The following is a 133,335-nucleotide window of genomic DNA, read 5'->3' as shown; positions in this document are numbered from 1 at the left end:
GCATGAAAATCCAAAATGTTACATAGGACAGTGGCTTCCAAACTTTTCACAGTCCCGTACCGCTTCAGACATTTAACCTATAAAACCATGTACCCCCTACTCCTCCACTCTTAAAAAAAAAATCAGAATCAGAATCAACTTTATTGACCAAGAATGTATGTTATACACACGAGGAATTTGACTTAGTGAACTGTGCTCTCTCTAATAGTGTAAACATTAAATCATAACAATCAACTAGAAAAAATAATAATAAATATAAACAGTAGTTAGACTAGAATGTGCAAAACTAAATAAAATAACAAGATAATAATAATAATAATAATAATAATAATAATAATAATAATATAATAATAATAGTATAAAAATAAAAAATAAAAATAATAATACAATATAATAATAAGATAATAGTGCAGTAGTGCATTGATGAGTAGTGCAGGAGAACATTTAAATTAAATAGTATGTACATGAACATTCTCAGTGACAGGTTGATCCAGGGTTGTTATGTTTAGTTCCAGGGTTATTTCACAGAACCAGGTCTGACACTCTTTGACTGTTTAGTGTTGATCACAGTGACAGCCTGGGGGAAGAAACAGTTTTTATGGCGGGTTGTTTTGGCGTACAGTGATCTGTAGCGTCTGCCGGAGGGGAGGAGTTTAAACAGATTGTGTGCAGGGTGTGAGGGGTCTGCAGTGATGTTACCTGCCCGTTTCCCGACCCTGGACAGGTATAAGTCTTGGATGGAGGGCAGATCGACACCGATGATCTTTTCTGCAGTCCTAATTATCCTTTGTAGTCTGTGTCTGTCTAGTTTGGTTGTAGATCCAAACCAGACAGTGATGGAGGTGTAGAACATGATCAGCAGCTCTTGGGGCAGGTTGAACTTCCTCAGCTGACGCAGGAAGTACATCCTCTGCTGTGCCTTTTTCCTGCTTGTGTCTATGTGGGAGGACCACTTCAGGTCCTGTGAGATTGTGGATCCGAGGAACCTGAAGGAGTCCACGGAAGCCACTTTTCTATTCAAAATGGTAAAGGGGGGGGGGGGGGGGGGATTTCTTCTGAAGTCCACTGTCATCTCCACAGTCTTGAAAGGGTTCAGTTCCAGATGATTCTGACTACACCAAAGAGCCAGCTGTTCCACCTCCCGTCTGAAGGCAGACTTGTCCCCGTCCCGGATGAGACCGATGACGGTGGTGTCGTCTGCAAACTTCAGGAGTTTCACAGAGGGGTCCCCTGAGGTGTAGTCATTGGTGTAGAGGGAGAATAGCAGTGGGGAGAGAACACACCCCTGAGGGGCGCCAGTGCTGAGTGACCGGGTGCTAGATGTGATGCTTCCCAGCCTTACTTGCTGCTTCCTGTCAGTCAGGAAGTTGGTGATCCACTGACAGGTGGAGGCCGGCACTGTGAGCTGGGTGAGTTTCTGGTGAAGGATGTCCGGGATGATGGTGTTGAACGCAGAGCTGAAATCCACAAACAGGATCCTAGCGTAGGTCCCTGGGGAGTCGAGGTGATGCAGGATGTAGTTCAGTCCCATGTTGACTGCATCCTCGACAGACGTGTTTGCCCGATAGGCAAACTGCAGGGGGTCCAGCAGGGGTCCTGTGATGTCCTTCAGGTGGCTCAGTACCAGCCTCTCAAAGGACTTCATGACTACGGACGTCAGAGCAATGGGTTGATAGTCATTGAGTCCTGTGATGGCAGGTTTCTTTGGGACTGGGATGATGCTGGAGCTTTTGAAGCAGGAAGGTACTTCACACAGCTCCAGTGATGTATTGAAGATCCTTGTGAAGATGGGGGCCAGCTGCTCAGCACAGGCTTTCAGGCAGGAGGGAGATACTCCGTCTGGTCCTGGAGCCTTTTTGATCTTTTGTTTCTTGAATAGCTGGCACACATCTCTTTCATTGATCTTCAGGGTAGGTGGGGGGACAGAGGGTGAGGTAGGGGGAGCAGGAAGGGCAGAGTCCAGGTGATGGGCTGATGCTAATGAGCTGGGGGGTGGGTGTGAAAACCTGCAGTAGAAACTATTCAGGTCTTTAGCCAGTCTTTTGTTACCTGCAGGGTGGGGGGAGGGTTTCTTGTAGTTGGTAACCTCACGCAGGCCTTTCCACACTTCTGAAGGATCTTTGTTTGAGAAGCTTTGTTTCAGCTTCTCAGTCCTGTAACTCCTGCTTTGACTCCTCTGTCCACCTCTTTACAGTCCTTACTACAGGTTTAGCAGATTTAAACTTCTGCCTGTAGGTCAGGATGAGGTGAATCAGACAGTGATCGGAGAGCCTTAAAGCTGCACGGGGAACAGAGTGATATGAATCCTTTATTGCAGTGTAGCAGTGGTCCAGTGTGTTAGCACCCCTGGTGGGGCACTTTATATGCTGTCTGTATTTAGGGAGTTCGTGGGTTAGATTTGCTCTGTTAAAATCCCCGAGAATGATTAGCAAAGAGTCAGGATGTTTTTTCTTCACGTCTGCTATCTGGTCGGCCAGGTGCTGTAACGCCTCTGTTACGCAAGCCTGAGGTGGGATGTAAACACCGACCACGACAAACGAGGAGAACTCCCGTGGAGAATAAAATGGTTTACAGTTTATAAAAAAACTCTCCAGATTAGGGCTACACGTCTGCTTCAACACTGTGACATCTGTACACCAACCTTTGTTAATGTAAAAGCATATTCCGCCTCCCCTCGTCTTCCCACAGAGCTCTTTTACGCGGTCCGCTCTGAGGAGCTGAAAGTCCGGTAGATGTAGAGAGCTGTTCGGGATGAGTTCACTGAGCCAGGTTTCAGTAAAACACAGGGCGGCGGATCTGCAAAAGTCCGTGTTTCTGGTGTTTAGGAGCAGCAGTTCATCCATTTTATTTGCCAGAGAGCGGACATTCACCAGGTGAATGGATGGAAGCGCAGTGCGTAATCCCCGCTGCCTCAGTTTAATGAGAGCGCCTGCTCGTTTACCCCGTCTGCGTCTGCGTCTGCGGCGTCTCCTGCAAATTCCATAGAGAGCTGCTGCTCCTCCGGTGAGAATCTCTGCATAACTTTCTGGTTCAATGAGAACCGGTGAAAAAAGATCAGCAGAGGACTGTCCTACGTGTAATAGTTCTTCTCTGGTGAAAGAGACCAGAGAAGGGAAGCAAGAAACTACAAAAATAAAGAAAAACGCAACAACTACAAGAGAGCGCAGTACCGAGGCAACCATCTGCGGCGCCATCTTGGTAATAATGTAATGTCATATGCAGTTTAGCCCTACGAGGGAATTCTTCTCAGAATTTTACCCATCCTGTTGAGGAGTAATATATAATGGAAAAAACAACAATAAGAAAACATCTTATTCAGAATTATCACTTGTTTGATTCATCTAATAATTGAACCTACTGGCAATTTTAGTAACAAACCTATTTCTTCTTTGTTTTAGAAAAACAAGTTGACCAAACATTTAAGTAAATTTGTTTTGTTGCTGCTGTTTTTATCCTGCAATATGAGCCAATGCAACGACATTTCATTGTTATCTGTACTGTAAAGTTCAAGTTTGAATGAAGTTTGAATAAAGATAGTCTGTCTTAATTGAACATATCGCAGTAATACAGCATATTGATCACCCTGAAACTGTGAAATACAACTCACTACAACTTGGCGCTATAATTGCAAAAACATTTTGGCCTTTTACTTTCACAATTCAATTCACATCTTCATAAAATTCATATCCACTTGTTCCCATATAGAGTCGCATCTTCTGACATAGGCCACGTCCACTCCCACAGCACACTGCTCTTTTTAAGTCACTACATATCAAAAACCTACTTTTTCAAATTACTCCTTGGGGTTTTGTTTAATCGGCATGAAACTTGGCGCGTAGAGTCTTCAGTTGGACTTGATCTAAAGTTGATAAAATAATTTTGTTGGCTCAAAATATGCGCGAATAATTACTGAGTACATTTTTCTAGCTAGCAATAAAAATGCATAACTGTTGCATATCTCGGTCAGAATAAATGCTAACAACACCAAATCTGAGATCCTTGGTTGGCATGTGACTGTGAGGAAATGCACCAAATTTGAATGATGTAGGCCACTAGGGGGCACTACAAATAACGAATATTTGTATCTCTTAAATGGCACAACATATAGACAAATTTGGAGGGTATGATCTTGGGTCCCTCCTGAGGCGATATCTCAAAGTTATTCGCAAATTGGTCAAAGTGGGTGTGGCTAATGACATCATAACATATAAATAAACAAACCTTTAATTCAGCAGAAGCAATATGTTGAGGGCTGTGAAATTTACGGGGTAACCATAGAAGAGCACACAGATCACCCATACCAAAAAGTGCACCACTAGGTGGCGCTAAAATGGGTGCAAATGCATTTTGGCCTGTAACTTTCACACTTTAAATCACATCTTCCAAAACTTAATATCCACCTGTTCACAGCAAATGGCACGTTGGCCTGTGTCCTGACACTCGCCACGAGCCCGTCATCCTTCATGACGTACTTCCACGGGCTCAGCGAAACCCGGGGGTCGAGTCGCGTGGGAAGGCTTGGCCCCCTGTCATAACTGCTTGCAGTTCTAGTTTATATTTGTATTGAGTTATCATGCAACGCCCATTCCTGGATGAATGGTACCCCCCACGTAATGACTGAAGAAAGCTGGAGATAGGCACCAGCATCAGACCCCACAACCCTGAAATAAAGCAAGCGGGTCAGAAAATGGTCATCATTATTATCCTGCAGTAGCAGCTACAGGAATCCGATAAGTTTAATAATGGTTGTCAAATAATAGCTATTACAACTTCAGATATCAATAACAGTTTATTAAAATTGAACTTTGAGTTTAATGACATCATGTCATATTCTCATTATAAGACATATGTTTTGTGTAGGTCAGCTTCTATATCTGCAGCTCCATGACTTGAGTGGGCGTTTCCAAAACTTATGGAGTGACTTGTATATGTCTATGACTTTAATGAAAAGCAATTTGGCAATCTTAAGATACAAGAGCAATAAAGGGGATGAAGCGGGTATCAAACCAACAACCCACTGATTGGTCGCTCTGCTCAGCCATCTGAGCTACAGCTGCCCTTAGAAAACCATGAAAACACAAATATTAGTACATTGGGTTATCTGTGAGCCCATATATCAATGGGGAATATTATTATTATTATTATATTATAAAAAAAAAATTTTTTAAATTACAGCTCCCCCTGTTGGTGTTTCAGTGTTTTGTAAATGTATCGTAAACCTTTTTTTCATGCACCAAATCCAGGCAAGAAATGAACACATGGATGCAGCCTTGGCTGCTTTACATTGGATTAGACTCAGGCTGAATCAGCTGACCTAAATTTAGCATTCACAATGCACTTTTAGAATTGTTCCACTTTTGTGAAGCACTTTGTGGCTTCTGTCTGTGAAAGGTGCTATACAAATTACAGATTACTTACTTACTTGTTTTTGATGAAAAGTAACTTACATTGAGGAGCCAATTTAATCTGGAACAAGCAAAGGTAAATTACGTCCTCCCCCAATTTCTACAAACATCCACACACACCTGCTGCCTCTTCTCTGTATATGAGGCTTTATGAGGTTTTTGTGCTTGACTCATACTTACATCATCAGAGGTGTGAATTGCACCCCCAAAAGGTATAATAAATGTGAAACACACCCTTTACAGTCACTGTACATGTTTTTTCTTAAATGAATATTAATATTAAGTCCAGACTTGTAAAGTTTTAGACAACATTGGTGATGTTAGTGATCGTTTAAGATAGCCTGTGCTTTGGCCTGCTTAGGCCAGTGTGACAAGAACCAGGAGAGATTCTGTAATCAAATATCAATTACAACCAATCTTCTGCCCATATTTATGCTATTTTATTTAATTCTCTTTGATTTATTTTATCTCCATCATTGCATTGCTTTTTGCAAATGTAGTAGTTCTTGTTCTATTCTATAAAATTCTGTGTTGTTTGCACATTGTGTTCTTTGGTTTTAGGATTTTTGTTACTGACTAGTAAAACCAAACAGGGAAGTAGAAATTTCCTTTTGCACTGAAACTTTTACATTTTATTTTAACTTTTGTTTGCACTGTTTTGCATTGCTTTTGGATTTTGCCCCACTGTTGTTGTTGTTGCCTCAGAACATTTGTACGGAAGCATAGAGCTGCCACACGGGAAAATATATTTTGGATCACTATATTGTATGAACATAATATTTATAATGTACAAACATGATAGTATATTGTACAAACAATATACTTATATTGTACAACATAATATTATATTGTATAAGTATATTGTTTGTACCATATAATATCATGTTTGTACAGTATAATTATATTGTTATTGGCAAGGGCACCAAAAGACCTAAAGCCGGCACTGCCCCTAGGGGTACACAAACTGTCATAGCTGGTACGTTAATAAAAATTAAAAACAGCGTGACAACATTGGAAACTAGAATATAAATCTATCAGCAGTCAGGAGCCTCCATGCATTGCCACTAATTACACATTGGCCTATATAAGTGGTAGTGACAGAAAAAATGCTAATCTGACAGGAGCTACATTGCTTAGCACTAGCCAAACATGCTCAATGCCCTTTGCCACCATGTACTTGTGTGAAAGTGGATTTTCAGCTTTGATAAGCATGAAAACAAAATAGAGAACAAGACTTTGCATGGAGAATGATTTAAGACTCAAACTCTCTCAAATTCATCCAAAAATTGCAGAGTTCTGTGCATCCTCTCAACCTCACCATTCTCACTAATAGAGATGGGAATCATGGCCAATTTCCTGAATAGATTTGATTCCTATTGATTAGGTTTTGAATCAATTATTCATGATTCGATTTTGATTCAGTAAAGATTGATTGATTTTTCAAATTTTACTTGACTATAGATGAGATGGTTCCAAACTTCTGACATAAGTTGAGGCGGCTTAGCCAGCAGAGCTTTGTCTGCATCCACCATATTTGCACTGAATGTAGGGCTGCACGATTATGGCCAAAATGATAATCACGATTATTTTCAACAATACTGTAATCACAATTATTTATATTTGGTTAAAATAAAAAGTTTTATTACACTACCTTAAAAAAACAGTATGTGTACAGTTCACAGTGCAAAATTAAGCTTTAAATAAGAATTATAATTTTTAAAAATGAACCCAGGGTACCAAAGGCTAACTGAATGAATACACTATTACAGAGTGCAGAGCCTGTATTATAAATGTTAATATTGTAGATGATCAGGTTTATTTAATCATGGCAACCAAAATCCTGATCACAATTCAAATTTGATTAATTGAGCAGCCCTAACTGAATGCGCTCTCGCATTGCACAGGCACAGTAGTCAACATTGCTAATGCCAGCCTATAGCACAAGACTACTGAGGTGAGAGTAAAAAAAATCTTAATTCAGCACCTACGAAGTGATTTAGGAAAATTTCAATAAAACTGATTCAAGATCGATTAAATATTTTTTTTTCCCTCTGCTCTACTCATTTAAGTTGTAGGGAGTTGTATTTCCCAACTTCAACGTGATGAATATGGTGTATTACTGCTATATGTTCAATCAACAAATGTTTGTTAATTTTTTTTTTCTCCAAAAAAAAAAAAAAAAAGATTGCTTCTTACTAAAAATGCCATTAGGCTAATTATTAAAATAAATCTAATAATTCTGAATAAAATGTTTTCTTGTGTGCTTGCAGATTATTATTCCTCAACAGGATACGTAAAATTCAGCGACAAATTTGATCTACATTGTATCTGACATTACATTATAATGTTTTTTAAGTGTTTAGGATTAGGGAGTACATAACTTCAGGGTAAATGTCTGAAGGGGTACGGGACTGGGAACAGTTTGGGAACCACTGCTGTAAACTTGAGTTGCATGTTCACACAGAGCCAAACAAAGACCAAGAAGTGTAAAACCATTTAATTATTAAAAAAAAACAACAACTGATAAACTTAGTGTTTTGTGCTGTTATCAGTCAATGCTACTCTATGAGGTATCTATGAAAGTCATTCTCCTTAAAGACATTTAAAAATGCATGTACATTTTAAAGTGTGCACATTTCAGACATGTTTTGGCAAACATTTAGATCATCAATAAACATAATAGTGTTGTTTTAAATAGAAAACAGCTTCTTTTCTTTTTTTTTTAACATAAAAAACAAATCCAACGTTTTGTTCCAATGACACAACACTCGTGTTTAGATGTGTTCCAGATGCAAGCGCACCCAATAAAGAGGTCAGTTGTGGCAAAGCAATTAAATTAGAATAAATTAATTATTCGTTTCATTTAAAACTAAAAATATGAAAGGCTTGCTTTAAAAGAAAATAATCTGATGAAACAGACAAGGCTGAAGTTGGCACACCTCAAATTAAGACACTTTTCTGTCCTTCACTCACTGTTACTACCACTGCTCGACATTGTCCAAATAGTCGTCCATGGTCAGATTCTCTTCCAGATCCCACCAGTCTGGGAGCAGCATGTCAGTATTGTCTCCGTCCTCAGCAGTTTCCTGCTGCAGCTCCATTTCTGCTGCACGGCTGTGTGTGGCGTGTGGCGTCTCCGTGGGTTTCAGCTGCCGACCCTGCTTCACACCGACCCTGCCACGCAGGCGCCTCCTCTCCTGCTGACGGCGCTCTCTGGCCTGCCGCCGCTCCTGCTGCCTCGCCACCTGGAAGCGCTGCAGGAAAAGGTCGCGGGCGTACTCGTACAGCTGCACGTCCCATTTGTTCAGTTGAAGGATGGTGTGTTGCGTTTGGGGAGGGACGTCCACGCTGGCGGCGCGTGTGCCGTTGAGTTGCGTGAAGGGTGCAATGAACTCTAAGTTGAACGTTCGCTCAAACAGGTACTGGGTTTTACGCTGGTACTCCGTGAGGCCGAAGAAGGCCATGCCTCTCAGGTTGCGTTTGGCGCTCTCCAATAGGACGGCCCACCGCTCGTCCTCGCTCATGGTGGAGACATTGTAGCAGCCCACCAGGCTGAGGTCGGCCAGCATGCGGGTCTGCCGGTTGTTTGCCAGGTTGTATTGACAGTCAATAAACTCCTGGAGGGAGCAACCCGACCAGTCGTCTCCTGGGTAACAGTTGGGCAGTTCTGAGAGGGTTGGTGAGCGTCCTTCACACACGTGTAAAGAGGCCTTCCAGGTCGCCCCCCGCTGGACGTGACGCCACTCACTCAGGTAGCGGGACAAGGGGTCTCTTAGGATGGTAATGTAATAATAGTTCCTCCTGGATATAAACAGAAAACTTTAAGTCAGTCAAAGTAGGAATGGGCAATATACTGTATATCCAGTTTTCTATTTTGGCAAAATAGATAATGACTAGCACTGGGTGATATGGGCCAAAATTCATACCTCAATATTTTTTCTTAAAATGGCAATATACGATATAAATCTTGATTATTTTTTTTTAACTCATTAAAGTCTGATCAGAAAGACAATTCTTGGTTAAATATGCTGATGAAAAATGCCACACAGGTACATTTATTAACAGACAGCTGCACAATATGTACCACTTTTGGCTTTTTTGCCTCTAATGCTGCATTCACACCGAATGCGTCTTCTGCGGCACCAGACGCATCTGCCACACGAAACGTACCGCAGGATCAAAAAATGTCCCCATTCGCATTATACGCACATCTGAAGCAAAGCCCCGCCCACCAGCGACACATCCAACTCTGTGACTTTCACTGTCTCCTCTCATAAACATAAACCACCAGTGAAAAAAGCCGGTGTGATTAGCGGCTAATGCTATCCTAACACAGTGCTGACTTTAAAGATGAAAACTACAGAGAGAACTTTTACCTGCTACTACCACCTCCTCACTGATTCTCCTCCACACCTAATCCTTCCTAATCCGGTCCCGGTTATAAAGATCGTGTCATACAGCTCCAGGTGGTCACACACAACTTCTACTCAATGGTTGAATGGGTGAACAGACCAGTGTTTGTGTTGACGGCCTGACGTCATCATCAACAAAGACTCTGATTGGCTTTCGTCATGCGAAACAACAGCAGGAGTTCAATATTTTCAACTCTTGCGAATGTGCGTAAAATCGAGAGCACGCTCGCACAACCAACGCTCTTGACGTGTGGATCGTACCGCCACGCCACACTGGAAAGATTTTGCATCTGGGACGCATCTATCCGTTGATTTTGTATGTAATCTGGACGTACGGACATTTCGTGATGCATCCGGTGTGAACGCAGCATAAAGGACAGCACATGTGAGTGAGTTCTGTAGTGTGGCTTGTTTAGGGCAGGGGTCTGCAACCTGTGGCTCTGGAGCCTCATGTGGCTCTATGACTCTTTTGCAATGGCTCCCTATAGCTTAAAAAAAAAAATGAAATAAAGAGTTGTTATTTTCTTACAGAGTCTAATAATGATTAATGACATTGACACCAAATAAAATGATATAACAATCTGTTAACAATCATGATATAACAATTTGTTAACCTAAAAATAAATCATGTTGTGCAATGACTCAGCACCTTCCTACTTCACCTCCTGCAACATCTACAGATCATCAACTTTCCTGCACCTGTGGCTAACCTTGAGTCTTAAATCCCTGGTAAGAAACTAAACCAATAAAAACACTATTCTGGAAGAAAATAGAGATTTTAATTGTGTGGAACAGATTCATTCAACCACCAATGTGCTGTGACTGCCGTCTAAATAAGCATGCTTTATGTGTGGCAACAAATGAGCATTTAGCATGTGTTGACTGACATAATCATGTGTTATCAAATTCAAGTTACTTTTTGTAGCCCTTCAAATACATTCATTGAAAAAAAAATAAAAAATCTTCATATAACATTTTCTTCATGTAAACTGAGATACTGTTTTGTTATTTCTTGATGTTTATTTTATTTTAAACAGGTTTTAAGTTGCCATTTACTTGATCAAAATTAAATCAAATAATAATTTAATACACTGTATTCTCTTTATGAGAGGACAACTTTTTTCGGCTGCGGAAAGACTTTAATCCAGGTGAGATGAAGCAAAATGGCTCTTTTGAGAGTAAAGGTTACAGACTCCTGGTGTAAGGGAAAGTCTGAGTTAGGCATTTATTTTGTTAAGTTTCCTTTTCTATTTCTATGAATTATGAAATATATATCTCAGAAATATGGAAAAATTGTAAAGGACACTGATTGACTGTACTCTAAGATTAATGTTAAATATTTATGATGTGATTTGTACTGTGATAGTATAAATGAAAACAAGTTAAAAAATATATACTGTAGATGTATCTCGACACAGGCGATATTGTCATTTTCTATATCACCAAAATCAATATATCTTGAATCATGATATGTTGCCCAGCTCTATCGCCTTTATGAAGATATATCTATATTTATTTTACGAGTACAGTCAATAGTCAAACAGTGTTACTCTTAACAATTTTTCCATATTTTTGAGATATATATATTTTATAGCTTATTTTGTATTAAAATACTTGTTTCAGGAGTCGCTGCTTTCCTTACTTCTCAGAACAGCATGAAAAGCTCAGTTAGACGATCACTGAGTGTGTCCTAACCCAGACCTTTCTTTAAACAAGCCACACTACAGAACTCACTCACACGTGCTGTCCCTTATAGATGAAAAAGGCAAAAGTGGCAAACATTGTGCAGCTGTTTGTTAATAAATGTGCATGTGCATCATTTTTCATCAGCAAATGTAACATAAAATTGTCTTTTTGATGAGACTTTAGAGTTGAAATGATCTAGATTTAAATCATATATTGCCATTTTGAGAAAAAAATATTGAGATATGAGTTTTGGTCAATATCGTTCAGCCCTAAGTCAAAGCATGTCTCTGTCGTCATAACATGGTTAAATAATTCTGAGACACAGAAATAAATATTCTTTTGTCATTCATCTGCATAGTATATACTCATGAAATGTTCTATTATAATTTGAGGAAAATTAAAGGATATTGTAAGATTTAGTTTTTTTCAACAGTAAAAATCAAAAAAGCAACATTAAAATGACTGCGAAAATGCGATATAAGCACCGGGAAAACCATGAGCTCCTACAAATATTGTTGAGTTTCATTTACACAACATGGTCGAATTGGATGATCCAAAAGGCTTGATTTGACCCATGGGCCTTGAGTTTGACACTTATGCACTTATTTATGCTCAATGTTTTAAAAATCTGTTGCACTACCTACTAATTGCCACATGTGGGAGCACTGTAAGTGCTGGCAAATATTGTGGAGTTTAATTGTAAGTGTGCATTTGGAGGGGCTGAAAGATCTACAACTGAATTAAGGTGCTAATCTACACAATCATTCATGTTTTCTTTCTCATGTGGGCCAAATTTAGCCCCCGGGCCTTAAGTTTGATTTTTTTTGAAGATTTTTTTAAAAGGGTGTCATGATGGTGAGCATATATTAGCTGTGGTTCTAGTTTCACAGTGGCAGAAACTGTCAGTAGTACTTTAAAAAGGACTTAAGTTTCATCATATGTTTTGTATTTAGTTTGATACTTACAAAACTCAGAGTTAAAAGTAAGGGTGTCTCGATCGATATTGGTCCGACATCAGTCTGAAAATGAATATTGGATATCAAATTCAAATTCCCCATTTTTTAATTTATTTATTGCAATTCATTTTTTATTTATTTTATTCAATTGTAGAATAATGTAGATGTTATGTTGAAGGTTAAAATGTATGTAACCAATTGATTAATAATAAATGTGTCAGTTTTTCCTCATACCTACTGCTGCTGACTATTGTTCTCTGAGTAACATCACTTCATCAAGCCTTTTCTAACATTCTACATTACAAAATAAGTAATTATTACTTATATATATATATATATAAAAGTAAGTATGATTCATGATGATATCATACCGTATCAATATCGGCCGATACGCAAGGCTGCAATATCGATATCATATCAGAAATGAAAAAGTTGTATCGGGGCATCCCGAGTTAAAAGTCTAATTAACTTTAATTTAATAAATGAATAAACTAATTCATATTTTTTCTCCTCTTCTAAATATCATATCAATCGCTTGAAACCAATATTGTTTAATCACATCATATTGTGAACCATTTTCTAAACCTACTTCAATAACATTAATGTAGGCTGTACAGATTATTCACTTTAAAGAAGTCCAATGTATCAGGATGTTGATGTTAGCAATTCTACATGATTTAACAAAAGTCCTTTGTCCCTTATAGTGGTTCTCAAACTTTTTTGGCTCAAGTAAGTACCCACTTTTTCTTACTTTTGAACGTAAGTACCCCCTTTGAAACTAAATATTTAGCACTTAAACATTTAGCATTTAGATTTAATATTTAGATTTAACATTTAGATTTAATGACATATATGTCAATGACATATATGTCAATGACATACGTGTACAAGAAAATAAAATATCACAAATTTCACAAATATTGCTGTAATTCTGGTCAAAAGTAACATAAAATAAATTGTAATAAGTTACGCAAACGTGGTTTGTTGCTGTTTATTTTAGAATGTGCAACTTTACAATCAGCGCCCAAAATGTAGTGACAGCAGCGATGTTTGATTGGTTGGATGTTCACTTTAGGGTCCTGACCCACATGTTGATTGAGGACCTAAACAGTCTCACCTACCTCGGCAGGTTCTTTGCAACCTCTTGTGAGTCCATGCGGGTCGGGACACAGCTGGTGAGCTCTGTCCAGTCTGCATGGAGTCCACAACTCCAGCCAGTGGAGAACCGGGAGAAGAGCCACGTCTCCTTCTTACCGGGTCGGAGGCAGGTGCACTTTTTCTGGCCCGCGTGGCACTCACAGGGCCGCTCGAGCTGGATGTTCCTCACCAGGTGACGACCGAACGTGGTACCGCCTGTTTTCTGAATGTGCAGGAAAACGATCACATCGTCCCCTTTGATGTTAAAGTCTACGACCCGGTTCAGGTCCGCCTTGGTGAAGTTAAATCGGGGGACGAAGCGGGCCAGAGCCCTGTCCTCTGCGATGTACGGGTCTCTTTGGAGCCCGTCCTGGGGGTCGGTACCCAGGTATCCGGGGCCAGCCTTTCTGCCGACGGCTAACCAGGAGCCCAGCTGGTGCAGCATGTAGCATTCAGACTTGCTGGGACACGCATACTGGATCATAAGCACCCCAAACAGCAACACCATGAGCAGGACGATTATGAGTCGATGGTGGCCGCCGGATCTTTCATCCATGTTCGCGGAGCTGACAGAGACACATCACCCAGGCGGTGCAGAGCCCAGCACGGCCCGGAGGACCACGGACCCAGCGGCAAAACAACAACAATGCAGCTGTTAGCCAGGTAGCAGCTAGCAGCCACGGTACCTCCAGAGTCCCGAAATCACTCAGCAGCAGCCATAAAGATGTCTTTATGATGAAATAAACACCAGTAATGTTCCATTAGCGATATTAATGTTTCATTCAGCTGCATTGTCTGGATTAACAAAGAGATAATCTATCCTAATGCAGAAAATCCGCTTTACTTCTCATCGCTGATCGATGACCTTTCTACCCATCAGCCACTGCGCGACGTCATGGAGAGAGTAAAGATTACGTCACCGTGGAACGCCCCAAAAATGTTGCTTTTTACTCTACATTTCTATCGATGTCTATGGGATCAAGGTGACGATTGTAAAGCTAGGAATGTTAAAATAAACAGTAACTATTTGAAACATTCAACAACAAACCACATGTTAAAAAAAAAACCGTATGTGATTTTTTTTTTGTTACTTTTGACGAGATTTATAGCAACATTTGTGAAATTGTAATATTTACTTTTCTCCTTAAAACATGTCAATGTTAAATCTAATTGTTAAATCTAAATGTAAATGTTAAATCTAAATCTATCTCTGAATGAGCTCTTATATTGGTACTTCCGGTTATTTGCATATTAGCTAAATATTTAGTTTCACCTTGGAGATTTAGATTTAGCATTTTGCATTCAACATTTAGATTTAACATCACATAAAATCCACATATCTTTTTTTTTAAAAACATGGTTTGTTGCTAAACGTTGCAAAAAGTTGCTGTTTATTTTAGCATGCGCAACTTTACAATCGGTGCCGTATAGATGTCCTGGCTACTACCGGTTAGTACTTTTTCCAGTCCTGTCAGCTCATGTTTTTGAATTGCTTCAGTTCTGATGATAAAAAGTTTCAGGGGTTTTTTTTCTACTTTGTCTGGGTGAAAAAGGGAAAAGTTTCTGTTGATCCTCCTCATACTGGTTGTCCCAGTTCTACCATTGCTTTGTACATGTTCGTCAATGCAAGAGCAAATCAGAGAGAGGAAGGTCACGTCGTGTTGTTGTTTGGACAATCACTTTAGCAAAGAACCTTCAACGTGGCATTTTATTATTCTTTATTGTTTGTTAAAATGTACCTCGTGATGCTCACACATTACTACAAGTAATGGGATTATGTTTTGACTTAATATCCTTGGTTGCATTTGTGTTTTTTTTGTTTTGTTTTGTTTGTTTTTTTTGCAAATGACAGTTGTATTGATGAATGCAGCTGAGTTAGTTAACTCCAACTTATCTTTATTTATGTAATGTTCATTCTGTGAACAATGGTTATTTAGTTGATTTCATGTGGTTTTAATAAACACAAATCTAAATGTTATGGTAGTTCATGAAACACCACAGCAGAGGTGGGCAACTTTTATCACAGCAGGGCCACAAATAAGTGACTTCTTGAGGGGAGTTTCATCTGGTTTAACCTGAGAGTCCGGCTCCGTTAAGCCGGGTTTTAATCAACGAGAAAACACCTTGGTTACCATAGTAACACAGTCCGTGGGTCAAACCTGCTCCCGACCGGAGTGTGGCTGTGTGAGGTTGTGGTCAGGTGTCTTTTATACTGATAACGAGTTCAAACAGGTGCCATTAATACAGGTAACGTGTGAAGGACAGAGGAGCCTCTTAAAGAAGAAGTTACAGGTCTGTGAGGGCCAGAAATCTTGATTGATTGTAGGTGATCAAATTCTTATTTTACCGAGGAATTAACCAATTAATTCATTAAAAATCCTACAATGTGATTTTCTGGATTTTTTTTCTCATTTTGTCTCTCATGGTTGAGTTATACCTATGATGAAAATTACAGGCCTCTCATCTTTTTAAGTGGGAGAACTTGCACAATTGGTGGCTGACTAAATACTTTTTTGCCCCACTGTAACTTATAAATGACACATACTGTGTTTATTCTTTAACCTAATTTGGAGAGATATGTTCAAACACATAATGTTCTTGGTTGATTTCTAAGGATGTTTCTGACCAAATTATGATTAAAATATCTTTCTAAATTATGTAACAACCACTAGGAAACGTATTATTAACATGCAATTTTCTTTAAAAAATCTAAGGCAGGGGTGTCAAACTCGTTTTAGTTCAGGGGCCAAATACGGACAACTGGTTTGCACTTCCAGGCATAAATAACAAAGTATGTGAGTAAATCAGTCTCTTCACTTAAATTATCCTGGTTTGGGGATCATTTATGAACTAGTTTGAGGAAAGTTTGCCGGATTTCGGAAAACGTGAGAGTTCTTTCAACAATTTGTGAAAAAAATAGACTGCTGTGATGTATTATAAGAACTGGGGAACTGAGCGTGGCAAATATTGTGGATTTGGAGGGGCTGAGATATCTACAACTGAATTAGTTGGTAATTTACAAAATGTTTCATGTTTTTTTTCTATCATTTTTACTTTTTCAAACGGGCCGAATTTGATGCTCGAAAGGGCCGGATTTGGCCCGCGGGCCTTGAGCTTGATACGTCATCTAAGGGTCGATTTGTGGTTAAGGTTGATTTTACTTGTATTATTTTGGTGATATAACGTGTTTGGTCTGCTCTATTAATTCAAACTGCAGCAATCACTACAATCAGATTGATTGATCTCCCTGTGTGATCAGCTGGTCTACTGTCAGAGCCATAACTAGGGCAGCAGGAGGGAGAGAAGCAGCATCATGCTATTTATGTCACAGATATATTTGTACTCCTGATGGTCTATTCAGCAAAGACGTCTCACTCTGCTCACAGTAGTTTGTTTCAGAGTGCTGTCAGTGTCTTTATTGATCATCCTTAGGATTTAATGGCTTTGGTCACCTGTTTTTTAATCGTGAAAACTCATTATTACTTGATGCCAAAAGCGGTAGGCTGTAGGTGTGACAAACAAACACACAATTACAGGTACTTTTAACTTCTTAGAACTAGTAGAACCACGAAGATTTGTTGTAACTTAGCAGTTTTAAGCACAAGTTAAATTAGTTGCCTATACATAATAACAGCATAATTGATTGATGAATTATTTGTAAATGCTCTTTCCTCTTCATCTGTGCACATAAAATAAAACACATTGAGGGGTGGATTCACAAAGATCTGAAATAAAGGGTAGTAATTCAGTTGCTTCCCTAAATCCTTTAGTGATGCAGTTTCCTCACCTGCTGCTCGTAATTCATTAAGATTGCAACAATGATTAGCGCACATGCAGAAGTGGTGCAGACGGCCCTTATTTAAATGAGCATTTTGCTCGTTCAATGTGGAGACGTCAGGGCGCACAAGCACACTGACATTTGAGGAAATTCAATTTGAGGTAGATGGACTTCTCTGTCTGCTGCACAAACTTTAAATAATGTAGAAAACTAAATAAACATATTTGTATTTATTTATTCATTTTTTAAACAACAACCTTAAAACCTAATGATATTTTTTTCCACCTCCTTTAATGTGGGTGCTCCGTCTGGTCCTTTAACTTTGTTCTGATCAGTGCATGCAAAAAAAGCAGATTAGGACAGAAACCATCTTATTGATCGACCATTGATCTGAGTTAATACAGCAAGTCTGTCAATCAGTCTATATTATTTGAAGATTAACTACTGACCATCATCCAACAGGTCTGAGCAGCGCTGTGTCATGCACACTGTCACTGTTGTGCCATCAGTGATCCTGCGTATATTACGCATCTGATCTGCTAATTCTGGCCTGACATCAACACGACACTAGACTTTGACGGTTGAATCATGGACTGAAAGGAGCGCAGTGGAGCAGTGAGTTCAAAGCAATGTCAATCCATGGTCATATCCATATATCCATCATTGAGCACAGCAACCTTATCTCTCTCTCTCTCTCACACACACACACACACACACACACACACACACACACACACACACACACACACACACACACACACACACACACACACACACACACACACACACACACACACACACACACACACACACACACACACACACCATAACAACAACATCCACTTGGGGTTGTCACAAGATAGACCCAAAACCAATACTTTTAATAACAAAGTGTATACCTTGACTTTCTGCAGAAGTTACAGGTGCCTTGTACTTTTGAAAGAAATTGCAGGCCATGTTTTTATTATTTATGAATGTTGTGCTGTATCTGAAAGACTGAATAATGATTATCACCTAGCATGCAGATGAACTTCCCTGAGATGATTATGACAGTTTGTGAAGAAATTCTATACAAACCGATTGTTGTAGCAGTTGCCCAGGTGGCTGTTCTCAGACGATCTTGGTATTTAACATGGTTATATATCTCTGGGACGAACACCTCCCTTCATTTATACATTCATGTTGATTATCTACTGATAAAGTGAGATCACTCGGTTACAGTACACTACTCTTGCTACAGCATTCTGGATCAACATGGATAATTTTTGATAAGTTGCTTTGACATCCTGAATTGAAAAAGTGACAATAATGTCTTTTAGATGTTACAAATTCAGCATCGCGTGGTGCTGTATAATGACACTATGGAAATAAGGATTGAAGTAGTTTGTATACAGACAATATATTGTCATAACCTTCACGTGTGATGTGGAAACAAAATGAAGTGACAAATGGAAAGTGTAGGTCTACTTACAGAAAATATAATTGAAAATAAAGAACTAACAATAAATTGTACAAGGTAAACAAAGGGAAGTTGGGCTAAAGCAGTGGTTCCCAACCCTTTTCCATCCATGACCCCATTTTTATATCACAAATTTCTGGCGACCCCAGAGACATTTTTCTCTGAAATTGTTTTTTTTTTTTTTTAAATCATATTTGTTATACAGTGTTACAAATGCAGAGTAGACAGAAATAGTGCACTAAGTGACAATATGTGCCAGCTCAGGTATTTTTATAATGCTTTTTATTTGAACTAGATTTATATTTGAGAAAGTGAAAGTATAGAATACAGTTGTTTGAGATTGTGTGTGGTGTTTTTGTTTTAATTTGAAAAACAATAATAATCATTTCAGCTCTTTGAGCTTTCTGCCTTTTCCTGCACTGTACGTTTATTTCTGTGGTATTATGGATTGTTTTTAATAAATACAATTTAAAAAAGAAAAGAAAAATATAACCTTAATCAGTAATTTTTTATGTTGTTAATACTAGACATTTCAGGCGACCTCATGGTTGAAAAACGCTGGGCTAAAGTGATAAGTAAAACAAAGTTCATGTGAATGCAGCATTTGTGTGTTTAATTGTTTAGTACATAAAACTAACGTGGCAGTGTAAAGCCAGAATTATTTTGTATTTTAATTTGAATGTTCTAACGTCAGTGGGGCTTTTAGTGTGACTCTGTGAGGTGCATTGTGGTCTCTGGATGTGTGATGGAGTGAGAGCTCTTCTCTTTCTTGGGAGTACGTGCGGCTCGTGCGTGTCGACCACCGCTCCTCCCACTCTCCTACTGGGGGGGCGGGGCATCGGGACACACCCAGAGATGAGTTCACTTTGAAGTGTTTCCTCGGCTTTGTGACTGTGACTGACCTGAGTTCGGGTATTCTGTGGACATGGAGCTGGACCGGCGGCTGCTGCTAGTTCACTGTGCGGTTCACGGCCTGTGTGTGGCCGCGGGGCTGCTGCTGGTCGTCCCCATGGCTCTGAACGGCTCTGCCTTCAAAGGCCGCTGCGCGCTTTTCTCCAGCGGATACTGGAGCAGCGGACAGCCGGCCGGGGAGGAGCCGAGGCTGGTGCTGCATCAGTGGGGCCCACCGGCCGCCTGTCAGTTCGCCACCTTCGTGGGGATCTTCACGGTTCTGTACGGAGCCGCTCAGTGCTGGAGGGGTCTGCTCTACCTGCATGGAAGACACGACGAGTGGGTCACCTCCACCATGCATGCACGCACATTGCACATGTTTACATCGTCACCACCGATCCACATGGATGCGCATGTTTTAGCATTAGAAGTAAAGCACGACTAGGTTGTTTGTCTTAAACATACAGCCCGCGGTCTATTTTCGGCCAGACAATGGGTCCAAAGTGGACCTTTTAACTCTAGATTCTTGTTTATATGTATAACGTTTCAAATGATATACATATATCGGCATTATTATTTTAGACATATTTTATTCATTTATTGGGTGTACGTTTTGATAAAAAAAATAAGTGCATAATGTTGTCAAAGTCTCATTACATTATTCGCTAACACTTTATTTTTTTAGTTTTATACATAAGGCTGATATTACACTGTCATTAGAATGAAAATGGTGGCATGAAGGCTGTCGTTAAGTGTAATTCACTAAATTATTACATCTTTGGAGCTATTTTGGCATTTTTTGGGTCAGGTGGAGGGATGTAGTGGGGTTGGGAAGGGGTTAGGGCAGGGGTCTGCAACCTGCGGCTCTGGAGCCTCATGTGGCTCTTTGAGTCCTTTGCCATGGCTCCATATAGCTTTAAAAAAATACTGAAATAAAGAGTTATTTTCTTACAGAGGGTATTAATGATTAATGACAAATAAAATCATATAAAAATTTGTTAACTTAAAAATAAATCACGCTGTGCACCTTCCTACTTCATCTGCTGCAACATCTACAGACCATCAACTTTCCTGCACCTCTGGTTAACCTTAAGTTTTAAATCCCTGGTAAGATAACTAAACCAACAAAAAAACTATTCTGGAAGAAAACAGAGATTTTAATTGTGTGGGAACAGATTCTTTTAACTACCAATGTGCCGGTTAAATATGCATGCTTTATGTGTGGCAAGAAATTAGCAATTAGCATGCGTTGACCACATGATCATGCATTAATACATTAAATACATTAACATAAAAAACATTATTTATATAAATTGTCTTCATGTAAACTGAAATGCGTAAGAATTTGAAGATGCAAGACACGGTTTTGTTGTTATTTTTTTTTATGTCAATTCATTTTATTTTATTTTAAACTGTTTTTAAGTTGCCATTTACTTTATTAAATCAAATTAAATCAAACATTATTCTATATAATTTTAACTGTATAGAATTTAATACACTGTATTGTATACATTGAGGCGGTATTTTTCCGGCTCCAGGAGGACTTTATTCGGGGTGAGATGAGGTAAAATGGCTCCTTTGAGAGTAAAGGTTGCAGACCCCTGGGTTAGGGATTCGGTTAATGAAGGCTAAGGGTTAGGGCAGACATGGCAACGCAAAAAAAGAAAACTTTGTTCAGCCCGAGCAAGTTAAAGGGAGAGTCCTAGAGTGGAACGATGCTCTCCTATTTACTTTTTCTTTCATACCGTAGACTTCTGTTTGTTTCAGGGCGATGGTGGACACAGAAGCTTGTGTGCTTGTGTGTGTGCGCATGTGTGTATGCGCCTAACATCTGCTGTGCACCTGTGTGTGTGCATGTGTGTATGCGCCTAACCTCCACTGTGCACCTGTGAATATGGACGATAAGCAACAGCGGGTTTTGCGATGCCACAGTCAGGAAATATGTCTTTGCTCCTAATGCTAATGCTGATGGAGGCTTCATGTAGTTCCAGCGTGGTCTGCCTCCACTGCTTCATCTCCAACTCTCTTGTAGTCAACACTGCTGCTGTTCAGGGACTTAATTAAATGGTTTAGCTCCCATTAAGACCTGCCATGTTTTTTGCAAGTGCTCTGTCCGCAACGCATTTTTAAAAGCGGAGCCATGACGCTCTTGTGCGTGCAAAGTGTTAAGCTTTCCCGTGTCTCGTCTAGGGATAAACCAATATGGATTTTTTTAGGGCCTTAAAATTCAGCAAAATATTTGATACATTTCAGTCAGGTTTTCGTTCTCATCACAGCACTGAAACTGCTCTTATCAAAGTGATCAATGACATAAGGTTGAACACTGATTTAGGAAAAGTATCTGTTCTCATTCTGTTGGATCTAAGTGCTGCATTTGACACTGTAGATCATACAATTTTGTTGCACAGATTGCAAACATGGGTTGGACTAAATGGAAAAGTAATCCAATGGTTTAAATCATACTTGGAGGAGCAAAGTTCTTTTGTAAGAATTGGAAACTTTGAATCTGACAGATTACCAATGTCATGTGGGGTTCCTCGGGGCTCTGTTCTTGGACCCCTTCTGTTTATCCTTTATATGCTTCCTTTAGGACAACTTTTACAGAACTGTAAGGTTGATTATCAGAGCTAGGCAGATGACACACAACTATATCTATCACTGAACTCAGATGACTATGGTCCCATTGAGGTGTTGTGTGACTGTTTAGAAAAAGTAAACTGCTGGATGAGTGAAAACTTCCTTCAACTTAATCATGATAAGATGGAGGTGATTGTCTTAGGTAACAAAGAAAAGAGGACTGCTGTCAGCGAGTACCTTGAGTCTCAATCTTTAAAAGCTAAAGACCAAGTCAAAAACCTTGGTGTTCTGATTGACTCAGATCTTCCATTCAGCAGTCAGATCAAATCTATGACAAAAACAGCTTCTACCACCTAAAGAACATCTCCAGAGTGAAAGGTTTATAAAGATCAGGAGAAACTGGTCCATGCTTTTATCTCCAGCAGACTGGACTATTGTAATGGTCTTCTGACAGGAATCCCCCAAAAGAGCATTAAACATCTACAGCTGGCTCAGAACCCTGCAGCTCGGGTCTTAACCAGAACAAAGAGGTCAGAGCACATTACTCCAGTTTTAAAGTCTTTACACTGGCTCCCAGTCAGCCTCAGAATAGACTTTAAAGTTCTGCTGCTGGTGTATAAATCTGTGAATGGGTTTGGTCCAGAATACATCAGTGACATGTTAGTCAGGCATGAACCCAGCAGGTCTCTCAGATCTATGGACACAGGTCAGATAGTGGAGCCCAGCGCTCACAGTAAACATGGTGATGCTGCTTTTAGTTGTTATGCTGCAAAGAGCTGAAGTCAGCATCACATGTGAACATTTTTAAATCAAAGTTAAAGGCGCTTTTTTTCTCTACTGCGTATGATTGAGAGAGAGATTTTTGGTCACGTTGTTGATGTAATGTGTTTGTTGATGATTTTAATTGATTTTACTGATGATTTTAAATGTTCTTATAGATTTTAAACAGTTGAATGTTTCATCATGTAAAGCACATTGGAGTTGCCCTGTGTATGAAATGCGCTATACAAATAAATTTGCCTTGCCTTGCCTTGCCTTGGGCCGATACCGATTTTTTTTCCATCAGCCTTAGCCGATGACTGATACTGATACGATATTTGCAGCCGATGCTATTTTTGCTCCCTCAATTTAAATCATAAAAATTACACAATAATGATAACAAATAGTATGAGTCTCAATTAAAAAAGGAACATTTATTGAAATTAATTAAGGTGAGGTAGAACGACAAGTAAAAAAACAGGTGATGTAGAACAAGAACAAGTAAAAAAATATTTCTGCTTTCTGTAAATAATGCGGATCGGCGAACACAGCAGCCCGCATCGGCTGATGGCGATACACGTAAAAAACACAAAAATTGTCTCGTTTTCAGACCGTGGTCGGAAGAGTCAACTTCGCTCTGGGGGCTGAAGCTATCCTCAGTTTGGGGGTTATCTCCCTTGCTTTACAGCAGTCATTGAGTATGACATGGGACTCTGGTTTAATTCAACAGCTGCAACGTTTATTTTGCCAATCACTCAAAAATGGCATCCAGCTTATAATCGATCTGCTCCATTCACATACGCTCCCTCACTCCGCACACTGGTCGAGCCACTAGGGCATTCGTTTGCAGTTAAAGGGCGCACGCACCCACAGACTGAAAGCAAATGTTATGTTCAGATCCTGTATGGAAATACTTCAGCTCTTCCACTCTCTCACAGTCACAAAGCTGCGTTTAGGTCCCGAAACATGGCACCATTTGATTTTTTGTGAATCTGTATCAGGTAGTACCAAAGGAATTTGATCGATACCTAAAACAACCAACCTGAATTCATATGATTGAATCAGTGATCGTTTATTTTAAACTCACTGATCGGTCCAAAAATCCTGATCATGTAAATCCTAATATATGTGCACACATATTGTATATATTTATATATATATATGACAGTTACAGAAGCTCTGTGACCCTGAACAGCATAAGCAGACATAAAAGATTGATTGATGTTTTGCTGCTGCAAAGTCAGCTTTAGCTTGAGACAAATAGTTGTAAAATGTGGAGCTTGGAAAATAAACAAGCATGTCAACCCTGCTTTTTCTACTCACCAGTGCCTCTCTGCTTGCATCAACAAGATGAATAAGTTCACTTATAACATAACAAGTACAAAGACAGGGTACATCCAGGACGGGTTATCAGTCTGAGACATGATGTACAAGTAGATTAAAAATCAGATGTGTCTGAATCTGACAAACAGTGATTGAACCATGTGTAATGATGCTCTGTGGTTGTGTTATTTCTCATCCAGCAACTTGTTTTCATCATTCCTCACTGTGCTGCTCAGTGTGTGCGTCCTCTTCCTTTCCGGGGGCGCGAGTATCATCATGTCTCTGGGATTCAGCTCCTGGTGTGATGTTGTAACCAACAACAACATGCGGCCTTACAGGTACCTCACCTATTTGTTGCTGGAGATGTTCCTGATTATGCCAAATTTGGGTTAGCTGGAAGACGGTACATCGATCACTTTGTTTAAGACTGTAAAACTGTGACGGCTTGTTTTCTGACTGAGGATCTTTTTCCTTCCTTTGATTCAGCTGTGCAGACTCCCAGTTAGTTGCTCTTCACCTGGATGTGGACACTTCCTCTTTCTACACTGACCTCAGTCTGGCACAGGTAGGAAACACTCATAAAGTACAACAAATGTTCATTAAATTTGCTACAAATGACAGGTATTTTGTCATACAGTATGTGGTTTGCCCGTCACTGTTTTAAAGGAAAATGTTTGTAATTTAGTGACAACTAAGTATTGCTTTTCTGCACCTTTTTTAAGCACATGCATAACTTTTTAGTCTTAAACCTGGAAGATTAGGACTTGGTGCTAGTGTTGATGCAATGCTCTATTGAAACCATAGTTTCATCCTGTCTTTGAAGTAATCTACATGTATACTACAATTATAATTTCCTTTCCACCTTAACCTATGGGTATTTTCAAGTTTCAAGTATGTTACAGCATAGCCACGCATGCTGATGAATAGTTGACTTAACTGGCGTACCGTAGTTTTGTATGAAGTTAAGATTGACAAAGACTCAAGATGTATTTGCAAAATGTTTTAATGTTTTAGTGTCAATATTAAGTTTTTCTGCAACAAGCAGTGGCTGAAATAACAGGTAATTTAGTTTATATAATTTTAAAATAAGATGTAACAAAAAGTTTTAAATAACAGCAAAGCATAACAACAGGTTACATGTATTCTGTTTTTTTTTTTATTTTGCAGAAAGGCTGTACTTGAATTACCTTAACAGTAGCATAACCAACTTAGCATCTGCATTGCTTCACCCCATGAATTAAATTCAGAGGCTCTTATAGTGGGGTCTCCTAACCCTCTTCCCCTGGTCAGGGGTCTGCAACCTTTACTCTACACGGAAACATTTAACCTCATCTCACCTGGATTAAAGTCCTCCTGGAGGCAAAAAAATACCTTCTCAATGAAGACAATACAGTGTATTAAATTCTATCCAGTTAAAATTATATAGAATAATGTTTGATTTAATTTGATTTATATTGATCATGTAAATGGAAACTTAAAAACAGTTAAAACAATAAAATAAAATTGACATCAATAAATAAAACAGTATCTTGCATCTTAAAATCCTTACATATCTCAGTTTACATAAACACAATGTTTTATAAAGAACATTTTTTTTTAGTTAATGTATTTGAAAGGCTACAAAATGTAACTTGAATTTGATAACACATGATCATGTGATCAACACATGCTAATTTCTCATTTCTTGCCACACATAAAACATACATATTTAACTACACATTGGTGGTTAAATTTATCTGTTCCCACACAAGTAAAATCTCAGAATAGTGTTTTTGTTGGTTTAGTTTCTTACCAGGGATTTAAAACTTAAGGTTAGCCACAGGTGCAGGAAAGTTGATGGTCTGTAGATGTTGCAGGAGGTGAAGTAGGAATGTGCTGAGTCATTGCACAACGTGATTTATTTTAGGTTAACAAATTGTTATATCTTGATTTTATTTGTCATTAATTCATTAATAGCCTCTGTAAAAAAGTAACTATTTTTCAATAGTTTTTTTTTAAAGCTATAGGAAGCAATTTTAAATAAGTCAAAGGGCCACATTAGGCCCCAGAGCCATTGGTTGCAGACCCTTGCCCTGGGAAAACCACAGTTTTTTTTTTTTTTTTTTTTCACCTTGTTTGCACATGCTGTTGAAGGTTAACACTACAAGAAGTGCAATCTTTTAACAGCAATGCATATTTTATTATTGCAATTAAATAAATGAATTTATTTCATTGCATAATTGTGACCATCACCAGCCCTCCCTAGGGAAGGGTAAATACTTTATTAAAGGGAGGATGTAAAAGAGAGAGGGCAGTGTTACACCAGGGTGAGGGGGGTGGGGGGGGGAGTTAACAGGGAGGAGGGATACAAGATAGGAAAACGAATGGGTGGGGAATAATCAATAAGTTTCAAGTGATGTGATGTGAAATTGTGGTTGTGTATATTGTGCTTATTGTTGTGTTATCAAGCCAGTCTGGTGACCAGTGTGCGGCTTAGGAATAATGGTGGTGGCTGTGAGCAGAGGAGGAAGTGAGTGGAAGTTACATAAAACAGGTATTTGGGAACAACGTGTCTGTGGTTGAGCCCAGTATGAGTGTTATCCCACAGCCCGAGGCCAGTGCGTCCATGACAAATGTGATTCCAAGAGCCGCTACTGCAAAACCCATGAGCCGCCCCCGGGCCCGAAGAAGCAGTCGGGCCAGCAGAAAGAGCGAGAGATCTAGGGGCCCCCGGCGACCACCCCACGGCCAAGCAGCCCCCCGAACGCCCCCAAGGTCCCAAGCCGAGAGGCTGCCACTGCCCCCCCCCATACACACCCAAAAAGCCCCCAAAGAGCCAAGGACCCAGCGCACCACGCCACCGACTCCAACCCCCAACCCCCAGGCCCCCCAGCCCCACACCCCCCCACCACCACCCACACCCCCGCGCCCAGCCCCCCGAGGGGAGGGCCCAGAGAGCCCCCCGCCCGAGACCCCAGCGGAGGAGCCAAAGCCCACGCCCCGCAGACGACCAGAGCCACGCCGAACGGGCAGCCGGCGGGCACCCGCCGGTGAGCCCAGAGCCAGCAAGGACCCGACCCCAGGCCAGGAGGACCCGGAATGGATGCAGCACCAGGAGCAGCCCGCCCAGGGCGAACGACCACACCCCAAGCCGCATAAGGCACCAGGGGGCCGCTGGGAGTCCCCCCGCCAGTCCCCAGGCACCCCAACCTAGCCCCCCCGGGCGCCCCAGATGCTGATGCCGCCCGCGCCACGAGCTTCAGTTCTTTAAAGCCAGGGCCCCCTCTAGAGGCCAAGCCAGACCGCCCCGCCGGGATGTGGCCCCCTAATCTAACCACAGTTGATCATCTGGCCTGGCATCATAGTCCATTAGTTCTGGTCCCTCCATGCTGATTCTGATGTGTGTATGTTCTATCACGGTGCTGGGCACGTTCTTCCTTTTTCCTTCTGCTTTCAATGTGAGCGTGCACTCAGTGAAGGGCTCATTATGCCTGGTCCGTTTACGGACCGCATGCACTCCAAAGGAGCACATTGGTGTTTATACTCAACACATTCACCGTTTCATTACCCGCAGCCATGTTGCGTGAGTGCAAACCGTCTCCTCACCCCCTGAGCGAGCGAGAGAGAGAGAGAGCGAGAAGTGCACTCTGTCGGACGTGACAAGGTGCTCAGCCGCTCCGTCCAAAATACGGTCACCCATACACACTCGCACGGAGGCGAACAAATAAAATTTTCACTTGCACACTGAAAAAATACTCGCAGATGCAACCATTTTGGTCGCAGTCTCGAGCCCTGGTCAGGGAGAACATGCAAACCAGAAGATTCGGCAGGTGTAGCACACAGAGGCAGTTTCAAATGTTAGATTAATGGAAGTGCTGCTGTGTCCTCAGGCGTCTCTGTGGGCTGTGACGTCTCTGTGGCTGGCCCAGTTCCTCCTGTCCTTCCTGCGTCTCTTCCACTCCCACAGCCAGCACCTCACTGGTCCCTGTCTGCTCCGAGAGAAGGAGATGCTACTGGGATCCAGTCTGTCCAGCAGCAGCAGCTCACCATCACCTCCACCACTAACACCCACCCTCCTCATCTAAAGCAGAGGTACCACCTCAGGCTCAACTCCACTCTTCACTGATGATGATGATGTCATTCTGCAGCCCCCACTTTTATCTTACTGTTGCTTGTACTAATATACACTGTCACATGAAGCTACTGTGAATAAGAAGATGTAGCACAGATTCGCCAAAGACTTGCTGGAGGTTTTGAGTTGAGTGGCTTTGATTTAGTCATAGTTTTCGTCTTTGAAAAATGAACTTATTTTTGATCCTAACAATTCTTTAATCTTAGTGTAGTTCCAGTCATCATTTCTCACTTAGGTCTGATTGGCTCCTTTAGCATCTGGCCCCGCCCTTTTACACTAGCTTACCACTACCTCAACATTATTTGACATTAGTTGAAGTCTTTAGGAGCATTTTCATTGAATTTTAACGTGTTGATATAAATGTTAATCAGTCTCAGTCGTCCAACCTTTCTTTGCATGTAGTCTTTAAAAAGCCTTCTCCTTGATAATAATAATGATTTAAAAAGAGACTAAATGTTTTTCGCTCATGAAATACAACAAGGATGCTAACCATGCCTCCTGCATCCTCACTATTGGTATCCGTTCCTTAAGAAGCTGTCGAAAATCCAGTCTTGGACGGAAACACCTTTCGTGGCGTAGAGCACCTCTAATTATTTGAGCCTCACCATTGATCGGCTTTGGAATGAACAGACAATCCATGACTGACTGGTGTTCAGGTGGGCGGAGCCAGATAGAAACCCAGGGTTTCTTATACGAAACCTGCCAGTGAGCAGGTTCAGTTCATGGAGAATGTTACCATGGTGATATACTTGGAGTATAACTTACCTTGCTTTCACAGAGTTTTCCTTATTTGAGCCCAAACATACTCAGAGTTTGAACATAAAATACCCCCCTGGTGTTTAATTTCATGTGACTGCAGTGCATGCTCGTTTACATTTCTTGGGACATTTTGCAATTTAGTTTCCCCTATAGAGAGGAAAAAGCTTGAGTTTAATGTTCAGATGTAGCACAGAGATGCTTTTTATGTGAAGCCTGTGGTGAGAGAGTGACTGAGCCACTGTTTGTGAAACACACTCACTGTGTGAGCACGACCTCAGAGATCTGTTGTGTAACGGAGACGCGCACCGCTGCTCTCCTTGTCACACTTTTCAGTATAAAGCAGTAAGTGTGGAAGCAGCCGCTGGAAGAGAGGCAGTGAAGCAGAAAAATCTTCTCAGTAATCAGGAGGCGATTGTTGTTTTCTGTGGAGCCAGAAACAGACTTTGATGAGTGTATTTAAACAAAATGACTCAGAGTTGTCCATAACGGCTGCAATGACACACTGCTGAGCAGACAATGTGATGGGAGATGAGACGGTGGTGTTACTTGAATTTAACTGTAATTTATCAAATGTTTTTGTATGTAATCCTGCTTTTTACCTTTTTCCAGTTTGCCCTCATTCATGTTCATATTTTTGCATCTGTATCATTGAATAAAATACTTTTTAAATGAAAGAAGAAATTTGTTGTACTTGTGAACTACAGCATCTAGAATACACCGTTATTGATCTCCCAGAGGGGAAATTCACCCAAAAAAAAAAGTTAAAGTGAATAAACTGGGATTTGGACTTGGGTCTCCCACATGGGAGGTAAGAAATCTACCACTGAACAAACCATGCCTGTATGTTACATATATGTATAGATTTCTGGAAAGGATCTATCTATAATTTTACAAAAAATAAAATAAAAATAACTCCTATAATCTGTTTAAATCAAACCTCTGACAGTAATTCCATAAGCAGGATTTATTAGTATTACAAACTAGCCAGAGGCCTGACAGAAAAATAAATGAAATTAATAGTTTTTGTAAAGTTAAAAAGTGAAGTCAGAATAATGTAAAACCTTTCAGATCCAACAGTACAGTATCCATTTTCTTATTTTTAGGACACAATTGAATTAATAATATAATATTAGTTACATTGCAGTCATAATGAACAAAGTCAGATTATTCTGTATCTTTTCTACATTTTTATTATTGGTGTTTATTAATAAGGAAAATATTCCTAATAAACCGTCTGCCTTCTCACTTTCATTGCTCAAATCTCAAATCAAGTCTTTTTATGTAATTTCCATCTTTATTTAAACTATGATAATAAAAAAGATTAAAACCAAAAGTCAACTGACAAATTAAATAACTTTAATATTTGGGTGTAGAAACATGTAGAAAAACCATGGACATTCTGTAAAACACTTGTTTCTCACAGCAGAGCCACTACAGGGATAACTTTATCCTGGTTGTTAACCTGCCCTGCAGCAGGTACGCTGTAGAGACTAAATCACCATGGTTACAGGTTAGCTGTAGAGGCTAAATCACCATGGTTACTGGTCCTGGATAAACTTGGCCGGCTTTCATTCAACTGACTTGGGGATAAGTTTATCCAGGATAGCCAATTTTTCCAGGCTTTATCCCCTATCCTTGTTTTGTGCAGTAGCCCCCTGGGTAAAAATGGGCACCATGATGCACTAAGTGTCTCTCAAATGGGGGTATGCGATGGCACTACAGGAGAGACTTGAGAGAGGAAAATTGACAAAGTGTCAAATATATGGGGTTTTATAATGTTTGATTTTTTACTTTAAAATGAAAATCATTCTAAATATTACCAGCAACTGAGATTTGTATAAGGATGAATAAAAAGATTTAAATGTTTTATTGATCTCAGCAGGGTCCGTAACAATAACATTGGAATCATTTTTAATTTGGGATATAAGACGCGAGGTGGACTGACGTTTTAACTGATGTGCCAGCAGTCGGTTGGCTTTATCACCATGTTCATAATAATTACCTCGGGTTTGTAATAACATGCATTCAGCACTTCTGGTAGAGATGAGATCAAACTCTGTTTTAAGATTTAGACGCTTCTTAAATAATTATTGAGTAGGGTTAGAGGCGCACTCTCGATGAAGGTCACCAATAGCAGATGTTAATTCTGTGAGTCTGGCATTTTGTTTCTTGTTGGAGTGGGAGGAGAATGAAAGAATCTGCCCTCTAAGAAAAGCCTTTAGTGACTCCCAGAGTATTGAATTAGAAGTGGATTCATTTTGATTAAAGGCCAGGAAGTCACTAATAGATTTTGAAATGATTTCACAGAATGTATTGTCTGCCAATAATAAAGAGTTAAACCTCCAAAGAGGGGGTGTAGGTTTATACATTGAAAACTGAATGTCTAGATGCAAAAGAGCATGATCAGATATTAAAATATTTGAATAATCAGAGGAAACGACACAAAAAAAAGGTCTATTCTTGAATATGACTGATGCACTGGGGAAAAGAAGGAAAACGTCTTTACCAAGGAATGACGGGATCTCCAAGGGTCAACCAGCCCATTTTGGGTCATAAAGTCAGAAAAAGATTTAGCCATGGCCAACAGGGGTGTAGAACTGGGACTAAAGCGATCCAGTGCAGGGTCAAACACACAATTCAAATCACCCCCAAAAATCAACAAATGAGTGTTTAAATGAGGAATATTACTAAGTAATCGGTTAGAAAAATTGACATTTTCAAAGTTTGGTGCATAAACATTAACTAAAACTAATTTTGTTTGCATAACTACGCCTGCTACTATAATATATCTACCATCCTTATCAGTAATAATCTCAGTAGATTGAAATTGGATCTTTTTATTAAACATAACTGCAACACCTCTAGCTTTAGAATTGAAATTAGAATGGTTGGTCTGACTTATCCAGGGAGACCGGAGCCTGTAATGATCTTTAAGTCTAAAAGATGGGTTTCCTGTTAAAAAATTATGTCAGAATAAGCAGTTTTGAATGACTAAAAACCCTTGCCCTTTTGGTTGGACTGCCCATGCCACGTATATTACAACTAAGAAAACGAATTGGCTGGCCCATGTCAGGAGTGCTGGGATTTAAGTTAGCAGAAGACATTTAAGTGTGAATAAATAGGAAAAAAAGAGGATCTCCAAAGTCACCTGAAAAGAGCCAGGACGGACCAACCCCCCACCCCCCCACACACATATACACATAGAATGGTTGTACGAATGTTTCAGCAGATTAGAGCCAAAGGCCAAGCACCGATATGAAGGGACGTTACATCTGGTTGGTTTGGAATCATGTCCATACAGAGCACCTCAAGGTTCATGAAAAATGACCCGACAACATGGCCAGATCTCCAATGAGCTGCTATTTACGATTAGCTCATTAACAGCCCTGGCGTCTACACAATGGAGAAGATGAATACTTACAAAAGCTTGGATCTTTATATATATTCTTTAAGGTAGGCTTATGTATGTGTTTTTGTGTCTATATAGGCCTGTGTCATAATTGGCTTGTTACGCGATGTGGTTATGCTAGGCTAGCACCGCTAATAATATAATAATAATAATAATACAGCCTAAATTAAAACATAAATGGGTATATGAAGCACATTTGTGCTTGGATCCATAATTTCCGTTTCTGGCCTTTTGCTGTCGGTATTCTGTAAAAAGCTATGTTTTCCTTCAGCCAGGCGTCGTTATGACAACCAAATACTACGTAGAATTTGGGCATTATACGAGCCAGACTGCAAAATCTCCACAGTGATGTCAGCAGTAAATAGCTGTTGTCAGGCAAATGTTTACCACAATTAAAATGGCGGCGCGCGTTGGTTAGTTGGTTGGTTAAGCGCTGACGTCAGGCGAAAAGGTGTATTATAGTTTGCTAACCGCTGTCATCTGATTTCACATTGTACTGAGATTGTATATGAGCATGCACGCACATGCGCACTACCGAAAAATGAATTTTTGCTAAAAGAAACAATTTATTTTTGTGGTTAGGGACATACAGTAATCTCAGTACAGAGGTAAACTCAGCCCGTGACACCGCCATAAAACCTCAAAAAAGAAGAAGAAGAAGAAGAATAGAAAATATGGTGACACGGACAGAGGATGGGGAAGGAAGATCAAACTTAGAGTGGTCTCTATTGGGAAAAGGAGGGAATGGAAACCCAGTGAGGAATGATGGAACAGCAGGAATAAAGAAAAAAAAAGGGAGTTAGAGGAAAGCAGTAGTGAAGACAGAGAAAGGGTGGAGAGGAGGAAAAAGTAAGAAACTCGGTTCTAGGTAATGTTAAAACTTTAGTCAGACGACATAGAGGCGTTGAGGTGCAGTCCATTTGGATTAACGAGAGTTAAAAACTAAAGTGGGAGAGAAATAAATGGTAAGGTTTGTTAGGGAGTTTGCTGATTGTTTGTAAAACAAAAGTACAGAAAGATAAAGCAATGAGAATTAGGAATGTGTGTGGAACTAAGGTGTTGGATAGGTTTGTGATTGGAGAGATCAGAGTATCAAGAGGAGTAATATCTGGGGTTGGATTTGAGGAGAGTTTGGACACATTAGAGAAGGAGATAAGAGGAGTGAAAAGAATAAAGAGGCTGTTCAGAAATGAAGAAGGGTAGAAAGTAGATCGATATTGACTGAATTTGAAGGAGTGGTGCTACCTCAGAAACGAATGATTGGATACATGAGCTTTCCAGTGACGGCTTTTGTAACCCCCACTCAGATGTTCCAAATACCAGAGGTTTGGACACGTGGCTGCAGTGTGCAGAGGGAGACAGAGGTGTCCAAAGTGTAGTGGGATCACAGGATGGAGGAGTGTAGTGAAGACGTGCAGCTGAAGTGCAGTAACTGTGGAGGAGAACATCGAGTAATGGACAGGAAATGTGAGGTGAGGAAGGAAATAGAGGAAGTAGAGAAAAATAAAAGATTTAATGACATCAGCTATGCAGAGGCTGTGAAAAGAGTTCAGAAGGGGAAAGAAGAGAGGGAGGTTATTGGAAAAATGGTAACAGAAGCAAAGCAAGCAGCGCATTAGGAGAGGGAAAAAACTAATATTGATGATCAATCAGGGAGAGGAAGTTACCTTTGGAACATTTCTTAGGATAGACTAGTCCTATTTATAGCGTACGTGATCAACTGTACTGAGCAGGCCAAACAGAAAACCGAAAAGATCAAAGTCATTGTGAAAGGAGCAGAAAAGGAGCTGTCGTGGGAGGAAGTGAAGGATATGTTGGAGAGGGACAGCAAAACTAGAGGTGGGAAGGTGTTTAGTCTAATGGGTCCTCTTAGACTCCGATACAGTAGGGGGCGCAATATGCAGCTGCAACACTTGGTGCCACTCGCCAAAAACACACAAAGAAGAAGAGGAACCAGTCCACAGCCAATCAGAGCGCGGGACTCCGTCTTAAACTTGTTATGGTCTGTACGCCATAGATGGTCTGTACCATCTGTCTGTAAACAGGCGTGCGTTAGTATTTCTGAGTTCCAGAGGAGCTCGTCAGTCACCATGAGGCTGGCAGACATTAAAAAGTTAAAGGTGGTGGAGCTGCGCTGCAGACTGAACCAGCTGGGCCTGGATAGTAGAGGACTGAAGGCTGAGCTGGTGGAGCGGCTGTGGTCCAGTGCTCAGGAGGAGGCATACAACCGACAGGACGAGTCCAAACCAACGGAGAATAAACAAACACTACTGACGGAAACAACTGACAGTCTCCATACACTTACAGAGGCTGGCGTAGGAACGATATGTTCCACAGACCGAAGCCGACAGCTGACCAACGCCGCCACACAGACCGACCATGACCCGGGTCCCCCTTCAGTCCCTCAGGCGCCATGTGAGGCTCTGCCAGCGGGGGAGGAGGGCGGAGAGCCCGGTAGGCTACAGGAACCCACGGTGGTCAGGGGGAGATCCTTCTACGAGTTCAAAGAAGAGATCAGATACAAGAGGTAAATAAGACTACAGGGGTCCAAACCTGTGCATAGAGGACTAAAGTCATGTCTGTTTTAGATCTTGTGTCAAACGCTTGGCCCGAGGGCCAAATCTGGCACTTTGGAGCTTCCAATTCGGCCCGCAGGAGAAAGTAAAAACTTTATCAGCAGTATTTACTCAATAATAACTACATCAGTCATACGTATTTATCTTTGTGAGTTTGAATCCTGGAAAGTAAATCAGATTTTAGATGGAGGTCATTGGTGACTAGAGCTCCTGAGAGCCCCTCACATGGTCCATGCGGGCTACGTGGTGCCCACTGGCACCGTGTTGGTGACCCCTGGTGTAAATGAAACTCAATATTTGCACTAGGGGTTCACAGTTTTCCCGGTGCTTATATCGCACAATTACAGTCATTGTTAATGCTAAACAGTTGGGGAAAAAAACTAACATTTTTTACAAAATCCTTAAATTTTCCTGAAATTATGAGGTATTTCCCTTAATTAAATAGAAATTGGTCACAACATCTAGGAAATTTAAATGAAGATCTTGTTGGTACTGATATCTATCACTCATTGCTTAGATATGGTCGATTTCTGACATAATTAGTATTTTATTTATATGTAGAAGACTTTTAGGGCACAATAATGATGAAATTACTAATTTTCCCACATAAAATGGTAAATGGACTTGATTTATATAGCGCTTTATCACCACACTGAAACAGTCTCAAAGCGCTTTACATATCAGCTCATTCACCCAATCACTGTCACATTCACACACCAGTGGGACAGGACTGCCATGCAAGGCGCTAGTCGACCACTGGGAGCAACTTAGGGTTCAGTGTCTTGCCCAAGGACACTTCGACACATAGTCAGGTACTGGGATCCAACCCCCAACCTCTCGATCAGAAGACGACCCACTACCACCTGAGCCACGGTCGCCCAAAATCTGTATTTGGCCCCTGAACTAAAATGAGTTTGACACTACTGTTTTAGATGGTTCCTGCAGCTCTGTAGAGAGAATGCATTGTAACAATTTAGGGATGTAATGATTCACTCAACTCCCGATATAATTTGATTCACGATACTGGGTTCACGATACGATTCTCTCACGATTTATTTTACAAAATGGGAATGTAGAAAAATGACTGAAAAATATTCCTTTGTTTTTTGGGGGAAAAAAACTAGAAAATACTGTATTATTTTCCTTTTATTTTTCATTGTCAAAAGAATCCCTTGATAAACTATTCAAAACAATGCAATTTAACTAAAAATAAATCTTGAATGAAATAAATAAAGGAATAATACAATTGAAGAAGAAGCTTATTAATTTAAATTCTGGTTCTATAGTAAACAATGCAAAACTGTAAAATAGTTATTTTTCAACTGAAAATGTATTTTATGCCTTAACAATTGGACTTAAAAAAAAAAAAAAAAAAAAGTCATTTCACTGGTTTACGGCAGATATTTGTTTGGACCAGCAGAGGGCGCTGGTAACCCAGTGGTCGGTTGGCATGCAGAAATTCTTGCAGTGAAGAAGTGATGCTATGCTAGCAGACAGAGCTAATAGAAAAACGTGACTTTTACAGTTATTCACGTAATATTACAGATATTCTTTCGGTGCTAAAGGGGGAATGCGGCCAGAAAGAAAGTAGTATCAGATTCCGCCCGCCGCGTACACTGCTGGACAAGAGAAGGGATAAATATTTAAAAATATTATATATATTATATTTAAAAAAAAGTACTGCGATTCAATTTTCAAAGTATCGATGTTCGTGATACCTATGAATCGATTGTTAACTGCCTTACGATTAATCGTTACATCCCTATAACGATTATGTTTGAGCCAGAAGACCTCTAAAACATGCAGTGTGACCCTCAAGGACCGCGCTGGGACATCCTGATCAGACCAATGGCAGAGACAAATCAAACACAGCAATCGATATTAACTTCGTAGTAAAATTCAGAAAATACTTTTAACTCTGTTTTTTAAAGAGACTTTAAATTCATTTGCACCAGAATAAAACATTTGTGAAGTCAATCTCGGTAAACATTACAGATTACAATAATTCCAGTTTTTGCTTGCAAAGTTGTCCAAAGTCTTCAAAAAAGTTAAAAAGAAGTGTTTTCAGTCTGAGGAAAAACCCTTTTACTTGCTAGTATTGTTATCAAAATGAAACGACATCCACTGCTAGACATGCACAATGTTGGATTTTTGGCCAATATGACAATATTTTACAACAAATTAGGCTGATAACTGATATTTCCCTCCACACCTCTAATTGAAGATATCATCTAGTTTCTGTAGTAGAATTAACAAACAGAATTATTCTGCAGACATTAAATAAAACTAAAAATGATGCAAGTAATCATTCTTTATGCAAAATGAGAAAATGCTTCAACTTACGTTATGTAAAACATGTTAAACAAAACTTTTACGATACTTGCAGCCTATCCTGTTTAAAACAGTTACTACCTTGTAATTACCTACTAAAAATGTATAATGAGATATGAGTTTTGGTCCATATGGCCCAGCTCTTCTCCAAACCTTACTAAAGTTGCAGTAGCTGTAACTTTTTGGTTAAGACTTTTCACTAATCTAACATTTGTACAACACACATATTGACTTTTGAAGAAACATCTGCTCAGTTTCTACTTTGCTCAAACCTGTAAACATTGTGGCTTGGTTCCTTTTCATCCAGAGCCAAATCACCACTGCCTGTGGAAAAGCAAGAATCAGAAGAGCAGGATGAAGATAAAGTGAGATTCGATACAAGTGAGTTCACAATCTCTTTCAGATCTGTGATGACTGGGCTTCGTACATTTGAGTTATTCTAATATTCTTTATGGTTTAAGTTTTAAATACTTTTATTGTCTTCATGGTTCCTTAGGTCGTGGTCACCTTCACTTTGAGGGACATCCTGATGGATCAGGTGGACAGCCGCGGTTCTGGGAACGGTTTCCTTTGCTGTGGTCAGGCTGCAAGCTCACCCATGGGGTGCTGCAGGGCCATGTCGGTTTTGAGATGAGAATAGAAAGGAGGCTGGTGAGGGCACAGCTGAAGGACGAGAAAGCGTCAGAGCTCTGTGGTGTCAGAGTTGGCTGGTCTACGTCGGACGCCTCTCTGCTGCTCGGTAACTGTTCTGCATCACTGCTTGTAATTGTTCTCGTTGAAGCATTTTGATGTGATGTTTTGGTTTTGTCTGGAGGTGAGGATGAACTCTCCTTTTGTTTTGATGGACGGGGGATAAAAGTGTGTTCTGGAATCAAAGAGGAGTTTGGAGAAACCTTCTCTGAAGGCGACATCATCGGTTCTTATGCTGTGAGTTCGACTTCCTATTTGCTTATGAACGACTCCACTGCCTTTCTATTTTCGCTTTCCTGAGTGTGCGGTTGCTTACTTCCAGGCAAGTGAGATGCCGATGTTATCAAGCCTACATGTCATGTTAATAGTAATAATATAGTTAACTACTTAATAGTTAATATATAGTAGTACATATACACTGAACAAAAATATAAATGCAACATTGTAGTTTTTTACCCATTTTTCATGAGCTAAAACATTTTCTATAAACACAAAAGACTAATTTATCACAAATATTATTCACAAATCTGTCTAAATCTGTGTTAGTAAGGTGTGGCATATCAAGATGCTGATTAGACGGCATGATTATTGCACAGGTGTGCCTCAGGGTGGCCACAATAAAAGGCCACTCTAAAATGTACAGTTTTGCTTTATTGGGGGGATGTGGGGGGTGGGGGGGGGATCAGAAAACCTTTCAGTATCTAGAATAACCACCATTTGCCTTACGCAGTGCAACACATCTCCTTTTCATAGAGTTGATCAGGTTGTTGATTGTGGCCTGTGGAATGCTGGTCCACTCCTCTTCAATGGATGTGTGAAGTTGCTGGATATTGGCAGGAACTGGAACACGCTGACATATACACTGATCCAGAGCACCACATACATGCTCAATGGGTGACATGTCTGGTGAGTATGCTGGACATTCAAGAACTGGGATGTTTTCAGCTTCCAGGAATTGTGTACAGATCCTTGCAACATGGGGCTGTGCATTATCATGCTGCATGATAATGCTGCATGATCAGAATCAGAATCAGAATTCCTTTATTAATCCCAGGGGGAAATTGCTTTTGTTAACGCCACAGAACACATCACAAATAAAAGAATAAAAATGTTAATAAAGACAAAAGAAAGAATAAACAATAAATAAGTGTGTAATTAAGTAAAAGACTGTTAAAAATAGGGATCAGAAAAACACACATTACAGTAGTAGAAAATAAAGTAGGATAGATAATAATAATAATATATACCAATATGATTTAGATATTTACAACAATCAAGCTGTGAGGTTACAGTGATGAATTATACAGTTTGATCACCACAGGCAGGAATGATTTCCTGTGGCGTTCTGTGGAGCACCGTGATTGGATCAGCCTGGTGCTGAACGTGATTCTGTGACTGACCAGCACGTCATGGAGTGGGTGGGACTCATTGACCAAGATGGCCTTCACCTTCGACAGGCTCCACCTCTCTGTCACCGCTGTCAAAGAGTCCATTTTAATCCCCACAGCGTCACTGACCCTGCGGATGAGTCTGTTGGTGTCTGTGACCCTCAGTCTGCTCCCCCAGCAAACAACAGCGTAGAGGATCGCACTCTCCACCACAGACTCATAAAACAGCCTCAGCATTTTCCTGCAGATGTTGAAGGACCTCAGCCATCTCAGAAAATAGAGGCAGCTTTGGCCCTTCCCATAGAGGGAGTCAGTGTTCCTCCCCCAGTGCAGTTTATTATCAGTCACCACTCCCAGGTATTTGTAATCCTCCACAATGTCCACACTGTATGATTACAATGTCCACACTGTAATCATGCTGTCTAATCAGCATCTTGATATGCCACACCTGTGAGGTGGGATGGAGAAGTGCTCACTAACACAGATTTAGACAAATCTGTGAACAATATTTGTGAGAAATGGCTCTTTTGTGTGTATAGACAATATTTTAGATCTTTGAGTTCAGGAGCTTCATTTATAAACGCTGCGTGTATAAAAAAGAAAGCGTACGCCACTTATAAGCAACTTTTGGGACTTTTAAAAAACAAACCTGGCGAGATAATGTGCGCACCTCAACAGCAGCTCTGATCCTGCCGTACGCACGAAATAATGAGAAACTGGAAACTCTGCCCCCAACAGGAGAAGAATTACATTAAAGACAGTTCTGTGAAATTGATACATTTGCGTGAAATAATCGAACATTGCACATTTCACATATACACATCTAATACAGTATGAAGGGTATATTTGCAAAAACAAAAGAGGAAAAAATTATACTGACGCCCAAGTGAGTGACGTGCGTGCACCTACAAATACAGTTTTATATTAATAATAATAAATGTTATTAAAATCACATGATCATTGCACCAAACTGCTGATCCATTGTCTGCAACACCTGTAGCTGTTATAAAAAGGAACACACTCGCAATGCTCAAAGACACACAGTAGTTCATCTGGCACTGCTGGAGGACGAGGCACATGGGAGACTCCAGAGGGAGAGGATCTACAGAGACCAACCAGACCTATAGGCAGGACCCCCTCATGAGGACGAGGCTGCAGAGCCCCCGGCCTCACTCACCCCAGCACCACCGACCAGTAAACACCTTGGGACTGACTGAAAAATATGGTTTTACTTGAAATTAAATATTGTGAATTACGTAGAGTTCCAAACGTGTTTTACTACGTGTTAATTTTTATAAATTCAAACAAGGAAAGACAATTTAATCCTGTGCTTCTGGCACATATAGTGCATCTCTGTCCCCCTCAACCTCCGTTATAACAGAGGGGTTCCCCAATCTTCCTCCAGCTTTTTGTCTGTGAGGCTGCGGTGCGTTCTTTCCTCCACCTGTTGAACAGATGCTCTTCCAATGGAGAGTGATACACATTTTCACCTCAGTCACAGTCTGACGCTCTGAGGCAACACAACGCCATCTGCCTTTCTATCATTCGCAAAGCGCACTGTGTCACCAAATTACACTTTCCTGCTTGTGTCCACCTCAACAATTAATACCTCCACCTCGCACTGAGTGAAATTTGTATTTGTGAACATTCATTAAGGGTGTTCGCCGGACCTTTTATGGACACTGTTTGGGCGGAGTAAGGTCTTTCCTTACGTGCAACAACTTTCGAGTTAATTGTCATTTATAAACGGAAAGAGGCGTGGGACGAGCTTGCGCCCTCGTTTATAAATCTGACAGTTTTTTTGCGTATGCATTTCCTCATTTTTGACGTACGCCAGCTGAAGTGATCTTACCGAGGCACAGTTTTATAAATCAGGTCCCAGCTCATGAAAAATGGGTGCAAAAACTTGTTGCGTATATATTTTTGTTCAGTGTAGTAATATTATATGTATATAATATTAAGTATATAGTATTGGTAATAATACTTTATTTTATCAAGCACTTTTTGTACCAAAAAATGCAGTTCAAAGTGCTTTGCAAGGTTAAAATGTGCTTCCAAATGCTTTTTTTTTTAACTTTAACCCCTGTAGTCTTGCGTAGGCAAAGTACCATGCGAGAGTGCATTCAGTTCAGTGCAAACATGGCAGACGAAGCTCTGCTAGGTAAACTGCCCCAACTTAAGTAAGAAGTTTGGAACCATCTTATCAATATCCAAATAAATTTGAAAGATCAATACTGAATCGAAATCGAATCACGATTAATCAATTAAAAATCATATTAATCAAAATCAAATCGATTCATGAAACTGGCCATGATACCCAGCTCTATTCATGTACCAAATTGCTTGTCCTTGCTCCTCTTTGAGGGACCACACAGTAATCAGATTCAGATTTAGACAACTTTATTGATCCCCCAAGGGCAATTCAGTTCAGACATACTTTGCCTTTTCCACTAAAATGACAAGACAAATGTACCATTAATGGCAGCACGTAGATAAACAATTACAGTCAACTTTCAGTATCACAGATCAGCAGGATGAAATGCAATGGACCCATGTGGAAGATACATTAAAAGCAAAAATAGCAATAAAACACCCTAAGACTCCAAATTAGCCAAAACCAGTTCAAGTTATTCTCAGCATTTAGCATTGTGATAGCTGAGGGGATTAAAGAGTTTGAGAATCTGTTCGGGCATGAGACTAAAGTCAGAGTGGTCAGGCTATTTGATAATCCCTCTGGCTTTCTGGACAACCTGTTTTTTCCAAAGAGAACTCAGGTCCATCAACTGTTCTCCAATAATCTTGGAGAAAATTTTAACAATCTCGTTCAAATTGTTTCTGTCCTTTACAGACAATTCGTTAAATCAGCAGATAAAGGAAAATGTTAAAAGGCTTTTGATAAAGAAATGGTAAAAACAAGAGAGGATGTCCTCAGAAACACTAAAATAGTTCAGCTTTCACAACAAGTTAATCCTTTGTTGACCACGTGTAACTATTGACTGTGTTCTGGGAAAACACAGAGCACAGTCTGTGTTCGGATCATGAAATGGCTTCATGATTTGAAGCCATTTCATTCTAGATCTCTGAGTCCAAGTGTAGTTCTGGACTGGGACTCTCAATCCGTGGATGTCGTTCCCACAGGCTCGGTCTGCGCACAGGTAGTTTGTACCAATTCCATGTGAAATAAACGGGTACAGCTTCATTCTTTGGCTTCCTCGTGCCCCCCACAGTCACATTAAAATCAGTCTTCCTAAAATGCTGACTACAGACCCGGGTGTTTTTAGTCTGGTTACAGTCATCCTTCCTTATCTTCTTACAGTGGCCGTAAAAGCTTAGAACACAACACAAAATGATGAACGACACAACGCAACACAAAACGAAACCAGTCCAGTAAAAATCCACGAAGAAGAGCGATTTCAACGTTGGTGTCAGTACCCGATCTATTCACAGGCCTGATCCTTTCCGTCACTCTTCTTCGTGGATTTATACCGGACTGCTTTCGTGTTATGTTGTGAGGTTTCTTTGCCACATACAAGACAAAAGACAGGGACAAATAACACTGTGATAACCCAACAGCAAACGCCCAGAGAACAATGGGATGAAGAGAGGAAAAATTTATATTAAAGGAGACATATGCATTTAAATCCTTCCATTTTTACATATAAATCATACAGTTGTGGTTTATATGAAGCTCCACAGGCACCTTTTCTGATGTGCTTCTGAGAGCAACTCGTTTTGGTGCGGCCTCTTTAAATGCAAATGAGACACTTCATACCCCGCCCCCTCTCCAGGTTGCAGAGGTGACACTCGGTTCAACTCCACCCTGTTCGGCCATTTTTGTAGTTTGATAGAAGAGATACGATTATGTAGGGGTGCAGAAAATGTTTATTCACACGTTATTTACAAGATGTCAACAACAGAAGACTTGTCCATTCAGCTTTACATGTTTGAGCCAGAGTCTGACCCAGCGGAGTGAGATCAAAATGAAGAGATAGATAGATAGATAGATAGATACTTTATTCATCTCCAAGAGAAATTCACATTTTTTTTTTTTTTTTTTTTTTTTTTTTTAGAAAAAGATGATGAACCTGCAGAACCCTAACAAGTGAGCTAACGCTAACGCTAACGCTAGCGCCAAGCTAACGCTAGCGCCAAGCTAACGTCACGAAATGCATTTTAATACAGTCTTTTCAGAGACAAAATGGCAAAAAGGCAAGAAAGAAAAATGGCGGATTGCTCGAAGTGTTGGACCTGGAGTCGATGTCCTAATTTGGCAGTTCCGCTGCAAATACTGTGACGAGAGACTAATTTGAACTTTTCTGTACTTATAAACACTCTAAATATACAACAAAATGCATTTAAGGGCTAAAAAAGTGGATTTAGAATGATATGGCCCCTTTAACAAAGTTAGATATAATAATAATAATAATTCAACATTGACTCAGCCAGCAGCCCCAGCGCCCTAAGAGGCTCCACCCAGCAGACACGAGAAGGCGATGGTACCCACCTCCCCCCAGGCCCCCTCCACTCCTTTTCTTAAACCAACTTTTTTTTTTGTATACCTTGCACTTACTCTTGTAGTCACTTAGAGTTGAGAAAAAAAAAGTAAGTTTTTATTTGTTTAGCACAAATGCATGTTACCTTGTGTCTTAAGTTTGCCTCTGTGTGATTAAATCATCGGATTCACTTTTTTTTAAATTATCTTATACAAGCTATTGTTTTGATGCCATAATTTGCCTTAACACACTATGCATTGTATCAATTTTTGAATTGTTTAAATCAAGAATTGGTTAAAACAAGAATCGATTTTGAATCAAATCGTGACCCTAAGAATCGGAATTGAATCGTGAGACACCCAAAAATTCACATCCCTAATTGTGGGGTTCTTCATTTTGTGTTGTGTTGTGAGCTTTTACGACTACCGTATCTTCTTCATTCACTCAGCTCGTACAGCAGCATCAATGGGAAATGAATGAAAACTGTAGTAGTGTGAAGACACAGTACAGTAGTTCTCACTCTGTGAAAGCCGCATCTCACTTGAATACTAAAAACACACATTTTTGCCGATTTTAACTCTGAACACTATTGTCTCGCCTTTGTATTCTCCAGCTATCCTGCTAAAATCACTAGAAACACCAAATTGTGCCTACTAGGTCTTCCTCTTGGCTGCATTATGGTTTCATCTCATCGCCTTTGTATTTTTTTATGATTGCACCTGCAGTCTTTCTCCAAAGATGGGGCAGTGGAGCTCTCTTTTCAGAAGAATGGTCGCGACATGGGTGTCGGCTTCTCTTTGGACCCCTCAGTGCTGCAGGGTCGGGCCCTTTTTCCTCACGTCTTCTGTAAGAGCTGCTCGGTCAGGCTTCTCCTAGACACCACAGCTCCCCCCTGGTACCCAGGACCTCCGGGGTTCACAGCACTGGCAGCTCTCCCACCTGAGCAGAGGGTGCATGTCACAATAGCTCCAATTTCCAGAGCTCAAAGTGAGGTCAGATAATACAACTGTTCTGAATTTGATTTAGGACACACCTTAATCATGTTGGGAGCATTTCTGACCCAATGTGGTCATCAGCTCAATTCTCTCAGCTGTGTTTCTGAAAAACACTTTGTTTGATTGTAACCTCTGTGGAAATTCAGGTGGTGCTAATGGTAGGACTTCCTGGTTCTGGAAAGACTTGCTGGGCCAAAACTTACATGAAACAACACCCAGAGAAAGGCTTCAGGCTGCTGGGGACAGAGGAGCTACTCGCATGCATGATTGTCAGTCAGACCTCCACAACTCATTCAATGTTTCACATTCACAGAAGTTCCAGTTAAGTTCTGATTGAGATATTTTTGGTTGTGTGTGTGTATAGAGTGGTGGACAGAGTGACTGCAGGCTGCAGCAGGCTTCTCAGTGTCTCACTGAGCTCAATAAAGTGGCTGCAGAGACTCTTGGAAACTACATTCTCGACCAGGTAAGATATGACAGCACAGACACCGACTAGCTGACTACCACATTCAAAGACCTCACACAAAGCTCATATCATTATGATTTTTATAAAAAAGTTAGGGATGCACCGAATATTTGGTAACCAAATATATTCGGCCGAATATATCAAAAAAGGCAACATTCGGCCTTCGGTGGAGTAAGTTAAAAGCAAGGCCTAATAGTAGCGTGTGACGCAATCAAACAACGTGCAGTAACGCGGTGTCCGACGCACAGATTTCTTAAGCATTTTATTTGGGGCTTGACATACTGGCACATCCACGTTAACGGAATCGCGGACGGAATCGACCAGTTAAAACGGAAATGGACAGAATCGGCATGAAACGCCAAAGAACGTTTTTATGGGGAAATGTTTCCGGGGACCGCTTAGTGGGTGCACTGCCCTGTCCAGGCTGCAATAAACAACACAAATCATCGCTGACTCCTAAATATAGAGCCACCAGTGCCCGTTTAACTTTGCTGTGCCTGTAAAGCTCTGTTCGTCTTTTGTGTAGTGCAGCGGTGCTCCGTGAGAACGTGATCAGCTTCAATCATCTTCCCCTGCTCAGTGTTTGAACTGTTGTGTCTGGATAACAAAGAATAACTCAGTCCATGTTGTCCTTTAGTTCTTTTTATTCCAGCCTTTTGTCAGTGCCTAGTAGGTACACATTTACAGTCAGCAAGCTACCTCAAGTACAACCGTTTCAGTGGGAACTTCCTGTTTACAAAATAAAAGTCAGTTGGAACAACATTATGAGAATGTTACATTCTAACAACATCTCATCAGAGCTACAGAAGATCCATGGGACGAGACCATCAATACCAGGGATTGTAGAGTCTGAAACATCATAGTTTAATGATGACTTCTGATACTGTCAAATATTCTGACCCCTAGTGGTGAAACAACTGCTTCTTTTTTTAATCATTACGGTCTGGAATGATGTCATCAGGATTATTTAAATTAGGTTAATTTAAACAAAGTTGATCAAAACTTAATCAATAAACCTGATCAGATTCAGTAAATTATTGATCCCTGAGAGGAAGTCAGGTGACATTAATGTTGTTCTCATACATCTTTATATGATATATAAATAATTAAAAAGGAGCAGTCAGAATAATCCATGTCACTACAACTTATATCTACTTTTTAATTGTTAACTTACTTTATATTTGACATACATTTTTGTTTTATTATGTTTGTTTTTTTATTAGTATTTATTTTGTTTCCCCACAGGAGTTAAAAACTAATCATTTCTTTAAAAAAATAAAAGATAAATATTTCTAATAAAAATAAATAATTGGAATTTTAAAAAATAAAGTGGAAAACACAGAATTTGGGAGAAAATAAAACAGTTTTTTAGGGCCCTAGGTTTACGTTATTAGCCTATCTACTGTGGCTATGCAGACTTGTGCCAGAAGGACAATAATTCATTTGTTGTGCGTTTATACACTTTAATTTAGTATTTTTTAATACATGTTTTGTTTTATTTGAAGGACCATTATAAAGGAAAAACTTTGTTGTGCTTTTATGAAAAGCAAAGGCTACTGGAATATTTAAAAAATGTCAGAATATTCAACAAACATTTACTTTCTTTAAAAAACATGTCTAAAAATGTATTCTAGGCTATTTATGCACTATTAAAAAAATTGTGAAAAACTTAACAAACGCATTCGATATTTGGTATTCGGCCAAGCATTTATATTTTATTCGGCTTCGGCCACAAATTTTCATTTCGGTGCATTCCTAAAAAATGTTCCAAATATTTAAGGTTCTGTTGCACTATTGCCACACAGGTGAAATGAATGAGTATAGATGGGTTCACAACAAACGTGACTTCAGCAACTACAGTTACTTAAATTGCCCGTGATGAGTCGCTTGAACATTGTTGCGCTTTTTGGTCGCTTAATCGCTCCAGTGACGTGACGACCAGGGAGTAGTATGTGTCTGCAGAGGGCTGATCACTTCTTCTCCGGCTCTATGTTTTCAGCACTTATCATAGACAGTGCTGCTTGTACCAGCCAAAGCTGAAAATTGGAACACCGAAATAAATGATGTAAATTATTAGTCCTATTGCATTTATGGCTCTGACTTTGTACTAACCACTAAAACATTGCAATTGCATAAATTAAAAATATGATACTTATTTAGCACTGACATTCCAAAAATGCACAATATAAAATAAGATTAACTTGTCCCCACTCATACAATAAATAATATTGTACAGACCTATAACCAGAGGTGTAAAGAGTACTGATATATCCTACTCAAGCAGAAGTACTGTTACTTGATTCTTTTTCAATTAAAATAACGCCAATGAATTCAATTCAGAATAAATAAAGTGATCAGGCTCTAAGTGTAACTACATTTATGAACTCTAAAATGGAGAAAATAACCTCCATTCAATCCTGTTTTTGCGCGGTGCATTACATTTAATCTGATTGGTCGACTATGATGTGATGCACTTTGTAGTTTCACAATATCCTTTGATCATTTTAAAACAATAAATAAACATTTACGCTGTAATTGTTGTGTAAAAATGTAGCAAATTGCCTAACTTCTTTTAAAAGTTAAGTACAAGTAAAATTACTGATTTAGAAATATACTCAAAATTACAAGTACCTAAAAAAGCAGCTCAATTACAGTAACGCGAGTACTTAAAATCCATAATATTCACCTCTGCCTTTAACAGACCGAGCTGCTGGGAGAGAGTAAAATTAAACATGTCCTCACATTAAAACACAATGAGCTCTATTCTCCCATGCGTGTAAGTCCAAAAAGCCGCGCAGTGGCGCTGTTTTCCCCTGTAGTTAAGTTAGTCGCTGCGCGCCTTCATCCCAGTTACGCACTTTGGGTGGAGCAGCCCTGAAATGTGGGCGTTCCCATTCAAACCTGGTCTTTTTCGCATTCTCCTGTCTGCTTAAGTTCTTTTCTTCTTACGTGCTTCTGAACCTGGAAGTGCAGTGCCCCGGTATCGTGAAACATTATATTGCACTAGAAGTATGGACTTACCGTAATTTTCGGGCTATAAAACGCAGTGTTTAATTGGCCGCATTACAATAATTTAGCAATTTTTTAAGAAAAATCCACACAAATGCCGTAGCCTAACAGAAGCTGATGAGGGTGCCCTTCAGTCAACTCGGCCAATCAGAACGGGCAGGTAGGCGGGCTGCTATACTCAAGTTAGGTTTCACAGAAGTGTCCGTGTTTCAACTGATAAGTTTCCTTTACTCCATGAGGTCTCCTCCTCACTGCCCCACCTCTACATATCAGTTCATTTACAGCTTTTAATGGTCACTTTTTACTGGAACCAGACTGATACACCACTTAGCCGCTCTTCTTACCGTGAACTACCGCGGAGCGATCACAGAGAGTCGGACTCTGAGTCAGAATACGGACGCGATTGCTTCTGAACAAATCCAACGTGGTGATTTGGTAACTTCATGCTGTTATGCTACTATTCCAAACTGGCTGACTTTTACAGGAGACGGAGCTCTGTCTCTTCTTCCTCCTTACGGAAGCGTCTCCATCAACCTCAGAGTCCAGAGCACTGAACAAACCTAATGTGGTGATTTAACAACTTTATGCTGTTTATTCTTCTATTACAAACTGGCTGACTTTTATCTCTCTCTCTCTCTCTCTCTCTCTTTCTCTCTCTCTCTCTCTCTCTCTTCTCTCTCTCTCTCCGTGTCGTTGCTATGACGAGGCAGTGTGCATCAAGACAAAATGAGTGATCAGAATGATTCTGTGCGAGCCAAAACAATTTAATGTTAACAATTTCATTGTTCCACCTGGTCTAATGTGACAGAGCTCGATTTTGTGGTGGCATGAAGCTCATAAAACTGGAAAAAATCCACAATTTAGCCGCGTCACTACAAAGTAGCGGCTTATAGTCCGGAAATTTACAATTTAAGCCACACGGACTATATTGCAGAAGAGACTCCCAGAAAGAATCTATCCATAGCGACACTGACACGTTGTCACAGGATTGACCATCAGCATTTCTAATATGTTCACATTTTGCAGTTCTAGATGGAACAAAATGTGGTACATTTCATTACATTTTATCCCTGCTGTCCACTTTTTTTTTCTGCAGACGTTTTGTCACAAAAGACATGCGTGTAATACAAGCGCAACGTTGGAGAACGCACGTAAATAACTTGTTTTTCTTTTGGTAAACTATGGTAATAAATCCCACAAACTCCACCTTCCAAAAGCAGACCATTGAGAATGATCACTGATCAGAATGATCACTGATCCACAGACACTCAACACTACAAAATATAGTGTAAAGCTTTTGCCAAATATTCTGCTTGATTAGCCAATTACAAGACGTTTACCAAATTATCTGTCCATTAAATATAATATTTAACTGCAGTTATAGTTCTATTTTATTATAACTCAACAAATATACAAGTCATTTATATATCTATGATAACACATCATCTAACTTATTCAACCAAGCAGCCAAGGTGTAATGGTTAGGGCAGACCACTGGCATGTGAAGCTGTTTTTCTTGAGGCTGGTTCGAATCCCAGCTATGCAATAAGAATATTTTACAAACTTTTACTTTCAAACTCTATTATCAAAGTAATGTTGTTTTCTTCTGAAAAACAACAGCTTTGTGTGTTTTATTTAAATAATAATTAATAGACTCCTCTGTGGTAATAAATGTAGGCTATGTGAACAATAGACTATATATTCATGTGACGTCATGTGCTGCCATCTAGTGACATGAATTGAAATGGCCTTTTATACATTTATTTTAATTTAAGATATATCAAATCTCTTGTCATTACATACAAAGTAGCAATAAAAAATGTTTTCTTACTTTACCATGACTTTATAAACAGTCAGTGGTCATATGTTAAGTCAGATGAGATATATAACAGCATAGTTCTGGTTATGTTCTGGGAATGCTCTTGAGCACCGTATTAATATTTTGACAAATTACAACCGCTATCTATAGACAATTTTCATTCATCCTCACATTTCTCCATAAGTAATCCTTGAGAAGTTCATCCACTCATTATCCATGTTTTTACAAAATAAAACTCCATATCCAAAACATCTAAATCTTAGAAAGTAATCTTATAAAGTATAAAACAAATAACAAAAGGCAAATGCAAGTGTTGTTTAATAACTATATATTTTGTTTATTCATTATTTGTTCAAATGAAAAGGTAATAAAAACAGGGAATCAACTATTTAACATTACTGTCCTTTTAATTAATTTTTTGTGTTTTTTGGATAGATATTTTTATTTATTTTTAAGCATAGAACAAACCCTACATACACGCAGACACCTGAAACAAAAATCAAAGAACAACTTATACAAAACAATGCATTACTCATTCATCCACACATAACACAGTCATACACTCACATATGCATGCACACACACATTAACCCGCACTCACTCACATTCACACACTCAAAAAGAGAGGTACCCACCGTAACTTATCAGGGCTTGAGACTGCGACCAAATTGGTTGCATCTGCGACTATTTTTCCCAGTGTGTGCGAGTGAATATTTAGTCTGGTCGCATCTGTGCGAGTGAAAATCCAAAAGGAGGAAACTTCTTCTGCTGAGCTCACCGTGCATAGTGACGGAGTGCATGTGGGGCCCCGAGTGGAGAGCGTACACATGACTCCACACCAAAGAGGAGGACCTCATCAGAATCAGCATGGAGGGGCCAGAACTGATGGACTATGATGCCAGGCCAGATGTTCAGCTGTGGTTTTATCAGTGCAGGGGTCTGCAACCTGTGGCTCTTTGACTTTTTTGCAATGGCTCCCTATAGCTTTAAAAAACTGTTGAAATGAAGAGTTATTTTATTTAGAGGCTATTAATGATTAATGACAAATAAAATCAAAATATAACAATTTGTTAACTTAAAATAAATCATGTTGTGCAATGACTCAGCACCTTCCTACTTCACCTCCTGCAACATCTACAGACCATCAACTTTCCTGTGACTAACCTTAAGTTTTAAATCCCTGGTAAGAAAACTACACCAACAAAAACACTATTCTGGAAGAAAATAGAGATTTTAATTGTGTGGGAACAGATTCATTTAACCACCAATGTGCAGGTTAAATATGTATGTTTTATGTGTGGCAAGAAATGAGTAATTAGCATGTGTTGATCACATGATGTTATAAAATTCAAATTACTTTTTGTAGTCTTTCAAATACAAAACTTATTTATATAACATTGTGTTCTTGTAAACTGAGATGTGTAAGAATTTGAAGATGCAAGATACTGTTTTATTTCTTGATGTCAATTTATTTTATTTTATTTTAAACTGTTTTTAAGTTATTTACATGATCAATATAAATCTAATCAAATTAAATCAAACATTCTATTTAATTTTAACTGTATATAATTTAATACACTGTATTGTCTTCATTGAGAAGGTATTTTTTGGCTCCAGGAGGACTTTAATCCTGGTGAGATGAGGTTAAATGTTTCCTTGTAGAGTAAAGGTTGCAGACCCCTGACCAGGGGAAGAGGGTTAGGAGACCCCACTATAAGAGCCTCTGAATTTAATTCCATGGGGTGAAGCAATGCAGATACTAAGTTAGTTATGCTACTGTTAAATTAATTCAAGACAGCATTTCTGCAAAATAAAACATGTAACTTGTTGTTTTGCTTTACTGTTATTTAAAACATTTTTGTTATGTCTTTTAAAATTATATAAAAGAAATTATGTGCTGGTGCGATCAACTGAAAAAGTTGCACCTCTGGAAAAGTTAGTGTAGAGCCCTAGAGCCCTGCTTATGCGCATACAGTACATACTAGGGCTGGGTATTGATTAGAATTTCCCAAATCGATTTGATTCGATTCACAAGGGCCCGATTCGATTCATGATTTTTGATTCGATTTACTTTTGATTGATTTTTGATTCAGTTATGGATCACCCAGTATTAATTTGACTTGGATATGAAAGACATTCTCATTAGAACTAATGTTGCAAATAGTAGAAACTACAGCTTTATCTTGGTGCATTAGTAAAAATATGAATATTTACATTAATAATGACCTGAGCAGAACAAAATTGCAATGATTTAAATCAATACTCTGTAGTGTTGTAAAGGGGTTTATTTGCGGGTGCAAAGTAAAATAGTGTGTGTGATTTCCCTGGTTTAATTCTATGGGACACACACCTGATAAATGTTAGGTTTTTTTTTTTTACTAATTTTTATATTTTTTTCATTTGATGTATTTTTTTTTGTAATGTATGTCTTTTGGAGTCATTATGTGTACTTTTGTATCTTTGTTGTGTTTTTGTGCATTTTTGTATAATTATTGTTTTTTGTTGCCATCGTAGTGTGATTCTGGAGTCATTTTGTGTGTTTTTGGAGCCTTTTTGTATATTTTTTTGCATTTCTGTTGTAGTTTTGTGTACTTTTTCTATAAATATTGTTTAGTGTTTTGTTTTATTTTACTCATTTAGTATTTTTTTTAAATTATAAATACTGTGTGTGTGTGTGTGGCTACCTCCATCTTCTCCTTCTGCGTCAGCTGCGCACATGCACATAATCCGTCACAGGTTGTTGAGAGATAAAAAAAAAAGAGACCCAGAAGTACCACGAAGAATAAGTTGCAACTCTCTCTAGAAGTACATGCTTTTATATGTACTTAAGTAAAAAACTAAAATTAATTTTCATTAAATAATTGACAGATAATAATGAATTTGTTTATTTGCCTTTGAAGTGTTTCAGAGTGGAAAATAAAAGGACAGTAATGTTAAATAATTGATTCCCTGTTTTTATTACCTTTTCATTTGAACAAATAATGAATAAACAAAATATATAGTTATTAAACAATACTTGCATTTGCCTTTTGTTATTTGTTTTATACTTTCTAAGATTTAGATGTTTTGGATATGGAGTTTTATTTTGTAAAAACATGGATAATGAGTGGATGAACTTCTTAAGGATAACTTATGGAGAAATGTGAGGATGAATGAAAATTGTCTATAGATAGCGGTTGTAATTTGTCAAAATATTAATACGGTGCTCAAGAGCATTCCCAGAACATAACCAGAACTATGCTGTTATATATCTCATCTGACTTAACATATGACCACTGACTGTTTATAAAGTCATGGTAAAGTAAGAAAACATTTTTTATTGCTACTTTGTATGTAATGACAAGAGATTTTATAAATCTTAAATTAAATTAAAATAAATGTATAAAAGGCCATTTCAATTCATGTCACTAGATGGCAGCACATGACGTCACATGAATATATAGTCTATTGTTCACATAGCCTACATTTATTACCACAGAGGAGTCTATTAATTATTATTTAAATAAAACACAAAGCTGTTGTTTTTCAGAAGAAAACAACATTACTTTGATAATAGAGTTTGAAAGTAAAAGTTTGTAAAATATTCTTATTGCATAGCTGGGATTCGAACCAGCCTCAAGAAAAACAGCTTCACATGCCAGTGGTCTGCCCTAACCATTACACCTGGGCTGCTTGGTTGAATAAGTTAGATGATGTGTTATCATAGATATATAAATGACTTGTATATTTGTTGAGTTATAATAAAATAGAACTATAACTGCAGTTAAATAATATATTTAATGGACAGATAATTTGGTAAACGTCTTGTAATTGGCTAATCAAGCAGAATATTTGGCAAAAGCTTTACACTATATTTTGTAGTGTTGAGTGTCTGTGGATCAGTGATCATTCTGATCATCATTCTCTGCTTTTGGAAAGTGGAGTTTGTGGGATTTATTACCATAATTTACCATAAGGAAAATATGCGTGTTATTTACGTGCGTTCTCCAACGTTGCGCTTGTATTACGCGCACGTCTTTTGTGACAAAACGCGCGTGTTTTACATGAAGACGCAATTTTTGGCCCTTTCGGCTTGCCATGAATTTCAAAATAAAAGCGTATCTTAAAGATGTGATGTTTATCGATGTTTTCATTCTGCATTGATGTAATTGGATTGTTAATTAATTAATAGATGTATCAATGTGGATCGATGTATTGTTATACCACTAGTAACTGTAGTGTCTAAGTAACACAGAAACATAAACACACTTACATTCTCCTTCAGATGCTTTAGTGCGCACATGTGTTTAAATACAGCCGGTGAGAAAAATGTTTCGGCAAAAAACAAAAATCTTTTGTGGCTGGAATTTCGGTGCATCACTATATTTAATTAATTGATTTAAATGTATTGATTTGCTGTTGGTTTAATTTTCAGACTGTCAAATAAATGGAGGCCAAAATATATGGGGAGAAATTCTTAAAACAGACCTAACTCCACTTACGGCAAAGCCGACTTCGTATGTGCAAATGGGACCATTTCTCTAGATGATCTCCAGCAACTTTGAGCCCTGTCGGTGAAACGCCTGAGGAAAAATGTGCTAAAATAGGACATTTGTCTCATATTAAATTGTCTTCACTCTGTGGGGGACGCCAACACGCCAATGTCCGTTTTTCCACATTAAGCTGGTTTAGGGCCAGGGTTTAACAACTGATTGACATTTGACACAAATTGGAGTTCATATGTGCAAATGGGAGCATTTTCCCAAAAATTTATATTGTGTCATTTTTTACCAAAATTCACGGCTCCACCCTGGAAACACCGTAAAAGTTATCAAAAATCCATGGTTAGCTTTTGGTGTCCCACTTCTCTAGATGATCTCCAGCGTTTTTGAACCCCGTCAGTGATACGCCCTCAGACAAATGCGTTAAATTACAACGTGAGCGAAAATAGCAATTTTGCAATTTTCAATTCAAGATTCTGGACTTCCTGTGTATTTTTTGGCGTGGTCTGAATAATATTTTTTTACTTGTCTTGTCAGGGTATACTTCTGTGTCAATTTTCATGATTCTACAATGAATTTAGTTTTTTGGCAATTCCTATCTCGTAATGCATTTTTGGCGTACTACGTCAAATTTTTGCATTTTTAAAATCAGAAATAGCCAGAAATCAGAGAGGCGTGCGATTGATTTTTGTTTGAATTTTTGAGACTCTACATAATGATTCAGTGAGTGAAAAGTAGGTGAGTTGGTTCTAACACCTGGAAAGAAAGAAAGAATAATAATTCAGTCCAACAACAATGTTTCCCCCTTTTTGAGTCCTATGAATTATACATTTTCGGAAAGCGCGGGGGCATGCCTACGACATGGCAAGGGTCCCTGGTCACTAATGGGCACGTGGCGTTTGCATAGGCTCCGCCGCTTCCCTTACCACGAGAGCAAGAGGCCCTTTGCCAGCTCGTGGTGCTCGGGCCTAAAATTATGTTTACAGAAATAACATAAAACTAAAGTAAATGAGAATGTGCATAAAGGGATCTATTCTCCCATGTGCGTAAGTCCAAAAAGACACGCAGCGGCGCTGTTTTTGGCTGTGTGCTAATCTCCCCCTGTACTTAATTCAGTCACTACCTGCCTTCATCCCAGTTATGCAATGTGGGCGTTCCCATTCAAATATGGCTTAACGCGCATTCTCCAGTGTGCGTAAGTCCTTTTCCTGTTAAGCGATTCTAAACCTGGAATAAATGCAGCGCCACAATAAGGTGAAACATTATATTGCACTAGAAATATGGACTTAGTTACATTTGAAGCCACACAGACTTGTGCGTTGCACAGCAGCAGCTATAATCACTGCAATCTGCTGCACGATTAATTAAAATTGACAGACACAAACTTCTGTCCACGTTGGTCACAGTGATTCAACTATTTTCATGCTATGTCCAACGTAAAGTCACAGTTTGATCCACTTCAGAGTGAAACAAACTGTCATATGCAGATGAGGATGAACACAAACTGTTCTCACATATATTAATGAGGTTTAGCTCAGGTCGCTTTAAACAATTTATATTTAAAACTGCGTATTATGGAAGCCAATAGTTCTGTTTCACTGCAAACACCCCTCTGTAGTAAAGCAGGATGCTCTGCGGCCGCGATATTTCCTCTTATCTAATTTGGTTTAGCTTTACGATAATGATGATGATGATGATGATGAAGGAGAGATATTTTACTGTGACTCAGTCACACTGCAATAATCTGATCAGTAATCTTATCAAGTCAACCTGTTATATTGTTTATCAGTGAAGGCGTTTCAAATTAAAAGTGAACTTTTTTCACGTATTTAAATTACATTTACAAGCGTTGGGAAAACTCCAGGTTCCGTGATTTCTAGACAGCCCAAAAAAAATGACATCACCACCTCCTTTCCTTCAGGACACCTTCATTCACACATACGCGCTTTTTGGCTCCTTAAGCGTGGTGGGCGTGTCAGCAGCCTATACCGGTGAAATATGTGTAGGAGAGAAGTGCGTAACTGCAGGCACGCAAAAAAGCGCTTAAGTCCAGACTAAACAATGCAAAAATGCATGTGGATACAATTTAAAGAAATGTTGATAACGGGACAAGGAACAGGTGATAACATTTTGGTGACGTTCTGGATTACCAAAAATGAGAAAATACCACTTGTGGAAATTACAATATGGGTGGATGTGAGATGTGCCTGAGCCTGCTCCTTTAAGCGCGGTGGCTTATGGGTAATGTAGTAGTGATAGGGAAGTGCATTGTGCGCATGTCCCGACCGGTACTCGTGCTGTACTCTTTATGTTTGTGACAAATCTTAAAAATATTAAATGTGGCACCATTTAAATGAAATAGTGCTTTTCTAGTTATTATTATTGTTATTATTACCATTGTTAATCATTTTCATTGTTATTATTATTATTAGCAGTGCTGTTTTCATTGAAATCATTATTGTTATTTTTCCTCAATTTTCTTTCTTTATATGCCGCTCTTTGCCTTCTAATTGCCCTACGGGGATGATGAAAGTTTTTCTGATTCTGAGATCAATCTGGGTCGTATGTGGCCCTCAAACTAAGATGTGTTCGACACTTCTGGAATAATGGTTTCTGTAAGGCGTTTTGAGTGTCATGAGAAGCGCTACATAAATCCAAGCCAATATTTTCACTAAACTGAATTGTATTCAAATCTCCTTGTTTCCAGTGCAACGTCCTGTTCTCTGCACGCCACCACAAGCTTCAGCTGTTTGCTGGGTTCAGGCGGCGGGTGGTCGTCATCTTCCCTTCACTACATGAGTGGAAACGACGTCTGCTGCAGCACCAGAACAGTGATGGAGAGAACATCCCTGAGATTGCCCTGCTTAAACTACAAGGTCAAACTTAATAGCCTTATTTGTAACCTTTTATTACCTGTAGAAATATACAGGTAATATTATTAAGACTCATTTTCAAGAGAGAACCGTTTTGGACAATACACAAATCATTTAAAATGTAACATTCAAAAGTTAGACACATTAAGTGCCATAAAAATTCATTCAAGTGCTTAGCAGGGAATGAACAATTTACATCAGAACTTCATTTATCTAAAAAATTCAGTGGTTTCTTGGTTTTTGTCAGTTTTCTTTATTAAGGGTCATCATTCATCTTGTTATTTTACCTCTAAATCCTGGTGCACGTAATGCACTCGTGTCAAACTCGAGGCCTGGGGGCCAAATCTGGCCCTTTATAGCATCTAATTCGGCCCACAGCAGCAAGCAAAAACGTCAGAAACCATGAATCATTGTGTAAATGACCAACTAATTCATTTGTAGAAATCTCTAAATTATTTCTTTTTAAATCAATGAAACTCCACAATATTAGCAGGGCTCACATTTCCCCCACACTTCACATGATGGAAGTCATTTGTATTTTCAAATTATTGTAAATACTCTCAATTCTGACAAAATCCTACAATTTTCCTCAAATTATTCCCCAAAAGTTGGTCACAAAATCAAGGAAATTTAAGTAAAGATCCTGCAGGGATGTGTCACTTATTGCTCAGATATTGTCAATAGAGCTGTCACTTTAACGCATTAATTGCGATTGATCAGTTACAGGAAAAAAATAACGCACTAAAAATATTAATTGTGTTAATCGCTGCTTTTTTTTTGCACCCCAAAAAGCACGGAACCTTTCTCATTGAACGCGTATACGGTATACCCATAATCATAGGTGTAAAATGCGGGCGGGATAGAGGGGTTACAACCCCCCCGATATTCAGACCTGACTAATTTAACCCCCCCACAATATTTTTGTGCAGACATAAATTCCAAAACAGTTGATGTGTGATGTATTTTACAACCTCTTAATGACAAAATAAGTAACACATTTATATGACACACTCCTTTCCAGCTGCACACTTGGTAGCTTCCATCCCCACATACGAAGCGTTCGCCCACCCCTCCTCCTTTCATCCTCATTAATCGTCATACCTGCCTGTCAAGTCTCCAGTTTTGGCCAGGAAACTCCCGTATTTTACCCCTCTTTCCAGCCATCATACCGTACTAGTATTTTCCCAAAAATATCCCATATTTTAATGTAGTAATAATTAAAATAAAAAGAAAACATCCCTCTGCATGTCTAAACTGAATGCTGTCACTCGCTAGATTAGATTAGTTAGATTAGGGAACAAACCTGGAAACAACAAGAGATGATGAATGAAGACGTTCCTGTGAAAAAAAAAACAAAGAACTGGTGTAAAAACCTTGTAAAATATGACAGTTTATCTTCCTAAAGAGCAGCAGGATGGGACACAGTTACACGTTCTGTTAGATTAATAACTGAGATTTTAATGTTTACCACAGAGGAAGGAACCACGTATGTCACTATGAAAAATCAGCCAATCACAAGCTCCACAAATATACACTGCTTTATAAAGTGTTACAGAATGTAAAGTCTGTAACAAATGTGTCTAATAAGTCATTAGTGAATACCAGAGAACCACATGAGTCAGCATGAAAAATTATAAGAAAATATTTATGAAAATAAAATGTTAATGTCTAACTTAAAGACACGCAACGTGAAATTAAATATGCAATGTGTTGACTCGTTTATGAACTGTTAAATAATAATAATAATAATAATAATAATAATGCATCAGTTTTATATAGCGCTTTATCATAGACACTCAAAGTCGCTTTACAGAATTAAGGCATTATTCTTTCACTCCACACTTAGTGGTGGTAAACTACTATTGTAGCCACAGCTGCCCTGGGGCAGACTGATGGAAGCGAGGCTGCCATAGTGCGCCATCGGCCTATCCGACCATCACCAACACTCACTCACACACTACATTCATACTAGGCAATGTAGGTGAAGTGCCTTGCCCAAGGGCACAATGACAGATACCACTGGGTGACTGCCACCCCACTGTGGCACCTGGAATTCTCAGTGATCTCCCATCCAACTACTAACCAGGCCCAGACCTGCTTAGCTTCTGAGATTTAACGGGATCGGGCAATGACAGGCTGGTGTGGCCACACGATAAAATAAAATAAACACATGTGCTTCATATACACATTTAAGATATATTGAGTTTTCTTTTTTGGGGATATAGAAAATTACAATATTGCAGATATTGGTATTTATATATATATATATATATATATATATATAATATATATATATATATATATATATATATATATAAATACAGTACATACACACACACACTCTACTGGTCAAAAGTTTTAGAACAGTTATTTACTGCAATTCAAGTCGTGCAAGTCCAATGAATAGCTTGAAATGGTGCAAAGGTTAAAAAGAAAGGTTTGGTTTCCCAAAACTGAAAAATAATGTACATTTCAGAATTATACAAATAGGCCTTTTTCAGAGAACACAAGGTGGGTTAAAAATTTAAAGCTGTTCTGCAGAAATGAAGGTTGAATCAGCCTTATAAACTGGTGCTACTCTATTCCTACAGGTGTTCCAACTTTATTAAATGAATGCCACGAGTGTGTTCAGCTGTTGTATCTGCCAAAGGTGGCGACTTTGATGAGTCAAAAGTTTAGAATACATTTTTGTCTTTAGATTTATTTTTCAACTTAAACTGCTTATTTCTTCTATGCTTTCATTTCAGTGTGCAATGACACAATAAACTGAATATTTTTCAGTATAAAACTAGAAAAAGTGTGGTGTTCTAAAACTTTTGACTGGTAGTGTATATTGTATATATCAATATTTGCGATATTGTAGTTTTCGACCCCCAGAGGGGATTAATTCTCCACCCCCCAATATTCAAACAAACGTTATGCCCTTGCCTATAATACTGAGGCACCGGCTACAACAGTAGAACCTGAGGAAAAGTCTTTGTGGGCATTCATTTAGTTAAAAAAAACACCGGATGGAAAATTAAAGCCCAGTTTTGTGCAAATTGTCCAAGAAAGAGTTTGTGGATCACCAGAGATCGTCTAGCCTCCAGCGGAGCTTTTCCACCTCAATGCTAACTATGTAGCAGCTAGCATGGACAGCGGCTCTTTGGACACTACACTAGACCAAGCAGACAGAGTGGCCCATACAATCCATACTGGACAAGATGACAGGGTTCAGAGCCAGAATGAATAAATCCATGAGAAACAAATGAACAAAGTCAGTGGATAGATGATTGTAATGGACAGTCTCTGTGGTAGAGGAGGTATGCGGGGCTGCTACTACTACTACTAGAAGTGATTGCTTGATGTTATTACAGTACTTTATTTTGTTTAATTTACAGCACTGTGATGGATGGGTCTGTTTTATTTATTTTATATTTTCTGAAGGAGAGAAAAAGCAACAAGTTTGGTGTTCATAAATTGTATTGCTCAGAAAGTGGTTCTTACTGTTTATGATGTGCTAAGTTATATAGCACGACATATGGACCTGATGTTTTATTTCATTTCTATTTTTCATTATTTGTAGATTGACTAAAGCACACATCAATAATTCCCCTGATGGTCTAAACTAAAGGTCTCAGCAGCTGTTGGGTGACGGTCTAGTCTCAATACAGAGGAATGGAAATGGTTCAAGTCAGTTAAAGACAAACAATAAATGACTTTATTAAGCCACTTTGTTATACATAAATATTTCAATCTGCCACAGTAATATACCTCAAGTTGAGGGTGTTTTCTCAGCCTTTTTTGGGTGAGATTAAAAAAGAGATTCATTAATCACAGAGCCTGATTAATTAATCGCACAATATTTTTAATATATTGACTGCACTTATTGTCAGTGCCGTACACACTTTAAATACTATTGTACTTGGAAGTGCAAACTAGGGAAGGAGGATGATAAAATTGCTTGTTTTATTTCTATGTTCTGTGGCCCATTTGAGATTCAAACTGGTTCATATTTGGTCCCTGAACTAAAATGAGTTGAACTCTCAATTTTTCCAAAATTCTGAAATTTTCTTCAAATTGTTGCTCAAAATTTCCCCAAATGACATAAAAATGGGTCACAAAAATCAAATAACATGAAAGTGAAGATTCTGCAGGGACTGATATCTGTCACTTAATGTTTTGATAGTATCAGTGCTGTACATATTTTATCATTTATTAATTCATGGAAGTGCAAACTACAGCACAATAATAAATACAGTACTAATTTATTGCCTAAAATCTGTGGCCCACTTGAGATTAACTGCTCTGTATTTAGCCCTTGAACTAAAATGAGTTTGACGCCCCTGACATAATTTTTCTATCCTCAAATCGATATCCTGTAGCCAGTACTGGAAACTCTGACTGTCTTCTGTTGTTGCTTCCTGCAGTGAGCTGTAGTCTTCCTGAGCTGCAGGCCGAGCTGCTGGAGGAGCTGTTGTATGTGGAGCTGCAGCAGGAGGAGGCCCACGTTCTCCTGGAGGAGCTGAAGGAGAAGGCTCGCAGACTGCTGCCTCCAGTCTTCAAACAGGAGAAGAAACCTCGAGTCTATGGGAAAAGACCTCACCCTCGTGGTCCTCCACCCACATGGAGGAACCAGTGGACCGGGTCTCAAGGTCAGTGATGGCAGACGATGTTCACTGGCAGGACACACCTTCCCATTGAATTTCAATGAGAAGGTGAATTCATTTAACCTGGAGATGTTACTTTTTTATTCTTGCATAATGCTGCTCCTATGATGTAAATGTACCCATGTTTTATTATTCTTTTATGATGTTGCAGCTGTTGTATTAATTTCTCCACTGCTCTATACAGCACTTTGTGATTTTATCTGCAAAAAGCACTTTATAAATAAATTTACTTTTTTGACAATTATGTTGATTTTTCTTCTACAGGATGGAAAAACCAAAGAATCAACACAGAATGGTGGAGACATCAGCCCAGTTTAAAATATTGTTCACCTATCTTTTAATCTAGTGTCTGAGGAACATCTATCAGCTAATACAGGCTAGAAACCTCACATTCATAACGCTAAGGCTCACGTAGATCACCACATTTTGAACTTCTAAATTCATTTCATATTGCCTTTAAAATGCACGTACAGTCTCTTAGCTGCTTTGAGCAGGCCTTGACTAACCTTTACACCAGTGGTTTTCAACCTTGGGGTCATGACCCCATGTGAGGTCTTTCAAAATGTCTAGCAATTTGTATATAAAAAAAAAAAACGTTTCTTTTTTTTTAATCTTTTTTCAAATTAACACATCAAACAATGAATATCAAACAATTGTATTCTATACTTTAACTCCCAAATATAAATCTAGTTCAGATAAAATGCAGTATAAACATATCTGAGGTGTCACTAATCCTGGCTACTCTATATTTGTAACACATTATTACAAACCTGATCCTTAAACGATTTATTTAAAGTAAATTACAATACGATAATTAAGAATATGGGCAGCAATTTTTAACAATGGTTCTCTCTCCAACTGTGCGAATGAATGTCTTGCCCCGCCTTCTTTATTTATTTCACGTTACCAGTGGAAATTTCTAAACAAACCTTTGACCACCTTCAAAAATTGATATCAGGACATATATATGGCAAAAGAAAATTCTCAGAATCAGACTTAAAACCCATCAATTAGCCAAATCAGATAGTGGTCTTAACCTTCCAAACCTCACATTATATCTTTTGGCAGCCCAGATGAGGCCTCTGTTGGTTTGGATCAGAAATGACACGTTTACTCGTTGGTTGGACATAGAAAATAGTTTGTGTGCAGATTCTCTACAAAATTTGCCTTTTTTAGATGTGAAATTACCTGCTAAACATACTGCTCACTGCTGCATAAAAATGCATCACTATTAACTGGTTCAAACCACACCCACCATCGTACAATGTTTGGATTCAGAAGGTTTGGGATTTTTGTCAAATGGAGCCAATAACATTTCTTGAGGATTCAAAAAGGAATATTTGCAAAACGTTGGAACCCTGTGCAACATATATCTGCTGACTGTTGTTTGCTTTTATTATATTCATATACTTAGAAAACACATGTGAAATGTGTGTACATTAATGCTTTCTGTGTTTGTGTTTAAAAAAATTAAAAAATGAAGTTGTAGTTAGTGTTGTGTTCAAGACCACACTATCCGAGACCAAGACTTGCCCGAGACCAGAATGCACCGAGACCAAGACAAGACCAAGACTTTCGGGAGCCGAGACCGAGTCAAGACCAAGACCGAGACAAACCGAGACCATTTTTTTCAATTTAAAAAAATATATAAATAAATAAAATTATGACAAGATTCAACAGTTAAATAACATTCTCTCTTTAATTTTAGTTTATTTTAAATACATTTGATGGACAAAAAAGGTGCCTGCAAAAAATTTACTAAAATATTAAAACTACTACTGCTACTGATAAATTCACAATTATTCTACATATTTGAAAACAAGATTTTTATGTCAGCTGAATGTACAGCAAGTGTTTAAAAGCATTACTGCCAAGAAATAATGATTCTTGATTCTGATTCTTTGAGTTGTGCAGGTCAACAGGTCACAGAGTTCACAAGATAATTTTTTAGTTTGAAAAAGCCTTTACACAGGTTATTTTATTAATTCACTTAGTTGATATAGTTTAATATGGTTACTGTAATATAACTAGGATATTCAATTAACAAAGGTTTCCAACTGTAACTGTAAAAGTGAAACTTTCTGAAATAAATCTACAAACAAGTTGTCATCAGTGTAAAAAACATAGAGCTACAGGTAGATGTGAAACTAAATAAAACAAACTCAAACCCTGGAACAGTCATGTGACAAATCAATCAATAGTTCTTGTTGAGAATTATTATTATTATTCTGGATACAGTGGAAACAGAAACTATAAAAAATAATTATACTGTGAACCTGTTTATATTGTGGGGAACATATTATATACATAAATGTAATTGGAGTCTAAATACACACAAAAAACACCACTTTAAAAAGAAAATAGACTAATATAAGACCTCTTTACAGTTATTTAAGTCATTCTGGGCTAGTGCAACTGGTGACGACATAAACCAAGATGGCGGCGGCCCGGACTACAGCCGACATTATGTAATAAAGCCTTAAAAGACATGGATATAATGAAAAGAGTGGATGGACAGATGCATAAACATGCAGACTTTCACATGGACACACACAGACTTATTAAACACACACAGACTTATTAAACACACACAGACTTATTAAACACACACGGACTTATTAAACACACACAGACTTATTAAACACACACGGACCTCAGTAAACACGGTAAACGGAACAGGCTTCACCGCTCGGCTGGCACTAGGACCCAGAAGCAGAGTAAGTGCGTCCCCTATCCAGCCTTCACAGGCTGTAATATCATCAGTTTATCATTTTACCAGTTATTAGAGCTACTGTCTTTACCAGAGAGATAATATTTATTACTGGTGATTGTTTTCTGGAGTTTTACTGGGATTTTTACCGGTGATTAGTTCATATCTCCCTTGCGCTCCGCGGTCCAAACTGACACCGTAGCCACACGTATGAGTGTGTCACTCAGTCACATTAAGGAAGGTTGTGGTCATTATACGGGGTGGATTAAATAATGAATAAAGGATTATTTTATCCAGTTCTTCTCCGTGTTATTATCACATTATAAAAAAGTTTAAAAATAGCAGGAATTAGTGCTGGTCTAGAACGGTCTTGACGGAAAATCCCGAGTCCAAGACAAGACCGAGTCAAAATGCTTCAGAGTCCGAGACAAGACCAAGACCTTTAAAATTTGGTCTCGAGACCAAGACCGGTCTTGACCACCACAACACTAATATATATATATATATACAGTATATATATATATATATATATATATAGTATATATATATATATTATTATTATTATTTGTATTTTTTTTTTTTTTTTTTAATAGTGCATGAACTTTACATCACACATTTTTTTAAACATCAACATCATAACTTTAATTGTCTGAGTTATTCTATGGAGGACCAAACCTGCCAAAATTGTAAATACTTAAATAAATGTATAAATAAATATTGGAATAAATATATACAATAATGAATAAATAAATGGGTGAATAAGTGAATAAAACGAAAAAAACTGTTAAATAAATAGAACATAAATAATTAAATGTCTTAAATTTATTTATACTATTATTTATTTATACTTTTTTCAGGTTTGATCCTCCATATTATTAAGTCTTTTCACTCCAGTTTGTCAAGACCCGAGAATTTCAAACCTCAAGCTCCGCCTCCTTTTTCTTCTTCTACTGTTTCTCTGATTTAACCTGAGGTTGCACTACTGCCCTCTACTGGAGGAGAAAAGAACTAAAGCCTTCGCCTATGTGTATTTGGTTAGATTATTGAATTAGAACGAGAATAAACGGTAAATAAACACAGATAGATGTCACTACATTACACCTACTATATCGTATGCACTTCAGGACGGGGCATTAGGTCATTAGCATAGGGCTTCTCCATCACAACGTTAGTGTTTTTTAACCGATGAGAAGTCGTATCTGATTGGCTGCAGAGGGCACTACGTCCTCAACCAATCAGGAGCAGGTATGAGATGAAAGCGAGCTGTCAGTGAAGACAGAGCAGTTGCAGTTAGTGAGCATTGTGAAGACAACTGTTTATGTGACTTTTAAAGCATCTGAGTGGAAAATGTCCAAATTTCTGTTCTCTGGAACTTCAGCTGCTGCAAGTAAGAAAGACTCAATGACAAACAGGGCTTTTATACTTTAGAGAGGGCCTTTAGACTGGAAAGTGTGTTATTACAGTGGTGTAGCAGCAAGTATTTATGTCTCCTCAGAAAAATAGTTCCTGTATTTTATTCCTGAGATGGATAATTAAGCAATATCACACCAGAGGGAGTGCTGGTGTGCTGAAATATCAGCACTGGTGTAGATTTGATTGTTGTAAATATCTGTATCTATCTAATCCTTATTTTTAACAGTCTTTTACTTAATTACTCTATACACGTATTTAACGTTTATTCTTTCTAACGTTTATTCTTTTATTTGTGATTATTTCTTGAGTGGCTGTAACAAAAGTAATTTCCCCCTGGGATTAATGAAGGAATTCTGATTCTGATTCTGATAATCATACCAGTGCTGATATTTAACCCAACAGCACCACCTCAAGTGTGATATTAGCTGTTGCCAGGCAACACATAAACGTTTCCTAACTGACCGTTGACTAATGTCTGTATAAAGTCCCAGTGCTGTTGTTGATCTATAGCAGCAATTACGTTTTCAATTACCCATGTTCAATTACAATTAAATTAAGATAACAGTGAGCAGTATTTTTTCCCAATCACAATTAAATGACAATTATTTTTTATCCTCAGAAAGTCAATTACAATTGTGTTTTCAATTACTAAAGTCCAATCACAATTACTGAGCTTGAAATAAATAACCTAATAACATTGAACCTACCTCTTGTGTTAGCTTTCTGTTAGCATCTCTTACGATAACAGGTCCTAAACCAGTTAAAACACACTAAAAATTAATTTCTATCATCTAATTTATTTCCTATCCATTGGTTACATTGTTAGGCTTCCTAATCAATGAAAATATAAGTTCTAATATTTTTGTTGTGGGCATCTGAGCCTTTTATGTGTCAGTGTACCCCTCAATTTTTATATTTTTTTAATGGTAAAATGTGGAAAAGCTGGATTTGAAAAATATTTTAATAATTGTTAACTACATATGTGTAAAACTGTGCATAAAACTGTAACATGGTTCTTTAATTTTTGTGTAAAATTATAATTGACAATTTTTATAGAATTTACATGGTAATTACAATTACAAAATTAAATTTTCTGAATTCAATTACAGTTTAATTACTCTTACAACAGCAACATAATTTTTCAAATGCGATTACAATTATAATTACACCAAAATTGTACTTAATTATCAATTACACGATTACAATTTGAATTGACCCCAACCCTGATCAGCACTCATGGAATGTGACGTCTCTTTTCCAATCAAATGACTAACTGTTGTATGAGTTGCATTGAGTCCCTTCCAGGTACCAAGTCCTGTTGGAAAATGAAATCTGCATCTTCATAAAGTTGGTCAGCAGCAGGAAGCATGAAGTGCTCTAAACTTCCTGGTCGACGGCTGCGTTGATCTTGGACCTAAGGAAACACAGTAGACCAACACCAGCACATGACATGGCACCTCAAACCATCACTGACTGTGGAAACCACAATACAATTATGGAGAAAATATGTTGTCCACTACAGACACATACACAGACTGAACTAGTCTATACTCACCCTCTGTTCTTTCTTTCTACTGCAGCAGCTGAACTTCAGGTTCTCCACAGCAGCACTGTGGATTACTCCATCCTGGAGTGTGTTGGTGAAGGCAACTTTGGGAAGGTGGTCAAGTGCCAGAACCTCAGCAACAATGAGACGGTGGCTGTAAAAATAATCAAGGAGGGCTTTGAAGAAGATCTTGAGCATGAGGTACTTGTTTGTACCTTCTATCATATTTGAGGGCTCAGGTTCTGCTACTTCTAAACTCTATGAAGAATATTTTTTGTTATTAATGTGTAATTACTTCAACATAGCAATGTACATTTCAGGACTTCTGTTCTCTTCAATGCAATTTTGGGAATAAACATATCTATTTTTATTTATTCATAACCTAATATTCCATGTACATATCATATCAATATACATGTAAATGTAAAGCTGATTTATATAACTTTTGTACCTATTACTTTATATATTTATTCATATCTAATTCAACATTGAAAACAAACTTTGTTACCATTTGCACTTTTTTGATATTTGCAAAATAACAATATAAGATTATCAAAGACCTGTTGGAACCAGATGATGTATTTTAAATCAAACTGTGGATTCTTCTTCTTTTTTCTATTTTTTTTTTTTACAGATTTCCATGCTGAAGTTAATCAGTGTCCTTGATGCTGACCACACAAATTTGCTCAAATTTTATGAGCATTTTGTGTACATGAACTACAACTGCCTGGTATTTGAGATTCTGGACGTCGACCTTTACACTCTAATGGAAAACCGAGAGTGGGAGTACCTGAGTCTGACTGAAATCTGTTCTATTGCTGAGCAGGTATGGTTTATAACATTTGTTGTGTGTGTGTGTGTGTGTGTGTGTGTGTGTGTGTGTGTGTGTGTGACCTTTTAACCACAAATTAATGCAATATCATCCGACCAGCAGCAAAAAGGGGCGTTTTGGTTTGTAAGCGGGTACACCCCCTTTAAAGGCAGATACACCCCCTTCTTCTCATTCATTTTTTAATTGTAACTTAACGTCTGGTCTTGATCGGTATTTCATCTGACCAGCAGCAAAAGGGTTAGGTTAGGGTTAGGGTTACTTCTACTTCTACTTAGACTATGACGGAAGTCAAGTAGCGGAAATGATGTATTTTCAAACCCTTTCTTATTGGTTGGTGAAAGGCCAATCAGATTGGTGTAAAGCCTATACAGCAAACAGACAATGTTTATTCTAATCCTGTGTCTTCTGATCTTGTTTCTGCAGCTGCTGGTGGCTTTAGATTCCCTGAAAGACCTTGGAATCATTCACACTGACATAAAACCTGACAATGTCATGGTGGTCAGTGGGAAGATCCAGCCATTGAAAGTCAAACTAATCGACTTTGGTCTGGCTATTACAACTTCCAGCATGGAGCCTGGCCTTGACATTCAGCCTCTAGGATACAGGTAGGAGGATTTCTCCTCACATGGCTTAGCTGTGGTTATGACAAACCTGTATTGTATTGTATTGATTTGTTGGTCACAGATTCTCACTCTTAACTCTTGTCCTTGCTCCTCAGGGCTCCTGAAGTCTCCATTGGCCTTCCCTTCAGTGAGGCCATTGATGTGTGGGGCCTGGGTTGTTTGCTCACATTCCTCTACATTGGAGAAAACCTCTTGTCTGTGTCCTGCGATTATCAGATGATGAAGCGTGTTTCAGAGCTTCTTGGTCTACCAAAGGACGACCAGCTCCAGGCCGGGGTTCACACCAGGAGCTTCTTTTGTGAGGCTGAGGGAAGCCCAAAATGGCGATTGATGGTAAAACTGAAGTTTTTTTTTCGGCAAACCTGAGTTCACCAAAGTTTAACTTTACAATGAACTTCATGACACTCATCTTGTTTTCCCAGACACCAGAGGAATATGAAGCTGCGAACAACATCGTACCTGAGGAGCAACAACGTTTCGTTGAGTTCTCTTCTTTGGATGATCTGGTTAATGTAAGTTTTGAATTAACATTTTCTATTTAAACATTTGTTTTTTGTCAATTTTTAAAAAAAGCAAGTTTTTAAGTTTAATAACTCTTAAAACATGGATGACATAGATTACTGTTTAAATATTCTAGATCATTTATTTGGAAAATGCTATTCATGATGAATGAGAAATTTCCTTTAAACAAGATCTGATGTAAATTCATGCAGTGTCCAAATCTATTCACTGTCCTGTTATTAAGTCTTGACTGCCATGAAGCTTGTGAGACATCCTGACCATAAACTACTCACTGATATGCCTGATGTGTGAGCTTGTGTAATAACCAGTGTCTTGTATTAAAATGCAGGTTCATCCAGGAGAAGAAAGTGGTGAGGCTGAGGACAGAAAAGCCTTTGTCGACCTGCTGAAGCAGCTCCTGCGCTTGGATGGAGATGAAAGGATCTCTCCCTGTCAGGCTCAGGTTCACCACTTCTTCACCACATCCCACCTCAACCAGCAGGAGACCAGCAGACACTATCAACCCTCCTCACAGGTTGATAACACAACCTGCCCTGCATCTGGTGAAGAGTCTGTTCTGGATCAAGCCTGTGTGACAGAATCAAACGATGGTGACAGACTGAATTTGGCCGCTACATCCTGGGATTTGTTCTATGTGACTCTGCCAGAAGAAGAACTTTCCCTCTCGTCAATCAGTTGTGATGCCTTGGTTGCAGAAGCTTCACATGATCTCCCTCCTGTAACTGATGTGGACCTGGTTTCTGTTCCCACTCCTCATACAAATGATCAAGTTCTGGATCAGTCTTCAAGTGGAGCAAAAACACGTTCTTTGATGAAGAGGATTCGAAGGCTTTTCCGAAGAATCAAGACTTTTTTTGTTAAGAAGTGAAACCTTATACATGTAAAAACATATATGTTCAATAGTTGGTTTTAGATCATTTGGACTTTCACAGATATATTTTATATATTTTTTATATTAAACAAATAAACATGTAAATATTTATTCTTTTGTTCTTGTTCCATGTTTGTGTTGTAGTTTAAGAGCCTCTTAATTTTATATAATAAGTGACTTAAACTGGAGGTGATCAAAGAACAGGTGGAAAACGCTAGAACCTTGGTGTTCTGATTGACTCAGATTTGATCTAACTGCTTATTGTTAGATTAAATCAAAAACAGCCTTCCACCACCGTTGCAGTTGGATTTGCAGGTTTGTAAATTCTCTTTAAATTTTTGTTAAGAACTAATACTGAAAAACACACTAACACAAAACAATTCAGTCATAAAATTGTGACCAGTGACACCTGCAGAAGGGGCGGAGCCACGGTTGCCCTGACTTCCTGTTGTACTGGTCGCACTCCATCAATGTTGGGTGGAAATATGCCTGATCAGAATAAATGATAAACAATAGCAAAACCTACACCAGACCTAAATATCCTCTTTGTCAGATATTTGTCAGTTATCTGTATCAATGATCCTGATCATGGTACCATGATCATTCACACACTATTCCCATTAATAACCATACAGTAGGTCCAAATGTATGGGCATTAGGGCTGGGCGATATGGACCAGAACTCGTATCTCAATATTTTTTTCTCGAAATAACGAGACAATATAAATCTTGATTTTTTTCAACTTAATAAAATCTTACCAAAAAGACCATTATAGGTTAAATTTGCTGCAAAATGCCACACAGGCATATTTATTACTAAACAGCTACACAATATGTGCCATTTTTGGCATTTTTCTTCTAGGAGAAGCTAACAAGCTAATGTTAGTCCGACAGCAACATCACTGTAATATAACATGCTCTGTTAAAAGCATATTACTGCAGCGCTTCTCTCTCTCTCTATGTGCCACACACCTCCACAGCAGCAGCAACAACAACAACATGTCACTTACAGCAGCCACACGGAGGCTGCTGCGCACACATGAACAACACATGCACTACAGAGTTCTACTGTAACAATTACAAATCAGACAATGTAAATCAAGCAGCAGTAATTACCTTGCAAGCAGGAAAGTCACCAATTCCATCTTCTACTCTTCCAGACCATACACTGACGCGCTCCAGCCCCGGGAAAGGGGCAGGAACTGTGAGCAACAGCTGTCAAAACAGCTGATCAAACACAATCCTGGCTCTGATTGGTTCTTTTTGCTCGGTCGCGGTGCATTTTGCCAAAGGCTGCAGGAGCAGCAGGGGGAACGCAATGAGCCTGTTTTTTTACACAAACTACTAGTTTCGTGTAAAGCTGTCCTTACATACTGTAGTGACAGCTTTAGCAAATATGACAAAAAGTCACTTTTATAAGCGTTGCAAACTGCACCTTTAAGCCTGTGACGTCATCCACAGGGTTATGGAAAAGTGGATAGGAAAAGAGATAAAAGGGACTATTCGGATGCATCCTGCATCTCAGTGAGTGATGAAAGGGAGTGAGATATTTCGGGATCACTCCAAAAGGACAAAGTCGAAAGAGCAGTAATGATTGGTGTACGGGCTGCACATCAGCTGAGGGAATGTGTAAACAACTTCCCATGATTCACTGCTGCTCATTAGAATCAATGCACTCGGAGCTCTTCTTCTCTCCTTAATGGCGTCTAAACGAAACAGCAGAGTGGGAACTGTCGCACCCTGTGGCCACAGATTTTTTTGGGTCACGGTTTTATTTATCATCTCTCAGTAAACAAAAAAGGTTTACATTGACTTTTTAAAAAAGTTTTACTGATTGCTAGATGTCGTAGCAAATTATCTAATAATGTTTAATGATACATTTATATTTGTCATGTGTGTATGATTAAGGGGATAATTTGCTTTTTAACTCTGTGCCTGTTTTCTCTTCTTCTTCTTCTTCTTGGGGGTAGCCATTACGCACATCATATACACATACACACACGCTCACTCACATACACACACACTCACTCACACACACACCTCACTTTCACCCCGACATCGAAGGTGTCCCCTCCGGCAGACTGACCTTCCCCCCCTGGTCTCTTCTTTGTTGTCGGTGGAAGGGGGAAGGTGGGACATTGGGGTATAAATGTGTGTGAAAGGAAATTTTGGGTTTTTCTTCTTCTCCTGCTGCTTCGCGTCTCTCCTTTGGCCAGAGGAGACCACTGCTTTGTCTATCCCGCTTTGTACTTTTTTATTTAGTTTAGATTAAATCATTTTTTATTACTTCATCATCTCTCCTGTCTGGTCTTCATCATTTATCACCACAGAGTGTGTTTTGAAGTCAAAGACGAGGTAACCGTAAATTTCACCGTAACACTAGATCAACCCAAATCAGCACAAGTTGACATTTTGACTGAAAAAGCTGCTAAATGATCCTGAATGCTTCACCTCCCATGGAACTCAATGGACTAAAAGGGGCTTATCACGTCACCAATGACGTCATTTCAACATGGCGGAGCACGGGATAAATTGCATTTAAAATGAATACCATACTTACTGTGGGTGTGACATAAATAAAATCACATAATTCTTAAAAAGAATTTAAATTATGTATATATATTTGTAGTAATAAAAAAAAAAAATTCCAGAAAAAACAAGTCTCTGGAGTCGCCAGAAATTTGTGATGTCAAAATGGGGTCATGACCCGAAAAAGGTTGGGAACCTCTGCTTTACACCGTATATCAGTGGAGTGCAGGTGAGTAGGATCAGAGCTGCTTCTACTATAAAGACAAACATGGACTTAGTGATCAAATCAGTGCTGTGAAAGAAATACTATCACAGATTTTTCTATGCAAAATAGTTTATTCAATGTAAAGTTTGTTTTAATGTACAATGTCTTCATTTAAAAAAACAACTGTTTATACCAGCAGTGTTGACCAGTGGTGTTTATTCTTCTTCAGTGTGCAGTGGTGCCCTTGTGCAGCATGCTCTGGTCTCCATCAGGTCTGACCCTCTGGTAGAGCATCACAGCTCCTTTAGCTGAGGGACACAGCTCTGACCACAGTGGGCTGCTCCTGTGCAGCTGCTCAAGCTCCTGTTAATACATTCCACAGCTTTAGATCATCGCTCCAACCAGGGTTGGGGTCAATTACATTTTTCAGTTACAATTACGTGTTCAATTACCCATGTTCAATTACAGTTTACAATTACAGTTGCCAGCATTTTTTCCAATTACAATTAAATTGCAATTCTTTTTTATCCTCAGAAGGTCAATAACAATTACGTTCTCTAATGACAACGAGTGTCAGGCTGCTAAGTGTCTGGAAATATGCACATTTCTCTTTTTTTGGCCAATATTTAACTCAGTTATGGATGCAAATTAAAATGTAGCGATGTACAATACTTCCAAAAAGTAAAAGTCGTGATTTTTTTTTTAAATACTAGTAAACAGAAAATGTACTTAATTACAGAAATGCAAGTACATGTCATTTGTTATTTTACCTCTTCCTATCTACTCAATATTATCTAAAACTCTCCATTCATAATCATCTCAATCAAACCTACTCGCTACAGATTATAGAGTCACAACAGGTAGTAGTTTTTATAGGAGGGGTGGAAACAACAGCCACCAAAACACCACAAATCACCATTTTCAGCATATATGTCAAGCACCCCGTTTTGGCCTGAAAACTCCCGTATTTTACCCCTCTTTCCCACCATCCTCCTGTATTAGTTTTCTCCCATAAATGTCCTGTATTATAATCAGTGACGTGCCGTCAGGGTAGGCAAGGTAGGCAGTGCCTACCCAAGGGTGAATTGATTATTTGTTTTAATTATAATATAATTATAAATTATTTACTTTTCCATTTCCAACAGCCTACAGTACCTATAAGTTTGAAAGTGTCAGCATTTTGTGCGTTTCAGAGCCCAAATTACTAAACAGCGTTACTTCCTGGAACAACTGCAGTCTTTTTTTTTTTTTCACTCCGCTGTAAGGCAGGAGGAGGCCACGCCCCCTCCCAAAGGCACGTTGCTCCTCTGCCTCCGTTCCCATTGCGTGATTTTATGTGTTTGCGCATGCGCAGTCAGTTCCCCAAGATGACAACCATTTATGTCCAAAGGCAGCGTAGAGAGCGTCTCCGTGTTTCTGTGTTTCCAACAACAGATGTGCTGCCGTGTCATGAGATATATCTTGTTGGGAGAGTATGGAGGCTATATTAAATAATTGTTTATGTTTCTTTAATGGTGTTTATGATGTTGATTTTGTTAGATGGCTAAATGCTTGTTCATGTGGATCTTGTTGGGTTTTTTCTTTATTATGAATTTTATATTTTGATAAGTGCATTGAGATGACTGTTGGAAATTGCTTTATACAAATAAAATTGATTTGAATTAAATTAACACTTGACAGCAGAAACATATGAAATTGTCATTGGTGGTATCGATTTGCAACGTACCTACCCAACCCTAGTGGTCACGGCACGTCACTGATTATAATGTAGTAATAATTAAAAGATAGATAAATAAAAACATTCCTCAGCCTCTGCCTGGGTGGCAGTTCTCACGAGATTAGATTAGTGCGGACAGCAACACCAAACACGAATACAACTAAGAAGAGAGATAGAGGGATGTAAGAGGACGTTCCGTTGAAAAAATAATAACTTGTGTAACTACCTTGAAAAATGGGAGAGTTTACCTTCCTAAAGACCATCAGGATGGGACACAGCTACATGTTCTTTTAGATTAGTAACTGAGATTTTAGTGTCTACCACGGGGGAAGGAACCACGTAAGTCACCATGAAAAATCGACCAAGCACAAACGTCACAAATATAGAAAAAAAAAAAAAAAGAATGTAAAGTCTGCAACAAATGTGTCTCATAAGTGAAAACCAGAGAACCACATGAGTGAGCATGAGAAATTAAAAGAAAATATGTAATGAAAATAAATGTTAATGTCTAAATTAAAGACACGCAACGTGAAATTAACAGTAAATATACAATGTAAGTATAATTCATTAAAAAAAATGCTTTATATACCCTTACATGTTTTCATTTAGGCTGTATTATAATGTAGGAATGTTCACAGCATTTCAAAGTCAACAAAGGTCTCCCAGATTCTAATTACCTAATTGTATTTAGTAAGTGGTTGACACAGGGTATTTTAGATTTCTTGTACACTATAAGGGATAGTGGAGCTTCATTGGGTGGTAGGACGACTTGTAGCGGGCAACAGAATATATCCCATATTTTCAAATCCAAAATTGACACGTATGATTTTCAGCCAATAGCAAAATGTAATTATAATAGCCATGTTTCAACCCATAGAGGGCAGTCATTCTCACATTTTAATAACAAAATATGATAGATTTAAGTAATTTGACTAAAATGTCAAGGTTTGGACAAGAATCAATCAACACTACTTAAGTTCATATCCAAATACATTTGTTTTCAGCAGAGTTTAGTTTAGTTACTGTTTAGAGTTGAACATTTACTGTGTGATCACATGTTATAACTGCATCACACTGACCGTTCGGCTGAGGAAGACGATGTCTGTGGACTCATGGGCCTCCGCTCCTCCTTTCCAGTACAAAGATCTGACTTCATCTGACGTCAGTGAGCAGCTGAAGGCACATGGGTAGGATCACATGACATCATTATAAACTATAGCTAGCAATCAAACACACACTTACTGCTGCACTGGTAGGTCTGAATCTGTGACAACAACCTCTGAGATGGACATACACTCCACCAATTAGTCAACGTACAACATCAATCATGTTCAAATCAGCTTGTTCATCTGCAGAAACAAAATATGCAGAAAGAATATGTGGATTTCTACAACTACCACCAGTGCTGGGAAAGTTCACTTTCAACACAAACTACTTCAAAGTTCAGTTCATAATTCAAAATGAACATTTTTGAACAAATGAACTAGTTCATAGTTTGTTTTTTATCTGCCTCTGAATCCTGGCCTTTCCCCATTGTTGAACCCATTCAGTCCCCAGTAGTAGAAGCTGCAGCTTTCACCCTAGTACAGTATATTCTCAAAAACTGGCTGCTTGAATGGACTAAATAAAACAATACTGTTCTAAAAACAAATCACAACCTAAAATAGTAAAACCCTCATCATTTAAAACTGTTAAAAACAAAGTCCAGTAGATGTTACCTTTTCATAAAGTTTAAGGAGACAGAATCTAAGATAGAGCTGCTGATGGAATGCTAATAACTCGGCTGTAACGTCGTTCCCAGCTCTGATGTCTGAATTCCAAGGTACCTTGAATGCAGCATGCAGCCTTCATTTGGTGATGCATGCAGCAGATGACTCTGCATTGCCTGGTGTTGCCAGATTTGGTGTTTTCCCCTCTGCATATTAAAGCCTGTTTACGATGTGTTTTAGCCTGGTTTTCACATTAAAGGCTTTATGTACAGTGGGGAAAAGTATTTAGTCAGCCACCAACTTAAAAAGATGAGAGAGGCCTGTAATTTTCATCATAGGTATACCTCAGCTATGAGAGACAAAATGAGAAGAAATAAAATCCAGAAAATCACATTGTAGGATTTTTTATGAATTTATTTGCAAATTATGCTGGAAAATAAGTATTTGGTGAAGAACAAAAGTTAATCTCAATACTTTGTAATGTACCCTTTGTTGGCAATGACAGAGGTCAAACGTTTTCTGTAAGTCTTCACAAGGTTTTCACATTTCTTTGCTGGTATTTTGGCCCATTCCTCCATGCAGATCTCCTCTAGAGCAGTGATGTTTTGGGGCTCTCGCTGGGCAACATGGACTTTCAAATCTCTCCAATGATTTTCTATGGGGTTTGGATCTGGAGACTGGCTAGGCCACTCCAGGACCTTGAAATGCTTCTTACAAAGCCACTCCTTTGTTGCCCGGGCGGTGTGTTTGGAATCATTGCTGAATGACCAGCCACGTTTCATCTTCAATGCCCTTGCTGATGGAAGGAGGTTTTCACTCAAAATCTCATGATACATGGCCCCATAATTTTTTCCTTTACACGGATCAGTCATACTGGTCCCTTTGTAGAGAAACAGCCCCAAAGCATGATGTTACCACCCCCATGCTTTACAGTAGCTATGTGTTCTTTCTCCTCCAAACACGACGACTGCACTGGTTTAAGCAGGAGGACACTACTGGCACTGCAGGATTTGAGTCCCTGGTGGCGTAGTGTGTTACTGATGGTAGCCTTTGTTACTATGGTCCCAGCTCTCTGCAGGTCATACACTAGGTCCCCCCATGTGGTTCTGGGATTTTTTCTTCTGATCATTTTAACCCCACGGGGTGAGATCTTGCGTGGAGCCCCAGATGGAGGGAGATTATCAGTGGTCTTGTATGTCTTCCATTTTCTAATAATTGCTCCCACAGTTGATTTCTTCACACAGAGCTGCTTACCTATTGCAGATTCAGTCTTCCCAGCCTGGTGCAGGTCTACAATTTTGTTTCTGGTGTCCTTTGACAGCTCTTTGGTCTTGGCCATAGTGGAGTTTGGAGTGTGACTGTGTGAGGTTGTGGACAGGTGTCTTTTATACTGATAACGAGTTCAAACAGGTGCCATTAATACAGGTAATGAGTGGAGGACAGAGGAGCCTCTTAAAGAAGAAGTTACAGGTCTGTGAGAGCCAGAAATCTTGCTTGTTTGTAGGTGAACAAATACTTGTTTTACAGAGGGATTTACCAATTCATGCATTAAAAAATCCTACAATGTGATTTTCTGGATTTTTTTTTCTCATTTTGTCTCTCATAGTTGAGTTATACCTATGATGAAAAATACAGGCCTCTCATCTTTTTAACTGGGAGAACTTGCACAATTGGTGGCTGACTAAATACTTTTTTGCCCCACTGTATATGGCACTGTGTTGAACAAAGGTGAACAACCAATATGAACGCACTCACAATAACATTGATCAGGCCAATATACAGGACGTTCAGTTCATGTTTGACCGAAATATGACCACAATCAGGTACAACGCTGACTATCACATCAGTTAATAGGATAATCATTGAGTGATTCTCTGGCCATAGATCTTCATTGTACTATTATAAGCCAGTCATGCTTTATTTTGACCTTTTTTTTACTGCTTTCAATCGAGCTCAGGCTTGGCTAATTTGTCAAACTGAGTAGAAAACAATATGAAAAGGATCTTTCAAACTTAGCCAATCAGATCTCTCAAACCAATGTTCAGGCAGTACATTTACCAGGTTATTCAATACAATGGCATATATAATCCACATGTAAATGTTTTCATTAAACTAAAACTTAGACTAAATCTAAATTTCATGTGACCACAGCATCAAATAAACTTTCTGCTAGACTGGGAATAATGGACCAAAACTCATATCTCAATATTTTTTCTCAAAATGGCGATATTTGATATAAATCTCGATAATTTAAATTCATATTACGTCTGAGCAGAAAAACTATTCAGAGTTAAATTTGCTGATGTAAAATTCCACACAGACACATTTATTTACCAACAGTAGATTAAGGATACCTTGATCTGAGATGTCGGGCTTCTATGTTGTAAAATAAAGACATTTTCAGTTGTACATGGACAATGTTAAATTATATTCATAGGTAGCCATATTGGATTTTCCAATATGGTGATGCCAGGTTACTGTCAAATAGGCATCAAATTTAGAATCCCTGAGGTTCAAAACCTTAGAACTGAGTTTTTAATTTTATGTGTTACTAGTACAGTGCTCGTCAGAAGTATGTATTCATATAGTGGGAGGAGCTTAAGTAGAGTTGTCAATTATGGCAAAATGAGTATGTGTTTGAAGGTTGGATGTACAAAGAGGTGTACATACTCTGTAGTGTTATAAAGGGGTTTATTTGTGGGTGATTTCCCTGGTTTAATTCTATGGGACATGTGCATGATAAATGTGTTTGTTTTTTTACTAATTTTTGTAATTTTTTTGTTTGGTGTATTTTTCTGTAATGTACAGTGCCTTGCGAAAGTATTCGGCCCCCTTGAACTTTTCAACCTTTTGCCACATTTCAGGCTTCAAACATAAAGATATGAAACTGTAATTTTTGTGAAGAATCAACAACAAGTGGGACACAATCATGAAGTGAAACAAAATTTATTGGATATTTCAAACATTTTTAACAAATAAAAAACTGAAAAATTGGGCGTGAAAAATTATTCAGCCCCCTTAAGTTAATACTTTGTAGCACCATCTTTTGCTGCGATAACTGCTGTAAGTCTCTTTGGGTTTGTCTCTATCAGTTTTGCACATTGAAAGACTGGAATATTTGCCCATTCGTCCTTGCAAAACAGCTCGAGCTCAGTGACGTTGGATGGACAGCGTTTGTGAACAACAGTTTTCAGGTGTTTCCACAGATTCTTGATTGGATTCAGGTCTGGACTTTGACTTGGCCATTCTAACACCTGGATATGTTTATTTGTGAACCACTCCATTGTAGATTTTGTTTTATGTTTTGGATCATTGTCTTGTTGGAAGACAAATCTCCGTCCCAGTCTCAGGTCTTTTGCAGACTCCATCAGGTTTTCTTCCAGAATGTCCTGTATTTGGCTCCATCCATCTTCCCATCACTTTTAACCATTTTCCCTGTCCCTGCTGAAGAAAAGCAGCCCAAACCATGATGCTGCCACCACCATGTTTGACAGTGGGGATGGTGTGTTCAGGGTGATGAGCTGTGTTGCGTTTACGTCAAACATAACGTTTTGCATTGTTGCCAAAAAGTTCGATTTTGGTTTCGTCCAACCAGAGCACCTTCTTCCACATGTTTGGTGTGTCTCCCAGGTGGCTTGTGGCAAACTTTAAACAACACTTTTTATGGATATCTTTAAGAAATGGCTTTCTTCTTGCCACTCTTCCATAAAGGCCAGAGTTGTGCAGTATACGACTCATTGTTGTCCTGTGGACAGAGTCTCCCACCTCAGCTGTACATTTCTGCAGTTCATCCAGAGTGATCATGGGCCTCTTGGCAGCATCTGTGATCAGTTTTCTCCTTGTATGAGCTGAAAGTTTGGAGGGACGGCCAGGTCTTTGTAGATTCGCAGTGGTCTGATGCTCCTTCCATTTCAATATTATTGCTTGCACAGTGCTCCTTGGGATGTTTAAAGCTTGGGAAATCTTTCTGTATCTAAATCCGGCTTTAAACTTCTCCACAACAGTATCTCGGACCTGCCTGGTGTGTTCCTTGGTCTTCATGATGCTCTCTGCGCTTTAAACTGACCTCTGAGACTATCACAGAGCAGGTGCATTTATACGGAGACTTGATTACACACAGGTGGATTCTATTTATCATCATTAGTCATTTAGGTCAACATTGGATCATTCAGAGATCCTCACTGAACTTTTGGAGAGAGTTTACTGCACTGAAAGTAAAGGGGCTGAATAATTTTGCACGCCCAATTTTTCAGTTTTTTATTTGTGAAAAATGTTTGAAATATCCAATAAATTTTGTTTCACTTCATGGTTGTGTCCCACTTGTTGTTGATTCTTCACAAAAAATTACAGTTTTATATCTTTATGTTTGAAGGCTGAAATGTGGCAAAAGGTCGAAAAGTTCAAGGGGGCCGAATGCTTTCGCAAGGCACTGTATGTTTTTTGGAGTCATTATGTGTATATTTGTATCTTTCTGTTTTCTTTTTGTGTAATTATTGTTTTTTGTTGCCATCGTAGTGATTCTGGAGTTATTTTTCTTATTTTTGTAGCTTTTTTGGTGTAGTTTTGTACATTTCTGATGTCATTTTGTGTATATTTTGTATCAATATTTAGTTCTTTGTTTTTTACTCATTTTCATATTTTTTGTTGTCGTTTGGTGTATTTCTCTGTCATGTTTGTGTTTTGGACTTATTTTGTGTGTCTTTGGAGCCAAAATGATGCATGCACACACAAACAGTGTTTGCTGGCTCGGGTGCACGCCAGGCTGTAGTGCACACACGTGACTACACCGTGACTACGGTGTGCAGTGATTGGCTGTAGTGCGCCATGTGACTAAAGGCTCCAGCAAAAAACTATTTTTTTAATGAAATTATTCATTAAATGGACTATTTCAGTCCAAACAAAACCCACGTGGCTTTGAACCAAACTGCAGCTATGTAGCAAGTATGAGCTCTGTCTGTCCCTGAACACCAGAGATATTTGAGGCACAGACACACATTTTAATGCTCTTCTGAGAAGTAGTGAAAGCAGTGACTCCTAAAATGAGTATTTTAAAACAAAATATATATATTGCCAAGCTCTATGGTCTGCGTCAAAGTATTTTTCTTCTGTATTCTATAAGCTTCACAGTGAGTCGTGGACAATAATGACTGAGTAACCAATGTGTGGTCAGCAATGGTCCGGTGCTCCCTGAGCTCCTCCTCTGTGGTCTGCAAGGTGTTATGTTGCATGTTAACTTATTGTGCTTTACAAACGAACTCAAACTGCCTGTAACACACGTGTGATGTTAAAATAACATCCAAACTATAGTAACCACTGAAAAAGAACCCTCACAGTCTGGATCAAAAGACAAAAACAAACGAGTACCTGACATAAAATTCTGCACTTGGCCTTCCAGCGCTGGTGTGATTCAGAGCCACACCCATCAGGATTGGAGCAGTCAGAGAGCACAAAGGAACATTAACCTGCACACAAAGGTTCAGCACAGGTACAAAGGCTTTAGGGCAGATTCACTAATATCTGAAATAAAGGCTGGTAATCCACTTAGTCCCTAAATCCTTCGGTAACGCAGTTTCCTCACCTGCTGCCAGAAATTCATTAAGATTGCAGCAATAATTTGCGTGCGAACAGAAGTAGTTGAGGCTGCCCTATTTAAAGGAGCATTTAGTGCGTCTTATTACAAACGTGCATGGGAAGGAGAGCTGAGTGTGCGGAAGCAAAACATTTAATTTGAAGCAGCAGAATTATAAGTGTTGTTAGAAGAAGCAAATAAACACATGATTAAATTACAGCAAAGACATCTCAGTGTTACCTGGAGAAACGCAATATGGGAGGAAATCAGTGAGAGAGTTACTGCTGCAGGAAAACTAGGAGAACAGCAGCTAAAGTACATCGAAGATGGCAGGATATAAAGCGCAAAATAAAGGAAGAAGTTGCTTTTGATAAATCATCAGCAAATAAAACCGGTGGCCATCCAGTGGAGGAGGACCTGCTGTTGGAAATGGAGCAGCAGGTTCAACTGTCACTGTGTGATGAGCAGATAAATGGTATACTGTATAGCAAGGAAAGATATGAAGATATAAGACGCACAGAACACGCACAGTCCTAATTCCCTTGGGTTTTTACCCCTTATTAGTGCGCGGTAGGGCTGGGCGAAATGGACAAAAACTCATATCTTAACATTCTTTCTTAAAATGGCAATATACATACAGTATAAATCTCAAGATTTTTAATTTTAAAGACAATTCTAAATTAAATTTGCTGACGCTAAATGACAGACACATTTAGCGTCTGTCATTTAGCGTCTGTCTATTGTGCAGCTGTATTAACAAACAGCTGCACAATAGGTGTCACTTTTGGCTTTTTCTCCTCTAAGGGACAGCACGTGTGAGTGAGTTCTGTAGTGTGGCTTGTTTAGGGGAAGGTCTGGGTTACGACGCACTCAGAAATCCATCTAACGGAGCTTTTTATGCCGTTCTGAGAAGTAGTGAAAGCAGCGACTCCTAAAACAAGTATTTTAAATCAAAATAAGCTATAAAATATATATCTCGATCTAGGCAATATTATAATTTTCGATATTGCCAAAATAGACAACACGATATATTTTGAATCTTGATATATCACCCAACTCTAGTGCATGCGATGACGTTTGCACATGTTTTAATACATGAAAACCTTTAGTGAATCCGCCCCATAGACTGTTTTCCGGTACCAGTGCATAGAAAGACATGTTTGAAGTCCAAAGGAACTCTTGAGTTTCTACCTCATCTCTGATCTCTGCACACACGGAGGAGAAAAGTTCTGAGACGACGGCCTCTGGTCTTTGCTGCAGCGTTGCCATGGTCACCGGACACTCACTCACTGCCTGAACAAGACAACAACACACATATCATACTAAGCACATCTCTGACCCCGCATCCATCCATCATCCATCCTACCTCGGGCTCTGGGTGACCACCGGGAATGTCCAGCTGCCCTCCAGCCTCCGCCACCCTCTGGCTCCTCCTGATCAGCACCACATGTCCATCGTGCGTGAACAGCACAGCACCAACTCCCAGAGGCTGGGCCAGCAGTGCCAGAGGATCACCATACTCCACCTCTCCACGCTGACGGAGCTCCTCCACCTGACTCGACCAGTTGGTTCCCAGATAGTCTTTGTAGCATGTGAGCCCCAGTGTGAGTGTGAGGAGTGGTCTAATGGAGGGAACATCTCCTTTACTTTCTCTCTGCAGGTCATTCATGCAGTTTGTCAGCTTGGTCTCGCTCTGAGCAGCACACAGGTCACTGTCACACTGGGTTTGTCTGGTCTGGTCCTCGTGAGGGCAGAGTGGATGTTTGGAAGGCATCAAGCTGAAGGAATGCAACCGGAATTTGGTGCCATTAAAAAGCCACGGCTCCTTGGCTAGCCGCGCCGTCCAAACCTCCTCTATGTGGCGCTCCAGAGCCGGATCTGTCTGCCTGTTGAACCTGAGAGAACAAAAGCTCAAGCTGTAGAAAGGTTGTGACTGTGTTTGGTATTTTAACAGGTACCTGTAGGAAAAATGTGTATAGCAAAACGTGTTTAATGTATCATCAATAAACTAGATATGTGCACCTTTTTATACTGTATATATAAAAAACACATTAAAAGAACTTTTTAGAAGGATTTTATATTTTCTGGCATAAACTATGGAGAGTCGCCATTTTGGACAAGATGAGATGTGCTTTTGTTGATCCGCACAGCCTGTTGCTTTAAATAACTGGTGCATTGTGGGAGGTAGAGGCATAACAGGTCTGTTTACATTGTGGGAAATGTAGTTTTTCTGATAGCTCTCAGTGTTAAGCAGCCGTGTGTATCCCCTCCCTCAGTGATAAAAGTGCAGCATACAGGTTGTATATTAGGAGAGGATTAATTATCACCTTTCTCACCAACTACCTGCTTCTTCTATGTCTCCCTGCGCCGACTCAACATCACAATTAGCCTAACGAACAGAGCTGTTACCAGCGGAAACGAGACTGTGTAGTTTGGTGTTGGAAGCGCACAAATATGGTTAACAACTGTGATGAAAGCTGCGTGAAAGGATATCTGTTCATTGATGGGAGGATGAGCAGAGGATCAGGACCTGACGGAGCCCTAATGAACAGTAAACAGCTCATCCTTTAGCCACAAGGAAGTAGGAGGGAACAATCTGGTGGGGGTACGGTTAGTGCCATGACACCTGCCCATAATATCCCCTGTAAACAGAAATGTAGCAGTGCCCTGAACAAGTATGTTTACAAGCTACATTGAGACTTTCTGTGAAGGAATTCTGTCGCTACCTGGTCTGATTTCAGACGTAACTTTGGCTTTGTGGTCCTCACATATCACCAAATGTCATCCAAACGGAAGCGTTTAAGGTGTGTATCCCGTACCGATGTTATGGAGCCAACATCTGGATAACTCTGACTTAGTGTTGTTATTATGCTTAGAGAACGCAAAGGAAATGTTTCTGTGGGTTTTTTCCTCTTGTTGTTTTAGCAACCGTTAGCTTTACACTTTGCCATTGTTCAGAAACTGTAGACCAACGGAACAGTGTTGCCTAGCAACAGCTAACAGGAATCAACAAAAGTGCATCATACCCTGTCCAAAATGGCGACTCTGCATATTTTCTGCGAGAAGGTATAAAATCATTCTACAAAGTCCTTTCAATGTGTGTTTTTAGTAAAAAGATGCACATATTTTGTTTATTGGCAATACAATAAATATTTTTGTTATATACTGGTACATTTTCACTACAGGTACCCTTTAAGGCTTTGTGCTCCTACCGCTCAGAAAGCTCCACATGGACCTGAGTCTGCAGCAGCCCCTTCCACTGAGCACAGTGCAGCAGCACCGACACCTCAGGGTCCATTGGTGAAGCCTTCACTGCTCCACTCTATGGAGGCCGCTGAGGCTCTGGTGTCCCTTAACAAATAGATCAAAGCCAAACATATTTGAGAACAGCACCCCTAAAACAAACACACACACAGATAAAGTAAATATTAGTTTCATCTCACAGCTATTGATACAAACTCTTCAAAGCAAACACTGTCAAAAAGTAGAGTTAAAGAGTCTAGACCAGCATCAGCATAACTCAGAAATACCAAAGCACAGGACGAACATATTTCAATATCCTGCTATCAATGCAAGGTCGGCTGGTTCCAAAGCTTCCAAAGACAAACGGACTTCCAAAGAAAAGGCATGAAATATGAATCAATAACATTAATCTCACAGTATGGTGAGTTTCAATCATCTTTGGATAGAAATGTGTTTGTCTCGGATCACATATTTGGGCCTGTCGGGTGGGGGCCTGATCCCTCTGTTGATGGCTGGGCCACCGTGTAGAATGCAAATACATCAGGTGGAGCGGTGGGTCTCGGGAGGCGTGGGGGGGTGCTGCTGGGGGTTCTCTTCGTGGGGTCTCTCCGGCCGGTGTCGGCCCGGCGGGGAGTGCGGGTGCCTCTTCCCTATGAGTGTGGCTTGGTCCTTGTCTCGTCTCCTGGTCGGGGGCTGTCCTCGGTGTGTGCGGGCCCGGGGCGGCCTGCCTTGCCGGTGTGGGCGCACTAGAGGGTGCTGGGGGTCTGTAGCAGGGTTGGGGCGGGGTTGCTTGGCGCTTCAAGATGATGCTGTTTGCTGGGGGGGGCGGTGCTAGCTGTTCCGGTGGGTGCGGTTGCCGTCGGCTGCCTGGTAGGTCTGTCCTGCTATCTGCGGATCGGTGGGTGGGTCCGGGGCGCCCTTAGTTGGGGACTGCTGTTCCGCACTGGGTGGGTGCCGTTGGAATGCCTCCTTCCTGCGGTGGCGGCCGCTGGTCGCTCGCGCGCCGGTGAGTGGCATTGCCTTGTGGTTTGCGCTGTTCGGTGGCCGGCGGGGCCTGGGCTACTGTCCTTGCGCCGTCTGGGGCTGTGCGGTCCTGCTTGACTGTGGCCGGTTTGTGGGCTGGGTTGGGAGGGGGTTCTCCCCGGGGGGCTTCGCCCGGGGTCTCGCCCTTGAGGGTTCCCGATCTCGGGGGGTGCTCTTGGGGACCGGCAGGTTTGGCCGCTGGCTTGGCCGGTCCTGGCGGGGGTCTTCCAGGGCGGGTGGTGCGGGCCGCGCTCCTGCATACCAGTGGGTGCGGCGTGGGGTGGCCCCTGCTTGGGCGGTACCCAAAGAACCGCCTCTGATTTACGCGCCCCGCATGCTGGTGTGGCGGTCTGCCTGGGCCCTTGGGGGTGGGTGGGGCGGCGGGGGGGACTTTAGTAATAACTGAGGCGCTGGCGGTGTCAAAAAAGGGTGACCTGGGGCGCTCTGGGGGGCTGGGTCGGTGCGCCTGGGGGCTGGGGGTGCGGCGTGCAGCATCCCCTCGTTGCCCAGGGCGGCCGGGGGTGTGGTCGTTGTCCTCGGTCGTGCTGCTCCCGGTGCTGCTTCTATTCCGGGTCATTCTGGCCTGGGGTCCGGTCCCTGCTGGCTCTGGGCCCACTGACGGGTGCCCGCCAGCTGCCCATTTGTCGCGGCTCTGGCTGTCTGCTGGGCGTGGGCCTTGGCCCCTCTGCTGGGGTCTTGGGCGGTGGGCTCTCTGGGCCCTCCCCTTGGGGGATTGGGTGCGGGGGTGGGGTTGGGGTGGTGGGATGGATGTCGTTGGGGGACCTTGGGGTTGGGGGTTGGGGGCGGTGGCGGAGTGCGCTGGCTCCTCGGCTACTGGGTGCTTTCTCAGGTGTGTATGAGGGGGCGGTGGCAGCCTCTCAGCTTGGTGTCTAGGGGGTGTCTTGGGGGCTGCTCGGCCGGGGGGGGGGTTTGCCTGGGCTCCCTGGCCCCCGCTCTTTCTGCTATTCTGGCTGCGTCCTCGAGTCCGGGGCAGCGCTTGGGTTTACAGTGGCAGTTTCTTGCACATACATCAGTCTACGATGCACTAGCATGCCTTGGACTGTGGGATAAAACTTGTAGTGGGCTTAACTTTAGACACGTTGATCCCAAAAACCTGTTTCAGTTATTACCACTCACTCCTTCCCTCTGCCCACAACCACCACCATTATAGTTAAGCCTCACGTCGACAACTTCACATCTCACTTTACAGTAATCAACTCTTCCCCACGCTTCCATTTCTCTACCTTGAATCGCTCCTCCCTGCTCTCTTCCCCCTCCACCTCCCCCCCCCCACCCCCTCACCTAGGTGTAACACTGCTCTCTCTTTTTATATTCTCCCTTTAATAAAGTGTTTCTTACCCTTCCTTAGGAAAAATAATGCAATTTATTTAATTGCAATAACAAAACAAAAAAAAACTAAAAATGCATTGCTGTCTAAAAAAGATTGCACTTCTTGTAGTGTTGACCTTTGACAGCATGTGCAGACAAAAAAAAAAAAAAGAAATGTGTTTGTCTTGAGTGGGGCTGGGAAATATATCAATATTTAAAATATATTGAGTTTTCCATTTTGGCAATATTGAAAACTGATTATTGATATTGATTTATTTTTATTTTATAGCTTATTTAGTCATAAAATACGCATTTTAGGAGTTCTCAGAACAGCTGTGTGTTCTAACCTGGACCTAAACAAGCCACACTACAAAACTCACTCACACGTGCTGTCCCTTACACTAGAAAAAGACAAAAGTGGCACATATTGTGCAGCTCTTTGTTAATAATTGCATCAGCTAATTTAACCAAGAATTGTTTTCTAGTTAGACTTTATTGAAATAAAAAAAATATCAAGATTTATATCACCCTTTTGAGAAAAAATATTGACTGAAATTAACTTGATTTAAATAGCGCTTTATCCCTTTATTTACTACTGTCGTCATGTAATATAACAACTGAAAAACTGAGCTCTGCAAATAATGTGGATTTTATTTTTTAATTTTTTGTATATAAAGGGCTGAGATATCTACAGCTGAATTAGTTGCTCATTTACAAAACGTTTCATGTTTTTTCCCCGATCATTTTTACTTCTTTGATGGTGCTGAATTTGATGCTCTAACTTGTTTTGGCTAAAGTACCACCTTTCTCTTATTTCTGAATCCAAGTCTCCCCTTTGTTCGACTACATTTTTCTCAGAATACTGTGAAAAAACAGCTATAGAGCATAATAATGGAATGAATGAGTGATAACACACATTTTAAAAAATCTGATTTTGTAAATAAGTGGAATGAAACAGTATTTAGAGCAAGTCATCTCCCTCCTGATGTGGAACCAACATTGACCTTTGGATTTTCAGTTCCAGTTCTAATCAAAATCATAATCATTTTGTGTAATTTTGTGTATTCTGTTGTTTGTTCTGTGTGTTTTCAGTGTGTGTATTGTTGGTGTCGTTTGGTTGTTTCTTATGTCGTTTTGTTTGTTTCTCGGTTATTTTTGTGTATTTCGTGGTGATCTTGTGTATTTTTCTCTCATTTAGTTTAGTTTACTTTGTTGTAGTTTTATGTGTTGCTGGTAATGGTAAGTATTTTTCTCTCAGTGTGTGTGTGTGTGTGTGTGTGTGTGTGTGTGTGTGTGTGTGTGTCATTTTGTGTATTTTGTTGTTGTTTGTTCTTATTATTATTCAGTATATATATTTTTTTTATCTTATTTTGTGTTTTTGTTGTCGTTTGGTGAGTTGCTGGTAATATTTTTTACGATTATCATTTTTAACTAAAAATAAACATTATAAAACCCCAATGCTTTCATTTGTTAATTTTCCTCTCTCTCTCTGAAGTACCCCCTGTAGTGCCTAGGGGTACACGTACCCCCATTTGAGAAACACTTCTCTAAAGGGCCGGATTTGGCCCAGGAGCCATGAGTTTGACACAACTGATATAGAACATGTGGTCATTATGTAAAAGTTGCTCAGTGTGAAACAGGTTAACAGACTAAATTAAACTCATATAATCCCAATCTCATATTAAAAATAGGAGTAAAGCACCGACATCGCTGCTAATCTGACACACATTAAATATCACACACTACTGACTCTAATAAACTATGGTTTGGTCCTACGTTGTTTAACTGGTTGAGGAAGCTTCAGCTGATTTAAACTAAACAGTCAGATATAAAGTCAACAGTGTTTAGTTATTACAACACAACCTTTAACAACAGTGAGTTATTTTAAATGATCCGTTTAAAAACACTTGTTTTATAAACAGGGTTCTAAAACCTCACCTGCAGTCAGGAAGCAGCGTTCAGCGAGTGTTTGAGTTGCCAGATACAGCGGATGTTTTCCCGACATTAAATTCTATGAAATTTGTCATTTTCCCATACTTACACCCTCAGGTTTGTCGATGTTTAGTGAAATGTCTTATTTTGCCCTCTTCCACTAGTTTTCCTTTTTTTTTTTTTTTTTTAAACGGCCGACTTAATACAATTTATCACTGTTACCTTTGGATTTGTTGGGTTTTTTTCCTTTTTATTACGAATTTTATATTTTGAAAGCACATCGAGATGGCTTTTGTTGTCATTGGCGCTATATAAATAAAGCTGAATTGAATTGAACCTCATAGCTTTGATTGTTGTATTATTATTATTTATCTCATTTTATTTTTTACTACTGTAATGTGACTTTTACTTAATTATGTACGTTTTTTCTTCTCTTTCTTTCTTTGTTTATTCTTTTTATTTGTAATATGTCTTGAGCGGCTGTAATGTAAGTAATATCCCCCTGGAATAAATAAAAGACTTCTTATAGTGATAATATTTGTGGGGAAACATCTGCAATTAACAGAAAACAGTGGGTTAAAATGCACTTTGTTTTGTTTACCTTTATCCTATCAAACAATCATTTTAACTGTAGTATCAAAATATTTATAACAGCCTGTAATTTTCTGAACACTTTAATGAACCTTAACACTTTTCTCTGAAACACATTAGTGACATCACACACCACAGACGTGTTCACATCATTACTAATGTTGTTTTTTTTGTGCAAACACTAGTTTTCTTTCTAACATTGTGGATACAGATCATTAAGTGAAAGTCACTGAGAGGTTGATCTGCATTAAAACATCTACTGACATCTGTAGTAAAGTTCCCTGAATACAAACCTGTGGATAATATAAAGGAGATGATTGTTGTTTTATATTGTTATACAGTTAAATCTGTAGATCACATCTCTTTGAAGATATGACGGCGCAGTGACTTGTGATGTTGCTCTTGGAAACGATGGGTCACGTGTTCACGTCCCGCTTCAGTGTTTTTTTATGACATTTTTTAGGACGTCGAGATGACTCTGGTGACAATATTACATTAAAAATCAATATAAATGATTCGATATCAAGCGGCAGTCACTGTCTTAATATCCAGTGTAACAACAGGGCTCTCTATGCAGACATCCTATGCTGCTGACACGTCTCCTCAGACACATTTTATTCATATTATTCACCGCTCTTCACGTCACTGAAGCAATAAAGTGATAAAGCGACCAAAAAGTGTGACTAATTACGGGTGATTTAAGCCACTATAGTCACTGAAGACTGAACACACCTTTAGAACAGGCTCATATTCCTCAAACACCAGCTTATTTCACCCATTACGGTGAATAAATCACTATTTTCCATTTTGTTGTCATGGCAGCTTGAGTAATCTCTGATCCATTGATGTCTTTTTATCGTGTGCACGTCAGCAACCCAAGGCAGGGTTGATTGACTCACTTCATACCAGCTGTAATGGAATCAGATACCCAGAGTTTCCCATCGCGGGGTATGTTGACCCAGAGTTTATGGATAGACTCAGAGTTTGTTAACCCTCCTTTATGGAATACCCCTCAGGTGTTTTAACACACAAGGAATTTAACTTTGGTAGACTGTCTGTGCTCTCTCTGTACAAGATAAACAATAAATATTAATAATCAACTAAAAATATAAACTAGTGATTAAAGACTAATATGTACAAGACTAAATAAGATCATAGTAGTGCAAAAAGATGATGAAGTAAACATGAGGTAGTTATCTTTTCCAGAATTTACATTAAAGAGTGATGATCATTTAAATGTAATAATAAACTTTACGTGTACATTCACAGTGACAGTTTAGTTCCAGTTTAGTTTGCAAAGGCAAATTTGAAGTTTGAAAATGATGTTACTGTTTTCACACCAGTCCAATTGCTCTTTACCCATCTTTATTATTATTATTATTATTATTATTATTATTATTATTATTATTATTATTATTATTATTATTATTATTATTATTATTATTATATTTATTCTTAATTTTTAATTTTTAATTTTTAATTTTTAATTTTTTTAATTCACCTATCTGTGGCGGAAGTTTGTCCAACATGGCAACGCGAACCTCTTCTTCTTCACATTAATTAGCAAAGTGGACGCACTATCACTCCCTATAGGTCATTCAGTGAACCGCAGCCTTTCTGGTTTGGTTGATTTTAAACTCCAGCAGTGTGTAATCCCAGCTACTGGAGTTCATCTAGTGTAAGACAAAGTCAATCAGGCTGTTTTAAATGCAAAAATTAATGGAATATTTTAATTTCAGCACTAATGCCCATGCTTTAGCCTTTACATTTTTGTCAAATCATGTGTACCCCCTCTTCATATCATAAGTACCCTCTCCATTAATATCATATGTTTTTTTCATTTGTAGAACAGCAGGTTCTCCTAAACCACTAACTGTGTCTCAATCATTGGTTCTAATACTTAATCTAAAAATTAAAAACAATTAATGTAATTTAAATTGGATTTATATGCTGTATATACTGTATATATATATATACAGTATATATACCATGAAACTTTTATGCGATTACTTCAATAGTAAGCAAATAGCTAATTATTGTCTCCTATTGTCAGAAGTGTGATAAAATAGCATCTACAGCATAAAATAATCCTGTTTTAAAAAAAAAAAATTACAAGAAAATATAGTATTTTATTGAGCAATTGTACTGTTAATTTGTGGTGAATTAGTAAAAAAAAAAAAATAAAAGAAAGAAAAATAAAAGCTTAAAACAGAACTAGAAACATTTTCTGATTATTTTTAAAATAGTTGTTAAATATTTCTGAGTACCCCCTGCAATGTGCTCCTGTACCCCTGGGGGTACACGTACTCCTGTTTGGGAACCACAGCTTTAGCCTTATTATTTTTGTTGAATTATTTTTTTCTATTAATATTTCTTTCATAATAATTAATGCGTGGTTTCAGATGGATTCACATGTTTTTTTCTATTAAGTGCATGCACACCTGCATTGAAATGTATCAATATAATTTCATATTAATGTTAATACTACTTAATATGTATACATACATTCACACAGTAAGAAATACTTTATTAAGTTTCATATGGAATAATGAGGCGTGGTTCCAGATGGGTTCAGAGGTTTTGCTAATTGTATGCACATATGCAGTCAAATGCATCAATATGATTTAAATTTAATATTAGTAATATTAAATATGTATCACATATTCACAGAATGAAATGTAACATTTTTGTTTTTGTTTTTTTACAGGTAACACATTCCCAGTGCAGTTAGAGTTACATCCTAAGGAACACTGGATCCACCAGTGACTCTTTCAGACTGATATGACCCAAAGTTTTTGGAACTGGTGCAGCAGTGTGACGGTGTGTTTGAGCAGCTGCTGTGGATTAAATATGGAGGAGATGATGAAATACCAGTCAGGTGTCTGTGAGGTCAAGTCATGTTTGGGTCTTAAATGTTTTCCCAGACAAAAGGGGTTTTGCCCAAATTGCTGCAAATTAAAATCTGTAAAGAAAGCTGTGGTGTGAATTATATATATATATATATATATATATATATATATATATATATAATCAGGTTGAGGATTAAATACACTTGATTAAATAATAATTCTATGCTATACTGATTTTTTTCTTAGCTTAAGTAACCTTTCTCTAATTTCTGAATCCAAAAACCCCTTTGTCTGACTGCAACATTCAGCCCAGAATAATATGAAAAAACATCTCTCGGGCATAATGATGGAATTAATGAGTGATACACATTTGAAAGAATCTCACTTTGTAAATAAATGGAAAGAAACAGTATTTAGTGCTTCCTGAATAGATTTATTTCTATAGTTTTCCTGATGTGGGACCAACAGTGACCCTTGTATTTTAAGTTCATGTTCTAATCAAGATCATTTCTATCATCATTTTGTGTGTTTTTGTGTATTTTTTTGTTGTTGGTATTCTCTCTCAGAGAGTGTGTGTGTGTGTGTGTGTGTGTTTGGTGTTGTTTGGTTGTTTCTTATGTCATTTTGTATGTTTCTCTGTTATTTTTGTATATTTCATTCTTGTGTATTTTTCTCTCATTTAGTGTGTCTTTGTTGCCGTTTTGTGTGTTGCTGGTTATAGTAAGAATTTTTCTCTCTTATTGTGTGTGTTTTTGGTGTAATTTTGTTGTTGTTTGCTTGTCGTTTTTATTATTCAGTATATTTTTCACTTATTTTGTGGTTTTTTGTTGTCGTTTTGTGAGTTGCTGGTAATATTCAGTGATTAACATCCATCCATTTTCAGACCTGCTTGTTCCTGTTTTCAGGGTCACAGGGGTCTGCCGGTGCATATCTACGGCTCACACTGGGTGCTAGGCAGGGGAACACCCTGGACAGGGCGCCAGTCCATTGCACAGCATCACACAGACAACTACTCACATTCACAGTCACTCCTATGGGCAATCTTGGGACTCCGTACCTAACGGTCATGTTTCTGGATTGTGTGAGGAAGCCGGAGGAAACCCACACAGCACGGGGAGAACATGCAAACTCCACACAGAAAGGACTCAAGTGTCCACCCCAGGGCTGGAACCCAGGACCTTCTTGTGATTAACATTTTTAACTAAAAAAAACATTATAAAACCAGATATTTTGAATGCTTTCATTTGTCAATTTTCCTCTCTCTCTCTCTCTCTCTCTCTCTCAAGTACCCCCTGTATTTCCATCACGTACCCCTAGGGATACACGTACCCCCATTTGAGAAGCACTGGCATATAGCATGATACTTATCAGATTAGATACATGTGATGATCCATTATATTATTGTCCACTGTTGTAATGTTACTTTGTTATTTATGATATTTCTACCAGTCACTCTTAGACAACGTTTAAGTGTCTTAGTGTCCTTTGCATGATGACAATAATAATAATAATAATAATAATAATAATAATAATAATAATAATAATAATAATAATAATAATAATAATAATAAGGCATCAATTTTATATAGAGCTTTTTTGGACATTCAAAGTCACTTTACAGAATTAGGGGTTAGTCTTTCACTCCACACTTAGTGGTGGTAAGCTACTGTTGTAGCCACAGCTGCCCTAGGGCAGACTGATGGAAACAAGGCTGCCAAAGTGCGCCATCGGTCCCTCCGACCATCACCAACACTCACTCACACACTACATTCATACTAGGCAATGTGGGTGAAGTGCCTTGCTCAGGGACACAATGACAGATACCACTGAGGTGACTGCCACCTCACTGTAGCACCTGGAATTCTCAGCGTTCTCCCATCCAACTACTGACCAGGCACAGACCTGCTTTACTTCCGAGCTCTAACGGGATCGGGCAATGACAAACTGATGATACCTTTGGAGCTATGTTGGCATTTTTTTTGATTAGGTGGAGAAATCTAGCGGGGTTAGGGTAACGAACAACACTTTATGACAGCCTTCATAACTGACACTACTCATGCTAATGACACGTGTCATGTCATAATAATGACAGAGTAATGTCAGCCTTATGTATAAACCTTCGGGGAAAGTGTTACTCTTGCTGTGTATCGTCCCATCCCTACTGGTTAGGCCAAGTATCATCCTGTTATCCTAAAAATAAATGCATTTCTACTTTGATGAAATATCCCCAAGGAGATTAATTATTATTAATATTATTATTATTATTACTACTACTACTACTACCACAACTACTGTATTTTATTGTGAAGCCGGAGTCGCTTGTTTCCGGTGTGCTGACCCTTTACTACAGGCGCAGACTGTGTTATAACAGAGCAGAGCGGGTATGTCACCTTTCCTGCTGTTACTCGCTGTTTCTTCACTTCTCATTTTCAGGAGTATGTTTGTCATATTTCGTCGACTTACCTTAACACTGATGCTTTTACTGGAGTGTGTTTTTAACGTGTTGAGCAGTTTAACAGTTCAATGCTAGGTTAGCATTAGCAACTCAGACAGCAGAACAGTGTGTTCCTTCCTGCAGCTGTGGAAGATTCATACGCACACTATGATGATGATGATGATGATGATGAGGAGACACAATAGTGATCAATAATAAGTGATCACAGTGTCAGACACTAACTGATTACACTGACCCGCCCCCTGCATTAGTTCATCTATCTATGATGTGATGTTCCTGTAGGGAAACCTCATGTTGGACTTGTCTTTTAATTTGAAAGAAACTTTTCTTTTGACAGGCATGCTGTAAAATGGATGTAGCACAGTAAAAAATATAGATTTATGTTTAAAAAAAAAGAAAAAGATGTGTTTTTTCAACTGTTATTTTTGAAAAACTAAATTTGGTTGGTCGTGATCCACTTTTTTCAATCAACCAAATTTAGTTCAGTCAGGATTGCTTTAGTGAAATTGCTTTATTTAGCATGCAGTTTTAGATTTGGTGGTAAGGCTCTGTTCTGGGACCTCTCTGCCCTTTCCAGCAGCTGCGTGGAGAGCCCGAAGCGAAAGGAGCTCCCATTCACTTTTCCATGAGTTACATGGAGAGGCATAAGCAGAGAGAGCGGTCAGCAGGACCCTCTGGAACAGAATTACAGGCGTTAGTATCTTCAATTCAACGTTATATAGCGCAATTTCATCTTGACACGCTATCAAAGATATAAAATGTTTTGTAAGAACAAGGAAAACCTCATTTATCCACAGGACAGAAGGAAGAGAACAGAACAGGATAGAGTGTTAGAACATCAGAGTGTCCCGGATTATTTGAGCTGTTGCCATCTGTTTAATTAGAGGAAGCGCTGGGGTGTTGAGAGGCGTTTGCGAACGAAGCTTGCGAAAGTAGGCGTGTTTGCGGTGATTTAAATACAGTGGCGTGACTCACTCTAACCAATGGGAAGCATGGAACATGATCAGCTGGATGATTAACTAATTAGGGGATGTATGCTGTCAGCTGGTAGGGCTGGCTAACTTGACATTCGTGCCTGCCTGAACTAAGGCGATGCTCAATTTTTTCAAAAATAGCTGTTGAAAACACACATATAGTCTTTTTAAAAACATGAATCTCTTTATTTTCCTGTGAAACATGCATTTCACCCCATTCCTGTCAAAAGAAAAGTTTCTTTCAAAATAAAAGACAAGTCCAACAGGAGAGATATAAAGTACTTTAAGTTTATTTTTGACCAGCTGTCTGTGACCCACCCAGTACAGGTCCATGATCCACTTTTGGGACCCGACCCACCAGTAGCAAATCGCTGATTTAGAGATAATGATAATGCTGGAGATGACTCTGGTTCACCACCAATATCACAATTATTTGATCATGTGACCTTTGTGCGCACATCACTGCACATATAGTCATTCTCTTTGTTAGTTGCAATGTTTCACCCTTTATTCTTTGGTGTGTGCAGCCGTTCTGTCATGATAAGAACATGAGCTGATGTTAACATCTGTCATCAGGTCTTCCCAAGGAAATCTCCCATAATGCAGCTGGAGGCTCAGCTGCGTCTTTGTCAGAGCTGTTTTTGGTGCTGTAAGAATGGACTACGGCTGCTCTCCCAGAGTTACTCACACAGGTGATGTGTGTGTGCGTGTGCGTGGGCGTGCGTGCGTGCGTGCGTGTGTGTGTCACTGCTTACGCTCAGTGACCTCATTTTTCAACCTTGCGTGAAAACGGTTGTAAATCTGAGTGCACATTGTGTTGTACGACGGGACCAACGTGGGACTTATGAATCATTTGTATCTGACCAATCTCAGCTCACCAATGATCAGGTGTTGATAGATGCAGCGGCTGAATTTGATCATCATTGGCCATGGTTACATGATGTTTTTTCATTCGGAATTAGTTATTCCAAATTAAATCATTCAGAATTAAAGTGTTCTGCTTTGTGTTTACATGGAAGTAGAAATTCCAGAACTGAGGTTTACATGTAAAACCATTTTATTCAGCTTTAGTTAATTCCACTTTAGGTCTGGGGGTTGGGAAAGGGGCGAACATGATGTATCACGTCTATTTGGAGAAACACACAACAAACCTTTTATTGTCGGCTGTAACACAGAACACCACACATGAGAACTGTTTTTACTTTTATTTTTACTGTAGTTTTGAAGCAGTAGCTCAACAATAACACACTTTGGTCCACATAGCGGAAGAGAGATATGAGCTAATCACCAGTAAATAAAGCCCAGTAAAACTTCAGAAAACAATAACCAGGAATAAATAGTTGCTCCCTGGTAAAGATAGTAGCTCTAACAACCGTTACAATGACTTGGTGATATTATAACCTGTGCAGCAGTATGGGGACGCCTTTACTCCGTCTTAGGGTGAACAGGCTTCACCCGTCCGATGAAGCTGTTCTGTTTGCTGATCTCCATGTGTGTGATAAGTCCATGTGTCCGTGTTAATGTCTGCATGTTTATGCCTTTGTCCATCCCCTTTTTCATTATATCCGTGTCTTTTAAGGCTCTTATTAAATAGTGTTGGCTCTATTCCAGGCCGCCATGTTGGATTATGGCGTCACCCAGTGCGTCATTGCCACAAGTCGCACATGCGCAAAATAACTGGAATTAACTTAAAGCGGCTTTAAGTGTTGTTAACTGTTTACATCAAAGAGGAATTATTTAATTCAGAATTAAAAAACAGAATAAACCAGCCACCTAATTCGGAATTAAACTTAATTCGGAAATAAATGAGCATTAGGAATGAAGTGTTTACAAGGTCAGGTTAAAGAGAAATTCACTTTTATTCCACTTTAAAGAGGAATTAAAGTTTCCATGTAAACGTGGCCATTAACATGATTCTCCCTCAAATATTCCTGGTCCTAAGGCCCCGCCTACTGAGGTCAAACAAACTATTGCAAGGAAATAAACGTTTCCGAGATGAAAACTAGCATTCTCACAGCTGAGGTGAAGAAAAACAAAGATGTGCTTTTCAGTAGTGTGGAAACTGGAATTTAAGGAGCTCATTTAAAAGAGAATAACGGAGGCAGTGAACAGGGTTTCCATATTGGAACTGAATCAGTCTGAGGTTTGAATGAAATGACCAATAACTGAAAATGATGGTTTAAATGAAATGTTCAACAGCCTAAATATGTGAATCCCTGCTATTTGATCAGGACAATTCTTTACATTTAGACAAGTCATGCTGGCGAACCCGAGCCCGTGCCCACCCCACACCTGCGCAGTGATCAAACCTCATATCAGGGCAGAGATCCTGAAGAGACACCCAAAAATATGTCATTTATTGGCCTCAGTGGTCCGCACGCTGGAAGTCTCAATAAATAACACATTAAAAGAAATGAAGACATTCCTTAAAAATCCTCAGTGGAGGCTGAGCTGCACTGGTTCAGCTTTGGCTCATTGCGCTGCACAGAAACATCACTTCATTCACCTTCATATTGTTGAGCAAAACAGGTTCAAATGATGTCACACACTGGGTTACACAGCAGCGTTCCCACGCAAAATCTGTTGCTGTCGTAATTGTAAATAAATTGTAATTGAGTTTAGATAATTGATTTTGTAATTGTAATTGCTATGAAAATTCCATAAAAGTTGTCAATTATAATTTAATGCAAAACTGGGGAACCATGTTACAGTTCTATGTACATTTCTACACATATGTAGTTAATTATTATTAAAACATGTTTCATATCAAACTTTCCTACATTTTACCATTAAAAAAAAGTTAAAACCTATATTTTCATTGATTAGGAAGCCTATCAATGTAACCAATAGATAGGAAATACATTAGATGATAGATATTTGCTTTTAATGTATTTTACAGCTGATTTAGGACCTGTTATCATAACAGAAAGCTAACACAAGAGGAAGGTTAACTTTTATTAGGTTATTTATTTCAGGCTCAGTAATTGTGATTAATTGTAATTGAACACTAGTAACTGAGAACGTAATTGTAATTGGCTTTCTGAGGATAAAATGTAATTGTCATTTAATTGTAATTGTAAAAAATGCTGGTCACTGTAATCATAAGTGAATTGTAATTGAACATGGATAATTGAAGACGTAAATGTAAAAAGTGTTCAAAAAGAGATGAAGGAAAAGGAGATATAGAGGAGGCCGGTGGGTGGGGTCCGCCTCAGGCCCCTCCCCATGTCTGCTGGGTTCTGGCCTGGCCCCCTCAGTTTGCCTGGGTGCCACGCTCCAGGTTAAAACTATCATTCATCCTCCTTCCTTAGAGTTAACTTTTTTTTATTGTCATTTAATTCTCTTTTTTCCTCTTCTTTTTCCCTCTCTTATCTCAATTTTATTTTGTATTTGTGTGTATGTACTGTATATGTATGTGTATATATATATATATACAGTATATATAAATATTTATATATTGTTCCTTTCCCCCACATATTTGACTATTATTACTGTAACTTGTTATTGTCTCCTCCCCTCACCCTCTAATAGCACAATACCAAAAGTATAATTGTTATATTATCAGACACGCACTTACTGTATTATAATGTATCAGATTTGCAAATATTGACTTTGGTCAATGACATTTTTAGTGTAATTGTCTCTGTCTTTGTGTTGTATGTGGCAAAGAACAAAAATGAAGACGTAATTGTAACTGAAAAATGTAATTGACCCCAACCCTGATCCGTGGGTTTATTAAAGGAACCATGTTACGCTAAATCAACTTTTCTGTGCTTTAAACATGATAAAGTGTTTTTTACCTTGATTCCTTCAATCATTAGTCAGAGGGTGATTTGCTCCTTTCTTACTGCAGGGTGAGCCCAAACACCTCGCTCCAATTTGATGACGCGTTCCCACTTTGATGATGAATTTGACGTGGCACTGAGCTGGAGAAGCCACGCCTCCAGGAAGCTCTCTGCTGTTATAACATGTAAACAGACACGCCCACAAAGGTGAGCATTTCAGCATCCTTCGCGCAGTGCTGTGTATGTATTTTCTACAGTCTATGTATGTACCGGTGAATGCCCCGCCCCCACGCTCTGTCAGCAGCATGAGCCCGGCTACGGAGTGAGTGGGAGGAGGGCGGAGAGGAGGAAGTCAGTCTCCCGCCTATAGACACGCCCATTCATGAATATGCATAAGCAGGATGCAAATCGGCCTGTTTGTAGAGTTGCTCAGAAAGAGACTTTTCAGAGGCTAAAACTCTGGAAAACAGACGAGTTTGGGAAAATAAACCTCAAATACTATGTTTTTAAGGTTCTTAGAACAAATGGAGATGGTGAACAATAGCATGACATGGAAAACTGTCTTTAGCCCGTGGGACTTTATGACGGCAGGGGATCTAAAACTGTCTTACTCAAACAAGAATTCCCCCTCTACCTTGTCTCCGAAGCTGGCTGCCTATTCTCTATTATTGTTATCTAATAAAGAAAAGGACTAAGTGTACTTCCTCCTATTGGAAGTCTATCATATTTTTGGTTTATGAGTAGTCTCGCTATAGTTTTGTTGGATTGATATTAGGACCCATCCAATATACAGTTGGTCGAAGCTGGAAACAACTCTTTTTTACAACAGCATGAGTTAGCCCACCCCGGACACCTCTGTTAAGAGGATTCCAAGGGCAGGCTCACTTACCAGAGGCCTAGAAGTCTGTCCTCCACTCAGGCGCCGTCTCAGATGTGGGTGTTTGCAGGCGGGTAATTTAATCAAGTAGGCTTCTTAATAGTTAATGAATTTTTATTATAGGTTTACAAAAATTAAAAGTCAATCAAAAAAGTTTCAAAGTATCAAAGTCTTAAACTATCAGCCGATAGAGAAAGAAGGTTTCATGAACAGCTAGAATGTCCGTGTAAGAGAAGCCCCCGAACACAATAATCAGTGGTATATATAGTCTGAAGCATGGCGTGATAATATGTCATAATACATGATCTGACCACCTAAGCGAATAGAAAAATAGGACAAAAGTTCACACAGATGTCATGGCCCAGCTGGCGTAACAGGTGTTCACAAAGGGTGGTTTCCACACTAGTTGTTGTTCGTGGTTAACACTTGATACATAACAAGGTGTTGTCTTCCTGTTAAGTAAAGTGTGACTTCTTACACCTAAAGTGTGACTGCTCACACCTCGAGGTGATAGTTTTAGCACCTTCTGTGGAAAACAGGTGTTGTTTTGGGTATCACTTAACATTTACTTTGCAGCTGTGTCTTTACAGAAAGCATTAAACAGGTGTGACATGTCAGAACAGGCGAATAGCTGTAATGGTTAAATAAGCATTTCTTTTGCAGAATAATGAATGAATGATTAATACACACCATACAACAAAAACCAAAAAAGTGCAGTTGTCAAGCTTTTTAAATTCATTTTATTTCATTTTAATTATCTGTTTTGATCTGTTCTGAATGTGTGTCTGCTTATGTTTAATACTTTATTTTCGTTCTCACAGGTTTGCCTACACGAGCTCAGACCTGACGTGAGACCTGATCGTAGCGTACGCTCACCTCACAGTTGATAAATACTGACGTTTGCGTGAATTTGGTAGAACGCACATTGCACGCTCAGATCTGAACGTATGAACGGATGATAAATGAGGGCCAGTGAGTGTGTGTCTGTGGTTTGTAGATGTTGACGTGTGAGTTTTACTTTGTCATTACAGAAAAGCTGTGAACTACTACGACCTGCTGGGCGTGAAGTCAGACGCCTCGTTGGACGAGATTAAAAATGCTTTTTTTGATAAATCTAAAAAGGTATTCATTATTTATGAATATAATTGTTACATGCGTGTTTGTGGAGATGTTGAGCACTAACACGAGCATCTGTGGCCTCACGCTGCACTTTGAGCTCTGACTCTGAACCTCCTTCCTACAGCTGCACCCAGACAGTGACCCTTCCAACCCAACACTGCACAGCCAGTTTGTGGAGCTGAACGAGGCGTACAGAGTTCTGAGCAAAGATCCGAGCAGGAAAGCTTATGACTTCAAAATCCACCATCCGTACAGTGGGAGCCAGGTCTACAGGTCTGCCTCCAGCCACAGCACGTACCAGCCCAGGTGAGATATTCACGTCAACTTCATCAACTTTACTTGTATAGCACCAGATGCAACATAGTGCGCTCAAGGCACTCATCACAAGTAATAAACGTGTGTTTTAACTAGTGGTGGGACTCGATTAAAAAATTAAAAATGTAATTAATTATGGAGGTAGATTTTTGTCTTTATTGTTCAGTCAAAAAAAAACATTTTCAATCAAAGAAAAAAAAGTGTTCAAATGCAAAAAAATATTTGAGACCCAAATAATTGCATTTGAATTTCGTTATTTTTTTTAATTTTTTGATTGAATAATAAATTAATTCGATTTTTTATTTTTGATGTTTTTATTTCTATTTTTGATTGAAGTCATCTTTTAGTATTTAGGCCGTAGTACATTTGAGTTTTTATAATTCAATCAAAAAACACTTTTCAATGAAATACAAAAAAAAAATCACTTCAATCAAACAAACAAAAAACAATTCAATCAAAAACAAGTTTACTTCAATAAAAAAATCAATATTTTCAATCAAAGAAAAAAGTGTTCAATTGCAAAAACATGTTTGAGGCCGAAATAATTGCAATTTTTTATTGAAAAGGTTCATCTTTTTGTATTTGGGCCATATTATGGGTAGTACATTTGTGCATTTTTTATTCAATCATAAAATAAACATTTTAATTGAAGAAAAAAATTCAATCAAAAAAATATTTTCGTGAAACGTGAAAAAATTAAGCCCCAAAAAAATTGTTTGAAATTTTTTTTTTCTTTGATTGAAATCAAATACGTTTTGAAGCTATTTTTTTGATTGAATAATAAAGACACAAATCTACCTCTATAATTATATAGATACTGTGTAATTAATTAATCTCAAATAATTGTGAATGAGAAGCAACATTTTTCAATTTAAATGGATTTTTGTATATAACTGAATCAATGAAAACACTAAATTAGCTTCAACAAGAAAAATAGTGATATTTTCATCACTCAGTGCTAACATAATGTGCAACAAAAAGAATATTATGATTATAAACTTAGATTTTTGTAAACTATCTAAAACAAATGTGTTTTTGTGTAGTATAGTAAAAACAACACTTAGTACAGAACATTCCAGAGAAGTGGAAACTGAACAGTGCAAAATAGTTAGAATATCCATGGCATTAAATAAATAGACTAAATGGTGAAATATTCTTTCTACGTAGCAGTTCATAAGTTGGGTGATCGTCTACAATCTAGATCTAGTCTACTCTGTGGTCATGTTTTTGGATTGTGGGCAGAAGCTGGAGTACCCGGAGAAAACCCATGCAGCACAGGGAGAACATGCAAACTCCACACAGAAAGGACAGAAGTGTCCACCACAGGGCTTGTACCCAGGACCTTCATCCAGGACGTGCTAACCACTACACCCCCGTGTGCCCCCCACACATGTTTTAGTAATACATTTGTACACATATTACCTGCAATAAAAGCATGTTCACACTCCGTCGTGTTTAGTTACTGTGGAGGTATTTACACCACTGCAGAAACTAAAGCAGAGCTGGTTTCACCCTGGGACTCACATTGTTCCACTGTCATTAAATCATGACCCACTTTTTTTAAGAATTCCAGCAACAAATTTAGTTTTTCAAAAGTAGCTGTTGAAAACACACATACAGTGTATAGTATTTTTTTTTTTAATATGTAAATCTATATATTTTCCTGTGCAACATGCATTTCACAGCATGCCTGTCAAAAGAAAAGTTTCTTTCGACATAAAAGACAAGTACAACATGAGAGACATTTAAGAGTAACTAAACCCCTGCTGACCTGCCACTAGGGGGAAAATCAAAAAATGCCTTTATTATGGGCCAGTGTCAGCGTCATGGGGGGGCACTTGCAGGCAGTGCCCCCCACAGCTGACCTACTGTGCCCCCCACATACACACACACTTTTCCCAATACAGGGGGAGCTTTTTGTTAATCAAAGAAATCTGATTGGCTATCGCAACTGACTGTGTCCATTCACTGACAGCGGACGGGAGTCTGCTCCATAGATATAATATACCGTGGTGTAATTGTTTTACATTTGTGCTAATGAACGTACCCTAGAGCTGTTGTTAGGATCAGCCAATAGAATGTGTATATATATCTATGGCCTGCTCTGTTGATTCACGTGACGTCACTCACATTACTGCATCGCGACAAAGCAAGGGCGAAAAATTCAGATGGAGAGCAGGAAACTTGAGAATCTGCTGTCTGAAATAATCAAAATGCCCATGTTTTGTGGAGTTTACGGCTGCTCCAGTCGTTCTAATCGAGAAAAGTAAAAGAGATTTTATAGAGTACCGAAAATTAACTCTGTTATAGGCGTTACTGCTGTAGCAGTAAGACACGCCCAGTCAGGAAGCCGGTCAGTGCAGAGAGAGCTGGGAATACACACATGATGTGTCTGTACACACACGCACACACACACACGGCGAGTTCACAGCTGCGATGTGTCACTACAATCACAGGCACACACAATCACGACGTGAAGCTCACACACAGCCCTAGAGCCCTGCTCTCCCACCACCTCATGGCACGCACACAGCAATAAGATGCACGTCCGCGCACACACAGAGACAGATGGGAATGCACACATGATGTGTCTGTACATACACACATAACACTTAATGAACACTCTGATTAGTGCATAATCAGCTCTTTTCAGAGTCAAAAACATCACCGTTGAAGAACAAAGTTCCACATTGGAGCTGTCAGTGCTCACAGAGGACTGTGATTGGAGGAAACCCTCCTCCCTCCTCTCAGTTTTTTTAGGCGGGGCGGGACCAACAGTGAAAGTTAGTGACACTCGATAATCTCTCTCAGCCAATAGCAAAATTCAGTTATAATAGCCGGTGTTCAACCCATAGAGGGCAGTCACTCTACATTGATAAAGTACTTGGGGGACTAGGATTAATAAACAGCACTACTTAATACCCAAATACATATGTATTCAGTAGAAAAGTGGGTTTGGGGTTTAGTTACTCTTTAAGTATTTTATTTTTTTACCAGCTGTCCGAGACCTACTTTTGGGTCCTGTTGAGAATCACTGGTAACTACAGTATACCGTATATCTGCCTGACTTTCACATCTTATCTTTAGATGAACATCCATCCCTGGCCGATTGTCCCACAGAGCTCATTTGTTTCCATCACTGTGATTCCAGTAATCGTCCTTCGCCATTGTTGTTCTTTCTCTCAACAGCCAAGAAGCCCAGGAACACATCCGCTACTGGGAGCAGTTTAGGCAGTCCCAGTCTCAGGAGATGACGTTGGAGGAGCAGCAGAGGAGGAGCAGGAGGAACTTCAGGCTGGTGGCATACTGTATGGTTGCCATGGTGCTCAGCGTTGGAGCGCACTTTATATTCTTTAGGTGAGAGACATCCTATTTGACATGGGCTCAACAGTGTCGGGCATTGGGGTCTCTCACTCTCATTGGTCCTCATTTATCAACCTGGAGTAAAAACAGGACCAACATGAGACAATCGTATCTGACCAATCCCAGTGTACAAATGATCGGGTGTTGATAAATGCGGCGGCTGAATTTGACCATCTTTAACATGTCAAGCCCTCCTGTTTCGGAGGCCCCGCCCACTAAGGTCAAACAAGAAAACAAACATTTTAAGATGAACTTCGGCATCCTCACATCAGAGGTGGAGCAAAACAAATATTTGCTTTTTGAACATGTGAAAACTAGACTTAAAGAAGCTAATTTAAACTCTCTGTGGAAAAATAATAATAATAATAATAATAATAATAATAATAATAATAATAATAATGACTTGGATTTATAGAGCGCTTTTTTCGAGGAGACTCAAAGCGTGTTACAGAAACCATTATTCATTCACACAAGTCACTCACATCAGTCATACCAGCGGTGGTAAGCTACAATGTAGCTACAGCTGCCTTGGGGCATACTGACAGAAGCGTGGCTGCCAGTTAGCTCCTACGGCCCCTCTGACCACCACCAACATTCATGCACAATTCATACTCATTCATACGAGGCAATGTGGGTAAAGGGCCTTGCCCAAGGACACAACGACAATGATTTGGATAGAGCGGGATTCGAACCTCCAACCCTTCGGTTGCTGCAAGCCCAAATTCACAACAGAGTTCCTGGAGAGACACAATCCGTTTATATCAGCTTCAGTCTGCACACTTAAGGCAATAAATGTCACATTAAAAGAAATAAATGATCGAAACAGAAAAAAAGCCATAAAAATGACTAAATGATGTGCACGTGGAGCAGAGTTTATTAGCGAGGTTATACGATAACCAAAAATGTAATAATAATAATTATATAAATTGATTTTTATTTGTTTAATTTGTTTTAATCATCCAATTAGATCTGTTCTTAATGTGTGTCTATTATGCTTAAATGACAGCTGAGGCTTGTTTAGCTGATATCTGGAGTTTCTGAGAAACGTCTCGATGTCCCGCCCTAAACAGTCCACTTCCTCCCCCTGCCTCTGCCAATCTACCAGAAGCCACGCCTCTACTTTTCTGCATGCGCATGGCGGAACATAACAAGGTTTCATTGGGTCACATTGATATATGTCTATGGGTCAGGTAAGAGCCATAATCATATTTACCTGTTTGCTGTTGTGATGCGTGGCCTTGTTTACGTGCACAGTTCCTCATTCACTTTGATTGACAGTCTCATAAACAGGAAGTCAAAGCCTATTGGCTGGGCGCACTCGCCGATCGCTTCCATTTGTATAGGGGTCTATAGGTCATTCATATACATGAATGTATATACATTCATGTATATGAATGCCCACCAGCAGTAGACCATAGTAAAAGACTAGGTATTTTTATGAATTTCAAAAGAATCATACATAAACATAGATTTCTCAGAAACTCCAGATATTAACTTTAAAGCTCTATTTTCAGTGTCAGTCAGGTTTTGCTGCTGCACCACTAATCCACACACTCAGATTTACATGAACTCAAACCTGACGTAAGATCTGATCGTAACGTACGCTCTGGTCAAAATTGACAAATACCGAATCTTGCGTAAATATAGTCGAACGCACGTCATACGCTCATATCTGAACGTATGAACGGTTGATAAATGAGGGCCATTGTCTGTTATAGTAAAGAAAAACTGCAAGATGGGAGTATTTTTATTTTTATGAACACATTTGAATGATTTGGGGCGACTGTGACTCAGGTGGTAGTGGGTCGTCTTCTGATCGAGAGGTTGGGGGTTCGATCCCAGTACCTGACTGTGTCGAAGTGTTCTTGGGCAAGACACTGAACCCTAAGTTGCTCCCAGTGGTCGACTAGCGCCTTGCATGGCAGTCCTGTCCCACTGGTGTGTGAATGTGAGAGTGATTGGGTGAATGAGCTGATATGTAAAGCGCTTTGAGACTGTTTCAGTGTGGTTATAAAGCTCTATATAAAATCAAGTCCATTTACCATTTAATAAAGATACGTTGTTGCATTATGATTAATAGAAACATAATTAAGTTTCAACACAATCAAAGAGAACAATCACTAATATTTCATTCAATTTGTTTGAAAGTGACACATCCACTAACCAGGGAGATTCTTTTTTCCTGAGTCAGCATTTTCTTTCACTGTCTTAGGAAACTGGAGGAGGTTCACAATAACTTCATGGATGAAAAAGATCGAGCAATCACAGAAATATACAACGAAGCCAAAGAAAGGGCCAGGTGAGTGTTTCTTCTCCTACTGATGGGGAATTTGTTTACCAACACAAGCCGAGTCTGATTCCATCTCCTCCTCAGGCTCAACGGCTTCAGGAAGCAGACAGAAATCCTGCGGCAGAAACACGCTGAGTTTCTGGGGAAGTACAAGATCAGTAACGAAGGAGAAGACAAGTAGGAGCTCCTCCCCCTGTGATGAGGATGATGATGATGGTGGTTTTACTACCAGCAGGAGAAACACTGGATGTGTTAGTTTTAGAACTGAAACTTGTTCTCACGTGTGTTTCTGCTCTACTTTATTGGGCTGAATTTCACCTGACGAGACTCTTAAAGAACTGGTCAGATATCTGACATGCTAACGTTAGGCTATGCTAATGTGAAGCAGACAGGTGTTATAAACCATGATGGACCAGTATATTCAATGCAATGCTTGGTGTGTTGAGGAAAAAAAACACAGTTGAGAGGCCACGCCCTCCTTTCGTGTATTATCCAATGAGCAAAGGAGGCAGCTGTCAGGGTTGGGGTTGAATTACAATTTTCTATTACAATTACGTTTTCAATTTTACCTGTGTTCAATTGCACCACAATTGAGGAGGACCCCACCCACCGGCCTCCTCTATATCTCCTTTTCCTTTGTCTCTTTTTAAACACTCTTTTTACAATTACATCTTCAATTACCCATGTTCAATTACAATTCATTTATGATTACAGTGACCAGCATTTTTCCCAAATAAAAATAAATTACAATTATTTTGCATCCTCAGAAAGTCAATTACAATTACATTCTCAATTACTTAAGTTCAATACAATTAATCACAATTACTGAGCCTGTGTTAGCATTCTGTTAGCATCTCTTATGATAACGGGTCCTAAATCAGCTGTAAAATACACTAAAAACAAAAATCATCTCATTTATTTCCTATCTATTGGTTTCCTTGTCAGGCTTCCTAATCAATTAAAATATAGGTTTTAATATTTTTGGTGTGGGTGTTTGAGCCTTTTTTGTGTATTTTTTTAAAATTGTAAAATTGATATGGAACATATCCTACTAACTCTAACAATTTAATTACAATTACAACAGCAACATGTTTTTTAAATAAAAATTATAATTATGCCATATTTTTAATTTATTATCAGTTACGTGATTACAATTATAATTGACCCCAACCTTGGCTGGTTTTAATCATGTTTTAATGAAGATAATCAGGACATTTTCCCCTTTATCCATGATATTCCTGGTCACTTTGTTCAGATAAGTCAATGATATCCTTATATTTACTGTACCTACTGTACATTGTGCAGTTTTAGTCATTCTGTGAATTCAAAAGGAAGTAAAAATGTTGTTCCAAACAGAAGCTTGGTTTGCACATAACAAAATGAGTTTGAAACATAATTTCATCACAACTGAATGTTATTTAGATTTGACCAATGTCATTATAATGTAAAACAGAAGGATTAAATCACTGAATGTTATGTTCACCTCTACAGACAAAGTTCTCCGTTTGACCTCAAAGGTTTTAAGTGTTTGTGATTGTCTTTATGATGCCTTATTTGTTTCTTGAAAAGAAAAGAACTAAAACTGTTTCTCACTTTTTGTCTTTTTAATCCTTGTAATTTAGTTCAAACTTACCATTGGGGCTTCTCAGTAGGGGGCGCTGCCCCCTCTACAGAACAATCAGAACAAGAGAAAAATCCACTCCTAACTACATAACACAAACCTGAGCAGTCTGCACGTGTTTATTGATCTAAATAGATGGACGGATGGATTTTACTGCAAGTTATTTTAGGGAAATGGGAATTTATGGAGAGGCTCAAAATATATTTTTTTGTCAACAAATCAGAGGCTGGTCTCTGATTGGCTGCTTAACTTTTTTCTTTTTTTTAATAATTTTTTTTCTCAATATTCACAATTTTTATACGGTGTTTCACAGTGTTTCTGAAATTGGGGTACGTGTACCCCTAGGGGTACGCGATGGCACTACAGGGGGTACTTGAGAGAGAGAGAGAGAGAGTGAAATGAAAACCCCATGTTTTTTATAATGTTTATTTTTAGTTAGAAATGATGATCGTAAAAAAAATATTACCAGCAACTCACAAAACGACAACAAAAACACAAAATAATATAAAAAATATGCCGAATAATAAAAACAAACAACAACAAAATGCACAAAATTACACCAAAAACACACACATTAAGAGAGAAAAATACTTACTATTACCAGCAACACATAAAACCACAACTAATACACACTAAATGAGAGTTAAAAACATGTAAAATCACTGCAAAATACACAAAACTAACAGAGAAACAAACAAACGACACCAGTAATACACACTGAGAGAATCATTTAAATAAAACCAGCACATAAAAATGACAGCAAAAACACACAAGAGAAAAATATACTGAATGATAAAAAGAACAGACAAAAAACAACAGAATACACAAAATGACACCAAAAACACACGAAATTACACAAACGAAAATGAACAAATAAAGGGTCAGTCTTGGTCCCACATTATAGGCATGAGATGACCGGAAATTATACAAACCATAGAAATAAATCTATTCCGGAACCACTAAATCAGTGTTTTTCAACCTCAGGATCAGGGCCCCAGGTGGGGTCGCGTGAAATTTCAGAAAATTTTAAATAGATTTTTAATTATTATTATGAAAACAACACACAATCTTAAACAAAAGCATTTGTATACTTTCACTTTGTGAAATATCAGAAGAATACACTGTATAAAATCAGAAGGATTGTGATTGGACGAGGTTCCACACAGCCCTGGCTCACCTTTGATTGGTCAATAAATCAGTCTGATTAGAAGAAGAAGCAGGGGAATAAAGGACTGACCAATCAGTGCTTCTTTTCTATTTATAGGAACCTCATATAAAACCTTGATTTGTCCTCAGTGAATCACAGCGTGAGGTTGTGCTGTAGCAGCCATCGCGCTCACCTGTGTCTCCAAACCATTTCTGTTTTTAAAATCACAGCTGGGTTATTTCATAAAATGCTTCATGTTGTTTTGTGCTTTAAAAAAGATTAGTGCTGTTTTGTTTTAAATTCATTAACAACGGTTCAAATTTACTATCAGTTTTTTTTTAGCTCAGGCCCTGCATCAGTAGCTGATAACACACTGTGTACTGTCCCTGTATTGCTCTCAGACACCCTCACCCTCATGTGGCGTGTGAGTGGTTCTTTATAACCCAAACACACAACCATGACTGAGTTGTGGTGTAGACAAGTCTACACACACACACACACACACACACACACAGGTGGGAGATGAGGCTCATGGGAGAATTTAGTGCTGACTAAATTTTATGACTTTTTTTAATTATTTTTTTACAGCACTCACGTTACTGTAATTGAGTTGCTTTTATAGGTACTTGTACTTTTTGGAGTATTTTTCTAAATTTGTTATTTTATTGTACTTGAGTACATTTTAAAAGAAATAAAGTAATTTGTTACATTTCTACACTCAACCGTTACTGAGTCAATTATATATATATATTTTTTAAATGTTCAATGGAGTAGAAAATAAAGAAATGACCAGACAACAAACAAATGCATCACATCATAGCCAAACCATAACCAATCAGATTAAACATTATGCACGGTAACAAAACAGCATTTAATGGAAGTTATTTTCTCAGTTTTAGAATTCATAAATTTAACTTTACTTTTTATTTTGAATTGAATTCATTAATGTTATTTTATAAAAAACTAAAAAAAAAATAAAAAAAAAACTTTTGACAAACCTTTTATTTTATAAAGATGCCTTTGTGGAAAATAAATGAAGTTTTAATTGCGCAAGATTTGGTCTCTTCCTTTTTAAGTTTATACATGAGATGTTTACTGTATGTAAGGAAACTGTGGCCAGATTTATTAACAAAAAATAACCGTGAGGGTGAAAGTAACAAGTAACTTTTACTTTGAGTACTATTTCTAACCTATGTAATTATAGCTGTAGAGGAAACACAGTGAAATCATTGGGTAAACACTGACAGGCCTGTTCTGTGGTGACGTCAAACATTAGCTTGTTTAGTAACAAACTGACCCTGAAACTTTTCACCAAATTGCCTCAATCGACTCTAAACAGCCTTCCTAAAACAGGGTTTTGTCACTAAAACAACATAAAACATCCTTGAGCTGCACTTTAACCCTTTAGTTGTGCTGAGGCGTCTTTCTCAAACACACACATTCTGTTTTCCCAGCACATCTCATAGATCAGCTATTGTAACTGAACTCTGAGGGAGCAGTGACAGGCACAGGGAAAGTGGTGTGACTTGTTGCATCTGGGTGCCATGTAAATCATTTTTTCTCAAATGGGGGTACGTGTACCCTTAGGGGTACGCAATGGAACTGTAGGGGAGAGAGAGGGAGAGAGAGAGAGGAAAATTAACAAATGAAATGTCAGTCTTGGTCCTAGGCACCATCACTCTCCACCTCCACTGCTGAACATCCAGGGGATGGAAGTTGAGAGGGTCTCGGCCCACAAATACCTGGGTGTCAACATAAACAATAAACTGGACTGGGTCGCTCCCTACAAGAAAGGCCAGAGCAGATTCTTCCTGCTCCAGAGGCTGAGGTCCTTCAGAGTAAAGGGGAAACTCCTGAAGAACTTTTATGACTCGAGGAGTCTCTGCCTGGGACAAAAAGAGGCTAGACACACTGGTGAGGAGGGCCATATATATATATATATACATTCTGTTTTTATTAGTTTTTGCATACACGTATACGTATATATTCTGTTTTATTGTGCAATTTACTTTCTTGCAACATGTCTTCCCCTCTTCTATCTGTGCTGTGTACAGGCCCATGTATATATATATTCCTATTTGTCTACTGCTGAAAATGCTGAAAAATTTCCCCCCTTTGTGGGACGAATAAAGGACTTCTTATCTTATCTTATCCCAGGCGTAATATGACCAGAAATGATTAAAAAAAACTATAGAAAATAATCTATTCAGGAGCCACTAAATCAATGTTTTTCTCAAAAAATTAAATCAATTTTTGAAAGGTTTGAATAATTCTTATTTTTTTTAACTTTTTTTTTTAAACAAAACAACACACACTCTTACAACTGTATTTCTATACTTTCACTTTGTCAATCTAGTTCAATGAGCTCAAATCATCCATCCATTTTCAGACCTGGTTGTTCCTGTTTTAGGGTGGCAAACTCCACAAGTGTCCACTCCAGGGTTTGAACCTAGGACCTTCTTGCTGTGAGGCAGATGTGCTAACCGCACATCCAAAAAAAATAAAAAAATAAAAATGTCATTGGGGTTGCCAGAATCACTGCACTAAATAGTGTTTTTCACTTAGTTACAAAATGAGATTCTTTAAAATGTGTGCTATCACTCAATCATTATGTTCTATAGTTGTTTTTTTAATAGTTTTCTAAGCAAAAAGTTGTAGTCAGACAAAGGGGGAACTTGAAGAGGGTACTTGAGCCAAAAAAGGTTGAGAACTACTGATGTAAATTATTGTCATGCACCCAATAATCTTTGTAATGTAATAATATGCCTGATTGTTTTAATGTGGCCACCCTCCTCCATTGCTCCATTGTTCAGCTCTGGTTCTTAAACTCCTCACAACCCCTTTAGAATCAAGTAATCAGTAAATGACTTTTTAAAGGGATAATGAGTAGTCAGATACGTTTTCAAGGTAAGTGTGGGCAACACTGCTTATCACACAAACCCGATACTTGTTTCCTAACCAGAGGTACGTGTACCCCTAGGGGTAAAATAGCACATTTCAGGGGGTACTTGAAAGCATTTCGTAATGCATTTTAAAACATAAGCATACTTTTTCTAGTTTTTTTTTTTTTTTTTTTAACAAAACAAAATGAAAAATGAATTTTGGTCAGACTTTCTCTAGATATACAGTATTTATACACAAAACCAAAAGTGGTCAGAATGTCAGTATTACAACTATGTGGCTTTAGACACAATACAGAGTTTAGCCAAGCTTGCTGACATATTTAAATACATTTTAATTAGAACCATTTCCATCCTGTCCCCACAGAAGTCTGTCAATGCTCAAAGGTCTCAATTGCTGCCAAAAAATGTAGACATTCTAATCATTTTAAACAGAATGTGTCCACATCTCAAATCTGGACTGTGGAGACAGTTCTAATTTGATGTTTTGAAAAAACTTGTAATGCAAAGTTATGGTATATCTTTTTTGAAGAATGTCAGTCTCTGTTTTTGTGTTCTAGTTCCAGAGTGGCACTTTTTGCACTTTAAATGAGAAAAATGTGTCTTATTTATGTTATTTTTTTACGTTATATTCACTTTAGTTTAAAAGGTTACTTATACCCAGAGAATTTGTGAATTTAGTTTTTTCAAACTGCTTTTTTTTCCTTTCCAAAAACATCATCCCGTATTGTTATGGTGAGCCCAACATTGTTTATCGTCTCATCTCATAACTTTGTATATCCCACCACTAGTAGCTGCCTATTTTTGACTACTTTGTTTGACTACACAATTTTGCTCAGAATACTATGAAAAAACCACTATTGAGCAAAATGATGGGTCAAATGACTGATAACACACATTTTAAAGAATTTTATTTTGTAAAAAAAAAAAAGGAGAATTAATATTTATTGGCTCCTGAATAGATTTATTTCTATAGTTTTTATTATTTCCGGTCATCTCTCGTCTGGTGTGGAACCAAGACTGGAACCGTGCAGTTCTGCAGACGTGACGTCAAATGACGCTGATGGTGATGTGAAATGATGCTGGTGCTCGTGATCGACGGCTTGGAGAGGCAACCCACTGCCGGAAATCAACAAGAATGAGAAGAAGACGGCTTGGAGACTAAAAGAAGACCAGCACAGTGGACTAAACTACTGTTTGGTTCCACAGATGTATGCAGAGGCATGTGCACTGGTCTTGTAATAAACAGTCACATGAACGGAGAGTAAATAAATAAATGTGTCACAAATAGTGTGTGATCAGGCTGCATTTTCTCGTCCGAGTCTGACCCGACAGTGAAAACCTCATGTTTTTCTTAAAAAAAAATGACATATTTACATTTGTTTTAGTGGTAAGCACCGATTTTATTAACAAACAACTGTTAATGTCAACATCAGATCAGCGCATGGGCAACAAGCGAAAGTCAAACACAAACATGGGCGCAGTGCACGCAAGAGACCCATTGGATCTATTTACATAATCCATGTATCAAAGATAAGGATAATCCATGTTATTGTGCAGAAAAAGGAATGTTTCAACAGTGTATTCCTTTATAATTGTCCTCCTCTGTTCCATTCTCCTGCCCCATGAATCACTAATCTTACTGTTTCAATTAAAGATGCATTTTACAGAGCTACAGCTGCTGTAGCTGCTGCAGCAGGAAAGGAAGAACGCTGCGTGCAAACGACAATATGTGACCGAACCCGACTACCAGTTCTAAACCCGTCCAGTGCCGTTGGGTCCCGTCGGGCTTCGGTCGGGTATCCATCGTCTAGTTACAGTATCTAATCCGCTGTGCTTTGGCAATAAATGTTGATGCGCGTTCCCGAGCTGGCTTGGCTGATGACTGCAGTTACACTAACCACCGTGATGTCACTGTGGAGTCTGATTTCTAGATCCTGCCCTATGCTCCTTTAAATGTAAATCTAAATGTTAAATGGGTTGTCAAATGTAAAGCTGCACAACACCAACACAGCATACGTGGATGGCTGTCATCATAGGAATGGGATCCACACAAGTTCCTGCTGCTTAACGAAGGTTTTCCTTGCCGCATGATGAATTCATGTTGGGTGTGGGATACATATGTATGTGTATATACGTATATATGCATATGTGTGTATCCATAAACAATGAACGCGTCCGTCTTAAGACTGCTCTACTGTACACAGTGCCTTGAGATACCATTGGTTATGATTGGCGCTTATCAAATAAAGATTGATTGATGATTGATTGAAAGCTAATGTACAAGGTGGACTGGTCCGTGCCTGTGCCCCGCCCACACTCCACCACCGAACGCTCCAATGTCTTTTTCATCTGCACCGCTGACCTGTCGACGTTGCAATCATTTCTAAGCATTTAGATTTATACTTGGTGACCGATTCAACATTTAAATTTAGATTCAGATTTCACATTTGAATATTAACATTTAGATTTAGATATGCATTTAACATTTAGATTTTTTCATGTAACAGTTAGATTTAGATCTACATTTAGATTTAACATTTAGATTTAGATTAAACATTTACATTTAGATTTAACATTTTCATGTTAACACATTTTTGAAAAGAACATTCTGTTTTACATGAATTTCTGTCTCAAAATGAACGATAAACTGAGGACCCCCATACTTCATTGGTGGTCTGGTCTGGGCCACCTGAGATCACATTGGGTGTCTTGGGGTCACTGAACATACACAAGGTTTTGACGCCCCCAACCATAAAGAGAAAATACATTGTCACTAATGAATTCAGTTGTTTAAAGCACAACAATCTGGAAAAACAAGACAAGACGTCAGATTTCGTAGTATGCAAATGTTTTTTAGGATTGAACAAATCCGTGTTCTAAGTGTCACCACGTGTCGTCACCTGAGATCCAGCCCGTCCCGTTGGGAAAAAAGTTGGCAGCGCACTGAGCGAACTGGTTACGCAGCGTGCGTCTCAAGGGCAAAGGGAAGGAGGGAGACACCACACACACACCACACACACATCAAGGCCAGCCCATCATCGTGTGTCTGGTCTGTGAGGTGACAGACTGTGGCTACATGCAGCTGCATGCTTTTTTTTTTTATTGTCGGCTTATTTCTAAGAGGACAGGTAGGAGCAAGTGTGGAGGCGTCACGTTTTTCACACAGCGGACCGAGGACGGACTGGTGGCCGATAACAGAGGAGGTCTGAGCCGCACATCGTGTCAGGATCATCCGTCCTCCTGCTGGATGGTGTTAAATGTCCCCCAGCCGTTCAGATGTATGTGATCGCACCATGTTTGCTGTGGTATATCTGACGGATCTACTGGTCCCATCATACCAGCATCACAGGACCAGGACCAGTGGACTGACTTGCGCCCAAAAGCAAGGCATCACTTTAAACTTCAAACTATTTTGGAGGAAAAAGAGGAGTATTGGTCTTTCTTGGTGCCTCCATTGGACTTAACCGCAAGAGGATCACATTAACTATTAATTCATGTCCTCAGATTGGAGTTTTGATATATTCCATCTCTTTGTAGTTAATGGAAATAACCAAATGAACCTTCGTAAAGTTTATCTGTAATTCATGTTCTGATGCATGAAACTAAAGTCCACCTGCTGCTGCCTGTGAGGATGCCACCCTGCAGGGAGACGTTTCCCAGAGCAGAGACTGGGGAGTGAAAGCTGTGTGATCGAGGACCATAAACCTGCTTCCCTTTACCTCTCAGGATCCTCTAACATTCAGCCTGGTCCACGGACTCCTGCACAATGGGGATTATGGTTCAAGTTATTCTAGGAATGCTTCAATTCCTGCTGCTCACCACAATTCCCTCATCCCACGCCAAGGTATGTATGTATGGACACAGCCTTTGACCCTAAGAGACTGCACTAGTCCTCAAGTGGTCAGCCAGGAGCTTATGGGTTCACTTCAGCCTCATTGTGAGGCTTATTTTCATTTTGATGAAATGGGCTGTTCTTCTGTGAGCTCTGTGGACATTAACCTCCAGGTCAATGACACCAGGTCCTCATAGTAAAGGAGAAGGTAGCGACCAACTAGAGCTGGGCGATATATCCAGATTCAAGATATATCAAGTTTTCTATTTTGGAGATATAGAAAATAACAATATTACCTTTATCGAAATACTGTATGTGTTTTTTTTTATAGCTTGTTTTGTATTAAAATACTTGTTTTAGGAGTGGCTAATTTTGCTACTTCTCAGAAAAGCATTAAAAGCACAGTTAGATAATCACTGAGTGTGTCCTAACCCAGACCTTCCCCTAAACAAACCACACAACAGAACTCACTCACACGTGCTGTCCCTTATAGGAGAAAAAGCCAAAAGTGGCACATATTTTGCAGCTGCTTGTTAATAAATGAGCCTGTTTGGAATTTGCATCAGCAAATTTAACCCAGAACTTTCTGGTAAAACTAGTAAATTAGAATTATTGAGATTTATATCGTATCTCTCGCTTATTTTGAGAAAAATGTTGAGATATGAGTTTTGGGTCCATATCACCCATCAGCCCTTCTACCAACACTTCCAATATTTCATTACGACAATGCCATTCATTATCTTACTAATACCTCTCCCAGGATTCTTTTATGATTCAATCAGAATTTAAGAGACATGATTAAGTATTAAAAACAAACAAACAAGACTTCAGAATAAAAAGGTGGAAATAGTTTGGAGGGCTGCAACGGCTCTGTTCATTTGTGAAAGTGTAAAATCTCAAGGCTTTCAAATTTCATTATCAATATTCCAAGCACCGTCATAAGAATTTAAACATCTGCACAATATTGCTTATTTGTTTTTGATCAGAGTAACAGAAGAGGAAAAAAACCACCTTTTCTATCAACCACTGTAGGCAATGACTGTGATATATTTTTCACAATCTAAAAATGATAAATACTGTACCAACAAAATGACCAATTTTGAGATTTTTTGACGGATAATAACTGAGCCTTGCTGTCAATATAGCGTCATGTCAAGCAAAATCACAATAAAAAAAATGGCAATGACAATTTTAAGTTCTATCTTAAGTTAGTTGCATAACCTTTAACTATATATCCAATTTTACAGGGATTGTTCGGTCTACTCCCAGAACAGATGTCAATATTGACAATCATAATTTTGTAACACTGTTGGAGCAAAGCCAAAGTTTTTGCATTGAAATAGCCTCATACCACATCATCATTGAAGACAAATAAATATGAGTCAGTGTAGCATAATACAGGACACAGATGACATGATAGATAAGAGAGATGGTTTTGAGTCATGGTGCCTTAGCAACAAGGGCCTCACCTCAGTAACGGGGCAGCATTCTCACAAGTATAGTATAATAGCATTCATTCATAACAATATGAAGGTATTTAGTAACTTGTCTATATGAATCCCTAGGTGCAATGACAGTTTTTATTCAAATCATAATTGATATACCGTCATATTACAACAAGATCATCTCATGGCACTGAATTACACAACATATGAAGTTTGTAATTTTTAATGACAAAACCAACATTTCCACCATGAACACGCATCAGCGATGGAGAGGAAAAACTCATTTTAACAGGAAGAAACCTCCAGCAGAACCAGACTCAGAGGTGGTATCTATCTGATGGAGTGGTAATGGATGAAAAACGAACAGAACAGGACAGAGAGAAAGAACATAAGTATCACAAGCTGGTTGAAAACTGCAACCTTAGACCAGGAACCTCAGCGTTACCTCCAGGATACCTGAAATAAAAGCGAGATGAGCAAAACGTAAGCACAGACTATTCTGGTCTGTCTGCCAGATGCTGAAAATGTGGTGGATTAATACACGAATAGGCAGTCAACAGTGCCAAAGGCATGGTGGAGAATCCACATAAGGCATGTGTCAAACTCAGGCCAGGGGGCACAAATCCGGCCCTTTCGTCAGTGGTTCGCAAACATTTTTGTGCCCAAGGTACACCAAAGGACAAGTAAAAATTTGAGGGCACAACTATTGGTAAAATAGCCGTTATAACACGTTATCACTCATATCATGTACAATATCCGTAAATGTGCATAATTATTTGACTAATGCCAAATAACGTGACAAAGACAACTATATTAACTATATTAAATTTGTATTAATGAAATATTTAAAAAAAAAATTAGGTAGAGAGTTTGCTCTGTATTATGGAATGAGTGCATAAAACTGTTGTTTTTCTGTAGTTGTATATTGCAATAAATGTACGGTTGTCACAAAATCCCACGGCACACCAGACTTGCCTCACGGCACACCAGTGTGCCGCAGTCAGTACACCGCTTTGAGAACCACCGCTTTAGACCATTCAATTCGGCCCGCCAGCACAAAGTAAAAAAAAGACAGAAAAAAACATTCATTATTGTGTAAATTACCAAATTATTCAGTTTTAGATATCTCAGCCCTTCTAAATACACAAATTCAATGAAAAGCAGCAACAATTCTTTTATCACATGACTGCAGTCATTTTTAAATCTGAACATTGTTCAAAGAACTCAATTTCCTCAAATTATTTCACATACTTTTGCCAAATTAGATAAAGAAATTGGTCACAAAATCAATGAAATTTAAGCGAGAATCCAGCAGATCCTGTTCATTTATTGCTTGTATGTTGTCGCCTTAATGTATCATTATTGTATACTTCAAAGTGCAAACTTAAAACCTAAATCTGTGGCCCACCTTCAAATCAAACTACTTTGTATTTTTAAAATTTAAAATTAGTTTGACACACCTGACTTAATGCTGCAGTGTGTACATATTTTTTGCCATCATTTGGTCAAAAATTCATAATCATCTTTAAGCATATTATAATCTTAAGTGTTCTGTGGGGACAGGGAATTTATTCTCCTTCTCCTAGGCCTGTAAATGAGCTTTAGAAATACAGGAGCGTGACAAAAATGTGTGTTCCAGGGGCTGTTTTGGGCGTTTTTATTGGCTGCCTGACTGTAGTCAGGCGCGATCATGTACCCAGTGCAATGGCGGACGTTACAGCAGAAGTCTCCATTGCAGCGATAGGCACAACATTTATACGGCCAATCAAGTGGAGAAAGGCAGACTGATGTGGAGAAGCAACAGAATAAAGGCACAGACATACTTTGGAGGTTTTGGAAAGAACCGCTTTGCGTCTTCGCGGATCCTTTTGATTGCGCAGGGTCCGCGAGAGTGATAACAGAAGGGATAAATAGTGTGTAAACCTTAGAGAAGCTTATCCAAAGTGAATTTATTTTACAGTCTGGAGGTGGAGTGATGGTTGTTAGTCTACCCTGAGCGGCAGGCAGCTGGGATCACAGCCACCTATGTGAGCTCTCTGGCGGGGACGAGCTGACAACAGCAGCCACTGCTTGGGACAGTAACTACAGAGTGATACGTGCATTTATGTCAGAGTCTCTATAACATCAGAAAACTTTTCCAATAACACAAGATAAAGTCCATACATTTGTCATTCGTCTCTATTGAGAAAAAAGTTGCTAAGAGCGTAAGGAGGCTACGTTTCGGTTTTGAAACGGAGCGGAGAGAGGATTGTACATACTGCAGCTTTAAGGGTTAGGGCCATGGTTAGGGAGTCAGTGCAGGGATAAAGAAATGGACGATAAAACTGCATCAGACACCAACACCACCGGGCTAGACATGGTCTCACATCTAACCCCCACCTAAGAACCACACAATTGGGAGAAGATGGAGGCAGTAGGAGGTAGGAATTAGATAAGTAATCCTAATTATACACTTTTTCAAATGAGGATGTTTTAGGTTTAGCCTTAAAGGTGGAGAAATATACCAGCCTCCCACACTGAGACGGGAAGCTGGTTCCATAAGCGAGGAGCCTGATAGCTGAACGTTCCACTTTTAGATAGACTAGGAACGTCCAGTAAACCAGCAGAGTGGGGGTGTGAATGATTTAACTGGGAGAATAGGGCACCAACAGGTCTTGAAATTAAGTGGAGCTTTTATCATTAAGGGCATTTACAACAACCACAGTATTTCAAACATAACTACATGTTATCACTGCTTTACATGTAGAGCAGATTATTTAGGGAATTTAGTAAACAATTGATAAAGCAAATATTATGAATAACTTCACCTCTTAAAAAAAAAATACTGAATATGTGCAGAAATGCCTTGATGGATTTAATGATTGATTTGTAAATGTGTCTAAGAAATTCTACTAAAAGTCCTAATTAAAACCACACCAGTCGTATCTGTGTCCATGTAGTAATGTAATAAGTGTATACACATATAAACGTGTGCACCTGGCATTAATAGTGACCCTCATCACATGCATAGTCATGTATTTGGACAGAGTGTTTCAGTCTACTCACAGCTACAGCTTGGGTTTGGATCTCCTAAAAATAAATAATATTTTAACATGTCTTGGACAACTTTCAATCATTGTAGGTTGAAAATGAAGTTTGTAATGCTTTAGCCAAAAGTTGGAAACATTGTGTTTCTTAAGCACAGAAAGTATAACTGTGAGAAGGTCGTGACAACCAAATGATTTGATAAACTACAAGCATACTCTTAAACAAACCCAATGAGAGAGCAAGAAGAGCCTTTAATGTTTGGATTGATTAATAAATGAAAAAACATGCAGAGGATCAAAAATGAGAAACAAACATATTAAAGTTTGTCATAAAAAAGACACAAAACCTAAGGAAAGCCTGATATATTGAAAAATCACTAATATTAAATTATTGTATAATTCTTGCTTGGCAACAAGTTTTTTTGTAAAAAAAACTCCAAAAAAACCACAACAATCATTTAAAGAAATGCTGTAGGGCTGGACGATATGAACCAAAACTCATCATCTCAATATTTTTTCTCAAAATGTCGATATACGATATAAATCTTGATAATTTTTTTTAAATAAAGTCTGACCAGAAAGACAAAATACAGGCACATTAATTAACAAACAGCTGCACAATATGTGCTAGTTTTGGCTTTTTTAGGACGCACTCAGAAATCATCTAACTGTGCTTTTTAACAGCTACTCGCAAAACAAGTATTTTAAAACAAAATGAGCTATGAAATGTATATGTATTGATAGAGGTGATATTGTGATTTTCGAAATTGCCAACATAGAAAGCATGATATATCTTGAATCTCGATATATCGCCCAGCCCTAGAAGCTTGTTTTATCCATGTGTTACATCATCAAGAACAATTACCAGTAGGGATGTCCCGATACAACTTTTTCATTTCCGATATGATACCGATATTGCAGCCTTGCATATTGGCCAATACAGATATTGATCCAGATCAGCATTAATCATACATACTTTCTCTCTCTCTCTCTCTCTCTCTCTCTCTTTTCTTTAAAAATAAAAAAATGAATGACTTATTTTTTAGTGTGGAATTTTAGAAAAGACTTGATTAAGTGATGTCACTCAAACAGAGAACAATAGTCAGCAACAGTAGGTATGAGAAAATCGGACCCATTTATTATTAACCAATTGGTTTCATAAAATTTAACCTTCAACATAATATCTACAGTATTCTACAATTGAATAAGATAAACAAAAAATGAATTGGAAAAAAAAAAAAAATCCAGAAATTTGAATCCGATATTTGTTTTCAGGCTAATATCGGACCGATATCCGATATCAATATCGGATTGGGACACAGCATATTACCAGTGCAGTATTAAAATGTTGCATTACTAAGTTTAAGAAGCATAATGTAATTGATGCACAATGCTAAAGTCATTTATATGACAGATGTGTCACATGATGTGGGCTCCTCTTTGACGGTAGCTTTAGGAGAAACCTGCGCGTGCTCCTTTTTTTATTTATGTCTGGAGACATGTATCAGGGTCAGGTGGTTGTCTGAAGCGGTGTGAGACTCAGCCTGGCCTCAGCGCTGCTGCACTTTGTATGTCCTACTGATTCATCATTCTAGACACCACATGGTATAACACAGCAGCAGGAAGCACACAAACTTGAAGTCTCTTGTTTTTCATTGGATATCGTCCTCTGCTTCCTGCCACGATGTAGCACAGTGTGGAGAGATCATGTGGAGATGATGCTTCCTCACACTGATGGTTTGTGTATGTTCTGATGATAATGTGAATCTGAACCAGTGTTCCTCTGGGAGGTTAGACTGAAGGTAAACCAACAAGGCCTGTTCAGATGGGAAGAATACTTTACGCTGCCACTGTGTGTGTACACGTGTGTGCATACGCGTGTGTGGACCAAGGCCTCTCTCACACAGTAGCATAGACTTTGTCCACACACACACACACACCCCACATACACACACCACCTGTGTAAACCTAAAGGAATTATACAACATTTGAATTAGACTTTATGACAACAAAAACCCTGAAAGCCATCTGTGATTTCAGTATGAAAGAAACATTTTAAAAGTAACCAAGTTTGAGCAACTGAAAGTGTTTGAAATGCCATAATCAGGCAAGAGGCCTCAGGGCAAAGGTAGTGGTTGCATATTATGTTCAATAATCCAACAGTTCTCACCCACATGGAGGCAAAGTATGATCACAACACTCACCGTGCAGGAAATGTACTGTACTGCCTGTTTCTTTTCTTTTCTTCACATGGACAGCACTTCAAAGCTCTATAATTTTGAACAGTGTTTAATGGGAATTATTTCTTTTTCTGTTTAGCAGATTTAATAAATATAGTGATTAAGAATACAGAAAATCCCAAAGTCAATGTTGTTAAGCATTGACTTTGGACTGTTTTCTTTTATACAGTTTCTTTTATACTTTGTTGGACTTGCTATTCCATTGGCCACAATAATATCTCAGGTGTTTTGCTTTAGGTCTTCGTGCAGAATGTTCAATGCTTACAAGTCAGTCGGTTGCTCTGGGTTAACCTTATGACAGACATGATGTCTTATGTTGCTACAATCAAATGTTTTTCTTAAAATGTATCATTTACTGTGTATATTTGTTGGAAATTGTAAAAGTTTCTAAAGGAGTAGGAAAAAGACAAAATAGGGCTTTTGAGTGCAAAATGTTATGCTATAAATAACATGTTTTCTAATATTTTTAAATTTTCTGCAGTAATTAAAGTATTCAAATCAACAAATCTTATTGCAATATTTGAGAAAATTAGCCACATATTAAATACTTTTGGGCACAAGATTCTGTAGGGACATAGTGCAACACAACAGCATCTACTGTCCACCTCGTACATTCTTTTGAAACCAATAATATTTTCCAGCTAAGCAAATGTAATAAATGAATCTCTGCATAACATTAAAATCTGGGTGTGGGACGACTACCTCAATCTAAACACAAATACAACCTCATATGAGTTTCTGAACATTCCATTCCCACTTTTAGAGATTGGTTGCACAAACCAAAAAATTGTCTATTGCTATTTGTTTTGTATTTCCCACTGATCCTAAAGCAAATCCCTAGATTGTGTCTCTCACGTGCAAGGCACATTGTGATTTAGCCTGCTGACTTTCTGGTTGTGATTTGAATCCAGCCTCTTTTTACCCTTTGACCCATGATCACACAAAGACATCTGATCTGTGACCCCAACTCATCCAAACGTTCAGCATTCAGAGAGGTTTCAAGCCTAAGCTTTTACCAAAACACATGGTTAACGTCACCTTTTCTGAATGTATTCTTTGGTAATTATGAACACCCAAATCATGTTTGTTCTCTGCAAAACGTGTCGTACAGATAATAAAACGGTTTTGCCCCATATTATTAAATTAGCCCCCTCTACCATGAAGCTAGAATTTCTCTTATTGAGGTAACTTCAGGCTTAACCCTAGTTTTTTCTGTACTACAACACTGGTCCATTTCTTACGTGGGCAAATCACCATGGTAACTAAACTGATGCTAAATGGCTAACCTGCTCCGGAGCAGGCTAAATTCTGGATTAGAGATGACCAAGTATTTGAATTTGAACATTTATCCAATATGAAAGGTATAGATTTACATCAGATGGACTGTGGAAGAAAGGGCACTGAGGAAGCTCTGCCCCAAACATCTGTAATAAAGTAAAACGGACTGATCAGAATGCTGTCCGTTTGTTGGCCAAAGATTTAATGTTGAGTAATCCCACTAATTTACGCATTGACAGTCAGCAATTTTTTAGGCCCAGCGTTCTCTCCTTTCATTTCCTGTGGCAACAGTTTTGCTTTTGGCCATAATTATGGATTTTAATCTTTCATATTTTCTCTGCAGGGTTTCTCCATGATTGCGATTTGTCAGATGCTGCGGTGATTCACAATATGATGCTCGAAGTAAAAGTTTTCAAAATTTTGCTAGATCGCATTTTTCCTTATTCCTATTGACATTTTGTACCAAAATATTTGCCAATATAACGTCAGTAAAGGGTGACACACTTTTTTTTCTGTATTTTTTTGTTTAACCAAAGGATGCACAACTTTCACAAATATCCAAAATTTGAACGATATAAAGGTAAGTATGGTCATGAAAAGTTTCTCCCTGTATTTATACTAAATGAGTAGGAACATTAGAACTGTTCAAATACTATTCCTGAAAACAGAAAAAATGTCTACATTGTGAAAAAAGCGTGCCTCCCCTAAATGTGCAGCAATTGACTTTTTTGGTACAGATGCTTACAACATCAATTGGAACAAGGCAAAAAGCAATCTGGCAAAATTTGGTGAAATTTTATTTCGAGAACCACCCTAGCAAACACAACCCCTTTTTATATGAGCGCGCACTGATCCAGATGGAAAAACCATGGGTTAAGTTAACAAGTTAACGTGTTGATAACCGGCTTCATAGTGTAGATGGTTTGAGATTGCGAACGTCTGGGTAAGTCAACCCAGCTAACGGAGACATATCACTGATATGTAAACCCAGCTTCGTAGTACAGGCCGCCTCAAGTTTTTTTTCCCTGAAGTTTGATTTTTTTTCCTTTTCAGCTCGCTCATTGGCGACCAGCAGATCCCCCAAAATCCAGAGAAGGTCGAGAGGGTAAGCACCACCTTTTACTTTTGAAAATCTAATTTTGCAGATCTAAAGACACAGAAGTAAAAAATATTATCCATTGATTTATTTTCATCTCACTAGCAGTGCGTCGATGGTTGGAGGTTTACTCGCGGAGCGGCTGTGAGCCTCGGGACATGTTGGTGGAGGTTTGGCGGGAGCTGCCGGGGGAAACGCACCATCTTTTTGTCCCGTCCTGTGTGTCGGTCAGACGATGTGGAGGCTGTTGTGCTGACGAGGCCCTTGAGTGTGTACCATCCCATACACACACACTCACTATGGAGGTACACACACGCACACATATACACACAGACACGCAATGATAAATGTTGAATAGGTGTCCTTTCTTTTTTTTGTGTTGGTGCAGCTGATGAGAACGTCCTTCATGAAACATGAACTCATGGAGCTGCCCTTCATCGAACACAGCCGCTGTGAGTGCAGGTAATAAACACACACACACACACACACCACACACACACACACACACACACACACACAACACACACACACACACAACACACACACACACACACACACACACACACACACACACACACACACACACAGTGCATGGATGCAGATGTGTCAGTGTTTCTGTTATTCATTGAACATTTTTTTTATGCACAGATTGAAACAACAATTCCAGTCAACACCAACAACAAGGTGATACAAATCTGTCTGTGTTACTGTTTGTGAGGTTTTTTCTACTGATACTATCAAACCACCGCCTCTCATCCTCTGTCTGACCTCTGCAATGATTATGTACTGTGCTACTAATGTGTGGTCATTAGCCAGAGACATGTTTCAGTCAGGATCAAAGCAACGTAGTTAGCCAGAAGAAGTTACGCTTCACCCTTACTTTGTTTCAAACTCCCTGTCATGGGCAGTTTTTACCAAAAGCTGAAATTCTAATAATTCTTTGGTAAACTAGAGATGATTTAAAACCATCATTTTATATTTTATTCCCACTTAATGGTTTATTGGTTGCTAGGGGCAAAAAGCCTTTCTCAGCTTTATTAGGGTAGAAGGAGGTTCAACTTGTGCAAGACTAGAGAAAGTACACACTTTCACACAGTTTCACACACCCACACACAGGCCATTGTTGAATCTAAGGACCTTCAGTTCATCTATGCATGTTCAGTGAGAACATGATACTGTACACAGAAGTTAGTTACTCCTCAAAAACAACAACACAGCATCATAGTTACAGTAATAATGGTTAATTTGTGTATATAAATGGAGTAACTTTGCTGTTTTCCCTTTCAATATCACGCAATGTTCTTATTTACTGCTGGATGTTTGTGTGTCTCTTCATTTGTGCAATCACTCTAATGCATCTCCAATGTTCCACGGTTTCCTGTTAGGACTTAAATACAAGATTCCTGTGTGTGTGTGTGTGTGTGTGTGTGTGTTTTAGTATCTGTGTGACTTTCTCCCAGACCCCCTGGGACAGCCAGCTTCCTGTTGTCACCATAGAGATGATATTATCTACCCTGCCATGTGCTCTCTCTCACAGACCTAAGTGGAGGCGCAAAATCTGTGCATGTGAAATAAAGCCTCAAATCCACAACAACAGCAGTAGCAGCAGTATAAAAGTATAAAATCTGTGAATGATGTCCAGGTTAAGCTGGTACACATTATTACCAGAATTGTTAAGAATTAAGTGCAGCAGATGGTCATTGAAATGAGAGGCAGATTGGAGTTGCTGTTAAATCACATATTCATATATAACAGGTTTTTGGGATGAAAAATAGAAGTGTGAAGAAAACAAGCTTAACATTGAAAGATAGTTGAATAACCACAAAACCAACTATATATGATGAAGGCTTGGGATTGAGGAGTAAAGAGGACCCAATGTGCAAAAGCCAAGAAAAAAGACATTGTTTCACAAAGTTCAGTTTGAATTAAGTCTAAATCAAACCCAACGACCAAAGTAATAACAAATGACTGATAAAAATCATCAAAAAGAAAAAAATCATACCCTGTTTATAAACTGTGGACTAATTAAGGGGTTAGATACAGACAGCCAGGATCCAGAGTGGGATTCACAATGGTCTGACAAACCCAGAGAGACCAAACACAGGAGCCAACTCTCACACAGTGACAAGACTGGGGCTGTGTTTCAAATGTCACACTATACACTACAAACTCAATGAGTACATACTGTCAACTATATAATATTAGTATGGTTGGGATGATTAGGATGGTGACCGTTCCCACTGAAGTATACTTCAAAGTTTCCCAAAATGCATTTCGGACCTACAACGACAACAACATGAAGCACACTGAGGCTAAATATCTCTATTGATTCTCCCCTTTGAAAGTTCTGAAGCATTTTAAGTGAGAAAGTGTTCAGAAAGTAGAATATCAACATGTTCTTATTTTATCCATAAAATTTGCAAACACATTTCATAACGACATTTTGGAGATTTTTTTAAAGAACGAACTTCAAAACAAGAGCCCTATTTACAAAAGCATTAAAAACGAATGGAGGACAAGAAGCGATGCTTTTGTTTTGAAAAGGGAATGTTTGACTTTTAGCTTGAAGCTGAAATCGTCCCAGAACGATTTTACATTCTGCTCGCAAAGCATCATGGGGTGGTTAAGTATGACTATTGTGCCCAGTGCAAACTTTAAAAACGTCCCAATATAGTGTACATCCGGGTATACATCCATTTCCCATGTACTTTCCATACTATCTAATTGGAATGCACTACATACTCATTTTGACGTCAGACTTAGTATGAGTAGTACTTTAGTATGTGATTTCGAACACACCCCCCAACCCCTAGTATTTTTTCTTTTTCTTTTTTTAAATAAATATTTTTTAAATACACTAATCAATTATTTTGAGCACCATGTGTGTTTAAATTTGCAATGACAAGTCATGCAAAGTATAAATTATAATTTTCGGGGGAAATGGTTTCCTCCAACTTCCTGCTCATGGCTGCTGACGACTTCCTTGGGCGATAGAGAAATCGCCCAAACCGTGTGGCAGAGCAGCCAATCACTGACAAGAGATTCAACATAACAGGAAATTCAGGAATTTCAGCGTTGTTGTTGAATCTGATGCTCAATGGGCGATGAACATATCGCTCACAGACCAAGCCAAATGAGCCTGTGGAGAAATACGGAAGGGACCTGTGGGGGGCAGCAATGCGCCTTTGATGCGTCTAGTCTTCAAGAAAAAAAGAAGAAGAAGAACGTTGAAACCACGTTGATGTGATTACAGTGATGTCAACGACAAAGATGGATGCCGTGGAGCGCTGCAGTGAAACTATACGGTTGCTTCTTGAAAATCTATTTGAGAGGAGAACATTGGCAGAAAAACTATGGATAAAATAGCGAGGCCCAAATCAGCCAAATATCAACATATGCCAACAAACCAGCGAGAAAGGTAAAATTTATACAAGAAGTTTCTCTCGTAATTGGTAGAGCAGGAAGGCGTGGATGGCTGGATGCAGTCATGTATATAATTTGTATTGCTTCCCGTGTTTGCTCTTCAAAATGGCTTGGACAGATATGGCATGGACTGATTCAGGAGTAAGGGATATGAAGCATTTATCTGAGAAGATAAAGCCACACGAGAGTACGAGGGCACATATGGAGAACACGGTCAAGCTAAAGATGCCAGGCAGAGCTAACATGAGGGATGAGGGTCACAGGCTTGGTGTGAGAAAGCACAAGGAAGAGGTGGACAGGAACCGTCATATTTTGTCGAAGATAATTGATTATAGTATTAAATTCCGTGGGGCGTTAGAGCTGGCTTTGCGCTGCCATGATGACGGAATCCTGAGACAACCCTTGCTTAGGGGCCTAGTCGATTTGGTTAGGGTTAGGGTCATTCAAATGAACCACTGTGCTTGACCAAATTTTGGCTCACAGACTTCAGCAACCAGATGGAACATTCATAGCCGTGTTGTTAACACAGCGTTTGAACACAAGGATGACCTCATCAATTGTTTCCAATCGATCAGAGACTCTGGTGGCTTTGATCCAATCACTGCCAGAGAGACAGGGGGCTTTGTGAGAATGCTGGACCAAGAAGATTTTTGCTTTCTGCTGGCCTTGTTTCACAAGATCCTGCCACATGTGGACATGCTATTTAATCAGCTGCAGAAGAGGAACATCGACTTTGTCTACATCACAGGAGTCATCCAGATGTTCAAAAACAGCATGCAGGTGAATAATTATTTCTCATTATTGTAATAAATGTCTCCAGTATGTTAGTTTTTGAAAGAGTGATTGTGGATGCTAACCTGTGTTCTGATTAGGGACTCCATTCCTTCTCTGAAAGAGGAACAGCACATCTGTGCAGCAGCAGTCCTGTTTACAAGACACCCAGTAGGTGTTTTTACCTTACCTACCTTTTAATTTTTTGATATGTAAAATTACTATATGCTATATTTCTCTGTCTGTCGTCCTCATTTCCTGTGTAATAATAAGAGTGACACATTTGTTTTTATTATGCTATATCTAATAAGTGTGCAGCTACTAAGGAAGGCAGACACTGATCTCATCTTGTAAGAGAATACTGATGACATTATTTACTATGGTAAGGTTTACTATGTGTACTTACCTTTTTTATTATTATTTATGTATCATGTCATAGGTATGCAATACCATTCTGAGCCATGCCAAAGACTGGTTCTTATTTATCAACCACAACATCAGTGCCACTCTGCAACATGGAGAATTGTTTGTGCAACACACTGCACAGTTCCCAGATGCAACACTGCAAACCACCATGGAGGCCTACCCCATGTTAAACAAAGCCATGCTGAGAACAGAGCTATCCCTCATCTATGAGTACGATGAGTTCAAGACCTGCAAGTGGTGCACTGACTCTATTCCAGACTGTACGTCTTCTAAAGATTCCCATCACCACACCCATGCCAACAGCAGAATCAGAAAGATGCTTCTCTACTTTAAAGAGAATCAAAACTTTCCTGAGGAACACCTGAGGATTGCCTGAAAGCCCTGGCCATGCTCTCCATGAAGAAAAAACTAGTTAGAAACATTCAATACAAAGGTCATTGAGCGCTTTGTCATACAGAAGAACAGAAGGGCACAATTTCAGTACAAATAAGACACACACACACACACACACACACACACACACACACACACACACACACACACACACACAAATATATTGGTACCCTTAAATTAATCCTAACTTAATATTTGCTGCAGTCAGGTGATTTAAGGGTACCATCATTTTTGTCCAGGCCTATTTCATTATCATACAAAGTACTCTTCAACAGAGGAGTACTGTTTGTCTGTATACACACATTTATTCCCATGACCAGATTTTTTTTTGTATAAAGTTGACCGATTTACCTCTAATGCACTGTTCCATGTGCTCAACTGTATATAAAAAGGTAAAAATGATTTATTGCCAACATTTTGGTTGTAATGTTGTTTATGTTTAGTGCAAAAATTCCTCGTTATTAATATTGGCATTAAATTATTATTTCACACATCACTGATATCCTGCTGTTTCTGTTCAGTTTAATTGGGATGGTTACTGAAACGGACTTTTAACTTGATATGTCACAGCCCCCCCTAGAATATTTTTCATCAGCCGCCACTGACCACAGACAGTGAATAACCTAAATTATCCAGCTGAGGTAGAGCCAACACTGGGGGCATGTACTACGAAGCTGGATTTCCTCTTCTGGGATTTATTCTGTGTGTCAGGTACTAAGATGCTGGTTAACCTGTGTAAATCACTATGGTAACATACGCTAAATGGCTAACCTGGTTGGGAAAGGGGAGTAGAGAGGGGAGTAGGTTTTGTTTTGGATAAGATATGAGCATGAAAGCACCGCCTCCTGACTAATCTGTTCTCTTGGAAAATGACCTGCCCATCCTGAGAAGATTCCGGTTGGTGCGTGTATC

The 133,335-nt window shown here is 39.0% G+C and overlaps 8 protein-coding genes, 1 long non-coding RNA gene and 1 pseudogene across 13 annotated transcripts; 6 read left to right on the top strand and 4 right to left on the bottom strand.

Moving 5' to 3' along the window:
• Positions 1-7,887: 7,887 nt before the first annotated feature.
• Positions 7,888-14,478, bottom strand: hs6st2 (heparan sulfate 6-O-sulfotransferase 2). Its single transcript, XM_028460258.1, has 2 exons — positions 13,581-14,478; positions 7,888-9,206 (listed from the first exon to the last, which is right to left on the bottom strand). The coding sequence occupies exons 1-2, from the start codon at positions 14,150-14,152 to the stop codon at positions 8,384-8,386; spliced, it is 1,395 nt and encodes a 464-aa protein (XP_028316059.1). The 5' UTR covers positions 14,153-14,478; the 3' UTR covers positions 7,888-8,383.
• Positions 14,479-19,689: 5,211 nt separating this feature from the next.
• Positions 19,690-28,666, top strand: LOC114471447 (transmembrane protein 179-like). The gene is made up of 4 exons (XM_028460259.1): positions 19,690-20,063; positions 24,584-24,721; positions 24,870-24,948; positions 28,253-28,666. Exons 1-4 carry the CDS (start codon positions 19,759-19,761, stop codon positions 28,445-28,447), a joined length of 717 nt encoding a protein of 238 aa, XP_028316060.1. The 5' UTR covers positions 19,690-19,758; the 3' UTR covers positions 28,448-28,666.
• A 5,954-nt stretch (positions 28,667-34,620) lies between these two features.
• Positions 34,621-63,023, top strand: LOC114471227 (heterogeneous nuclear ribonucleoprotein U-like protein 2). Its single transcript, XM_028459878.1, has 10 exons — positions 34,621-35,189; positions 37,877-37,950; positions 38,066-38,308; positions 38,384-38,496; positions 44,866-45,132; positions 45,282-45,404; positions 45,500-45,601; positions 57,618-57,786; positions 62,193-62,417; positions 62,697-63,023. The coding sequence occupies exons 1-10, from the start codon at positions 34,753-34,755 to the stop codon at positions 62,771-62,773; spliced, it is 1,830 nt and encodes a 609-aa protein (XP_028315679.1). The 5' UTR covers positions 34,621-34,752; the 3' UTR covers positions 62,774-63,023.
• Positions 59,819-59,936, bottom strand: LOC114471704 (uncharacterized; annotated as a pseudogene).
• A 4,674-nt stretch (positions 63,024-67,697) lies between the features above and the next one.
• LOC114471553 (homeodomain-interacting protein kinase 1-like) lies at positions 67,698-70,946 on the top strand. Its single transcript, XM_028460399.1, has 6 exons — positions 67,698-68,302; positions 68,736-68,948; positions 69,357-69,538; positions 69,652-69,889; positions 69,979-70,068; positions 70,407-70,946. The coding sequence occupies exons 1-6, from the start codon at positions 68,006-68,008 to the stop codon at positions 70,944-70,946; spliced, it is 1,560 nt and encodes a 519-aa protein (XP_028316200.1). The 5' UTR covers positions 67,698-68,005.
• Positions 70,947-73,855: 2,909 nt separating this feature from the next.
• LOC114471168 (uridine diphosphate glucose pyrophosphatase-like) lies at positions 73,856-90,246 on the bottom strand. Of its 2 annotated transcripts, none has more exons than XM_028459785.1 (7): positions 90,211-90,246; positions 85,890-86,072; positions 84,044-84,572; positions 83,869-83,970; positions 82,473-82,570; positions 76,479-76,572; positions 73,856-74,045 (listed from the first exon to the last, which is right to left on the bottom strand). In XM_028459785.1, exons 2-7 carry the CDS (start codon positions 85,973-85,975, stop codon positions 73,908-73,910), a joined length of 1,047 nt encoding a protein of 348 aa, XP_028315586.1. In that variant the 5' UTR covers positions 85,976-86,072; positions 90,211-90,246; the 3' UTR covers positions 73,856-73,907. The 2 variants fall into 2 exon arrangements, with proteins under 2 accessions (XP_028315586.1, XP_028315589.1); XM_028459788.1 differs by having other exon boundaries at positions 85,890-86,028.
• On the bottom strand, positions 86,461-94,712 carry LOC114471552 (basic salivary proline-rich protein 1-like). Its single transcript, XM_028460398.1, has 4 exons — positions 94,662-94,712; positions 87,560-87,726; positions 86,887-87,506; positions 86,461-86,684 (listed from the first exon to the last, which is right to left on the bottom strand). Exons 1-4 carry the CDS (start codon positions 94,710-94,712, stop codon positions 86,461-86,463), a joined length of 1,062 nt encoding a protein of 353 aa, XP_028316199.1.
• A 1,254-nt stretch (positions 94,713-95,966) lies between these two features.
• On the top strand, positions 95,967-109,373 carry LOC114471439 (dnaJ homolog subfamily C member 4-like). Of its 2 annotated transcripts, none has more exons than XM_028460247.1 (7): positions 95,967-96,025; positions 97,650-97,765; positions 102,767-102,857; positions 102,979-103,160; positions 106,359-106,526; positions 108,745-108,831; positions 108,907-109,373. In XM_028460247.1, exons 2-7 carry the CDS (start codon positions 97,674-97,676, stop codon positions 109,001-109,003), a joined length of 717 nt encoding a protein of 238 aa, XP_028316048.1. In that variant the 5' UTR covers positions 95,967-96,025; positions 97,650-97,673; the 3' UTR covers positions 109,004-109,373. The 2 variants fall into 2 exon arrangements, with proteins under 2 accessions (XP_028316048.1, XP_028316049.1); XM_028460248.1 differs by having other exon boundaries at positions 95,982-96,079.
• An 8,546-nt stretch (positions 109,374-117,919) lies between these two features.
• On the top strand, positions 117,920-129,166 carry LOC114471440 (snake venom vascular endothelial growth factor toxin HF-like). Of its 3 annotated transcripts, none has more exons than XM_028460250.1 (5): positions 117,920-118,337; positions 127,368-127,419; positions 127,519-127,715; positions 127,799-127,872; positions 128,059-129,166. In XM_028460250.1, the coding sequence occupies exons 1-5, from the start codon at positions 118,260-118,262 to the stop codon at positions 128,096-128,098; spliced, it is 441 nt and encodes a 146-aa protein (XP_028316051.1). In that variant the 5' UTR covers positions 117,920-118,259; the 3' UTR covers positions 128,099-129,166. The 3 variants fall into 3 exon arrangements, with proteins under 3 accessions (XP_028316051.1, XP_028316052.1, XP_028316050.1); XM_028460251.1 differs by having other exon boundaries at positions 127,516-127,715; positions 127,799-127,862; XM_028460249.1 differs by having other exon boundaries at positions 127,516-127,715.
• Positions 129,167-129,776: 610 nt separating this feature from the next.
• Positions 129,777-132,547, top strand: LOC114471442 (uncharacterized). The gene is made up of 3 exons (XR_003674971.1): positions 129,777-131,613; positions 131,706-131,775; positions 132,044-132,547. It is a non-coding gene; the product is annotated as an uncharacterized LOC114471442 (long non-coding RNA).
• Positions 132,548-133,335: the final 788 nt, after the last annotated feature.

Source organism: Gouania willdenowi, chromosome 10 (assembly GCF_900634775.1).
Source record: "Gouania willdenowi chromosome 10, fGouWil2.1, whole genome shotgun sequence".
Lineage (NCBI taxonomy): Eukaryota > Metazoa > Chordata > Actinopteri > Blenniiformes > Gobiesocidae > Gouania > Gouania willdenowi.
Note: the sequence above shows the minus strand (reverse complement) of the source record. Positions and strands in the feature narration are given on the sequence as shown.

What these genes read in the sequence shown, in the direction of transcription:
- hs6st2 (XM_028460258.1), bottom strand. Translation starts at nt 14,152, where the DNA reads ATGGATGAAAGATCCGGCGGCCACCATCGACTCATAATCGTCCTGCTC. An exon ending in GTTGCAAAGAACCTGCCGAG is followed by an intron (nt 9,207 to 13,580) that starts GTAGGTGAGACT and finishes GTTTATATCCAG; the next exon opens with GAGGAACTATTATTACATTA.
- LOC114471447 (XM_028460259.1), top strand. Translation starts at nt 19,759, where the DNA reads ATGGAGCTGGACCGGCGGCTGCTGCTAGTTCACTGTGCGGTTCACGGC. An exon ending in CTGCATGGAAGACACGACGA is followed by an intron (nt 20,064 to 24,583) that starts GTGGGTCACCTC and finishes TTTCTCATCCAG; the next exon opens with CAACTTGTTTTCATCATTCC. An exon ending in AACAACATGCGGCCTTACAG is followed by an intron (nt 24,722 to 24,869) that starts GTACCTCACCTA and finishes CCTTTGATTCAG; the next exon opens with CTGTGCAGACTCCCAGTTAG.
- LOC114471227 (XM_028459878.1), top strand. Translation starts at nt 34,753, where the DNA reads ATGAGGCTGGCAGACATTAAAAAGTTAAAGGTGGTGGAGCTGCGCTGC. An exon ending in TAAAGTGAGATTCGATACAA is followed by an intron (nt 37,951 to 38,065) that starts GTGAGTTCACAA and finishes ATGGTTCCTTAG; the next exon opens with GTCGTGGTCACCTTCACTTT. An exon ending in TTTCCAGAGCTCAAAGTGAG is followed by an intron (nt 45,133 to 45,281) that starts GTCAGATAATAC and finishes GTGGAAATTCAG; the next exon opens with GTGGTGCTAATGGTAGGACT.
- LOC114471553 (XM_028460399.1), top strand. Translation starts at nt 68,006, where the DNA reads ATGGCACCTCAAACCATCACTGACTGTGGAAACCACAATACAATTATG. An exon ending in TATGGTTTATAACATTTGTT is followed by an intron (nt 68,949 to 69,356) that starts GTGTGTGTGTGT and finishes TTGTTTCTGCAG; the next exon opens with CTGCTGGTGGCTTTAGATTC. An exon ending in ATTCAGCCTCTAGGATACAG is followed by an intron (nt 69,539 to 69,651) that starts GTAGGAGGATTT and finishes CTTGCTCCTCAG; the next exon opens with GGCTCCTGAAGTCTCCATTG.
- LOC114471168 (XM_028459785.1), bottom strand. Translation starts at nt 85,975, where the DNA reads ATGGACCCTGAGGTGTCGGTGCTGCTGCACTGTGCTCAGTGGAAGGGG. An exon ending in CATGTGGAGCTTTCTGAGCG is followed by an intron (nt 84,573 to 85,889) that starts GTAGGAGCACAA and finishes TTGTTCTCTCAG; the next exon opens with GTTCAACAGGCAGACAGATC. An exon ending in TCGTCTTCCTCAGCCGAACG is followed by an intron (nt 74,046 to 76,478) that starts GTCAGTGTGATG and finishes ATGTATTAACAG; the next exon opens with GAGCTTGAGCAGCTGCACAG.
- LOC114471552 (XM_028460398.1), bottom strand. Translation starts at nt 94,712, where the DNA reads ATGACCGTTAGGTACGGAGTCCCAAGATTGCCCATAGGAGTGACTGTG. An exon ending in CCATAGGAGTGACTGTGAAT is followed by an intron (nt 87,727 to 94,661) that starts GTGAGTAGTTGT and finishes CCCAACCCCAAG; the next exon opens with GTCCCCCAACGACATCCATC. An exon ending in CAGCTGGCGGGCACCCGTCA is followed by an intron (nt 87,507 to 87,559) that starts GTGGGCCCAGAG and finishes GACCCGGAATAG; the next exon opens with AAGCAGCACCGGGAGCAGCA.
- LOC114471439 (XM_028460247.1), top strand. Translation starts at nt 97,674, where the DNA reads ATGCAGCTGGAGGCTCAGCTGCGTCTTTGTCAGAGCTGTTTTTGGTGC. An exon ending in TCCCAGAGTTACTCACACAG is followed by an intron (nt 97,766 to 102,766) that starts GTGATGTGTGTG and finishes TTGTCATTACAG; the next exon opens with AAAAGCTGTGAACTACTACG. An exon ending in TTTTTGATAAATCTAAAAAG is followed by an intron (nt 102,858 to 102,978) that starts GTATTCATTATT and finishes TCCTTCCTACAG; the next exon opens with CTGCACCCAGACAGTGACCC.
- LOC114471440 (XM_028460249.1), top strand. Translation starts at nt 118,260, where the DNA reads ATGGGGATTATGGTTCAAGTTATTCTAGGAATGCTTCAATTCCTGCTG. An exon ending in TTCCCTCATCCCACGCCAAG is followed by an intron (nt 118,338 to 127,367) that starts GTATGTATGTAT and finishes TTTCCTTTTCAG; the next exon opens with CTCGCTCATTGGCGACCAGC. An exon ending in CACACACACTCACTATGGAG is followed by an intron (nt 127,716 to 127,798) that starts GTACACACACGC and finishes GTGTTGGTGCAG; the next exon opens with CTGATGAGAACGTCCTTCAT.